The 144,179-nt window shown below is 40.2% G+C and overlaps 4 protein-coding genes across 8 annotated transcripts; 2 read left to right on the top strand and 2 right to left on the bottom strand.

The window, feature by feature from the left end:
* Nucleotides 1–27,375: 27,375 nt before the first annotated feature.
* Nucleotides 27,376–53,818, bottom strand: DYRK4 (dual specificity tyrosine phosphorylation regulated kinase 4). The gene is made up of 14 exons (XM_072850537.1): nucleotides 53,795–53,818; nucleotides 50,252–50,335; nucleotides 48,166–48,315; nucleotides 43,137–43,272; nucleotides 41,784–41,947; nucleotides 41,262–41,398; nucleotides 40,279–40,419; nucleotides 38,079–38,217; nucleotides 35,697–35,778; nucleotides 33,737–33,909; nucleotides 32,514–32,574; nucleotides 31,834–31,963; nucleotides 28,053–28,201; nucleotides 27,376–27,602 (listed from the first exon to the last, which is right to left on the bottom strand). The coding sequence occupies exons 1-14, from the start codon at nucleotides 53,816–53,818 to the stop codon at nucleotides 27,376–27,378; spliced, it is 1,797 nt and encodes a 598-aa protein (XP_072706638.1).
* A 20,814-nt stretch (nucleotides 53,819–74,632) lies between these two features.
* On the bottom strand, nucleotides 74,633–83,578 carry RAD51AP1 (RAD51 associated protein 1). 2 transcript variants are annotated; one of them, XM_072877802.1, is made up of 9 exons: nucleotides 83,455–83,578; nucleotides 82,540–82,589; nucleotides 80,666–80,801; nucleotides 79,763–79,872; nucleotides 79,356–79,430; nucleotides 78,539–78,691; nucleotides 77,238–77,393; nucleotides 76,193–76,339; nucleotides 74,633–75,304 (listed from the first exon to the last, which is right to left on the bottom strand). In XM_072877802.1, the coding sequence occupies exons 1-9, from the start codon at nucleotides 83,472–83,474 to the stop codon at nucleotides 75,177–75,179; spliced, it is 975 nt and encodes a 324-aa protein (XP_072733903.1). In that variant the 5' UTR covers nucleotides 83,475–83,578; the 3' UTR covers nucleotides 74,633–75,176. The 2 variants fall into 2 exon arrangements, with proteins under 2 accessions (XP_072733903.1, XP_072733910.1); XM_072877809.1 differs by having other exon boundaries at nucleotides 74,637–75,304; nucleotides 76,193–76,306; nucleotides 83,455–83,571.
* Nucleotides 83,412–106,729, top strand: FERRY3 (FERRY endosomal RAB5 effector complex subunit 3). 4 transcript variants are annotated; one of them, XM_072877785.1, is made up of 14 exons: nucleotides 83,412–83,768; nucleotides 85,226–85,420; nucleotides 85,698–85,843; nucleotides 87,264–87,445; nucleotides 89,119–89,218; nucleotides 89,313–89,434; nucleotides 91,775–91,881; nucleotides 92,622–92,819; nucleotides 96,041–96,169; nucleotides 97,307–97,375; nucleotides 98,910–99,112; nucleotides 104,218–104,275; nucleotides 105,459–105,526; nucleotides 106,488–106,729. In XM_072877785.1, exons 2-14 carry the CDS (start codon nucleotides 85,243–85,245, stop codon nucleotides 106,578–106,580), a joined length of 1,653 nt encoding a protein of 550 aa, XP_072733886.1. In that variant the 5' UTR covers nucleotides 83,412–83,768; nucleotides 85,226–85,242; the 3' UTR covers nucleotides 106,581–106,729. The 4 variants fall into 4 exon arrangements, 3 of the variants coding, with proteins under 3 accessions (XP_072733886.1, XP_072733879.1, XP_072733868.1); XM_072877778.1 differs by having other exon boundaries at nucleotides 83,637–83,768; nucleotides 96,041–96,148; XM_072877767.1 differs by lacking the exon at nucleotides 83,412–83,768 and adding an exon at nucleotides 84,497–84,535.
* A 27,347-nt stretch (nucleotides 106,730–134,076) lies between these two features.
* On the top strand, nucleotides 134,077–137,683 carry FGF6 (fibroblast growth factor 6). The gene is made up of 3 exons (XM_072850522.1): nucleotides 134,077–134,416; nucleotides 135,343–135,446; nucleotides 137,507–137,683. The coding sequence occupies exons 1-3, from the start codon at nucleotides 134,077–134,079 to the stop codon at nucleotides 137,681–137,683; spliced, it is 621 nt and encodes a 206-aa protein (XP_072706623.1).
* The last annotated feature ends 6,496 nt before the right edge of the window (nucleotides 137,684–144,179 follow it).

Genomic DNA, 144,179 nt, shown 5'->3' with positions numbered 1-144,179 from the left:
ACGCCTGGTCTGAATAAGAAGAACTAAAAATAATGTTTTCATATTTTGAGAAGTCCAAATCAGATCCAGCTGCCAGATTACATCAGTTTCTGTATTTGACTTCTCCCTGTCCACTAAATCCAGGTGTTCAATGATTGAAAACCAACTCAGCTGCAAGTTTCGCTACTTGCACTTGACATTTTGGACAAGAGTTAGCTTGTATGGTATTAGATGCAAGGTAGCTTTGGGATCTGTTCATAAGCCTATAGTAAGAAGGTCTTGCTGGAGAGCTACTCTTCAGCCATGGAGCAACTGTGCAAGGCATGCCTCAGTATGTCTATGATATTGTGTCTGACACAAGAAGCTTTTGCCAGGGATGTATTTGCTTGGGAAAGAGAGATATGTCTGCCCAAAAGATTTTAATGGTGATAAACTAATATTAAAAGCAATGGAAGATTTGTAGGTAGAAAAACAAACTTACAAAAGTAATCCCTGACCGATCCAGTGTCTGAAAGTTGCATTCAACCAGGATCTCCTCCCCCTAGGGAATGAAGTAGGTCACACTGTCAGAGCAGTATAGGCAAAGCACGCAGAACGACCGCTCGCAACATGGGCAACCAGGAAACTGTGTGAAAACAACAGACCACAGCCTGAGGTGGAATGAAGGACAGAATATGTCGACGTGCTCTGACATCTCTGGTGCCTGCCACCTCCCCAGCCTGCCCGCCCACAGCTACAACCCAGGGGAGGAACGTACTGGTTTGATTATGAGGATTTCCTTCATGTCCCGAATCTCCTGCAGTCTGAAGTCATACTTACTGCCCTCACAGATGATCCCCAGCTGCTCACCATTCCTGGGCAAGACAAATGAGGGGAGAAAGTTATAATGTTTCCAGGAAGGAGTGTGGAACAAGCAATTCCTGGGTGAAATAAACAGACCCGAGAAAAATCCCCTCCAGAAATCATGCCTGATCTCTTTTGTGCCGTAACTCACAGCATGTATTTTCAGCAACAGTCAGTCCCAAATATACACCTGAAATTTTTCACCCAATCCTCTTAGGTCTGGAGTCCAAATATGGACTTTTTACATGTTAGTAATTGTTGTGCCTTGAAACTTTCGCCTTTCAGATGACAGCCTGGTATCCCTGAAGTAAGAACTCCAATACTTGCATTACAAAACACCATCCTAAATACAAAGACTCTCTGACCCTAGCAGAGTAGAGTTGGCAGGCTCTTTAGGACCTCCCTTGCAGATGCAGAAGTATCACATGTGAATTCTTCCTTGCTATTTCTACAGTGCTTTGTGATACTGCTTCTCAGGTGGTCTCTGCTCTGCTTGAGCGCTGCTTCTCCATCCATGTTACAGATCCTTAGAGCTTGCTAAGGACATCCACAGTGCACACTGCAAGGTGCATCAAGGCACATAGCCCACAAATCCTTGTGGTGCTCCTGGCCAGGCCATCCCAGCAGCTGTCGCACAACTTGCTTGCTTGTTGTAGGCCTGCTGTGTGACTGCTGGCAGCTCTGAGCAGGTGAACTGGTAGGTTCATCCCACTGTCCAGCTATACCTTATAGCAAAATGGGTTCAGGAGGGAGGAACCCAGCTTGGAGGCAAGGCTTCACAAAAGTTCAAGTCAAGAAAGAAGATGCTCTGTCATGTGACACACGGTTTATGTATATCATGCAACTTGCATAAAGAGTAGGAGCAAAAAACTATTGCTATTGTCTGGAACAAAATAGCTCTGGCTAAATCACTCATACTGGCTATGTGTGACATTTGGCCTATGCTGGGTTATTCTGGAATTAACACCTAAAAATGAGACAGACCTGCCCCTAAATTGCTATCAAAGATCACAATCTGCTATATTCTGCCAAGGTCAAGCTCCAAAGAGTCTGGGGTCTCCACTAATTGGACAAGTGACTAAGAACAACATAGTTACCTATGTGTTACAGGGGAAATCCCAGAAAAAAAATAGTTGCCCCAACTGCTCACTGTGCCTGAATCATATCTGTTCAGAAGGTGTTTCAAACACTTGACCTTCTGCTCTGGTGCCTGTGCTTGAGATGGCTTCAGGACATGGTCCTAGCATGGTAAAGTCTGTAAAGGTCCTTTCTCAGATATATGCTCATCCTAAGTAAATTGAACTGTTGCCTTAGTCCTCTTTAGACTGACCTCAAGTGATTCCTAGCAAAGAGACAGAACCTTCCATTTTCTTCTGAAGCCTAAGGAAAACTCTCCTATCACTCCCTGCTACTTGGAGCATGCACTTGGAAGGTGCTAGCTAGTGAGACGGAGGGAGGCTCACTCCTCTTCTCTTGCTGACTAGCATAGCAATCCAAGTGTCAGGCCAGTTTGGGCTGGAGATCACTAGCATTGAAACTGAGGGGTGGCTTTGAAGCCAATAGGTTTTATTGATATCTGCTCTGCTCCTTCTCCAAGAGACAACCACATTTGCCAGCTATAATGTGCTACTCCTGAGAGACACAGACAGACGTAATTGGGGAGCAGACATATTCACAATGTACCTTTCAAGTTACAAAATCCCCATTTATTTAGTTTAGTTATAGCAGACCAAGTTTGTTTCCTAAGGTTCTTAAAAAGTTTTCCCTTGCTTTTGCCATATCACAGTTAGGCTGCAGAGGCTGCTAGGTGAGTATTTTGCAGATACCACTGTCCAGAGAGATGAAAATACCTGTGAGACAATTGTGTTAGTCCCACTTTTCTGCTGTTGCCTTTGAAGGAGCTTCTAGTCACTTGGCCCCATTGTTTGGCATGCTGGGGAGTGGGTAGAGAGAAGCAGGGCCACGGTGTTTAAACCATGTTTGATTGTAGGGTGCCACTGGTATTTAAGGGTAACTGAGGAAGGCCATCTTCAAGGGCAGATGTGCCACTTTGGAACAACCTAGATTCTTCTGAATGATATTTTGTATGTGTGCTTAGAAGCCAAACTAGACAATGATCTGCCCTGCTCATAACTCAGCTTTGCATTGGTTGTGGGACGCCAGGCACTCTCCTGTCTTCCACAGCTTGCCTACAGTGAAGTTCAGGTTCCTTGCATACCTACATGATCAACTTGGTATGTGTGGAGTTTCTGCAGAGTGAATCAGCATGTTAGGCAGTAGGTCAGACAGTGCAGGGGTCTGGGGATTTGGCGTTAGAGCACAACCATCTAAGGCAATGCCAGAGTTTCCCCCTGCCATTCCAGATGGGACTCACATCATACCCCAGAGCGTGCACCAGCAATGCCACGTAGACAGGCAGGGAAGTTGATCTTAAGGGTATCACAGTGAGCACTCTAAGATTAGAATCCCACTGTGACATCTCAGGCTACACCCATATTGCTAAATATCATAGGATTGTGCATTGTTCTCTGGCTTACTGGCACAGACTAAGTGTCTGCCTCCCCGTAACTGTCTGCAGTGTGGTGCTTGGCTCGTGTAGGGTTATTCTGAAATTAGAAACCTAAGGAGGAGATAGGCCTTATAACATGAAGCACTTGGACCTCTGTGATGCCTCTTTGGCCTAAAGAACAATTGTTTTTCAGTTCTGGGTTTTGTTTTGTTTTTTTTCAAATTCTAAGCAGCTGAAGTAGTGTTCAAATTCTATGCTGCAGACCATGATTTGGTATTTTCAGAGCTTGAAACTGAGAATTCATGCTTCATGGGCTGGGGTGTGATCAGAGAGTGCATAGTGGTGCTGAAGTTGTTAGTGTGGGGGGATGGTGGAGGAAACCAAACCCAGTGTAGTTTTTGCCCGTGCCGCCCATGGGAACTGGTACACGCAATCTGCAGAACTGTGCCCGTGTAGCCTCAGTGTGAGTCTGGTTAGCAGGACCAAGCTATGCAAGGGCACTGTCTAGCAGCTGACTAGTGTGCATGTGCAGCAGTCAAGTGCTTGAGCTCACTGCCTGGACCCGTTTTATTTAACAGGAGGCACAGTCCCGGTCCCATACTCTGTGCTCAGCTGACCCTTCTTTCCCAAGGAGCTAGTTCTTTGTACTACAGTTCAGACACTGCAGAGTCTCTTGCACTGACAGACAGATGAAGACTAAGCTGGAAACATCATTCTCATCCACTCTAGCCCAAAAGGCAGGGACTGATCCTGTGGCATGGGCAGCAATACTGTGAGTTTGCTTCTCTTACCGGTATAGAGCAGCTTTCACTCCTCTGCCAGACAGGTGGGTGTGAAGCAAGCAGGCAAAGACATGCAGTTCTGGAACCAGCACCCCTTTCATCTGCAGTTCAAAATGAAGTAGGTCAGAGCCTGGCAGTCAGATCTTAGCACTGCGTTTCAGGCCTGCCCATCAAGTCAAAAACTTGATGGAACTTGTGCAATTGTCAGCTTAACATTTTTTTTTACAAGGGAGGTTTCAGCCCATTTCCTCATGTAGGTCACTACTGATTGAAAGGCTGCTCTGGTGAGCCTTTCTGAAAATTGCTTTTCTGGTTTTAGGTACTGTGGCATAGTTGTCAGAGTTTGTGATGTCTCATGCTGGGTACCGTAAGCATATCTCGCTATCAGCTATGTAAAAAACTAATACGAGATACAGGAGAGGTAATAAGTTAAACATGCAGATACATGAACTCTAAGAAAGAGCAGATAATAGAAAGAGTAAAAGCAGAAATTGTAAGAAAGACACTGATCAATGGGCCATTAAAAGAACCATCAAAAAGTAAACCTTAAAAGGTTCAAAGAAAATATTTGAAAATTGATGAAAAGAATTAAAACAAGATTACCTCAGGCCTCATAAGAGGGAGCAAACTTATGGGTTGTTCAAAGGGGATTGTGGGACTGTCTAAAACTTATGGGATGCTCTAAGTGGATTGTGGGAATGTGCAAAATTTAATGTGGGATGCTTAGGGAAGAGGTCAAAGGTAGGGAAAGAGAGAAACAAACATGGGAAAATAGAGAGGGGAAGAGGAGAGTCCAGTTGTACTTAAGCAGACTGCTGGTCAGTATGTTTGTCTGACCAAACCTGGTACCTGATTGCTTCAATCTAGACTATCTTATTAAGCTCTGTTCCTGACTATTTTCTGTGTGAGTGTGCTCTCTATACTGTGTATGTGTGTGTGCCTGTGGTTTTGGGGTGGGATGAACCACTAGGGAACTTCAACCTAGAAAGACCCAAGGTCCAGGCCAGAGACCACGTAAAAGGACCCTGGATCTGGGCACAGCTGCTGAAAGGACTTACAGTCTGGACCAGAAATCGGAGACACCAACAAATGTGATTATGTGTGGGAGCTGAGTGAGTGTGCTTATGGCTATGTTCCTCTAGTGAACTTTAAGCCTGATGAGTCAGAGAGGACAAAGAGGATTGGGTCATTAGTGCTGTCCATGCTCGTGCGGCTGTTGTTCGTGCCTGTGTAGTACCTGTAAAGGTACTGTACTCCTGTCTGCGTTGATCTGTTTGTGGCCAGCTGAGTCTGCTCTCCAAGCGTGTGTTTGGGTGGGGTGGGGGGTGCCTATATCTTTGGAGTTTTTCCCCAGCCTTAGCACCTGCTGGGCCTGGGAAAGGGGAAAGTGGCAACCTCACATCTAGCAGTCTTGGAGGGACCCGTGAATGCCCTGGATCCCACAGCCCACCAGAGCTGATTATTTTTGTCAGCCTCTTGACTGTGATTTGAGGGATGTTACATCTCCGCTCTAGAGGTAGCTTGACCTCTAAGGTCTCTCTCAGAGAGCACCACATCCTCCCAGCCTACTACCTGCCTTCCTACACCAGTACCCCACACCTGTGGCAGGACATAGGCCTCTTGCATGTGGTGAAGCAGACTTCCCTGGGGGTCTTGGGAAGTAACTCCATCCTTTGGGTTTTGTTTCCCTTTCACTTAGATGGGGTGAATGGGTATTCGAGCCATGGTTCTGACATGCTTACACAGCTCTGCTAATACTTTTGGGGCAAATCTTGGATCTCTGCTGAGTAGTTTTATTGGAATAGGTAGTCATTTTGCAACATGCAGAAGTGAAGACTAAGATAGCACCCTGCACCAAAATGACTTTTGGACATGTCTAGAGCAAGGTGAAAACCCGAAGCTGGAAAGATCAAGAAGGATTTCGTATGGCTTTCCCTACACTCACTTCATCAAACTGGCTGGAATTGCAAAGGCCATAAGATCTGTAGGATTCTGCTCCAGGAGGAATGAAATTCACAGGGAAAGTGAAGATGCCTGTTTGCAGAACCCCCACATCATATTTCCATAGCTCTGGAGTATAGTAGATTCGTAGCCCTGAGCTGTCGATCAAACCTGTAAAAGAAAAATGGCCACTCCTTCAGCAATGACTCCAGAAACAGCAGAACTGGGGCCTGAAGCAACAACACATATAGTGTCTGTTTCCCAGTCACAGGTTGGGAGCAGGCACAGATTAACAGGAAGGCCTAAGCCCTCCACCCTACCCCTGTGGTATGGTCCACTGTAATGTACAGCCTCAAAGTCATGCAAGGTGCACAGTTGCACAGATCTTCACTCATAGTGCATCTGGATCCAGCCCTGCTTATAGTCTCAGACGATTCCCATAAAAATCACTCCACACTTTTGTTTCCCCTTCTGTAAAATGATAGCAAATACCGTGGTGGCATTCTTCATCACCTGTCAGAGGGATTGAGTGCTGGAGGTCATGGTAGAAGCCTGAGGTGGTATTATTAGGCTCTCAGGACTTCCTCCTGACCCTTGGTACACTTATTTCTCCCACAGCCACTCTGTCCCTTCTTCCCGTGATGCCCAAATTTCCCTCACGTTTTCCCTAACACTCCCACTAGTATTAGAGCAGGAAGATATGCTCAGCTTTTTCAATGGTAAAATGTGTGTAATCTAAGCAGATACAACTACCTATGTTTCTGAAGTTAGTTTAAGTTCTTCCTGAATGGGAGCCCAGTCCAGTTTCTTCTTACTGTCCTGAAGGTTGTACTGAACAACATATGGCAGTGTTTCTTGCAGAAGCTGGTTTCTAACAGGCATGTAGGTGAGGTCTGAGGCTTCCATCCTGAAGCTGTTCTTTGTCAGACAACTGCCCAGCATTATCCACCTGGTAACAAGTCAAAATTGCTGTAATGGATTTCTAGTTGGATGTACAGAGGATCCCAAGGTGTCCCTATGGAAACTGCAGCTTCATGTGGAAATTGATAAGACTTATGGAAAGAGGAAGAAGAGGAATAAAGTTAGATGAAGTAGTTAGTTTTTAACTCTTCTCTGTTTTTCTTGATTGAAAACTTACAAAAAGAAAGTTTTTATTTTCTTTTGTCTCTGAATATTTATTTAGACATTGTTAGAAATCAAAATGTTGTGGGAAATTCTGCCAGTTCCATTTCTTTTCCTTCTGAAATGGAACAAGGAAGAATTTTCAAAATTTATTTTTCATTTATCTTTTTGATTGGTTTCATTTTTATTTTTATAATATATTTAATAGGAAATTGTTATAGTATGTATACACTCTTGCAGCAAATTTCATGTCAGTATTGGCACTGCATAATATAAAATTTGAATAACATTAGTATAAGGATTTTTTCTAAAACTTATCTCCTTCCTCTCTCCGTCCCCATGTACATGCATACTACAGAAATACAAAATACATTTTGCTCTGAAAGGCAATGTGACCATCACAAGATAGATGCTGAAATTTGTGCTGCACTGGCTAGTAACTAGGACACTCAGCCAGAAGCACCAATTTCACTGAATTTTTAATTTTACTCTGCTGAAAAAGAGGCAGGACCAGTAGAACAAAAAGCAGAAAGCAGGTACACTTCTTTCTGTTACCTAAGACTAGCACAGGGAGAATTCTGGGAAATTAATGGCAACACTATCAAAAGGTCAGAATGAAAGCCTTTCTATGTGACATATAAAACTTGTTTAATGCAGGTATGATAATAACATACACACATACGCAGAGTATCGACAACTATGTAGAAATTGCCAGCATCACCTGATGCAGCAGAAGTAGAGTCGAGCGGGGACAGTATGAGGAAACTTCCCCAGTTTGGTTGGCCCTGCAGGACTGTGGGCTCTTACTGGGCAAGCTGACAACAAGGGTACGACCGTTCATAACAAGAAATGGGGAAAGGAATGGGCCCTGCAGACTCACCTCTCCTCCAACAGCCCAGCCCACAAGCACCTGAGAGCACAGGGCAAAATCTGGATTGGCTCCATAGCAATCATCTATGCCACTGGGTAACATGCTGGTGTTGCCACAGGCGTAAACAAGAATATGATGAACCAAGGTTATGTTGTGGGGTGTTATTACAGGTTTGAACTGTAACCAACAGGAAGAGTGGAAAAAAGTTATTGTCAACCCTAAAAGATTTCTTTCTCAGGCAACCAGAAAGAGCAGTTAACCACAGCTTAGGCAAACAGATATAATCTGATTCGCAAAACGAGTGGTAAAATGGATGATGATTTATCTACTCATTTCAGTATGCACCCAGCAGAGTCAATTTTTCCAGAAAGGTTTTGCATCTTCTTCTAAAGCACCTCCCCTTAATCAGAACCACAGGAGTGTCTATTTGACCTGTTGCACTGGGCAGTGTGGTTCCAGACTATAAATGTAAATATTTTACCTCATACACCATTTTCTTGGCCTCAAAGCAAGATAAGGGACCTTGATCTCAGGTTCACTATAATTCACTGCTCCCTCAGTTGTGCCGAAGTACTATAATCAAGATAGTTTAAAATAAATCCCACAAATAACCTGGATCTGTTCATTAATCACTGAACTTTTTACCAGCAGTCCTCAAAATCCTGATGTTACCACAAGAACTGACTAAAGCTACTGAGTTTGTTCTGTAGGATTACCTGTCAAATTCTTATTTTTTCCAGTCCATGGAAATCCTTCCTTATGAAATTTTGCCTTATGCCATTGCAGTGGAACATCCATTTTTAAACCTTCAAAACCCACAAAACTAAGAAAGGTTGCTTGACCCTGAAGCAAAGTTATCTTAATTTGAGAAGAAAGCTAGGCTTGCTTTGGACAGTTCCTGTTTCTTTTCTTTGCTCTTCTTTTTTGCATATTGAATCTTGAAAACAGGACTGCAAAAATGTTAGTTTTGCTTTTTATACAAATATTCTTAGCAATTTCCAAGAACAAAAGAAAAAAGTCTTTTAAAATATAGAAAATTCTGGAGGCTCCCTTTGCTCTCAAAGATACCAATAGGTAACATGGCCTGAGCTCACTACACTGAGACATCAGACTTGTAGCAAGGTTTCCTCAGGTGTGATGTACATAAAGACAAAGGTACTTCCAAAGCTAGAAACAAGACAGAGCTTAGCTCCACACAAGCCAGACAAAGTAGCTGGCTTGTCCCAATGGCAGTGAAGGACAGATGGAATGCTCCCAAATTTGTACTAAAATGCTGTAAGAGACAGACTTGTAAGCATGATTGAAGGAACAAGTCTGTCCTGCCCTGGTTTTTTCCCCAGTAATACAGCCTGCAAGTTTACCTTGTAGATATGCTGTTTCTGCTTGACCATGGGCAGTGGGATAAAGGTACAGGCATAGTTGGTTTCTTCAACTGGAACAGCAAACTGGAAAAGAAACAGACACATGAGTCACCTGAAGGTTCCCCTGGCAACTCAATAATGCGCACAGGGAATTGGAGAAGCCAAAGGGAGGCCATGCAAGGAGAATGAGACCCAGAAGTGGAGGGGCAGGAAGGATGATGCATTTAGTAAGCAACTGATTGGGTTTTGGTTGCAATGAGTGAGAAGACAAAACTGTATTCTGGTGAAGGGCAAACACATTTGTCAGCTCCACCAGGTCTTAAATTATTTTTCTTTCAGATTTTTTCTGTATTTTTCCAAAAGGGAATTGCATGACTAATTTGCATATTGTAACATGAACTGAGCATAGGAAACATCCATTCGGTTCAATCAACATTTTTAATTGCCGATTTTCTGGAGTCACAAGCACAACACATGATAGCACTAATCCCACAAATCTTTACATAAAAATAGTGCCCCTCTTTACCATGGAATATTGCCCATGCTGATCAGCAGATGCTGCTGTGTCTTGAGTGAGTGCTGACTGTGTGGGCTGATGCCGTTTAAAGAAGGAAGGTGTTAATGCAATACCACACTGAGCTGGTACTTTTGGACTCCATTTGACAAGGATGGTGCATGTACCATGAGGTGATGCTAGTGGGGGGCTGCAGCTCTCCTGGTAAATCCTTATATCTGACACTGAGATGCTGCATAAGTTAATATTGGAGGCAGCGCACACAGTAGCGTGAGTTGCATTTTCTGAGCTCTTAGCCAGACTTGTCACAAAGGATTTAAATGTATTCCCATTATTTCTCTTCTCTGTGATATTGTGTAGTTCCCACAAAACTAAGATGGGAATCAGCAAATATCTTCAGTATATTATAGATATTTTTCTATGGTTCAATAGACCTCTATACATACATGCCTGAGTTAATAATTATATTACAATTCAATAGCACCACAGCCTGTTTAGCTCCTTAAACTCTAATCAAGGGAACAGGCTACACCTTACAGCATTTTCCTAACAAATAAGGCCTTTACCCTCCACACAGCAAGCCTTCCCTTCCCACTTCATTCCTGCTCGTCAGCTCTATTTGCATGTTTCCAATGGTCCATTTGTTGACCTGTGTAATCCAAACCTCCAACATGAGCATGATCAACTTTGCAAAGAAAGGTGGAAGAAGGGGAAATTTTTTAACATGCCAAGTAAAGCTCTTGTCCAATACTTACATTGTCCAGCCTCAGGTCATAGGTGAAGAATATTTTGGGGTTGGTTGAGTCAGATGGGCCTCTGTACCTCATCAAGAAAAGAGACTTGGAAAATCTTTGGCCTTTAAAGAATTGGACTGTGTCATCAGTACCGAAGGCAGTAACGAGGCGTGCTGTGTCCGTATGTAATGGGAGTGTTTCATTGGTAACTCTCCTTCATTCCTTCCCATCAACCACACACACAGCTATTCACCCCACATCACATGCCTTATACCACTACACATGTATTAAAATGCAATCCACATACTAACCATGTGCAATTAAAAGTAATCTAATGTAACTGTGTGTATTTGGTACGTACCCAGACAATACGTCAGAACACACAATAGAAAGTAACCAGTTTAACACACAGGATTTGTCTTGTCCAGACAGAGACATGATGGTTTTTTCCCAAAGAGAGGGTGCTGGCTAGAAAAGACCCTAGGAAAGCTGTACCCACTGTCATTTCACACACATTATTGAAACATGCATGGATTTGAAGTGTTGGTATGTGAAATAAAAGAAAGCTGGAAAAAAGCTGTAACAGATGTGATAGGATTTCAGAACCTGCATAATTTTGTGTTTCAATGTTTAGATGCTGAGTGTCTGGATGCTGTTCCAGCTGTGGGAGCTGTACAATGGTGCTAAAGATCAGATTTTTCAGATCTTTGCATATCCTAGAACAAGCAGATGCAGTTCATTTATCTGTATATACTGTTAATGCGCTTTGGGCAATTTTTACAAAGAATTACTAAGGGACTTACACAAAAAGCTAACAAAACTGTATTCCCCTGATTCCCCATTAGCAGCTACTGTTGAGCATGAATGCACTCAATGATCCACCTGGATCTGTCCCATCATGTAAGGACAGCAGTAGCCATGGAACTCTATAGGTTCTTTCCATTCAGAATGGGATTATATTTCTTTCAATTAGTAAAGGTCATTAAGAAGGTTTGTGACTACAAAGGCATCTATCCAGTCATTTTCACATGTATTTGAACTCTGGAAAAATGGTGAATGTATACCTAATTCAGGACAAATATTTTTGAGTGGGCTAAGCTTTGGATAACGCTGATTTACCCAGAGGTCCATCAAGTAAAGGTGAAACAGTGTAAACAGTGTCTATATATGCAGAGTTCTGAAACTGTGTGCATTAGTGTGCTTGTGAACCTTGGCAAAGCATGACTTAAAATACCGATTTGGGTTGGCCAAGTTTTTAATGTCAGTCAATACCAGTATGAAGTTCTTCCAAGGGAGAAGGACTGAGATTATCAAAGTGTTCTGAATTTTCTAAACATAAGTCTTACCAAAATACTGCCTTATATTAGGCAAATAAAAACTTTATCTCCCATACTAGATTGTTTTTTTATATGTGGCAAACAAGAGAGAGACAGAGAAATGAGCAAAACTTTGAAGAGAGTGTCCAAGCTTAAGAAAACATTGAGATTTTTATCTTCCCTATTCTTTGATGGAAGACATTGTAAAAAACATCAAATACATTGATACAGTGCCCTTGAAATGGGCATTATAAATGTGGCCGTATGGTCCCATATTTTTCTGTATATTCCTGCTATTATACTGTTGTGAGAAAAACCTGTCATTCTCAGATCTGATCCTGGGGATCTGGGAATACGGTGGGACATGACAGCAGGTTTGTTTGGGATGTTGCCTGAGCAGTCCCCTTTCTTACTGTGATATCCAGGTCATTTGGGTCACATGTCCGGAGGTGGCGTTTGAACAGCATGGTGGTGGAGGTCTCATTCTCTGTCACTGACAGCAGTTGGTAGTCCTGGCTCTCATCTTCCTCAAGGATTGCCTCATCTACCACATGACAATCCTGGAAAAGGAGCAGTGGTCAAAGCCATAGAGAGAAGAGGGGAGCTTCCTACACTCCAAGAAGTCATGCTTCCAAGTACCACTGGCAGGACCTGAGTAATTATCAAAGCATTTCATTCTCCAATAAGCTCCTCTGCTTTCACTGGTCATTTCCACAAACCAATCAAAGAGAACTCACATCCAATTCCTGCTATATCCAGCTGCTCAAGGAAAGAGCAGCCCCTGGGTCCCATCACCCAGAGGATGGCCTGGATAGGATGGATCCTAGAGGATCTTCCCTGCTCCCTGAGTGGCCTGTTGCACGCTGGGGCATTTTAGCACATCTTGCTCAACCACACAGGGTGGGAAGTAAAATAAGCCCTGTTGAAAAACAGAGGTAGTTCAAAAGTAAAATATTTTGGGCATACCAAAGCTTCTACTTTAACTCTTAGGTTTTTCATACCACCTGGAATCTAAGCCTGGTTGTGGATGCTAAGCTCTAGAAACTACAAGCTAACCAATGGCTTTAGCAGCATAGGCATAGTGAAAAAGACAAATAACACATGACTAAGGTCATCAAATGCAATTGTTACCCAGTAAAAAAGCACAGAAACATGGGGCAGAGTTTGAAAAGCATCTAAATGTCTAGTTCCTGCAGAAATCTCACAGGGAACAGAATGGGCCACAATAACTGCTGCTACGAAAATACGAGGTAAAAAGGTGGGACTGTACACACAGCTGCAGAAAGGGAAGGAGGATAAAAGGGACTAACGCTCCAAGTTGACTGACTCAGATTGCATCATATTTTTGTTGCAAAGGAGTTCAAATGGCCAGAAATGAGAAGGCAGTGGCTGCAGACGGGATGAAAATCTCTCAAAGAGAAACCTGAAACATAATAAAGCAAATGTCTCCCTAATGCAAAGCTGTTAAGTGCTACACTGAAAAGTTTTGCTGCAGTACTCAACTTTGGAGGGATAAAAGAGAAGAGAAAAATTTTACCAGACAACAGTCTGTTCTACCAGACTGTTCTTCACAGAAGAATATTTTTATGTTAAATCCTTCCTAGTATTTTTTCCTCCCATCTCTGTTCCTTTAAGTTATTATTTCAAAACCTGCTTACAGCTTTTGCTAAATTCCCCAGTATCTCCTCTAGTATTCTTTCTTCTTCTTGAATTTATCCATGGATTTGGACTTTCAGAACACTCTAAGCATTTTTTCTCTAACCCAAATGCTCAATTTACAGAGGGACATATCATAGTTAGAAAATACAGCTTTTGTTTTCCTACTGTTTTGAAATACCTGTTGCACTCTTTCATCAAAAGATCAAAATTCAAAGATAAATAGTCTGCAAATGAGCTACTTTGAAATAAATAAAATATTTTAAATTAAATATACCTTATGAAAGAGGAAGGCAGTAAACAGCTGAAAAAAAATGCACATTTGTGAAAACAAGCCTTTTAGGCTAGTTTTTCACCCATTGAATATTACTCAGACAATGACTTTGTTATGGTTGTAGTAAAGAGGAAAATGAAAACAAAAACCAAGGATGCGAGAGAGAGAGAGGGGGTTAGAAGGAAGAACACAAATGGAAAACCCCATTTAAACTCCATTTACAGTAACTAGCATATTTTTCCTTCAAACTGTCTGTTCCACGGGTTCAGTGGATGTGATATACAGCCCACTGAGCAAATGTGGATTTTTGTGGTCATTAATGTGCTTGCTTACTGGAATGTTTCCAGACTTAAATAATTGGGAACTATTTTCTGATATGTAAAAGAGTTGAAAAAACCTAAAACTTTTGTGGGACCAAAATTATTTTCTAACATAAACAAAGAGTTTCAGCTACCAATGCAGAAAAACATTGAAAGTGTTAAATATCTCTTCTGAAAATAATGGAATGTTTAACATTTTTGAAACCAAACACTTCAATTTTTCCTTTCAGAATGTTATTTTAGGAGAAAATAAATGCTTTGGATTTACTCCAAATTGCTTCTTAAAAAAAACATTATTAAAAAATAAAGAACAAGTGTTTCTTCTAAACTGATCATAGTTTTTTTCCCTGTAGTCATTCACAACCGAAAATTTGCTGTCTGTGTCACAATCACAAAAATATTTCAAAACTGGGTATTACAAGAGCGGTTCTGCAAGCAACTAATGACCATAAGTAAGGCTAGCTACCTCACCCCCTCTGAAGTTCTCCCGTTTTAGACAAGCAACAAGACATGTTTCATGCAAAACACAATTACCGTTCTGTGAAAAGGGAACTGAAAACAGTTGAACAAAATAAAACCACTGTGACTGGCAAACACATCATCAGCATAAACTCTTTTTCTTTCTGTATCTGGATAACATTAAACTGCCTGTTTCACAATTAAAACAACAAAACAAAACAACAGCCCAGTTTTTTATTTAACACCCTCAGTGTCATTTTGTTACTCTAAACTCTAGCTGTTTTAACATCAGGCATCTATCCTTAGTGGTTGCCTTTACAGACAATAGAAAAAACAGCAAGTCCCAAGGATGTCCTATCCTATTGCTAAGGAAGACATTTAAGAACATCAGGAAGAAGCAACCTTTGGAGGTGAACACATCTCCACTTACTACAGAGGAAACCAAGTAAATCAACCTTTGAAGAGCTTCAGTAAGGGAAAACATGGGATTTTCACATCTGACTCCTGGCTGAACTGACCTTTAGTTTGGATGAATCAGAATTTACACTCCCAGCAGCCTCTTCTAGCTTCATGGTAGGTGATTGCTTCAGTCATATCTAATTGGTTCTGGCTGTGGTTTTGACTTGCAGGTGGGATCAGTTTATTTGCCTAAACAACGTTGTCTAGTGCCATCTGGGATACCATAGGGTATCTCAGATAGCTGTTATGGGGCTAGCAGGCATGACACAGGATCCGCAGAAGACCTGAGCTCTTCTGGACTGTCAGTCAGAGGCCATGTCAACTAAGGATCTCAAATGGCCTCAGACATCTATCTTTAGCCAGTTGAGCCCGTATGCTTTCAAGCCAATATACTTGGAGCATGACCCTTAGCAAAGGGGGATGCAGAGGAAGTCTTTTCAACTTACAGAGGAGTAGATGCTGCCATCTGGGGAGACACCTCCTTTCACAATGTCAGATCCAGGCAACTATCCATGAGGGCTGAATCCAAATGCCACACAGCCATTTGCATGGACCTGCAGCTCAAATGTCATCAGCTTCTGCTTGTCATGGTCCCAGCGGAGGTAGACCACATTTGAAGGATCCAGGAAGATGGAGAAATGCAGCAGTGGAGGTGCAGGCTGACCAGAACAAAAGCATGGGAGGAACAAGAGGAAGAGCATACCCTTGATTCTTGAGAACTGCCATCATCAAGAGGACCACTGCAGTTTCTGAGTCTTGCTGATACTTTGGGCAGCTATTCTGCTACGAGAGGCCCAGTTTATATGGAAGGGCATGAGGCTGGGCCTATTGCCAGAAAGAAGGAGTGGAAACCAACTGTTCTATATCCAATTTAACATGTAGGAAAGATCAACACTTTACATAATATGTCTGGCACCCTGCCTCAGTGAAACCGTACTAGGCCATCCCATATACAGCTTAAAACATTTTTAAGAGCTGTTTTGTACCACACAACCAAAAAAAGCAACAAAGTGTTTACCTCCTACCCAGCACTCCTCAAGGTGGGTGAATGCTGGCTCTCCTCATCAAGGAAAAGGGGCTCTTCTGACTAACTTGCCTTTCTGTTGCAAATGCTGAAATGAACCCTGACTATGCCACCCTATTGTTTGATGTGGTGATTATTGGCAAGTTTGTTGGGAATGGGCTGGTGAGCCTTAGTGCCATGGCTTATCAGATGAAGCTACTGTGGCACATAAAAAGGGCTCCTGGACTGTAGTGGAATAGTAGGATAAGAAAAATGCCTTTGCTCCATACACTATACCTTGGTGGGAATGAGCGGAAGGAGAAAAGAGCATCATCTGTTGCCCTGCCTAAGACTTTTCAGCGTAATGACATGAAAACCAAAGAGCCTCAGCAGGTTTCCAACCAGTTCTGCCAGGAAGTGCCTTGTGCATCTCATCTCCAGTTTGCCCAGTTGCATAATCCACTACAAAACATAGCCTGGGTCTGTGGATTTTGAAGAACGTGGTAGTTTATTCCTATTTACTTTCTAGGAAAGCCTAGAAAAGCCCAGAAAATCCCATTTGTATTAATCTGCTGAAACAAGTGCTTGCAGAACAGATGAGTAACAGAGAAGGAGAGATACCTAATCTGATCTTCAGGGACAGGGCTTAAACAGATCAAATAATTGCATACAGATTGCTTGAATCCCAGGTTACTTTGTTGACAGTCCTGCTGTAGACAGCAAATATATTTGTGGTTTCTTTTGTGAATTATGTAATACAATGCCAACATTTAAAATTTTCTCTGCTCCAGAGAGGCCCAAGACACTGTTCTAGGGGCACTAGGCAGAGCTGAGGGATATGGTAATGCAAAGTGAGTATTTCAAGACTAGGACAGCACAGGGATATCAAGACTGAGGGACTTCAGCCCGTCTATGGGGAGAACCAAAGACAGAGTTAATGATGAAGGGGGGAGGGAAAAAGGGGAGGGAATCTGCATGGCTGCATTAGGGTTCTTTGCAGAGCTGCTGGTGTGAGAAATTTTCACCGTTGCTAGTTCTCCACTCTTTTAAGCAGAAAATCCCTTTCTCACATGGAAAGGAGCGTGAGATTAGGCAGTGCAACTGAGACATTGCTGGAAGACATTACTATCCTGGGATTACAAGGAGAGATGGTTTAGCTATGTGACAACGATTAGAATTGCATGGTTTCTTTGATGGAGCAGGATGTGGTGTTTGCATGCCACCAATGAGGGGCATGGGAGAGATGTCCAGGAACAGGAAGATACCACAGATCGGCAGTGAGGAACATACCAAAGAAGATTATAAAATTATAGGTGACCTGAGTAGAGGAGTGAAGATAAAACCCCTTCCTTTAGAAAACTAAGTGCTCATACAGGAGCCAAGTGTGAAAAGAAAGAGGAGGGTCAGAACCACAGGGTGCAACAGCACTTTTGAAGATCTGCCTCATGTGGCAGACAGAGACACCCAGAGAGAAGAGGAAAGCAGAGACATTTCACTGTGTTTTCTCTTTGGGGACTATGATCATGTGCACCAAACTCGGGAGATGAAGAAGAATGAAAGTGTTATGCCCATTACTCTTTTGAAATGACCCTGAAGGCTCCACTGCTGAAACCCTTTGCTGGCAGCACGTATGTCCCTGACACCCAGCCAACTCCACCCCCATGTCTCCCCAGCTCAACAACTCCCTGTTGCAGTGCAGGGTAGGAAGCATAGGGTTCCTGTTATAACCAGTTGAAGCAATGTCAGTATTTCATTTCACAATATTTTACCTTCTGTTGAGGTTATTTAACACCTTTGCTTGTTCTTTTAGGCCAATTTTTAACAAAATACTCAATTTAAAAAAAAAAAATCACAGAGTCTTGTTTTGGAATTGTGGAAAGAAATGTAACCTTCACATCAAAGACCACAAGCTGTCAAAACTGGATATCCAGTCAAGGAGATTTATTTAGGTTGCCTTCATGATCAGTGGCAGAGGGAGCCTAGGCTAACTTAGAACAAACAACTATTTTTTAAATGGCTTAAGTGACATGGAATTAATCCAAAATGCAGCATTTCTATACCCTTTAAATTTCTTCTCTTTTTTTAGTATAAAGCTAATCACTCATTTCAGTAGATTCAGTTCTAATGCCCCCAAACTCAAACTCAGTGTGAAAAACCTCCAAATCTTGCTGAAGATTAGCTATGAGACTTTTATGGAAGGATTTAATTTGAGAGTAACGTGCCTAGATATATAGAGGTCTAAACATATACAAGTACATCCCTATTCATGAGCTGTCAGTGGAGCCCTGAATTAGGAGACCTAATTCAGTTGCCCACACATAGCTGTCTAGTGCCATTTGAGATGCCCCCTTGTATTTCACCTGGCCTCACCTGCTGCTCCAGGAGGGCACAGGTTTCCTGCCGTACCTGTCTTATCTCTGTCAGCTCTGTGTGGATATCTTCAGTCACTAGGCCATCTAAAACATGCATATGGTAAAAGAGATTCATGCCTGCAGTGAATGACAATAAAAAGCCTGGACAACAGATTTATATCTCCTCAAAATGAGGGATTAATGAGGGAGAAAGGCAGCATTTTAAAAACAATTCCTTCTGCTAGTGTTCATGTGTAAGGATAGTTAAAGGAGCCTACCTCTAATAATGCTGACACTTCTGCTGTGATGGTTGATAGGAACAAAACCAAATATTGCTGTTTAAAATGGTTTAAATTACTGTTTTCTGACTTTATCCTTCATTTTACCAAGGTGTTAAGCACCACTGCTCTGCAGCTATGCTCAGACTAAGATTACAATCTACTTTTTTCTTTAATTTTTGTGTTTGTTTTTTGGAGGTGAAATATGGAAATTATGGAATTATGCTATATTTTTGTTTAGAGCAAAATGGTGGGAAGACCACTGCCTGTTAGACAGTAAAAGGAACAATAGTAAAACCAGTAGAGTCAGTCACTTATTTTTCAAATTAAATACTTTTCTCCAAAAATGTGGACTTACTGAAACCACAGCTTTTCACATAGACATACCACACTGCCAACAGTTTGTCAGGGAAGTCTTTAAGTTCCAAGTGGAATTAGAGACTGAAAAAAAGAGAAAAAGAAACAACTGCCCAAATGAGCTAATAAGAAAGGACATTTGGTAGGTTGATATCCAGCTTCTGGACCATGTGTTGTGATATTTGGAGCAAAGCTTGAAGCTGAATCCTGTATCTCAAGTCAATACACAGTCAACAGAATATCTGCTATTTTGGCATGGGTTCATTACCCTCCTTTAAAAGGTCTTAGCTGTATTACCCAAGGGAACATAAAAGGAGGATGTTAATGAAAGGCAAGTGAAAGGACAGTGGCAAAGGGAATGCCCTGAGTGAAAATGAATGGGTTGTAAGCATTGGCAAGAAGTGAGGGGTGTCAGTGAGGGAATCAAGGTTTTCAAGACTAAAATAAGTGCAGGAAGCTCAATTCTGTGCCTCATGCCCAAAACAAGGTTTGCTTGATATAACTTGTTACAGTGCTTGCAATAATTATAATATTTCCTATTCTCTGCACAAGGCATATTGGTATGGTGCAAGTGTGTAGATTAGTGGTGTATTAGCTCATCTGCTGAAAAGGGCAGAAGCAAGGCTGCATTACAGAATTTACTAACTTTGTTTCTCATTTCTCAGCAGTTCAGGTTTCAGGTATGACAAACGCTTCTCCTCCCTCCCCATCTCCATCCTTCTCAATGACTGTGTCCTCTAGAAGGCCTTAAGACAACGCAAAGCTACTTTCATTTGGGAAATGCTTATGTTGCAATGTGTTGCACTATGAGCTGCTGCAGTTTAGATTGTTATGGTTTGCAATGTGGTACACAGTACTATATCATACTGAGATGGCTGATACTCCCTTACAAGACATTGTATGATATGTTATTATATTAGGCTCACTATTTGAAGTAAAATTAACCAGTAGGTTTAAAAATGACTGGAGGCTGATACCGAGATACTCTAACAGAGTGACAACTTGAACCTTAGGTAGCCAGGCTAAAAATATCCTTGCATTCAGCACCACACATTGCTGCACTTCTTTGACAGCCTTTCTTTTCCATGTTTGGATCCATCCCAGATCCTCTAGGTTTCAAAAAACTGTAAACTTTGTGAAAGATGGTGCCAAGCTGACTTACCTTTTGCCACACATCTGCAGGACTGCTTCTACCAAATCATATGGGGAGGCTATGGCAGGAAGCAGAGGAGATATAGGCTCCTCATTGTGTAAAGGATGCAGTCCTGAAGGAAAGGTGGTGACAGAGATTTTTTTCCTGAGCTGCCTTGTGAAAGGACTTCACCTTTGCTTAACATCATTTCTCAGCTCTTTCACTGCTGTTGGCTTGTTTTCCCATTGCAGTGTTGCACAAATACTTCTGTTCCTGCAGTCATCCAACTGTGGCTGTGAAAAGCCTCTCTCTTTCATAGGCTGAAAATCTTGGATGCTTGGAACAAAACTCTGAGGATAGAGAGGGGATCATTCTCTTTATATTAAGTAATTTGCAAAGTGGGCTAGGAGGGCAAGAGACAGTACAAGAGCATGTGAGTGATATTTAGGGAAGGGGAATTGTAGGACTGTAGTCCTTTTGCCCCCTTTTCCCTTCCCAAGCTTCAAAGGGATGACAGAAGTACTGTTGAAGGCAGGGGCATCGTAGGTTATGGATAAAGGTCTTTTGGAACAGATATAAACAATACAGTGTCTTCATAGTAATTTTGCTGACAGGCTTGTCATTTGAAAGCTAAGAGCACTGGGAAGGATAGAGGGTTAAAGACAACCAGTTCCCAGGCTGACAAATTGGCTTTTGCTGTCTCAGCACATAGGAGGGCACAAGCATGGAAATTTATGCCACAGAAATTTATGCTTGCTGATAAACCCTTGCACTGTAGACCAGAAGTAATCAGGAGGGTCACTACTTGTGGAGTTCACAGACCCGGGCAGGCAGCAAAACCAGAGATTCATTTCTAGCAGGAAGATCATGAGAGGAATCGAAGAGGTTGTTTGAGCAGTGCGTTGTCTGGAAATAGGCGTGGAATGGTGAGAGTGGAAAGTGTCCCCTGCCACACGAGTCCGGCTATGCCCCAGGAAGCAGGAACCCATCTACCTCCCGCACAAACACACAGGATCCCAGTAAAGAAACTCTCAATTATTATCGTTTGTTTCTTCCTAGCAGAAGCAACAATTCAGTGTGAAAAACAGGCAGTTTTAATATGCTTAAATGATAAAGAGTGACTGTAACAGCTTTTTTAAAAATTATTATTGTGCAATCTAGTTCCCTGTGTATAATCTGCATTATGTCCATCCCGTACAGTGCAGTGCCATGTGGATACTGGTGCTGATACAAAGAAGCTCCAATCAAGTAAAAGACAAGACCGGGTGTTTCATTGGAAATAATTCTTAGTGCTTTGTGTATTCAATACTGCTGTTAAACAAGTGATTGGTTCTCACAGCATGCAAGTAATATCCTTGGAGCACTAGGTCACAGAGCTGACAGTTGGGAAAGATTTAATTCTAAGAGCTTCAATCTTCCTAGATTTTTCCTATCACAAATTACTGTAATTCTTCAACGCATTGTGCCTACCAATGATTTTACTATGACAATTCTGCTTTAAAAAAAAAATATTCTGGAAATAATGTGACCAATCTCTCAGTTTCTCTGTCAAGTTTCTCTGCAGACTGAAAAATTCAAATGGCTTTAATCTGTCCAATCTGACAAACATTAACTTTTTTCTCATATAGTAAAAGTTTGATACATAGATAAAAAGCCAGCATTAGAAATAATTTATACTCCTGGTTAGCACCTTGCCCCAGGGCAGATGATCCCTGCTTATTCACATAGATGTTACAGGAGTCATAACGTGTTATGTGTGCATTATGAAATCAAAACAATGCAAAACAAGGGCAGTGGGGAGCAAGCTGCAAAATCTCTGCTTTAGGTTTCTTGTACTTTGTTCTGAGAGCTTCTTAGCTGCATTGATTCAGTGAAGCAATTGCTAAACTCACTTTTTTTTTCAGTGTAGTACAGACATACTGCTGTACTCTCGTGACTCAACTCTACACTTACATAACACAGGGTGCTTTTGGTTTTTTGTTATTTGGGTTGGGGTATAACCTTGAAGTGCTCTGCTCCAGGTTAAGATACAACATTCTAGATATAAACAGAGACCTCACCACTGTCAAACATTGTTCTATGAGATACATTTGGTGAACTTATTACTCTTTTGGGGGGGGGGGGGTAAAAAACAGCCATTAGCAATGCATTCAAAATTGAATACAGGCAACCTGTAGTGACACTAGAAGGCATTGGAACACTAGTGAAGGATCCAAAACCAGTGCATAGGCAATGCCTTATGACCAGCTGCACCTCTGCAATACGTGAATTGGGATTGTGGTGTTTCAAGATGGTTGCAGATGACACCTTTATCAACCCTGAATAAAAGAACTAACTTCGGGATCCAGCACAAGGAAGAGCATGGCACGACTGTCAGGATCCCCATGGTCTGGTCTGGGCTCTGGCAGTGACTGTGTGCTTGACTTATAGCAATTATACTTAGGCAACCTCCTAGGAGGGGTGGTGAAGTGCAATTATTGCAAAATGCATTCAATTCCAGAGAGGCAGCAGGGCTAGGGGCATGTATTATCATTATTTTTTTTTACAGACAACATTTTCTTAATGAGGTTTCAAAGACGGAGGAGGTACAACAGCTTGTTCACTGAGCCTTTGTGTTCTCACAGCTTGATTTCCTAAAGATTTGTGTCCTACATTCTGTAAATACCCACTGTTGCAACAGTGCTGGTTCCTGCAACTTCTCTTCAACACAATGACACAATTTCCCAGCACTTTCCCATACCATAATACCCCTTCTAGCCTTACACCCCAAATCAGTTATCTCTGCTGTAAAATGCCCAGCTCTTTCTATGTCCCATATTCCTTAATGGCTTTTGTTTGGCCCAGCTCCTGGTCAAGGGGCAGCATATTCTTAGTGATGCAGAATCATGCTTGTGCTCCCTGGGCAGGCAGCGCTCTCATGCTGCTCAGTGGGCCAGCAGAACTGACCATAACCACATTCTCCTGCTTTTCCCTCACTGGTAACACTAATAGGGTCTCACTCCTCTGTCAACTGTAGCATACAGAAGCAAAATACTTTTGAGAACACTGTTCCTCTGCCTACCTCAGCTGATATCTGTCAATAAGTTGAAGAGCTCAGGGGAAGTGGACACCAACTGGAAGACAGGCAGATCAACGTGCAGGGACAGACAGGAAAGCAACCTCCTCATTTTCTTGGCAAATGTAGCTAACAGTGGCACTATGTCATACAGAAACAAAACATGATGCATGGTTTGGGCTTTTCAATTAAGTAAATTGATCACTTAGTGTTTCTTTTCTCTATGAGTCTGCTCCGTTACCAGTCTGCAGGTGGCTCAAGCAGAGTGGGAGTCAGAGGAATCTTCTCAACAGTTTGAAGGCTGTCCTCTTACAGCACAGAGAAGAGGATGCTACCTATGTCTATTGGGTCTGCTTGTTTCTGCAGAGGAATGTGAAAGAAGTGATGATATCTGAGGGCTAGATCTTTCTGCCAAGCTATTTCTATTTATTTCTGTAATCTCTGAAAAAATCCAACAGTTATCTAAAAGAGCCCTTATTAGGAAAGATTTTGAAAATGGAAATCACTGTGGAGGCTGAAGGAATTAAAAAAAAGAATAGCAGGTCAGCAAGGGAGGGAAGACAGGAAATACAAGGCAGCCAGCTAGCTGCAATGAAACGCCATCCATCTGCCTTCTGTGAATAGAAGGATAAACAAACTGAATTGCAGCCTCAGGTGGCTTTGTTACTTTTCCCTCAACTCTATGAATGCCTTGAAAAACCCATCAGCATATGCCACAAAAAGTAATATGGTGCTGCTTACTACAAAAAGCTATTGAAATGTATTAATTGTGAAGAAAATGCAGCTCCAGCACATGAGCCAATACATCAAATGAGGTTTACAGCTTCATTAGAACTAAGCAATACTATCAAGAGCAGCTTGGTATAATTGATCCCAAACTTTGCCTCTGAGGTAGAGCAGACAAATACACAAGTGCACAATTATGAGAAGAGAGATATTTTAACTTGGAGCAGCCTAAGCAGTCAAGTGAACGTACCACAACAGAGATGGAGAATGAACATGAACTGAATTGAAACAGTACAAATTATAGTTCCAAGGATATAAGGATCTGACCTTTTATGTTAAGTAGTATCAGGATAAGTACTCTTGCTGGTTTTAGTCCGCACTGAACCCTTGCACTTAAACTTCTTATCTTGCACTTCTTGTCTTCTGTGTTAAATAAAAATAATTTTATTTTATTTTATTTTTTTTTTTTTCCCAGGGGTGGAGATTGTAATGGAAATACCTTTAAATTGTTGTATCCCGTGATTTGAGTTGCATGTTGTGGGAATTACTATAGCAGGAACCCCTTGTTGCTAGCCAGGCTAGGAGCAAGGGGAGGAGTTCATTGCAATGTTAAACCCTATAACCTGGCCCAAAAGGACCAGGGGTGGACAGTGTAATGGATATACCTTTAAACTGTTGTAACCCATGATTTGAGTTGCATGTTATAGGAATTACTACAGCCAGAACCACCTGAACCAATGGAGGAGAAGCCTTACAAGAAGCAGTGCAAGTGCAGCAGTGACCTGACCTGAGCTGGCTTTGGTGCCCAATAACTCCAAGCAACACACCACCTCTCCTGTCCTGAGTAACAACCATAAGAGATGAAGCCCAAAGTCATGGACTGAATGAACTCAGTGGACATTTTGTGGACATTTATGGACATTTTACAAATATTTTGTTGGGGTGGTCCATAGACTAAGGGAATGATATGTGCGTATTATATCAAAGGATGGGAAGGGTGACGGTCAGTAATGAGAATGTATTGGATAATGTGAGACCTGAGCATGACGTAAATGGTATAGAATAAGGGGTGGAGACTGTCCTGGTTTCAGCTGAGATAGAGTTAATTTTCTTTATAGTAGCTGGTATGGGGCTATGTTTTGGATTTGTGCTGAAAACAGTGTTGATAATACAGAGATGTTTTAGTTGTTGCTGCACTGGTCAAGGACTTTTCAGCTTCCCGTGCTCTGCCAGGTGCACAAGAAGCTGGGAGGGGACACAGCCAGGATAGTTGACCCAAACTGACCAAAGGGCTATTCCATACCACATGACGTCATGCTCAGTATATAAAGCTGGGGAAGAAGAAGGAAGGGGGGACATTTGGAGTGATGGCATTTGTCTTCCCAAGTAACCATTACGCGTCATGGAGCCCTGCTTTCCTGGAGATGGCTGAACACCTGCCTGTCCATGGGAAGTAGTGAATGAATTCCTTGCTTTGCTTTGCTTGTGTGCGCAGCTTTTGTTTTACCTATTAAACTGTCTTTATCTCAACCCTCGAGTTTTCTTACTTTTGCTCTTCCGATTCTCTCCCCCATCCCACCAGGGGGGAGTGAGCGAGCGGCTGTGTGGTGCTTAGCTGCCGGCTGGGGCTAAACCACGACACTTGCAAACAAACAGCCAAAATATTTTCCAAATATCTGCAAAACCCTATCTGAATATTCCCTAAAACTGATGATGAGTCTAACTCCTTCATTTAGCTCCCACCACGGTTGGGACTCCACTGTGAAATGTGTAAGGGCTCTGCCTGCATGCTACAAGAAGCTCACCCACCCTGGGTATTCTGTGCAATCACCAAAATGCGGTGCATAACAGAACTCACTTTTCCCAGTACATCATTCTGGTGGTGAATGGGAGTGTTTCATAGTCTCCAGGAGGGTTCAGCTGCAAAGGAGTCTCTCTGAAGCCAGAGATATATAAAATTCTGGTACTGCAAGCTGGCCTGCTTGTTAGTAATGTCTGCATCACAGCAGGATGATATTTGTCTGCCAAAATACCCTTGTAATTCACTGCTCAATTACACTCAATATTGGGCTATTGTCCTGCTTGGGTCACTCATCTTCCAGGTGTTTCTTCACGAGTCCCAGGATTTGCCTGAAGCCAAGAGAATGGTCACGCTGCATTGGGCAGTCCATTTGTTCTGAGATGACTGTTACTATTAACTTCTTATTCAGTAGGAGAGCACACCTGCTATAGGCCTTTTGTCATGGAGTTACCTCTGTGCCCTGTCAGATGGCTTCTTTACTCACTGTTATATTAGAACTGTGTTAGGACCATTTTCATATCCTTTGGGTTTTCCTTTTGCACAAAGAGCCTGCAGGGGTTTGCTGTTATGGTGATTCTTAACACCTGCGAACACCTATTTCTGTTGGGACTACTGCAATATCACTGCTACAGTAGCAGCTGCATTTTGTAGGTCAATTTCCTCATTATTTCCTTTTAAATTGCGGTACAATCTATAAGCCACAGTAAAGTGTAAGGGTCATAATGAGGTGGGTGCTTTACAAATCAATGAAAAGACAATCTTTTCCAAGAGCTAAATGTTTAAATTAATTAAACATAGAAATCATAGAGGTCACAGAAATGTGTTTTTTTCAGAATATTAAGTTAAACTTCGTGTGGAGGACAACTTCCCTGAATCAAAACAGCTTGCTTTAATCCATCCTTCCTGTTGATATGAATATTGAGTGGAGCCTCTGCAGAAGTGGGCCCAGAATACCACTCTTCTTTGTTGCTGCTGAAGAGCTAAAAAACATAATTTACATTTCTAAATGTGCTAAGAAGGTGTGACAATGGCTTCCATCTAGTGCTTCACTATAAAAAAGTGGGAGATAGAGAAGGAGGAAAGGGAAGGTGCTAGTTTGATTTCTCATATTTTTTATACAGAAGTAAATCCAGTAATCCTATCCATGAATTATTCCTGATTTACTCTGATGTAAGTGAAAGGATTCAGATTCTTCAATCAATGCATTTGTTCTCTTAGCTTCACGAAAATCTAAAATTTGAAAGTCTATTATGACATCAAGAATAAGCCACTCTCCACCTCTACAGTCTCCATTTTATTGCTGCTGGTTGTGAAGGATCTCTGGTCACAGCAAGTATGTAGGTGAAGAAAAGGAATGGGTTTCAAATTCTGTTTTGGTTGCCTGGACTATTTCAGGGTAAAATGAACATTAAATATACTTACAATGTACACAGCCCATGTACAGACAGATACAGCTTATATTCCTGAGTACAAATAATACGTACAAAATATACCAGGTATGCAACTGAACCAATCATCGCTTGTGCTGTGTATTACTTAATTGGTGGGAAAAAAAGAGAATTTTTTGGAAAAGCTGTTTCACCACTGTATTCTGCTTGATCATTTTTTTCCGTTTGGGTCTCCAAATGTTTCTCTGGAATAGTATGTTTCCTTGTGTTCTCCACATCATTTTCTGTTGTGCCTGTGGAGGGCACAGTGGGAGTCAGTCTTTCAGCCAGTTCACTTCTCACTTTGTCAGCCGTATCTTTCCAGATATTTTCTGTAATAATAAATAAATAAAATGATAGGGTAAGACTGCAGACTCTTAGCAGCAGATAAACACATGATCGTCACAAATTCACAAAAAAATGAGTTGAAAATTTTCTCTGGGATCTTACAGCCACCATTGATGCATTCTTTTGCTCTGAAAGTGAAGTGCACTATGGTGTGGTGTCAGATGATAACTATTTTGCTGTCAGTAGGGAACAGACCTTTCTGTGTGAATCTTTAGTACTGCCAATCTTCTTGCTGGCAGCTGCTATAAAACATAAGTAACGGGTTTCTACAGAAGTGAGAAATAGTGGCTCTATCCACCACATTCCAGTAAACATCCATTATCTGCACACTGTGTACTATCACCTTACCTTACTTCAGACAGATGATATTAAATATAAAGAAATACCAAACACTGATATAAATGCACTTAGTTCTCCAGGTAGCACATGCTTACGAATATCCTCTTTCTTTTCTGGTGTAGAGAACAAGCCATCACTCAGCTTCCTTGTCTGTGTTTTCTGTTTTGCTCTGTATATTTTTGGTTCCTGGATCCATGCATGCTTCATTGCTTCATCGGGAGTCATGCGCAGGGCAGGTTCCCACCTTAAATCCATGGTAGACAAACAGTTATTTAACCGTAGCTCTAACCAAGAGTCATTTTAAGCCAGAAGATTCAGTATTGTCTTCCGAAAGTCATGTCATGAGGACATTTTTTGAAACAAAAGAATTTTAACTGAAAACAAGGAAAAATCTTGTGTGATCTTCTCCATCCTTCTAAACTTTTTATTTACTTCAGCACTGTGTGCTTTGCTGATCAAACCCTCTGCAGCATCCAACCATTTTTAATATGCAGTTCACTGTGTTATTAGGGGAGGGACCCTACTGAATATTTGTTTCAAGGTTTTCACATTCTGTCAATGCAAGCTCCAAGAAAGGGAACGTAAATGAGACATAGGGTAATTCATTAAAAGATATGTCTTCCCTAATTTAACTGCACCTGAAACTACTGTAGAGACAGTGTAACAAAACTCATGTGAGATCTTATTATGGAAAAGAAAGGTTATTTTTTTTGCAAAATCTCTACGTTGACTTTATCCTCTCACAGGTTTCATTCACGCAGTTCTCATACCCACATACTCACAAGTGTTCTGGCCAAGACCACTTGTGTGTCACACAGAGGACAAGGGTTGTCAGCTACTGAGTCCTCATCACATCTCTGGGGTTCTTCTTGATTGGTGTCTTTAGACAGTCTTTAGACAGATCTTTTATAGCCTTTAGGAGTCACCTGCTGTTTGGGCATGGTCCTTCACATCAGAACCTTGCTGACTTCAGTCTCCATAAATGTTAGGCAAGGTAGCTACTCATGGTCTGTTTTACCTTGTATTTTGGAATATATGTTTATCTTCCTTTTGGACTAACAGGAAAATGAACAGCAAATGTGATATTCTGCAACCTTGTTGCCATGCAATTGCTGTGAGCTTTGAGATTTTTCACTGCTGGTCACCTGTGCTGTGGTCTCACCAGAGTGCAGGCTTCCTGGCTGTGAGACAGACAACACGCTCCCCAGTTTTACAGGTGGGAGCACTGTCCTAGGAGCACTGTCATTTGTTACCAATACACACCATCCTTTCAACCCCTGTTCTGCTGTTTCTTCCAGTGCTTAAACACACATATGTTTCATTTGTACTGCATTCATATTTCTGTTACTAATGTCTACATGAGTTGCAGACTATTTCATTCTGTTTTGTCTAATCTCAGTGCAGTCCAGAACTGTACAGAAATAATATAGGAAAAAAACATATTCTTGTCATCACAAGAGCTGAGTTATTTTTTTTTTTGTTCTGATGCTTTCATCTGCAAACAGGTGTGTACAAGTTGAACAAAACTATTTGTAAAGTCATGGCAAATGTATCAGGCTGTTTTGGACAGACACAGACTGGCAACTGAAAAAGACAAAATAGTTCAATTCTTTTTTGCCTCAAAAAGACTTTTCATTTCAAACCTTACCTCATTATTTGAAAATTTAAACAATCCAAACATGTAACATTTTTTTCTATGTGACCTGAAATTACTTGTTTACAGGTTTTTTTGCTTCACTGAAATTATTTCCTAAATGTTCTGATTTGGCCAGCAAACCAAAATGGATCCATGATCCAATGATCTGCTTTAGCAAGCAGAGAACATTAAAAGCAACCTTCTTGGGAAACAGAGAGGGATGATTTATTTTTTTTTTCATGTAACCACAAGTTAGCATGGATTTCTTTAGGAAAGTACTACTGAACTGCTAGAAAGAAACTTACAGTCAGTGCTAAAGAAGATACAAAAAATTAGCTTTGCATAAGATACAGGTAACACTGGAAAAGGTACAGGACCAGCTTCCACTGCCATTACACAGTATAAATTAGGATCCAAGCTCACCCCAAAAGCCTTACTGCACCTATGCAAGAGGTCAGTATTTAAGGCAACCAGACAAAAGTTTGTTCCTGCATGCTCAGTCTTTTATTTTGATGGATGAGTAAAACCTCATTAATAACCTTCTCACAGGCAAAAAGACCTATTAGTAAAATGACACCTCATATCAGCAGGGTCCATGACTCCCATCCTGTAAAATGCTTAGTAACCTGACCGCCTTGGAAAAGACACATTATCGTGTTTGAGTACAAAATAGTTTTGCTTCTCCCACATTATTATATTATATTATATTATTATTCATTTATTAAAAAGTCCCATTTACTTTGTGATGACAGATGATACGCTGGTGACACTAAATCACATCTCTCTTCCTCCACACAAACACATAGACACTTTGCCACCGACGCTTTCACGGCCAGTGTGGTTCGCTATTGGAACAGGTTGCCCTGAGAAGCTGTGGATCTCCCTCTTTGGAGATACTCAGAACCTGACTGAACAAGGTCCTGAGCAACCTGCTCCAAGTTTGCTCTGCTTTGAGTGGGAAGGTGGCTAGATGACTTCCAGAGGTCCCTTCCAACCTAAATTATTCTGTGATAATTCTGTGATATTCTGGCATAGCGAATCTGTGTGATTTCTACCTTGTGTGAAGACTGTTAACAATTACATATTATTTGCATTTAGCAGTTTACAAAAATGTGCAAATAATCAATTTCCTTTAAGAAAACAGCTGTGGACCACTTGTCATACTAGGTATTCAGCAGCAAAATCCTTGATTGGAGAAAAGTCAACAGTTTATCCTAGAAATGATAGGATCTGAGACATATCAGACTCTTCTTGCATTATTTATGAAAATCTATTCTAGTCAAGACAATGGAAAAATACAGTCTATCAAATAATTATTGAAATGTGCAATGTGACTGCTGTCAATTAAAAATAAGTATAACTATGATAAGGAGAAAAAGGGCTTAAATCAGCATGCAAACTACAAGGTAACACTCTGGTAACTGTGCTAAGTAACTCTCCATGCTAGCTACCACAGTCAAGAAGAAGCAACCAAACGATACTATTGATTCTGGGGTGGAGACATGGCTGAATGTACTTTGCCTTTTTATCCTCTGCTAAGGAGGAGGCGTATGGTGTATTGGAACTAAAAAGAGTCTAATCTCACCCAAGGCAACATGCACGCAGAGAGCAAGATCTTTATGAGCAGATACTCAAAGAAGCAGAATTGTTTTCATATATATACCTGATTGCCATTTCCAAGGCCTAGCACAAAAAATATAGTCAAGCCATTCAAGCCAGCTAAGTCAGCTCCAAATATAACTCCTGCTGGAGGAAACTGGAAGACCTTCTTCCCGCTGGAGAGGGAGTTAGATTTAAGTACAAAACCAAACTGTGATCTCCAGATATGCACTGCCTTGGGACAGTGCATTACCATTATCTATATTATCTGAATGAACCTTTATCTCAGATAAAACAGAAAGGATTTAATACAAAGGCCTCAATGTAAAAAACATTGCTTTTAGAGTTTAGTCTCCAGCATCAGAAGATGAAGATCTGCTTTTAGATATGATGATGTCAGCTTTCTTTCATACTTTGGACTAATCCCATATACTCTTTTTGTGCAATGATTTCTCCCTGCAATAAGCTCTGAATAATATTTATCCAAATGCTACCATGAGGAAAAAAACAAACAAAAAATCTGAAAAAAAACAAAACATCCCACCAAAAAATCCCAACAGATATAAAGATTTTAAGGCACAAGAGAATGAAAGCAAAGTCAAAACTAGCCTGCTGCATATAAGTCAAAACTATGAACTCACATTAGACATCCTTTCAGAAAGTCCAAGAAACCAGCATCATGGGTTTTCAGCACTGTGCTTAGATCCTTGGAGTCTGGGCATCTCTTTTTTCCCTTGCTGTTAGTTATGGATTTAGGAAAACCTTTGGAATCTTAAAAAAATAAAGACATGCTCAAAAAATTACTTTAAAAATCCTCACCAAATCTTTAAGAGAGTTGCAAAAACAGTACCGATATCCATCCCACGAACTCCATTTTTGCCCTGTTAGATTGATAGTCTGCCAGCATTGTGGCAGACAATGTTGGTTACGTCCTAGAGACTGCATCCCACACTGTGTTTTTTTGTTCATTTTGTGTAATTTCCAAAACCAAATTATACCCAGAGGAATGAACTTAATCCCAAAGCCCACTGTGTTCCTTTTAGCAATAATATTTTTAAGGAGTATCAGTGGAATGGATTTTCCAATCCCTTCCCTACCATCTTGGCAATGAGAGGCCCATAAGACATGAATAGCACAGTACCAGGTTCATTTGTAGGCCTCATGTTACCCTCTTGTTTCTCCTCAATACCTCTTCATGAAAGAACTTTTGTCAGCTAAGAAGCAATGAAGGTTCTCTGACCCTCCTTTCTACCAGTTATGTTAACTAGTTATTAACTAGCAGGGATGAATCCCGCAAAGACAAACAATCAGAAGCAGTTACCAAAGAACGTTCGCTTTCTTGATGCAGCCTGGATAAAATCAGCTGGTGGAAGACCCAATACCTTCAACACAGAAAATTAATTTGTGGAGTTACTCTTCATTTTGCAAACATACATAACTACTGGCAGGAGACATGAGGTATTTCACCCTCCTCCATATGAAAAGAAGCTGAATGTAAGCAGTTTACTGTGAAATGTCTACAAACCATTTCCTCTTCTGCCATTTATCATGGAAGGAATTAAGGGATTCCTTAGAGATTTCTTACACAGAAAACGTGATCTTATAAGGGATGACAATGGGATCTTCACTACCACAGAAGACTCTAAGAACAAGCATCTCTGTTAATGACACATGTAGGAGTCCACATGGAGAGAAGCTGTCTTCGAAAAATCTTGTACAAACTAACATGGCACTAGAAGGATCAGAACTTGGGGCTGAGTTCAACATCAGGTTGCAGTTTAGTGATGGGTATGGAGTAACTAAGTAACTTTCTTTCATGGCTCAGTTTTGCACCTATTCTAACATTTGCACTGGGTAGGTGATCTGAGGTAGGAGATGTCACAGTACATTCCTAAAACTCTTTGAAAAACAGTTACAAAGATGACAGAGCCAAACTCCTTGGTAGGGGCAGACAGTATAAGAAGGGGCAACATCCACAAATTGTGGCTTGAGAAGTTCAGGGTGACTATTAGGAAAAACTTTTTCACCAGGAGAGTAGAGCAGCAGTTGAGCAGGTCACCCAGAGAGTTTCTACTCAAGCCTTTGAGGTTTTCAAGATTTGCTAGAAAAAGACACAGCTGACTCATCAAATGCTAGCAAAAATATCTCTCTCAGCAGGAGTTTGGACTGAGGAGATCCAATTCAACCAACAAATATTTGATTTCTAAGAGAAGATGAGCCTGTTATAATTAGATTGGTTTTCCTTCCCCTTAGATGTGCTTCTTCTGTTCTAACTTCTCCATACAAATTCTGACCAGATTATAATATGTTTCCTTCAGAAGCAAGACAGTGAGTGTACAAAGCAGTGTTTGGTGTATGAAATGGAAATAACAGTTCTGCATTAGAGTCCATCCTTTCAAAGAGCCCTTTGACTGTGACAAACCTCCCTCTAAAAGACCAGCCCATAGACAAGTATATTTCATCATCTCTTGACATTTCTCTTTACTGCTGGCAGTGTAGTTTATCAAATGAGTATGTAATTCAAAAGACAATCCCAAAAGTTACCTCCATGATGCAGGCAAGTTGGTCAACTTCATTTTCCCCTGGAAACAGTGGGTAGCCTGTGTAAAGCTCCGCCATGATACAGCCTAAGCTCCACATATCAACAGCCATAGCATAAGGATGACCAAGAATCACTTCAGGTGAGCGATAAAACCGGCTCTGAACATAGGTGTACACTATAACAAAACAGGAAATTAGACAACAAGCAAAATATCATAAATGGGACAGAAATGTGGATTCCAGATTTCACAGAAAAGTGAAATACATGTTCAGGCATCATATATCTACTCTATCCATTATCTGCCATGATGGGATTGCTCACATAGGCTCTGAAAACCTTTTCTAATTCCATCCTAAAATCAATGGGTGATATGCTGTCCACTATTCTATTTGGAAATTGTTCTTCAAAAAGTTTTACTGAAATAAATTATTCTACTAATGCTGTGATTCAGCTGACTCCATGTTCATTTTCCTATTTGGAGGTCTTCCGCTTGCATCAATCAGCCGTTCTTCATTATCACAGGCTTGCACTGTAGGAAATACTGGTTTCACTGACACCTAGGGAACATCTCCTACTGCCTTCTGATTTCCCCATAAATGCATTATAGCCCCACAGCAGATGTCAAAAGATCTCATTCCAAGATTTGGACTCATCATAGTGAGTAGACTAATTCTTTTACCTCTTGTCATTCAGACAACTGAACACGATTACAGCATGCAAGCTCTGTTATTTTCTTATTCCTATCTCTCTGATGGTCAATTTGTTTATATTTCTGCACTTCTTTGCATCCCCACATATTCAACATTTTTCTGGAAGGAAAGCACCCTGAAAAGTAAGTGCTGCACAATATGTGATTTCACCAAATCTGTACAGTTAGAGAGTACCACGGTGACAATCTGTGCCCTTGTGTGTTTGACCAACTGTATAATTGTTGTCTGTTTTTTGTCATTCTTGTCACGAATAAATAGCTGACTTTTTATTTTCTGCTCTCTAATCCTGTACCACTTTGAGGGTTATACCAATTCTTGTTTCAGCTGACAGAGTCTCCTCAGTCATGCTCCATCTTTCCTTTCACTTGTTTTGTGTTTCAACTTGTTACTCTCCGCAAATATTTCAGGCTGCATCTCAGATTACATTCTACTCAAACATGGGCAAACCTAAAATTATTACCGACTCCTACAAAACTGGGATGTAAATCTAATGGGCTGAATCCCAAAATATAGATGAACAGGTTTGGCTCAGCTTAAATATCAATCTTTCATAGGAAAAATATGAGCCATTTAAGACTATTTTTGTTTTTCTAAGCTAATAAAATGAAGTGCAGATTTCTTTCTTGGGTTGTGTTTGTTGTTCTTATGTTTGTTTTTTTTTTAACAGATGATATTTGCATTCCTGATGGTGATATCATTCTTGCTTTACAATATGTCTATTAGTGTTAAGATTTATTATTAGGTGAGTTTTTATACATTTATTTATCCTTTACAAATTTTGTTCTTGTTATCTCCTGCACATTCTACTTAAATCTTTGACAGAAAAAAAATAAAACTGAACTTAGACTTTCTAAACTAAAAGCATAGTTCCCATTCCCCCCGTTGTATTAATCCAAAAAGTACCAATTATAATTTAACCATCCCACTGAGAAAGGCTCTCTGGACCTGATAAACTCCTTGTTAAATGAAGTAGTGGGATTATCCTTATAGGCCTATTTCAGCTAACCACTCTTGCAAATGCAATTCTGATTTCAACAGGAGAAGAGGAGCTGATCAGGCTTGGGACAAAGAAAAACAGCTTACTTGTCTCCTACCAGTATTTGTTCCACCACCAGTGGCTGAACAGTTCATCAGATTCTAATTGGTGGCATAGGCCACTATATTGGCTCAATCAAAGAAATAGTTTTTCCACATTATTTAAAATTAAGAAAGCTTATTAAGAAAATTACATCAACTTGACTTTTCTGCAAACCTCTTTGGTGTTCATAGCAGCTTGATCCAAAATCAATAACTTTAACTGAACCTTGGCCTTTGTGGTATAATAATATGTTCTCCTAAAGAGAAAAAAAAATCACAGGGAAAAAAGGGTTTTAACACCACATTAGATTAGTGAACACTTTGGAAAATAAGCAATGCACAAACACATTGGGTTTACACTTATCTGCATCATAAAAGCTTCAAACTACAACTTCCTTGGGAATGCATTTGCTAACATGAGTAGACATCCAATAGTGTGCAATTAACCGAAGCAGAGGGGAGATTTGCAAAGGTACCCAGTTTAAAGGTTAGCTAGACAGGGACACTAGTCCCTCATGTACAATGCAAGCCACTGTGCTGTGCAGTGTGTGTTGCTATCAAGGCACCAGTCAGTGAGAATGCTTGCCGTGTGAGCAGAATGAGCTCCCCAAAACTCATTGTTGTTAATCTAGTAAAAGGCAAACTGCATCTGGTTGCATGCTGTGCTAAATTAACCAGAACCATCCTTTTTGTAACCACAGAAAGCCCCTGCCCCATGAACAAGTCATACTTCACAATTCTTCCCTCAGTTGCTTTCAACCTTCTCCAGACTCTGCAAGCATACCTCTCTCCACCTCACAACAGTGTGATGCAGAGATCCCAAGGTAGTGATGAACGGAAATGGTAGGGCCCTATGGATTATTAGCTGGATGCAGATGGGTACAGTTCCATGTGCCTACAATTCCAGCTTGAGAAGTGATTCAAACAGCTAGCTCAGGAATATTTGCACTGATGAGTAAACACAGCTGATTAGCTCTCTTCTGCAGAGTTCAATTTTACCCTCATTAAAAATCTATCTAAATCAAGGATTTCCTTTGATTTCCTTTCTGATCATACAGTTTTCTCCATTTCTCAGCAGAGAGATGGCTACCTTTATCAACCAGTTTTAAAGTGATTATACATCAGAGCTTTGAAGGACCGAGCAGTTCCCAGGTTGATGCTAAATAATGACAAAGTAGTTTCTTGGGTAATTAGTGGACTCATAAGGAAATACTGTGTGTGACAGGAGGGAGAAGCTGCTACTGATGAAAGTCAAGGCAAGGACTGACTTCCACTACGCAGGTGCTCTTGGTTCTATTATGGGAAGAAGCAGCCTCTCTCTGCAGCTAGGTACCCCTTCATGCTCATGGTAGGACTCTATCTCTAATATTGAACCTCTTACATTGCAAGACTGCAAAACCAGGTTCTGGAGCCAGTGATTACCTAGCATGAAGTCCAGAGAAACTCCATACTCTACCTTATGGTAAGAAATATCATAGGAGGCAGATGGAATAACAGATGTGAGTTTCAGGCAATACAAATTAAATTAATGAAACTGTACAATTGTAGAATGAGAACAAAATTCTCTTTTAGTTAACTCACTAAATGTTCACTAATATGTTACTCTATTTAAATACAGGCTACACTCATTGATCTTGCCAACCTCATTCCTTGTCTGTGGCTGGCTGGAAACAGATTTCCCATTGGGTTAATTGTTTCTGATTAAGATATTTTTGTTATCTTGCAAGCCTCACTTCTCACTGCAAATTGGTCTGGCAAAGATGTTGGCAAGACAATGGGTACAGACAGTATGTGTCTCTTCAGATTTCTGAGTCAAGACACATTAAGCAAAGTGAGAGCAGAATTTCATCCTTGGCAATTTTACTTGAGAGGTTATTTATGTATTTATTTATTTATTGGTTCATTTGCAGTTTTGAAAAAGAAATCAAGAGAAACATTCACCTGAAATGAAAACAGAATTAAAATACTTTAGAAATTTCCAAAAATTGCAAAAATTTAAGATTGGGGCTTAAGGACAATGGAAATGTTTCACCTAGCATGAATGCTTAGCAGATATAGCAGCAAGAATTGGATCACAGATGTTCCTCCAGAAACAGGTGAGCACCCTAAATACTGTACTATAGAATGGCTTTGTCATTTACTAGGCTACTTAATTTTATAGTTACGCATATGAAATTAAATAGACTTAACAGGATAACCTGAAACAGGCTGCCTTGTGAATATCTCTTGTATTATAATGTCCCTTATATTGAAATACTTAATTTCACAAGTCCTTTTTTCTTTCTTTAAGCAAAAAGTCATTACCTGAATTTGATTCATATTTGCATACATTTTGGCAACCAGAAAATCATGTATAATACTGCAGTGAATGAACTGAATCAACGGAAAGAATCACTCGACTCTAGTACTAATACAGTCTGAAATAAACCATAGCTTCTGTACAAATACCCTGCTGGCTTTTAAGGATTCTTCCGAGAGTTCCTCTCGATCGATAAAAAATAGGATGAAGCTAATGTATTCTGTACAGAATAACAGGTTATGAAATAACTGTACTTACAGGCTTCAGATCACAGTGAATGATTCTTTCCTGGTAGAGCACTTGTAAACATCTCAGCACACACTGAGTGAAGTGTCGAATTAAAGACAAACTGAAACCTTGGAAATTGTTCTTTTTGATCAACTCATACAAATTTATTCTGTGGGGGTTGTGGGGGTGGAAGAAGAAGAAGACAGAAAGCAGAAAAGAGATTAGGGAACTTATTTTTAAAGGCATGATTAGTTTACAGTGCATTAAGAGAGTATTTAGCCTGTCTTCCTACATGAGGGAGGACTCAGGCAGAAGAAAATGCCTTAGCTATTTTCCTCCTTAAGAATGCTGTTCTGCATGTAATATGTACAAACATCTCCCTGAGCCTCCAGATCTAAAGAAGACATAATGTCAGTGGACTTGCTTGCCTACTAAACTCAGTGCTATGTTATGCAGCTATGCCGATTTTCACCAAGAACAACTGTCATTCAGGAACTGAGAAAAATAAATTTGCTTCAGTCTTCTTTTGCTCTCATTTGTCTTTCCTTTGGCACCTTGTGTAATTCCTTTTTGTCTAAAGAGTCTTTAATCAGCAGTAAATCTTTCTAGATAAATACCCCCATAAATTTAGGTCTCGTTAGGTTTTTATATGCCTCCTGTCACCATCATATCTTAGCTCCTCCCGTAGGTGATTAAATGAGGTTGCTAACTTCTGCCAAGCATGTTGGCAACATATGAACACTGCGCTGAGACCCCGCGGGCACCAGCAGCCCCGACTGCCCTGCCCAGTAGCCTGGGGTTCCCCCCACCAGCCCACGGCCAGGACTCCATGCCAGCCCCCCGGGGCCATCAGCCCCTGCCCACAGCAGGGCCAGTCTCCAGCTTCCCGCAGCCCTGCTATGGGCCCCGCCAAGCCGGGCCCACCCCTGGGCCTATCTTCTGGCCCAGCCTCAGCCTGTCCCTGTCCCCAGGGAGGTGCCTGATGCCCGGGGCTGGGGCTGCCCCGGTGCCCCCCAGCTGCCCTGCTCCTGGCTGCCAGGCCCTACCCTGGCAGAGTCGAGGGAGCCCCCATAGCTCCCGGTGCCGGAGCCCCCAGCTTGGGCTGCGCCCTGACAAGTACTGAGTGCTTAACGTGTGGTCATTCTTTAGAGGAGGAAATGGCCACAGGGATGGTGGCTATTGAAGGGATGCACAAGGGATGAAGGGATGCACTCAGCAATACGATCTCAAGAGGTGTCCTCAGCAGGACCCCATGCAGCTGCAATGACATCAATGATGGTAGCTTTCTGCCTTCCTCACTTGTGCATCCACTGGTGTCGAGCAAGGCTCATTCCTTCAGAAGTAAATGAAGTTACCAGGACTTGACGGAGAAGAAAGTTCACAAATTAAGGGGTTTTCAGTATATTTTAGAAGCAATACAAATTTCACCAGACAAATATTTTTATATGACAACCAGTCTTCAATTCTTCTGTAAAGAGCTGAAGATAGTGGCTATCCCATGAAAGTTTTCCCACAAGTTTCCATAGCAGCTTTCTGATAAAACCGGTCTGTGTCTTCCCTGGAGAGAAGGAGTTGACTCTTATCCCTGTGTGTCTGAGTGACAGACTTGCATGCAGCAACACCATGAATTTAGGTCTGTTTGTTTGAGATCAAGCCTTCCATACGACGATGAATCTTCAGCAAGGGCTATAACACGTGCAGCAATGGGGGCTTTATTTTAAGGGATGAGGAACCATGGATAACCTCTGTAACTCCAGTTTGATGCCCTGATTACAAGGAGGCTGGCAAATAAAATGGTCTGACTTCCCTAAAATATCTCCAAAATTCCTCCCAAGATGTGTCCTGCAGCATACATTCATAGAAAGCAAGGAACAGCTATACTTTTTAATTATTTAATATTATTCATATTTATATACACTGAAGTTTACCAGTCATGAATTCATTGTTTTACTCTTTTCCCCTTAGGTCTTTCAGGGAAGAAGACTTCAATACACAGCACAGAAAATAAGGGATGGATCATGTCATTGTCTACGTGAAGGCTGAACGGGGCCTTTTTCAGTTCACTGTTGGTGACCAAAGACTCAGTTATGCAGTCTGTATTTAAACAGTATTCCTTTCTTGTAACACCAAGAGAAGCAAGTTCTTCCAAAGAAGGCATAAAAATTAAAGCGTGTAAGGCACAAGATCTACAACGTTCCTTAAGATTTGTGTAAAGGAAAGTATACTTTACCCCAGCAGTTCAAAGGAAATACAGAAGTGATTGCGAAAGTAGAAGTATTCCTTCATGTGGATGATATTGTGAGTATCATCTTTGTCCTTCTTCAGGAGAGCATCAAGGATCTTCACTTCTACCAAAGCCTGGCTGTGAAATCTGAAATATCACAGGACATGGGAAAGGTAACATTAACTCAATCTAGCATTTGTAGCAATACAAATGTAACTTTGATTCATTATGGTTGTTGCCTAGTCTAAATATACTGGCCTTATATAGCATTTAAGAGTAGTTATTTTGACTTGTCTGAAAAAAATATTTAAATGAAAAACAGTCTCAAATGAGCATCCAGAGTAAAATCCTCGTGCTTTCTAAATCCATAGGAATGCTTCCATTTACTCGAACAGGGCCATATTTCACACCTACCACAGTAAGACAGTCAGTTTTGAAGAGCATCTTTACATTTAGTGTTCACTGAGGGGGAAAACTGAACAGCTAAAACTCTGTTGCTGGAGTCAACAGCATCATTCTCATCTGCTTCATTGACTCTGGTTCAAGCTAACCTCAACTAAAAAATTCTAACCAGTCACATAACAAGAAGACATTGCTTAGGACCATAGCATAGAATTTTTCATGTTAAAATGAGTGACTGGAGCCTTCCAGCATATTCCGGTGGTTTTGGAATCTTGCAGGGGAATGTAGGCTCTCAGCTCTCAGTCATGCAGGGCTGGTTACCTGTGTTGTTTATTAACTGTGTCACAGGTACAGAGACCTCCTTGTAAGTCTGGAAAAGCTGTGCCTGCTTTTATAGACTGTGTCTCCACTGGGTCCAGGCCAATTCTGAGTCCCTGACATACCTTTCTTCACTCTGTTCTCACTGTGTTTAATGAAAGCCTGATGTACAGGGGGGTTGATTTTGCTTTGTTCACATTATCCCAGATTGTCACTGCCTATATAACACAGAGCTGATTGTACTGATTTAAAGTCAACAGATGTCTCACCTTTTCTTATTCCTTATTATTTTCAATGCCACTAATTCATTGGTTTTATGATCCAAGCATTTAGCCACCTGCCCAAATGACCCTTTCCCAATCACCTCCAACACCTCATATCGGTACGCAATATGGTCATGTAAAACCTTCAAAAGAAAACAAGTAGTTCAGATTCAGGTAGTATGACAAAGATCAGGCTTTAAAGTAGTCCATGTGTGTGTGAATTTACTGTCTATGAAAGATGCTGGACTGGTAGCAAGTGAAGTCTGCATTAAACAAGGGCGACAGAGAAAATAACAAGTGCATGCTTCATTAATCCACCTACCTTGCATCAGTCCTGAATGAGATGCAAAGTAGGTCTCTCTTTAGGATTCTCTTCTGAGCTTTAAAGTGCTTGGTACTGATGTTTTCACTATGTGAGTATTTATCTTCTAGAAACAACATTTATCTCACATAGATCACTTAAGAGTTGGCAGACACTCACTACAAACTTATTGAGCTGCAAATGAATACCATAATTTTTCCGCTTACCTTTAAGTAGGAACCATGCTCATCATCGTAACAATTATTATTCTGGGTTTCAGGCAAACCTTCAATCTTTTTAGCTTCCAGCCCAAGAAACCATAGCTCTGTATAATTGAAAATTTCTTTTTGCTCATAGACTGTTAACTGGTTTCTAAAATTTTTCAAGGCTTCTAAATCAGAAAAAAAGAATATAAAACAAAAAATCAATAAAATGTCAGAAACCTGATGGCGAATTGCTTTTACAATGGAACATTTTAAAAAGTACAGCATGCCACTTCGAGCAGGAGGCTGAGTAGCTGACTGTTAGAGGTCCCTTCCAACCAACATTTCTATGATTCTACAATGTTGACATTTTGCACAAATTTATGTTTCTTTTTCTGACTTACAGTATTATGTTCACCAAACCATTCATCACCTGTCAGCAAGACTTTTAAGAGAGATTAGGTAAAAATTATTTGATTCTGAGCAAATATGTACCTAGATGTTTTTGAAAATCACATCTGTTGTCTATCTGCTTCAGCAAGCTTCATCGATTACATTAAAAAATTGCATGTTTTTATTGATTTGATTGTCATGTCTATAAAATGGCAGTAAACTTTAGTTAACCAAAGCTTTCAAGTACTTGTTTTTCTCATAGAAAATGTCAAGTTCAGATGCATGAGGTTAGGAATTAAATGGGGCCCAAATCTGCTGTTCTCCTAGTTCAGATTCTTCCTGCATAGAAACATTTCAGCTACCCTAACACCTCCACTTACATCATTTAAATCTAGATAAATAATCAGACGGTAGCATTACAAATCAACGTGTTCTCTAGGCATGCATGTGGGTGTTTTGATAAATAGTGGCAGATCTTCATCCACTAATGCAGGGATGCTAAACCATTTCAAAGCAAAAGGCCACTACTTTTTTTTTTCTAGAGTCCTTCTAAAAAAAGAGTAACTCTGACAGAAACTTTCTAGATCTGAGAACTCCCAAAATGCAATTTAGCCCACATAGACAAAATGTGACACAGCTACAAGCAAGTGGGAAAGGTGTTTTATCACTGTTATAGAATATTGCTGTCACCTACAAGACCTGTCGTAAGTATTAGACAAATACACATTCTTTTGTATAATGCATACTTCTCTCATTTATATATTTGTATTAGTCTATTCATTCTCCTATTGCATACATCCCCAAGTAGGATTTTTAGAAATCACCAAGCCCATCCATATCCCTTTTCTCCAAATTGTTTGTTAAATATTTCAGTGACCATTTAGCATGGGACCTTTGGTCACTTAATATCCTGACTGCATACACTCCCTATCTCTGCAGGCAGCCTGTCACTCCTGTCTTTTTAGCATGCTTTGTGTATTCTACCTGAAGCTGTCATAGGCAGCTTGACACTGATGCTGGTGCTTTCCAGTTCTGATGGTTTTTTCTGGGCTCTGGTATTGCTTTCAGGAAGACTGTCCGGAAGGTTAAATCGGGAAAAATTGCTTTGAGTTCCGTTTTCCTGCCAAGCAAAAAAAAAAAGGTAAATTTTGCTTTCAGATATTTTAATGAACATTCATCTGATCTGCAATTATATAAATATATACAAAAACATATTACAAATGCTACAATCTCAAATTGTAGAGAGCAAATTCTGCCAATAGCACTAGAGGCTTTTGGACCATGGAAAGATAAATCTCTAAATAAGAGAGGGAAGTTAATCTTCCAGGTTCATTCAATACATGGGCACTCACTTTCTATAAATGCTACAAATTGCCATGGTTTGATTAAGTTGCAGTAACTTGCATGAGCTAGGGTAGGGTCTGAGTATGGTCTCCCTAGTACAGAGGGCAGGAAAGATAGTATAATAGGCATTATCTATCTCAGATTTCTGTGTGGGCACATCTGCTGGAGAGTTGTGCTAGAATCCTTGAGATTGCTTGTGCAGCCCAAAGAACTGCAGCAACACCAGCTTGGGTCTGCACACATACACATTTGCAACAGAAACATCAAGATTGGTACGAATGGGGAATGAACAGCAGAAGTACTTGAAGGAACAAATTGCAGAAGAAAGCATATATAGATGTCACCTATATCAGCAGGTCATCAAGATCCCAGCACATGCAGATTCTCAGGGTTCTCAGAATCAGAAGATAAAGAACAGACTACAGAATCAAGCCATGAAGAGATGATTGAGGGCTGGAGATAAAAGAGAGCCAGATAAGGAGACAGAAGACAGTGTGCTCTGGGATAAGGGTATAGGGTGTGGGGGCCCAGGCCATGTTCTCCTCAATCCCTTCATTGAGGGGAAAAGACTCAGCTGGATACAATGCATCCAATGGATCAATACCTGGCTGAAGCTACAGAGGGCTATGGTTTCTATGAACATCGGATGAGGAACAAGAACTGCTGAGCAGAAACAGGATCCATCTGACGAAGCAGAGCAAGAGTGTCTTGCAAACAGCTTTGCTAACCTAGTGAGAATGGCTTTTAATTAGTTACATCAGGGAAGAGTCATCATAACCTAAAGGCCCTGATACTCATGGGGTAATTCAGTCACCTCAATATCTGCTGAAGTGGCAAAAGCATTCTAGGAGATTCCTGGACTGTGTTCTTAATGCAGGTGATCTGAGACGTGCTGCTGGACCTGTTACTCACACGCAAGGAACAATTGGTTGAGGATGTGAAGGTCAGGGGAAGGGCAGCTTTGGTTGCAGTGACCATGTGATTGTGGAGTTTAAAATCCTCAGAGAAGTGAGTGAGACAAGCAGTAGAACTACAAACCCTGATCTTCAGGAAAGCAACTTTTGGCTTGTTCAGGGATCTTCTTATCATAAACCTATGGAAGGCTGCCCTGGAAGGCAAAGGAAATCAGGAGAGCTCATTGCTCTTTGAAGTCAATCTCCTTAAAGCTCGAGAATAGTCCATTCCAACACACAGAAAGTTGAGCAAACATTGCTGAAGGCCAGCATGGAACTTCTGACCAGACGCAAACACAATAAGGAACACAAAAAAGGTGGAAGCAGGGATGGGTTGTCTGGGATACCTGAACATGCAGGCATGTTTAGGAAAGTCAAAGCTCAGCTGGAATTGCAGCTAGCAAGGGATGTGAAAGTCAGTAAGAACAGTTTCTGTGAGTACATCACCAGCAAAAAAGTAAGGGTAAGGAAAATGTGAACCCATTGCCCCATGGAGTTTGGGACCTAGTGACCAAGGATTTGGAAAAGACCAAGATACCCAATGCTTTTTATTGGTAAGTTTTGCCCTTGGGCCTCCCAAGTCCCTGAGTCTAGAAGCAGTGTTTGTGTAAAGAAGCATTACCTGCAGTAGAGGGAGATAGTTAGGGACCACTTAAGTAGCTGGACTTACCTAAGTCTGCAGGACCAGATGGGATGCACCTGAGAGTGTGGAAGGAGCTGGCCAGTGTCATTGTAAGGCAGCTTGCTGTCATCTTTGAAAGTCGATGCAATGAGAAGCAGTTCCTGATCATTTGGAAAAGGCAAACATCACACCTACCTTCAAAAAGGGCAAGAAGAAGGCTTCAGGGAACTACAGGCTGGTCAGCCTTACGTCAGTCCCTGGGAGGGCTATGGAACAATTCCTCTTGGAAGCCATTTTCAACCAAATGAAAGACAAGAAGTTGATTTGGAACAGCCAGTATGAATTTGCCAACATAAGTTGTGAGCAAATGGTGTCTGAACAACTTGATTGCCTTCTCTGATGATGTGATTGGCTTGGCCAATGAGAGAAAAGCAGTGGATGTTCTGTACTTTGACTTCAGCAACACCTGTGACACTGTCTCCCACAGTATGCTTGAAGCCCAAAGAGGGAGATATGAACTGGATAAATGGATCATAATGTGAGTGGAAAATCAGCTGGATGGTCAGGTTCCAAGGACTGCAGTTGGTTACTGGCAGCATCCCTCAGGGATCAATACTAAGACCAGTACAGTTTAGTGTCTTTATTGATGACCTGGACAATGCATGAGTTCACCCTCTCAAATGTGCAGACCATAGCAGGGCTGCTATCCAAAGGGACTTCAGCAGGCTGGAAAAATGGGCTATGGGTATCTTCTAAAGTTGAACAAAGACAAATGCTAAGTCCTGCATCTGGAACAGAATATACCCATGCAACAGGACAGGCTGGGGGACAACTGAAAGGATGCAGCTTTGCAGGCAAGGGCTTGACAACCACCTGAACATGAGGTAGCAGTGTGCCCTTGTAGCAAAGAAGGCCAAACACATCCCAGGCTGTATTAGCAAGAGGATAGCCAGCAGGGTGGGAGAAGTGATCTCCCCCTGTATTCAGCATTTGTGAGGCCATGCTGGGAGTGCTGTGTCTAGTCTGGGGTTTCCCAATACACGAAAGACAGTGACCAACTCGAGTGAATTCAGGGGAGAGGCCAGGGGATGGTCAGGAGCCTGGAGCACATGATGTACAAGGAGAGGCTGCAGGAAATACATTTGTTCAGCCTGCAGAAGAGGAAGCTTCAGGAGTGATCTTACTACTGTTTAGTTACTTGACAGCATGGTACAGAGAAAGCAAAGCCAGACTCTTCTCAGACGTGCGTGGTCCTAGGACAAGATGGGTATGTGACTAATGGATACAAGTTGCAACACAGGAAATGCTGATTAGATATTAGGAGAAACATTTTTACCATCAGAGTGGTTGGCTACTGCAACAGGTTGCCCTGAGAAGCTGTGGACTCTCCATCCTTTGAGATATTTGGAACCCAGCTGGACAAGGCCCTGAGCAACCCGCTCCAAGTTTGCACTGCTTGTAGTGGGAGGTTGGGCTAGAAGTCCTCCAGAGGTCCTTTCCAACATAAATTATTCCTTAATTTATTTATAATTCCTCATCCTTTGAGAAAGTCCTGATGACTCACAGAGGTGGGACAGGATGGAGACACAAAAGATCAGTCTCTCTCAGTGTCAGAAGGGTACAAAAGCTGTATTAAAAAACCAGCACATGGTTGCCCAGATAAGAAGAACCCAGATGATGTAATATAGACTAACCAGTGGGCAATACTAGTCCACCATGTCCTTACAAGAAGGGCTGATGCCACTTGGATACATTCATTGTGGTGCTTGTGAGTTTTAGGTTAAGAACGTGTTATTGCAAGTGAAAAGGGGTTTGTTTTAAAATAAAATCAGCTTCCCATACTTGCATCTAACCTTGTTACTTTTTTTTTGCAATTTTAACTACTACAAAAGCAGGGCAACCAGGTATAAGCGGCACCACTTGAACAGCTCAAGTACAGGTCTATGCTGACACGAGTCAGTCCTACCGCTATCCTGCTGAGCCCCAGATTGAGAACTGCACTCTGCCCATTTCAATACACATTCCCTCAATTCAGCAATGCTGTGTTATTTCTAAGGAAGGGTAAACAAAGAAGGTCTCCAAAACAGACAACACATAATCATGCTTTCTAGATTGAAATGTTTATTGTCCCCTGGCATTTCTAAGCCAAGCAAAAGGCTTTCTTATTGGTGTTTACACAGCTTCTTATAGGAGCCTATAAATTCCATTTAAAGGATAAAAAAAAAACCCTCTGTAAAACTCTTGGCTCCAGTCTTTTCACAGAAAATAAAATGGAGGGATGGTTCATTTTCAGGTGCAAAGCTTAATCATTGGCTTTTGTAGGAGTTGAGTGCAGGTTTGACTTATGAAGGCCACAGAATTAAGCTTTAAAGAAAATTTAAATTATTTTGGAGACTAACCCATTCCACCTCATCATTCATGCTATTTAGCATCTTGTAGCTTTGCCCAATGATACACACCCCCCCAACCAAATTAAATACTTTGTAGTAGTAGCAAGCTGCCAATTTCAAAGTCAAAGTATTTGAGAAGACTCTTGACTTCACAAACAAAATGCATTATGTGGGGACTTCCAGTGCAAGAGATCTGAAAAGACTTCATATTGGCGCCGTATAGAACCTGTCAAGTCTCTCAACAAAGACACTCCATTGAAGAAGAGGCAAGGTGAAAAAAGGAGTGATCAGAGTAGTGGTGATGAGTAGTGCAGGTCCCTGATTTGTTGGGGAGAGAAGCAGCAAAGGAAGAAGAGTTCAGACAGGGGACGGACATAGGATTTGTGAAAAAATGAGAAAGATGGAATGCCAAAAGTGAAGATGAATTTAAAAACTTCCTGTGACATTGGATGTCCATTAAGATACCTGGAGATACACACAACCATGCTGGTAAGCAATTTATCTATTTGATTATTTATAGTTCTTCCTTTTTTTTCCTCCTTAACTATGGCTGAAAACAGAAACTGATGCAAATGCTGACAAATTATTTCTCTCTTCCCACACACAAACGCACTTGTGACACTTTGCCACTGACACTCTCTTAGCAGTACTTAGAGAGAAGCTGATTAACCAAACACAAGATGTCTAAGAGCTTTATAACTCACCTGAAGAGAGGGGAGGACATTCTGCAAGCTCTTATTTGTTATCTGAGGCAGGCTGCTTTCAAGGTGGGGAGGGTTTGCAGTGTCTGCAACCAAACCATGCTTTGCTTGACCTTCCAGATGTGGGAGGGAAAGAACACCGCGACTGACTTTCTAAATAGAAAGCATAAGTAAATATTACATAACGACCTAGCAAGCAATTCTGTGTAACACCTTCGAAAAACAGAGGGATTTAAAACCTTGGAAAATGTGTATGGTTCACTTCTGACACCTAATGGCGAAGGGGAAAAGAGCAGATACCCTCCGGCAGCTCCCAGTTGTACTAATGGGCATGGGGAGGTTGCGCAGGAAATTGGGCAGCCTGGCACATTTTAGGGCATGAAAGTTTCCCCACAAAAGCATCTCCACCCAGCATCAGAGCACTGACTGTTTCAGCTGGAAAAGGTGGTTGGGCTTGGAAACTGAACAGCCGTTCTAGGCAGCAGGACTCCTTTGAGTGGGGAAAATAAAGCATCTGTAGGGGAATAAGCAGACATGAAGAGTAAATGGCAGACAACATCATTAGCTATTCCCAGTGGTAGAAGAGAAATTGGGACTGGACTGCTGCCAAGCACCAGGGTGGAGACAGTGGGAGGGTCTTCCCTGCACTGGTTTCTCAATATTTCCTTCCCCCTCATTTCCCATGGAGTTCACTTTGACTAGGCCCCTTTGTTGCACTCCTTGTTAGCGAGGAAAAGGCAAGCTCTGTGCAAACTTTACTGAAAAATAAATGCTTATACTCATTTGAAAACTCCAGGATTATTAGTCCTTCCTTCAGACTTCTCCCATTTGTTATTTGCAAAACATTTCTATACTGCTCATTCTTTAAAGTCAGACATTTAAGGATGCGGTTTTATGAATATTGGACCTCTAATATTCTTGGATATCTAAAGTGAGAGAAATGACACTCTTATCAGCAAAGAAAAGTTTCTAGGTAGACTATTTCTTTGGCAAATAAAAAAGTGATTTGAAATAGATCTGAAATAGATCAACTATGCACTATCAAATGCAGAACAAGGTCCAGAGAGTTAAGGCTACAACGCATATAAGCCGGTGACATTTTTGTCAACGGGGAAGGATAGAAACATACTTGTCAAGCTTTTGACAACAAAAGAGAGGTTTGATTTTTTTTTCAAAAAGCAAAGAAACAAAGCTCTCAATCCAACCAACTTGAATGAGTAAGTTTTCTTTTCCAATACACCATGGTTTAACCCCAGCTGGCAACTAAGCACCACACAGCTGCTCGCTCACTCCCCACCCCGGTGGGATGGGGGAGAGAATTAGAAGAGTAAAAGTGAGAAAAGTCGTGGCTTGAGATAAAGACAGTTTAATAAGTAAAGCAAAAGCCGCGCACTCAAGCAAAGCAAAACAAGGAATTCATGCACTGCCTCCCATGGGCAGGCAGGTGTTCAGCCATCTCCAGGAAAGCAGGGCTCCATCACGCGTAACAGTTACTTGGGAAGACAAACGCCATCACTCCAAATGTCCCCCCTTCCTTCTTCTTCCCCCAGCTTTATATGATGAGCATGATGTCATATGGTATGGAATATCCCTTTGGTCAGCTGGGGTCAGCTGTCCTGGCTGTGTCCCCTCCCAACTTCTTGTGCACCCCCAGCCTCGTCGCTGGTGGGGTGGTGTGAGAAGCAGAAAAGGCCTTGACTCTGTGTAAGCACTGCTCAGCAATAACACTGTTTTCAGCAAAAACCCAAAACATAGCCCCATACTAGCTGCTATGAAGAAAATTAACTATATCCCGGCCAAAACCAGCACACAATACTATGGGAAAGTCTTTAAAACCTTAGAACTGAGATTCCAGTGGACTTTTCATGAAAGCTTCAAGAAATAAAAGTGGCTAGGCAGAAGAAATACCTCAAATGCTACTGAACAGCCAGCAAAAACAAAATACTTACAGGCGCTTGGGACACCTAGTGTGGAAATGGAAGAGTGCAGGGAATCAAGGACTTCCCTCTGCTCAGATTCATTTATTATAGGGGGTCTCTTAGAAAACAAGCATTCAGATATTTTTAAAGTCAGCTGAAGAGTCACATACCTGATGGAAGACTCTGTTAGATCCCAGATGCTCTCTCTCTTGAACAGTCAGCTGAGATTGAGAAAATGCATCCACATGGGAAGACTGCAGACATGAAATGATGCTTTAATACAAATTATTCTGGAAAAAAATCCGGAAATCTCTGTATGGCTTCTGTGTTTCTTTCCTTTGTGGCAATGCCTGTGCCAACACAGTGTATGAGAGAGGACCGCAAAAGCTGCTGAAAATGCTCTACGCTCTAGCAATTCCTCTCCCGGTTGAACAGCTGTTTTGTGGGCAGGTGCAGAGGCAGCTTGCTTTGCCTATTATGCCTCTCAGCATGCTTGATATGCCCATGTGGTCAGCGGAGGGGAAGGGGGGGGGCTTTGCCATCCCTAAATATGTGCTCGAAAGCAGATAGTGAATCTGCTTGGAAGGACAGCTTTAAACTGCCTCACAAGGGATATTGTGAGCTCATCCATTGTTAACAGAGCATTAAACTGATTCAGCTTGTGGTACAGATTTTACGAAAACATAAATCACTGTTTAAATTTACTGAGATATAGAAAAAAATCCATTGGTTCCAATGAACAGATAATATTAGAAACAAATACAAAAAAAGAAACATGGGGAAAGTGTTAAGCAGCTCATCATGTTTTAAGATTCTACTAGTGCTTTCAGCATTTTTTTAATAAAGATGAACATGATAAGTAGCACTGTACATTTCTGTCCAATAACAGACTGTAGTGAGTTGCAGAAATCTTTACAATAATTTAGATACTGAAAACCCTGTGCCAGTATCAGTGCCAGGGGATCACTTTTTAAAGGCCTTTGTCATGGACTTCAGTTAGTCCACATGAAAATATGTCTGCATACTGGAGGAGTATGCTTAATGTGTTCTGTATTGGCTAGTGCCATAAAACATCTGCCATGATGCACCCTAGCTGTGCTGAAAGGGCCTCAGTCTGAGCTTGGAAGAAGGGACAACTCAGATGAGACTGCTGCATCATCTGTGCCAATACACTGCATATATTTAGGAGTTGTAGTGGGTGAGGGATGCTTGTGTACAAACTGGTCCATGCACATACAGTGACCCTGATATATCCAGGGTACATTGGCATTGCTACAAAGGTGCAGATCAAGCTAAAGATACATGTTCAATGGCTCTGACACATTCTGCTCTGTAAGTATGGAATAGGTGCTCAGAGGCTGTGGGATCTCCATCCTTGGAGATGAGGTTAGATTAGAGACCTCTAGAAGACACTTCCAAACTAAATACAGAGAGAAAACTTTATGTACAAATCTACCTGATCACATGAAGGAAATGCTGCCCTCTGACATGCAGGTTCAACTGTCTCACTGTCAACCATGAAGACACCACTAAAGCTGGGCAGACCAGCTAGAAACTGCCCTTTGGACAACTGTGCTGTTAGAGTTCATGGCAGGTATTTTCTCTTTCTTTTCATTTGAAAAGTCAGGGGAGAAAAAACCCACAAACAAGTAAGTCCTTCTGCGAGCTTAAAGGGTAAACTTCAGATTCAGAACAAGCTGAGAACAACAGCTCTGGGTTTAGCCTTATTATGCTAATTGGGTACAGTTTGAGAGGAAAGCTCATGGACATCTGTGGAGCAGAGGAGATTAGGAAAGGGAAAGGTACTAAGACCTGTCTTTGCAGGACAGATTCAGTGATTCCCATCTTTGGAACTAGAGATCAGCTGGCCACGGGTAAGGGATTATGTGCTGTGAATCCAAAACATTCCCAGAGCCACCACAACAAATGCCCCCAGAAGACAACTACTGGATTATTGCATCCTACACATGAATGTCCTAGAGCATTATATACTTCACCCAGTGCACCCCACATCCTTGTGGTCACTATCCTCCAGTGTGAATTTACACAGATGATCTATGGAAAACCCAGTGCCACAGTACTTTTACAGACAAACACTTCACATGCAAATTACGTACCCTGCATTTCAAGGGAGAATCACATTTGTTCTGAAGAGGAGTCTGGGATCCACATTCATAACTCTACTAGATAGATCAACCCAGGTCTTAATAAGACTATTCATTTTAGTGCATGTTATACTTTTTCCCACACCTCACCTATACTTTACTCCCAACCAGCTTTATTTTTCAGTTTCTGGAGCTGATGAAAACATTATACTCCATTTAGAGACAGTTTCTTAACCACTTTGTGCTCTTCTAACTACAAGTCAATATAAAGCCAGGATTTTTGAGAGAAACAGCTATCACTGAAAACCAAAGAAAGAGTGGACTTCACATACTTGTACAGACTGCAGAGTCTTCACTACAAAATGGCATTTTATTTCTTAGCAATACTTTTAAAAGGCTATGCAGTGATGTCTATATTACCAAATATAAATTTCAAAATATATTGTAGTTACTAATAGAGCATGAACAATTCACAAAATGTCTTTAAAACTCAGCAAGAGCTAAGGAAGCAGGTGACTGAGCTCCAAGCTGTGCTGCCAGAACTTGGAATCCATTTAATTTCCATTCACTGGGGAATGATTAACAAGATTTTGAGATGGACATTTTTCTTTTTACACTGCAAAAGCAAAATCAGTCCATCAGCCCATCGCCATGCCTTTTTTTAATCATGGAAATTTGGGATTCTCTTTGTCTCTCTTTCTCAAAACCTACTTATTAAGGGTTTATAGTTCTTCAGTGCTCTTTGGGCAATTTATTCAAAACACCTTAAAATCAATAACTGATCAACCCTCATAAGATTCCCCCAAATAGCATAATCTTTTATCCATGGAAAAACTGATCTGTGCCTACAACAGTCCTGCTGGTGGCTGAATGGGGAGCAGGTGGATTGATCAGTTAGTCTGCACAGTAACTTATTTGACGGTCTTGATCCAGATGACCCATCAGCTGCTGCTCTAGCAAAATCCTGTGCATCTAGTATGGGATCTACAGCTGAGCTGTTGTGATTGGTTTAATTCTGGCAGATGCACTCTGAAGAAAAACTCCAGCAACTGTTACTATTTCACTCCATTTCACTCCTGGCTGTCCTACTCCTATAGCACTCGGCCTGTCCTACAGCTCCAATATTGCACTTCAAACCCAAACTATCATCTCCTGCTTTTCCAGCCCTTCAAATCATGTATTACCTTGTTAATTCCAATTATCACTCAAGAAACAGAACAACGTCCTCATTCACTACCTAGTCTGCAGTCATAAGTAGTTTTAGGCACTGAGCATACAGCATTCTGCAAAATCAGAAATTGTGACACATTTTCATAATTCCCAAAACATCAGCTTATTTTTTTCAGTAGCCAGTTGACCATAGAAATCAGAAAGGCATTAAAATTTTAGAAATTATTAAATACACAACTATATAAAATATAGACTCTATTGTCTCTGCATTTAAATGGGCACTTTCTTCTTTCTGTCCTCTATCAAAACTGAATAAAGCCTGTAGAATACATAGAGAGAATGCAATGTAGGTGTTAAATCATGCAATGTATTAAAAAGCCATAGCAAATGCGGTCTCACTCACTCAAAATACAGTAGGAACATAAACATTTTCCCCACCTTGTCAACTATTTCTGTCAGCATAACTGCAAGAGCCGTTAACTGCAGGATATAGGTTGTTTATTCCATTCGGCGAATGCATTTCAGGAAGCCCACCTTCATCTAGTCAGAGCATAGCAGGATCAGTTTCGTACACAGTACCCTGATCAGAAAAAAATGGATAACCCTTCTGCTTGGCTTCAAATTTAAATTTTTATCCCGGAAATATGCCAGTGACTATTAGCTGCTCTAGTATTCTTTTGGTGGCCATCTGTTCCCTTTCTCAGCCTCCTTCTAGCCAAATATAATTTTCCATATTTATCATGGCAAGTCAGTAATAAGAAAGACAAATATAACAGGATTGGCTGTTCTCCTTGCCGTCTCAGTCTGTTCTTTCTCACTGAGCTCATGTGCTTGTGGAAACCAAAAAACACTTGAATTTGTATTTTTTCAAAATTTGTCACAGCGACCTTGCTATACAGTGAGTAAAATCTATTCATCAAGACTGCCAGCCTGGAAAATGAAAATAAATTAATAGCTCAAGGGTTGATTTCTCATTGGACATTATGTTTCATTTACTGAGGACCAAACTGTGGCACCTTGGTCTCTGGTTCTTGTTGGCAACAGTGCAGAGCTGCTCTGCCCTGAGAGGTAATGAGGCTCTCATTTTGGTGTGGATAGTGGGACAGAGCTTAGCTGCCATCGTGCCTTTCCTCTTCCTCTTCTGGGTGTTGTGCATGTGTTGGAGCACTGATGGAGGTGTCCCTATGCCCCCATTATCGTAGGGGAATATCTAAAACCAAAAATACAATGTGCTCTCCTCCTTCATACAGCCAAGGAATGGCATGTTCCCTGCTGGTCTTAAATCTGTTGACAACCCAGAATAGTTCCACTTTCACTCAGAAACCAGGGTTTTCAAAGAAGAAATACACGCTCACCCACAGAAGCTATTCTAGAAGGCTGACACTTTTACTGATGCTCCTGGAATGAGCACCACTTTTCACAGTGTGGTCAAAGGACAAACAGCTATTCTTGTGCATTCATGGCGGTCCAAGCAATGCCCTGGCCTAATGTAATTGCTGAGGTGCACCATCCTAAAAGCACATCACTTTCATTTCCATCACTCCCACTTTTCGATTCTCCCAAGCTTGGCAACTCTCTAGTCAACAAATCCTCCCCAGTATCACACCTCACATGCAAGAGAAACTTCTCATTCTCTAACCAAATAACCACACAGACTGTCATGCCAGCAAGGCAGGTTCAGCCCTGGGAATGCATGGAGATGCCATGTGCTGGAATACAAATTAAACAGCACAAACACGCATCAAGTGTATTTAAGTTAAATCACTCCCGCACAAACATACACAGACAAACAGGCATGTGCGAGCATATACAGCTAGTTACACTCCAACTCTTGTATCCCACAGGTATATCAAGCATTTCTGAGCAATTTTCACCAAGGTTCATAAGACGGGATTTAATTCATGTAGTGTGTAGCATATATTCTAACTGTGAAAATATAGATTTGTGATACTGGAAACTGTTAGTGCAGTCCACTGTTGATATCACATTTATGTATTACATAGATGAGGAAGTACCATGACCATTACTGGCCCTTGCTAATAGCACTCAGTGTTCTTCTTTCGACCAGCTGTGGTAGGTGTATGAGGTGGGGGACATGACAGAAAGCTGCACACTGCCTACCCTCTGGTTTGTTGTACCACAGCCATTCTTCTAATTAGAAATTTATAATACAGCTGTATGTAGCTCCACAACCCTCTGGGCCATACCTTACCCTCTCAGGTTTTGACTCTTGTTGAGAAACTATTAACATTCCCAGGATAGCCTACATAGAAAGGAGTGAAGAACAGATCTGACCATGCATTCAACTGTCCCCCATTATGAAGAATCTCCTCTACTTTATTTTCTTTGATTTATTTCTGGTTTTTGTAATGCTTTATATTCTCCTCATTTTATTTTATTACATTCTTGTAAGCATATTCAAATTTGCTGTGCTAAGTCATGCAGGAATAAAAAGAACCTTTAGGATGATTCTTTTCTCATACCTGAAGAGGACCAACTAATTTTTGACAACAGAAGAAACTATAAAGTTTTCTCCTACTTTTCTCAACAATACTCTCAAAGCAAGAGAAACCTGCCAGGTTTACTACTAAGTTTCAGTCATGATACACTGAAGTAAAAAGCAGTGCAAAAAATATTTCAGCTATAAATTACAAAGCAGTTTTTTTAAGTTTGAAGGAAATAGTTATGGTCTTTGTAACTCGGTATTAAAAAAATACCTGTTTCTGAAAGATATTTAACTAAAGGACCTAAGTGCAATGGTAGATAAATTCCTTGTGGCTGTGATCACTGGCTGTGATGATCATGTAGACAAAACCTTAACTACAAATTTATTAAGTTTGGCAACATCTCTGTGAAGTAGAATAGTATTATACGTAAAGGAAATTAAAGAACTTCCCCTACAAAGGGAAAGGCATGCTGGAGTGGGAAGAGGATTAATTCCATCTTAGCCTAAATGTTCAAGGTAAACAAATTTCCCTGTGGAAGTGCCCCTGTCTTTTTATTGGCTTGACTTGAGAAGGGGCCCATGCAAATAATGTAGACCAGCTATCCTGAACTTTTATATCCCTAAAATTAGATTAGATTAATTCTACTCTTTATACCCTTCACCGTGCTCCTCCTGAACTTCAGTCCTCCTGATCTGAGTGAAGACAAAAGATACAGAGGAACAATGAACTGAACCCTTTTTGTCCAGCCCTGTGCTGTGACATGCATACAAGCTTGACCAATGCCATGGAGAAAGCTGCCACTGCAGGCTGAAGCCCAGAAGGTGAATACTGTAAGTCCCTAAAGAATAATGTGAGTGGAGTTGCCAGAAAACTTCTTAAATCACTCAGGTTCTATTTGTGGTAACAAAGCATATGAACTATGTCAATAAGACTGTTGCAAAATCAGTGCAAAGGGAATGCGTGACTTAAGGTTTTGCATACATTTACTTGAGCAAAGATCCCACCAGATGAACCAATTAGTCCAAGTCTGCTGGAAATGGAAAAGCCAGTCTTACAGTTTCTGACTTCTTTAGAATGTGTCTTCCACAGAAGAGTGAAAAAGCTTGGGATATGATAAAGTCAAGTTTCTAACATTTAAATTATTTGCTAAGAAGATGGCTCTTTAAAGTTTATTAACAATTCCTATAATGGTTAGGATCTGCTCTTTCTCCTAGCAAACAAGAAAAACAAATTAATAATGCTGTTCAGTTCTAAAAGGATTCAAAAGCTAGATAAGAATCATGAATGCAATTTTACATAGGACGAAATTAAGGCATTGTGTAGCTAAGGACGTAATTATCATAACCTTGGGAGATATTCCTAACATCTGAGCAAGGGTTCACGACTGAATTCAAATAGAATTTGGGTACATGGGGATTTTCCAAACAGCTGTTTGACTGTACAAAGCCACCAGGACCCTAGCAACATCATCATTTCTAGGAAACAGACTGGGCAAACAAAGGACATAGCCTAGAAATCAGTGCTCAAACAGGTTTTTCTAAAGCATCAATCTGTTCTTAGGACTATTCCAAGAACAGAAAATACGGTTATTCCTGGACTCACAAACTGAAGAGGAATCACATGAGAAGCAGGAATTGGACATGGACCAGATAAGTTGATTTAAATTGAGTGGGGTGCACTGAGGAAACGTGTCTCTAGATACATTGAAGTGTCATAGGCAAAAAAAAGATGATAGGCAAATAAGATCATTATCATGATGGAAAAGAATTTTTAATTTTCCTATCAAGCCCTGAAAGCCTTGCAAGATCTTCCTTTCAAGAAAGAGCTCAAGCTGTTTCTACCAATCTGCAGGTCAAACTTGGGAAACATCTGTGTCACCCCTGTGATGAATGGAAGTGGAAGCTGGAGAGGCTAGTCCAGAAAAATCAAGGCCTCTCAGTCCTTGTATAGTTCATTACTGCACTCACTAAATGCCTTCCCAAATTCTACTGACATCAGACAGTCACCTATACATTCAGATGACTTCCTAAATAGTGCCATCTGGGGAGGAAAACCAGGGGCATCATTTCACAATTTCATTACTTCTGAGGGGTTATACTAGTACAAAATTAGTAGCACATCAATGAACGACCCTTCACATTGATTTTCCTGTAGAAGATCAATTTAAACAAAATGATCGAATGTTAGGTTTAAACTTAGAAACATGCATTTTTTAAAAGGCAGAACTTTTGATTTCATATTAATACAACTCACTGGGATTTCTATAGAGCATCTTTTTTTCTCTAAAATAAAAAATAGACTGGCTGTCTACAATATACATATATTTTTAAAAAAACACAAAGCCTCTCACATAAACCAAAAGGTCGATCTGAAATCTTTTGCAGAATCCTAGGTACTCTGGGATTCTACAAATAAATCATTTGCTCACCATTTATGCAGAAACCTGTAAGACACTTCTGTAACTTAAAAATGTAAACAGTACTTAACTTTGCAGCATTAGTAATGTTTTCATTAAAAACTGTCATCTTAGGTCGCCTTCTCCAAACAAATTTAAATAATGATTAGTCCAATAAAAATATCGTATGGAATTGATGGTAGATGGCACAACTGATTAAACTGTCTTCTTTCTGTTTTCTGATAGTTATTTTCCATTCCTCACAACAGGTATGTCATAACCTAATACAAACGTTTGTACATCAAACAATAAAAACAAATGCCAACCACTATTACCTTAGGCTGGATTCTTCTATTTCTTCTCATTTGTAAACAAGAGTTATTGAAGAAGCTGAAATCACAGCAGCTCTCGCTGCTTCTTTCTTTCCCCATAATGACAAAGCTCCATGTTTTAGATTTGTCTCCATTAAATTGTTCTCCTTGTAATTTAAACCTGACGCTACTGTTATCTAATCCAACCCGGGCACACAGGTGCCCCTCTATGAATAATAGCATGGGCTGATTGATGATTTTTATGGGTGAGCTGGCTGGAATCAAATCACGTGTTGTTTTACCACAGTTCCACAGCATTGACACAAACCAAGTAATATCAAACTGAACTGCAAATAGTAGCATATTTGCTGACGTGCTATGAAATCTTTGAGGACTTAGCGCAAGCACAACATGTTCGTCAATTAGGCTCAGCATGATTGCAAAACTGTCCCTTGAGGCACCACAAGGTGCATCACTTGCTTTCCTTTTCTTTCTTCTTTTTTTTTTTTCCTTTTTCAAAGACACAGCCATAGCTTTATCTCTCCTGCTATAAACATAAACTGTCTAATGAAGGTAATTCAGAGGTAATTCAGAGTTTTAGTCAGAATCCGGAGAGTGCCCCCAAGCATTTCACTCACAGTTTTGTCTTAGCCCTCAAAACTACTTGCAATCTTGGAATGACTGTTTCTAGGTAGTCCTGTCTCTGCTTAAATTTTAATCCTCTATGTGCCCTGACAGCCTTTTAGATATTCCATCAGCAAAACAAATGCTTGCAGAAGGAGCGGCTTAAGCTTGGAATATTAAGGGAACAGACTTCAGTGATCTTTTATTCAGCACGCTGTAATCTATTTTTGTACTCCTGACAGGCTCCATGGGGGAATAGCTAACACTTAGTCTCAATTCATTATTTTCTTTACTTTTCTTTTGAGAACGATAAAGCAATTCATGTTTCATAAAGAGCAGAAAAATGCAGACAAAATCTTTGTCAAAGCAGAGGAGCAACACAAGCCTTATGATGATAAAGCCATAGTGGATTTGGAATAAAAAAGAGAAATCTCTAAATCTGCTTTTTGGAAAAGACTGAAATTAATACCACTTAAATTTCTTATATTTTTAATGTTAAAAAAAATCATTTTACAAACACTAATATTATTTGATCCTTATTTCAAGATGTTTTCATGCAAAAAAAGATTCAGGACCACAGAGACATTGAAATTATATTCTCTCCTTATTCAATTTTTATTTCCTTTGGAAATTTGTAAAAGAAAATGGGAGGGAAGGAAAGAGAAGGATGAGAAAAAAGACAATTGGATGACAAAACATAAATGCCAAGAAGTCAAAACCCCAAACTGTTTTAATTAAAAAAAACCAAAGAAACAAACAATAAAATCTGAAGACCATAACTTTTCTTACAAAACAAATAGAATCTCAAAGCTTGAGAAAAATTTTAGAGAATCAGCAAAGAGTTTGTTCCACATGGCAGAAGATACAGCAATAAAATTAATAAATGGAAAGACTTGTACTACAAAGTCTATAATGAACAAATTCTGGCTTTGCCTTTATATCCTGCTCTAATTCACACCAGTGAAGTGTTCTTCTGTTTCCAGTAGTCAGATTTAGAGCTTGAAAGGAGGCAAAGAAAGTGATGGAAAATGGAGAAACTGTATGAAATCAAATCAGTTTTTTGTGAAGTCTAGTGGAAGATGGATCATTCCCCAGATCCTGACCCACAGTCACTATGAACTGAGCAAGTCAACAAGGGAAATGTGAGCTTTCATTCATGCATTGAGAAACCTGTCATGACTCCCCTAGTTTTCACAAACACAATGCTTATGAGCCTGACAATCAAAAGATGCGAAATAACTCTGATCATTTTAGTGTAGGTTACAATACATGCCAAATTAATTTGGAGGTGTCGGGAGGGGGCAAATTGACTCTGTTTCCAGATACTTGAAAAAGTTAAATTGATTTGGGAGGAGAGGAGAGACAGCTAAATGAATCTGCACCAGCTCGTTTTAGAGCTCAGCAAGTGCCAGTGCATGGCAGTGACTTGACAGCAGTATACTGCTAGAGCAAATATTATTGACATTTGGAAAATAACAGATATCAAGAGGTGCTGAGCCGGTGTGTAAATTTAACTTGTACCTCCTGCAAGGGCATAATTTGATCTGCACTTGGCAAAAACTGAATGGGTATGTACTGCAAATGGGAGTCTGACTAGGGTACAGTCCAGATCTCCCCGTTTCCCAGCGTGGATCTCCCAACCAGGCACGTCCCAGACCCTTGAGAGCTGAACCACTTTCCTGGAAATTAAAAATCACAGTGATCTCTGCCATTGCAGCATCTACTTCAGTGGTTAAATGTTTGCCCACCTTACAGCAGATATCTCTTCCCTCTCTGCTGAACAGACCCCAGGCCTAATCAAGCAACAATGCCACTGACAATATGTACCTTCCTGTACTCTTCCCGTTTACATTACACTAATATTTTCATGTCGGTCTTGCAAATAATTTACTGCTGTATTTCCCTAGAAGTTTCTAGAGACCTGCTGCTAATCATAGACCACGTTTCTTCTAACTGTCATCAGAGAGAATCACTTCTTCATACAGAGTGCTCAAGTAAAATAAAAAAATTGGTTTATTAAAACTGTACATATAACAGTTCAACACCCTCCTCTATGTTTGCACACTGCTTCACTACACCTCTGATTCTTGCAGCTACCTGTATGGAGCAAAACTCTTTGCTATACACAACAAGCCTAAATACAAAAATTACAAAGCAAATTTATGCATATTAATCAATATAGATTCATGTAATGAGTTACATTTGTTTGCTGCCCAGGTTTGGGGCTCCTTGAGGAATTTTTATTTGATTAATCTTTTTTTGGTTAATGTTTTTATACATTATTTGACTGGAGTTATCAGTCAGGTGTCAGGACAACTTTGTGCTGTTAATGATACTTAACACTGCTAGGCAGGGACTGACCCACAAAATGTGGTCTTATATAAAGCTGACACCAGTGGTCATAGCCAACAGGAAGGTAGAAGAGGAGGAAGAAGAGAAGATCACTGCAGAACAGTGAAGTGTTACACACCAAAAGGCAATCACAGGCTTTTGCAGCTAAATAGCAGAGGTTGATAGTAGGTAACCTGGGAAGAATCTTGGAAGAAGAGACAATTTAAGAAAAAGAGAAAACATTTTCAAAACTAGACAGTTCAATTCTGAATGCAAAATACGAGTAAAGCAGATAACTGAATACAAAAAAATGGGTAGCTGTGTATGCAATCACCTGAAAACATGAAACTTCACAACTTTTTATGACTCCTAAACTGAGAGAAATCAAGTCCCAGTCAACAAAATAGATGGCCACAGTTTTTCTGGGCAGCTGTAACATGGCTGTCAGGGAACCACTTAATAGAAAAAGGACATGGCAAATATAATCTGAATGAGTGGATAAGTACAGGAACAAACTTTGGCTCTGCAGATGAACTAATTATTATCAGAAAATAGAATCCAGATTAAAAAGAAGAGAAAAACAACAGTAACAACAACAACGACAAAGAAGTAAGTCTGTGTCTTTCCAACATTTTGAATTAGGCTGATGAAATAAATTACCTCTCTCTCCAAACCTTACTTCACTTATATTCTTAGTCATCACAATTGCAGTTACATGGCTCCTACTAAAAAATAAAGACAGTCCTATCCATATATTTTTGATAAGGAATAAAAACAGATCTAATGATTAGGTGGAAGTATGTAAAGGCAGGGTCCAATTTCCAGGCACATCCCTCTGCCTACATTTTGCTTTTGACTAGCTCTGGGTGATTCCCTCTGGGTGTTTTGAATGGTTCTGCCTTCCTGCAAGGGCTGTACTTGAAGCCCGGGGACCTTATTTAGGGAAGCGGAACTGTCTACTGCTGGTATCTACTTTTAGCTATTGCAAGATACGTACATTTAGCTACACAGGTTCTAGTGGCCAAAAACCAATTTTCAGAAATGCTGTAGGCGCTTAGGCATATCAGAAATGCAGGTGCATGCTGAGCGCAGTGGTTCACTGCTGTCACTGCCTCCTGCTCTCATCCAGGGCCTCATTTAGGAGTCCATGTCCACCTCCTTCCCCAGACCTGCAGCAGCACTGAGCCTCCGTAGAGGCATGGCACTACGGCTGCAGCCAGAGGTACAGAGGTGCTGTAGTAAGAGGAGGAAGGGGCACGAGTCATGAGAAGGGTCTGAACTGCCTCCCACCCTAGCAACGCTACCATCCCTGCTGTGGCCTCCCCGGGATGTTAACAGCTCCTGGCAGCACCGTGCTTGGCACAGGGGTCAAGTGAGCAAGCCTGGCAGACCTCCTTGATTCACCTCTGATGTTGATGTGCATCATCAGCTGGCAACCACTGGCCTAGAGAGATATCTCTCAGTGCCTGGATGCCGTGGGAAACCCCTGGGACTCAGACTGCAGCCTACATTTCACGTCCTGTTATTAAACTGAGCAGTCAACCATGACTTGAATAACATGTGGTTAAGGCAACACCTCTGTGGGGGAGACGTGAGTTAATTAGCAGTCTGAGGCACAGATTCAGTAAGATATTTCAGCACACAGTTATTTTGAAGTATGCAAGCGGTTCTATGTACTTCAAAGGTGAGTGCTTACAGTCTTTGCTAGATCCGGGTACTTACACAATCTCAGTACATATGCTGAATTGTAATACATTAATATCACCGTATTAAATATAGATGTGCCAAGAAGTCCATACCTGGCACATGTGCATTGCTACTATTAATTTAAATAAAAGATTTTAAGTATATATTTTGCCTCACTTTCTCTTTGGAGAGGAGAAATGTGTTAGAAATCATGCCCCAGGGGTATTTCAGGAGAAATATGCATTTAATAAAGGAAACTTCCTATTATTTGGGAAAAATATTTTAATAATACTCTCTTCACGTACATTATAAATACACAGAATATTAAGGAGATTTCAAAGGACAACTATTTCCTTAACCATTACATATTATTGTACAAAGAATAATTGGGGTTGAAGTAGATGATCTCAAGAGGTGCCTTCCAACCTAAACAGTTCTATCACTGCAATATTGCAATATCACTCCTTACCATATACACAAAGGTTGTGCTGACCTGTCTTTTACTGGTGTTAGCACAGTCTTGTCTCACACTTTGGACAATAACACTCATTTTCTTACCCTGTGTAAAAGACACACCCTGCATGTTCAACTAGAGAGTGTAAAATAATGTTATCATCAGAAGAGTAGTAAATTATATCATGGTAACAAAACCAAAATTGCTCATAAATTCTTTTTCCCTTACAGGGACATGCACAGAAAGCATCAGAACTGTACAGAGGAGCTACTGCAGTATGTGCTGGGTAACATGTCTTACGAATGATACGGATCAAAATTTGGGAGTTAGGCATAGTTCCTGCTTAGGAACAGGCTGGCTGTGATGCGCGGAGGACAGAATGCTTCACATCACTTTAGTAACATACTTCCCCAGTCTTTCAGGAGCAGCTGGAAAAATCTGCCTCCAAATTTATTTGGCAAGAAAGATGAATCAAAGCAAATGAAAAAAAAGGGGAAGCAGGAGCTCATCTCAGCAGAGACGAGCTCACTCATGCTCCAAAGCGTACGCAGTTGAGCAGAGAATAGACACTCTATTATCACTTATTGTTTACTACAACCTCACTGGGGCTAATGAAGATACAGTGCAGAAAGGTGAAGAATGAGGAGAATCAGACTTTCTATATAGAACCGCATAAATTAGAGGTGGAAAATATATCCCATACAGCCCATGATTTTTCTTTAAATGATGGTTTCAAAACTATTCAGTGCTATGTCTATATCTTGCTGATTTAAATGTTCCCAGGAACTCTGGCAGCTCTCCACATTTACAGCTCCTTTGCAGGTAGCCTAAATTCAACCAGCTCTTAGTAAATGTATCTCATCTGCCTTTGCTTTATGGGCACACTGCAACCTTCCTAGAAAAGGCTCTGGGCCATTGTGTCTGCCCAGCGCTGGCTGCAGGGATCTGTCAGAAGGGCAGATGGAATGGGTGGGGGCAGCCAGGCAAGGCACAAGAGCGAGAAGACCCATCCACGTGGCAGGAAAATGAGCTCAGAAGTGTTCACTTAAGGATCTTTCTCTCAAGCATACCAGCTGGCCTGCTTCTCCAAAGCTTGCAGGCTGGCAGTGGCTTCATGGTTACTTCTGCGCAGCCACATGAACACAGCCAAAGAGAATATCTTTTACAAGAGATCTGAGTTCTACCTAAAACCACTACAAAAGAACTAGATATTGTTAAAATTATTATGATTAACCTGCTAGGTCTTCATATACGCAGACACAGAGCCTTAGCATACATCATGTCCTGCAGAAAATTAATGCCTTTGATGTAAGATATGACTTCAATGAATGCTGAAGTGGTCAAGGACAAGTAGAATTTTAGACGTCTAATGGTTACAGATTATATAAACCTATCATTATGATTTCCATCTTATCTTCAATTTCCTGAAAAAGTTGTAACTTTTAACAAGCAATATTCCAAGATTTGTTAAAGCCAGAGTAACCTGTAATCAAGTAAACTGTACACCGGAGGCAGTGAATGTGATGAATTTTAGTAGAATTTCTATGGATGAGGTTCTAGTATTTCACTATATTTAAAAAACAGCTTAAAAGATTTCAGAATATAAGCATTTCCTTTGGAGCCCTCCATCTTATTGGACTGTTCTGGGAAAAGAAAGATGATTACCAAGTTGTTCATTTTTGAAGTTTGGAATCTTATGACCAAGCATAACCAAGTATGAATTGTCACTATAAATAGAAAATGGGGATAGAAAAATGCCTCTGAGTCTTCAACTAATGGTCCTTAAAGGCATTTTAACAATATTATTTGGGCACCAGTGCAGGAAGTGAGAAACTCTGCACCTTTAAATTAGTGTAATTCTATTGTCTTGCTACATTTGAGACTGAGGCAGTCTTCAGCGTCAAAAGCCCTTGTGTTCTCTTCTCATAACCTGATTAAACAAATACATATTTAATGTTCAGACAAATTATTCTACACTGAAGAGAATGTGTCTCAGTCACCCTAAAAGGCAACTCTCTCATTATCTTGGCTCCCTCTTAAACAGAGATACGCCCCCATGCCAGGAGAAATTACCCACCTTGTTAAAAAAAGCGACCAAATGCAAAAGATCATAGGTAAAATTGTCTCTACTTGCCAAGCAGTAAGAACACAATGATGCCTTGCTTTAAGTTCTTCCTAGGCTATCCACCATAGGTCAGCTCAGAATTGCTCCATTCAGTGAATTCTGCTGGGCTTTTCCAAGGTCACCAGGAAATTATAAAAAAAAAAAAAATTGAAAATCTTAGTTATTACTGGGTATTATCCTCAAAAGGCCTGACCAAAAGCCTCCTGAAATCAAGACTGATCACAGTTTCCGTTGGCTTTGAAGCAAACTTCAAAGTTCTGGGCCTGGTGACTTAAATCATGTTGCTATCGTTAAGAGTGAATTTCCTGAACTGAGTTGGTTGAAATTCAGTGTCATATTCTGAGAGGGTAAAATGTAGGTAATTGGCAGATATCCCTCACATAGCACACCTCTTCCTACTGGGACGTGTTATCACAGATAAAATGCCAAATACAGAAGAAACTGCATATATCCAACATTGCTATTGTCTGCTCACCCCCACCATGGGTTTAATTAACACACATTTCAAAAAACGTTATTTTTTCATACACCAAACTAATATTCAGAATTAATAACAGCAATCTGGATAGGTCCAGACTGAGAACAATTGAGAACAACAAGATGTCCAAGTTGTCTCTTCACGCATACTGAGACAGACTACAGCAGGACAGAGAAGAGCACTATAGTTTCATGAGCATTTTAAACCAGCACTGTTGCTAAAAGGGGGCTGGGGAGGGGGGGAGAAGTCTGCTTCTCCCTTTGCTATTTATTCTTAATCCTCAGCTGTCCCCTTCTTCATGCCAGCACAAATGTTCATGAAGTCCTACAATAAATTGGATCAAAAAATAACTCAGGTTAAAATGAAACCAGCAAAGCAAACTCAGCTTAGTTTTAACCTGCATCAGTCCTCTTCCAATTCACCGTACAGTGGCAGAAACGTTCCCTGTGGTTAAGGACAAGTGATCAGGGTCAGAGAGGTATTTGAGTGCCTCTTCTAGCAGCCGTTGTCAGTTTATGCTGCCTTGCCATGCCGATGGAAGTACCCTGTCGGTAGCATCTCTGTTGTGCTCTAACACGGCCATTACTGTCTGACATTTAACCTAGGAGCACAGAAATATCTTAGCAAGCTGTGGCCTCTTTTGCTGGTATTTTTAGAAGTAGAATAATTAATATTCTCAATTCCTAACTGCTCACGGTCTCAAAGGCAGCCATACCAGGTGAGAAAGATAGATGTCAGGAGGGAAAGAGAGAGACATACTGTCTTATAGCTTGTGAATAATTCTTAGCCATGAATTCTGTGTCAACTTAAAACTTTGACCACTGTATTATTTTTAAATGGATTTTTCTTAAACACTGAAATGCTATCCCTCTTGTGATTACATTTGGAAGAAAGTAAAAACTTGTGTCCGTGCTCTGTAGAGCTGTAAAACTCAGCATACATTAGCTGAGGCAGTGTTGACAATCTTCATTCTTACTTAATTTTGAAATGACTGTACAGCACGTTATACATAGCAGGAACTTGTTTAGCTTCTTGTTTCTTATGTTTTGTTTCTTTTATATTCCATAAAGCTTAGCTATTCAATAGGAAGGTCCACACAAACATTAATATTTCCAGCAGTCAGTTCATTGGATCACTGATTTTCCCTGGCAGCACCAAAATAACAGATTGAAATCTATGCCAAAATGCTAACAATAATTAAAAGAATAATTGTCAACACTCAATTAGAGATTATTTTTATTGTCGAGAATCAACATCATCAGAATTTGAATAATTAATCAGGACTTGACTAATCCAGCAAAAGTGAAAATCACAAGTAGCACCCAAAAGAAATCACAATATCATGAAATCAGCTATGAATTCCACGTTTAATAACTTATTATTGAGAATGAATTGACAACATCAGGAGTACTGTGATTACTTGAGTTCAAGTAAGAGCAAGGCAGCTATTCTGCAGTCTGAGTGTTTTAAGACACCTGTGAATCTACTGATATATGGAAGTTGTCCCTTATGTCAAATTTGATTGGAACAAACAGTTAATACAAAAAAGATGTAATTTTGATTTTTTTCTCTCATTCTTTTTGTACTGCTACCTCCATGAGTCTCTCAGTGATTTATTCCCTCCCTTTCATTGACATTTAGAAGAAAAAAGACTACTTTCCCCATGTTGCATATGGATCATCACTCTGCTCATGGTCCTCCAGCAAAACACAAATCCTTCCAATCCCCTTTATAATAATTCAAGACACGTAACAGATGTTACATGCCTCCCTTACTAGCATGCCTCCCTTACTTACATGCCTCACAGCATGCCTCCCTTACTAGCATAGGTTAAAAGATATAAATGATTGTGTAGAGCAACGAGTTTGTTTTTCTATTATTTGTGCAACCCCGAGTTAGAAAAAAGATATCAATTTTGGAGGAGAAGAGAGGATTATTTGAGAATCTTCAATTATTACTGTCAATTTTTGTTTTCACGCAGGGAACTCACAGTTAGCAGTTCCCCCAGTCAATAGACCTCTGGGTCTCCTTCAGTCGTCAAGGAGACAGATCAACACATCTTTGAAAACTTCGGACAATCTTTGGGCAGCAATGGTAGAAGGTGGTCAAGAATATGTTTGCTGTGTCACAGAGGAGGCTGGAGGTGCAATGCACTGAAGAACACGGGCTGCCAGGCTGCGAAGGAGGGTGGGAGCCACCTGCTATGCTCTTCTGAACATCCTACACAGGCAAAATCAGGAGAGAAGTGCCTTCCTGAGACAGCAATCAAATGTGTAAGGGGAAAGGTGCAAGCCAAGCTGAGGTGGTCTACCCTGCCACCGCAGGGGCCTTGGTCCTCTCCGACTCCTTAGAGGGAGGTTTGACTTAAGGCACAGGAAGACAGATTTCCCTGCGCTGCTTCAACAAGTGCATAATTGCAACTGGCCTTTGTGAGAGGAGCATGGAGAATGAAGGAGGATTTGAGTGATTACATACCATCTAGCCCTGGACAATAGCTGCCAATTGCTACCTAATTTCAATACAGGGAAGCACTATGGCATTCTGAATTCTTGGGAAGTTAAAACTATGCCTCCAACTTCTGAGGTCTATGCACTTCTCTTACCCTTGGTTGTCCTGACTTAGCTATGCTGGGGAAGATGACAAATCTGGCTATTGTTACATTTTCTGACTTGTAGGTAACTTTTTCCTATAAAATGGTGACAGAGAAACTGAATCAGCTGGACTGCACTCACAAATTACATCAATATGATTTTTACCCAGGTAGGGGTAGGTAAAAATGCTTGAGAAAAAATATAGCAAACAGCTGGAAAAGAACTATACATTAAAGCTTATAACTGAATGAAATAATGCAGGAAATACCTACTAACATTACTCACTTCATCTATGAATTAGTAAAGTCTATGTATTAGAGTAAAACTGTGTTGTTGATATACTTTGACAAAAGGTAAGATGATTAATGCTTATTAAATTTTCATTTGTTTTTCTATACTAGATAGTTTAGATTCAAAAGAGATAGCTGGAAAATAGTTAGATAGTTAGAATACCTTCTGGGTTTTTTTTTTCCTGTTCAGCAAAACATACTAGGTGTTTAAAGCTGCAAGATACATTACAGCACTAGTACTGTAATGTAATGTAATATTTTATTTATTAAGTGATAATTGCATTCTTTTATAAAACACTTGTATTCAAAGTATCATAGACATCAAATACAGAAAAGATTTATCCTCAAAAGTTTATCCTGAAATCAGTGTATATTTGTTTTCTATTGGAATTAGAGTCAAACCTCACTTAGAATTCTGACTCACTGTCACTGGATAATCAAATGCTAGGCTGTTGACAACTGAGAAGCGCCAGTCACTGCTGATGCAAGTACAGTACAGATATCTGAATGTCTTCATTCTTATTTTGCATTCTGCCAAAATACTACATACATTCGAAAAAGCTACAGCAGACCTGAGGAACAGCTAACTACACTGCCAACTACCACCTAATAGTCTCATTGTCTGTTTTTATCTTTTTTTCATTGTAGTGTATTAATTCTATTTACATCCTCTGGTGCTTACACATGTCATCCAACTCTTTGATATGCGTACACTTTGCAAATACAAATGTTAACCATACAGCTCTACAGTACTGGAATATTAACTTAATGTACTGCCCTCTAATGCTGATTTCCCACATAGTTACAAACTTCTGTTTGCATCCTACATGTGCACCTATCTTCTAATGTTTCTGCTAAGATGGGGTTTACAAGGTATTTCTAAAAGAACTACCTGATTATAACTCTTTAGAATCCTTCAGTTTAATGAAGCCTGCAAAATTAGCAGAATGAAAGCAAGATTTACACAGATTTACTGGAAGTAAAAAAACGAGAAATACTCAAGTAAGATCTCTCATCTGTTCAAGGAGAGAAACAGAAAGATAGTATGTCATCTTTGTCTCTGCTTTACAAGATGGTCTATCTCCAAGCAGATAAATATCATCTGCCTTTCATGTTTGATCAGTTCTATTGTCTCATATGTCAGATGATTTCTTTGTTCGTCAGACTCTTATAATTTTTAAGGACACCATAAATATGATTGCCTTGGCCCCAAGGACTGTAATTATGAAAAACAATTTGGTGAGAGGAATTGCGATGCCTGAGCATTAGATAGAGAGAAGCTTAAATACACTAAGGAACATGTAGATTCTGTCTTTTACACACAATGCCAATTAGTCAAGCTTTAAGTCCTTTCATGCTCTTATTCAGCCAAGGCAAGAGAAAACTAATCTTTACTTTTTTAGAGATTAGAGTTATATTTGAAAACAATTAAAATAAAAAACAAACGGTGGGGGAAAAAACAAAAGATAAGAAAATGAAATTTCAGATTTTCAATATCCCAAATGTGTGGGAACAACACATGCTCAAAGTCTTTGTTTAAAATGTCCACAACATCGTGAATATTGGGTGCGTGAGGACTGAAAGATTCAGCACAGCAGAAACAGTCTTAATTCAAATAAGATCTGGGTTTTTTCACAGCTTTTTGGCTTCCTCTCAAGAGAACGATGCCACACATGAGTGGAGACAGACCAGTAATTCTTTGAAGTAGCAGGACAAACTGTTTTAAAATGCAAAGAGCAGGTTTCTGCACAGAGGATCACAGGAAGTGGTAACATTGGTTTTTCATCTTTGTGGTTTGCCCTGATACATTACTAGTCTGTTGGGTAAAAGAAAGTTGAGACAACAAAAGTGATCAAACATGAAAGACAGATGACATTTATCTGCCTAGAGATAGTGCATCTTATAAATTACACTCAACCCCTCTGTGAAAAATTAAAGAGCAGTTCAGGGAAGAGCAGCCCTCAGAGTTGCATGGAATTCCTGATGCAATAGATCTCAGGAAATGGCATTTAGGCATTCTTGTTCCTATTACGAAAATAATGGGAAAATGTTTGTTTCCCTTATTAAATCCCATGGCTCTGAGTAAGCATTAAATTACACCTTTATTATTTAGCTACACCAAAGATACAGAATTTCACATTAACAGAGTATCTGAGAATAACTAATACAGACCAGGAAAATGAGGGCTGGGTTTGAGACCTTTTGAATCATATAATGAATTATTCACAAGCTGAGAGCTTCTGAATCAAAAGCAAATTCAGTTTTTTTTAGAAATAATGAAAAGTTTAAATAGTTATCTTTGTCTTATGATGGTAACATGATTGATAATATATCAAGAGCAAATAGACAACTAATCTGCAAGCAAAAAATCAGTGAAGCCATTAATGGAATGCTTTGCAAAGGCATGGATTAAGGACAATGGTAGCAGCATTTGTATTTGACTACGTATTTAGTGGTAGCTAATGATTTTTCATATTTCATAGAGATATGACACATATCATCCTCTGCACATACCATTTTCTACAAGATAATGCTAAAGAATGGAAGTGATTGCTCACTAAGAATTGCTGGTTAGTTAAGTTGCATTAATTTCTCAGCTGCAAAATTTTGATATTCTCACATGCTGCTTCCCAGACGTGTTACCAGAAACACAAGGACAATGCAGAGAAACACAAAGGAAAAACTCAGACTGATAAAACCGTACTAAGGCAATATCCATGAGTTTGTTAACAACATTTTGAGGAAGAGGAAGGATTACACTGCACAGAGAGATTCAAACATGACACATCAGCATTAGACTTTGATTAGACTCCAGCTCTAACAAGTCTGAAGAGATCAGCTTATACTTGGGAGACACAGAAGAGTGTAACAAGCCGACAAGCTACGTGAAAAACTCAAAGATCTCACCTCATCACTACTACTGAAAAGCTTTCTAAGTGTGCTCTGCTAGACTCAAGTTCTGGAACAGATCACCTGAGGAAGCTGGGGACTCTCCACCACTCTCAGAGAAGATTTAGACAAGCCTCAGTCAGGGCAGGATTAATGGATCCTGCCTCCACGCTGGGGGTATGAACTGCTCAGAATCTCTTCCACACTTACTTCGTGTAATCCCCAGGAAAGGAAATTTTACAGGTAGTTTCTGTTACAAGTTCTTAGGTATCTTTTGTAGAAATTCAGTGCAAGGCTGAGTCTGAGCATAGAAACAAAGCCTAAACAAATTATTTTCAAGAACTTATAAGTAGATAAATATTTTATAATAAGCACCTCAGACACTAAACACCAGCTTTTACCACAAACATTACTTGCACATTATATAATATATTCCACTACTTTACAAGTAATCAGTCACCACAACCAATTATTTATCTATCCCTAACTCCCTCAATTATAATTGTATACAATGGCTTTGTTTCATTTATATTTTTCCTAATGTTTGTTGTTTATGTCATGAAATTGTTTACCTTTGTACATAGACTAGAAAACCAGGATGAAGAAAAATCATATTCATAACACTGATAAAACCCTATTTTGAGGAAGGGTACTTATTCTTCCAAATCAAAATCTCTAACTCCTTTACCCCACTGTGATATTTCAACACCATAGAAATAATCATCTGTGACCATGTTATCTCAGCTGTTCTCTGAACAGCACAGAAGAATTCAAAATCACTGCAAAATCCAGGCTTCATAAATACAGTGCCAATTTCCTTAGCACACTTTCAAATCTCATTAGTGAACAAAACTCCCAGAGAAGATAAATGCGACTTTGTATTCTACAGACTACGAATGTAGATGATGCAATGGAGCTCTTGGGCGTGGATAAGAGTCAGTGAACATAAATGAGGTAGATGGATCCAAGAGCCTGGTTTTCATTCTCTTCAATGCAACAAGAGGCCTTGCAGGGGGATGTAGATAGATTGGAGCATTGGGCAATCATCAATGGCATGAAACTTAACAACAAAGGCCAGATTCTCCACCTGGGATGGAGTAATGCCAGGCACAAGTATAAATTGGGAGAAGAGTGGCTGGAGAGCAGCCCTGCAGAAAGGGACCTGGGGGTGCTGGTTGACAGCAGGGTCAACAGTCGCATTGTATTTAGAGTTAGTGCGGCTTCACCTCGAGTGCTGCGTGCAGTCGTGGTCCCCACCATTTAAGAAGTTACTGAATCTAACAGCTATAGATTTTCCTGAAGCATCACATTGAGAAAGTACTTCCCATTGTTACATAAATTTCCCTGTAGCAAGAAAATGTGCAACTACATGAAATCCTATTTATTCCTGAAAAAAAGCCATAAAAGCAAAACAATTTGTGACAGTTTAGTTTCAACAGAAAGAGACTGGGTGACTGCGATGTAGTGAGGGACCACATAGCTGTTCTTTTGCGTGACCACTCCCAGTGGAAAGAAAAGGACTGAAGCGTGAATGGGGGGCAATGGATTGGGATGCTGCAACAAACCACCCTGGGGCCCAAGGCTCTCTGTGTTTCCCGCTTTGCTGCAGCTGCTTATCCGCTGTACACCTCAGAAGGGGCTACCTAAGTAAGCACAAAGAAAGGGAATCAAGGAGAGGAATAACATAACGTACATATTACATACTAGCTGTCGCAAGCATTATTCTTGGATACCTACCTTTCCTCCTGTGCGTACTCTTGATTCACCCTTGTTTGGAAGTGGTTTCAAGCTCATCAATGGCAACCTGCTGCAAACTTCTGGTTTTTTGATGTGCCATTTTAGCAAGCTCAGACAACTCACGAACGAGTCAAACAAGCACTAGAGACAGCAGGCTTGTGCCTCCCCTCCTAAACTCACTTAGCCCAGTTCACTGGACCACACTTCACTCAGGGCTATGTGATTCCGTGCCAGGAGTCAGGCATCCAAAATGTGGATGATGCGAGATTATATGTCACAATGCCCACCCACGTTTCCTTGTTTCTGAGAAACAGATTTTCATCCACAGATTTCTTCTCATTCCTTCTATAAGGCAATATGCATATTGTTTTTAATAAATATGCATTTATTAGTATCTTGTTTTAATAATGTAAACACTATACAGTTAAAAAGTAATTTGTCATACCATAGTTTTACTTTAGGCAGCACCACGCTTTTGTCTGTGTAATTACTCTGAATAGAGCTATATATTCCTTTGTTAATGCAATTCACTCAGTCGTGACCAGATCCCTTAAGTAATACAGGGAGAAATGCATCTGCTGTGTCATCTGATATAGTCAACATGCTTAGATAAGAAATTATTTACATTGTGGACTAGTAAGTTAGAAAGCTCAGTGTCATTACTCAGTAACTATCACTTCAACACTTTACAAAATCCACTAACTATGCACGGTACCATGGTCTTCAATGAAGACCAAGGAGCTCAAAGCAAAATCCACACCGCCTGAGCCTGGCTAACGCTGCTGACTTCCAGTAAGAGTATGAACATGCAAAAATGTTTGCCGGACTGTAGCCAAAATTTAGAATTGATTTTCAAAATTAATGAAGTCAATTAATATTATTAATTAAACTATATAAAGTATTTTATTTTAGTTTTTTTAAGAATACAACATTCTAAAAAACATTTATATCTATAATACATAAAAATTCATTAAAAACCACATATAAGATATGCAAACATTAACAGATTTTGAGAGAGTGGTGACAAATTTTCCAAGAAGGGGGTGGAAAGTGATAACTTCACTCTTCCAAGAAATATTTTTTAAACTGTGACTTTCACTTGTGTTAAGAATCTAGTTGAGATATCAAATTCTATAACTGACATAGTGCTGTCTAGACTATTTTAAGGCCAAGAGTTTAGATATCAGAGAATTAAAATTATCACAAACCCGCATTCTCAGTATAATACATCAAAGAGCCGGTGACCCAGATGTCACCTTGATTAAATAATATTATTATTCAGTAGCACGTAAAGATGCCTAGCATTTTGCAGAATAAAAACTTATTATAGTATTAGACACGTACATAAACAACAGTCCTCCAAAATGGACGATGCCATGAAGCTTTTGCTGCCCACCCTCTATTTATACGCAAAACACTTTCCAAAGCCTTTTCCTTCACATGGCACCTCGTCACTGACCACTTAACTGCTGGTAGCACTGGGATGCAGTGGTTTGACTCTTGCTAGTCTGGAGAGGCCGAGCCTAAGACACTGAGTTGGTGACTTAACGGAAACATATTTCATACAGTTATTACTGCTTCCTGATGCAGCTGAAAATAATAAAACAAAAAGGTGTAAGAAGTTTAGAGGGGAAAAAGAATAAATCATATGACTGTTGTCTTTTTATAGTTTTCACAGCAGAACAAAAAAAGTATTATAAAGATATTGCTAAAAGGTCTGAACAACGTACCACAGAAGCACATGAAAATCAGCATACTCACCAGGAATCAATCTATTTGGGAGCCAATGCAGCAGGTATGGTACACAGTTTTAATTAACCAGCAACACACTGGAGCAACACTAGACAAGCACATAAAAACTGTTCCCAGCATACTGTGCATTTTCAGGTGCTCCACAGAGAATCACACAACTGAACACAATTACAAGTGGGAAAAGGAGGCTTGAGAGAAAGGAGCCAAATAGAAAGAAACGTGTACAGAAAAGAAGAGTAAATATGAAGGAAAACCAAAGAAAGAAGCAGGAGTCAGCAGCAGCATGCTCTAATACCTTAAGAAAATAAAGCTTCTAAGCATTTGCTTTACTAGAGCAGTTAAAAAACTCTTAACATTTTTCTAGTATCATTTGTTTAGAATAGATGATAATGCAGCATGTACCAGAGATAAAGAAAGCTCTTAAGAGAAAAATGGACCCAAGACAATCTCTTGATTAAGATTTGATCCGCACTCTGGAAAATATTTTATTATCCTCCCCACATAAAACAGTTAAGGATAATGCTGTAAGAGGAAAACAAGCACAGAGATAGCTTTTCTTTCTTTCCTTTTTTTGTTTTTTAAACTAAGGTCAAAAGAATACCTTTCATTATAAGAGGGCAGTAATTTTTATGAAATACTGTTTGTTTGTTTGCTTGCTTTTAGGAGAGACTGCTAAAAACTTAAGTCAACTAATGCATCTGTTTATAGTTACAATCTTTCAGGTACCTGGTGGTATCCATTTAGGTTTCTTGTCTGTTACAGGACTTGGTGTATATAAAGGCCTCCCAACTGATTCTGAAGAACTGGACATCATCTTTCGTATTGGCTCAGATTTGTGTTCTGTTATCCATGAAGGAGAAAGTACAGATGATACTTAGTTGGAAAAGACAAGAGACCTCAGAAAGATATTCTTTAGCAGAGAAATCATCACACTGCATAAGATGATAAATCATTGTACAGCACAAGCTCTCCACATGGAGTGAAATAAAGAGTATATTACTAGATTACCATGTCTTTAACAGTATATGTTTATACAGTCAGTCCTGTTATACTCTGGAATTTCAATCCTGGTTTGAAAATAAGCAGTGTAACAATCTCTTGTTGAAGACCTGCCAGATATCGAATTTCTAAGAGGAAAGATTCTTCTGTCAGCTACACAAAGCAAACCATTCCTTGTCATAACTAAAACTAATTTTAAACTAAGTTACTAAATTACATGTTGTAAACTGAGGCCTGAAATTAAAACACATTACCGAGTCAGACACAAGATTAACACCATGATAATAATTTTCTTAAGCTATTTAAAGTAAATTGTGTTAGCAGCACAGTGGACAATTAACTCTGACGAGCATGCATTTTTTTTTTTTTTTGCCAAGTGGATAGTAGAACTAGCATTGTTTAGCTATCCTTGAATTAAAAATTCATCAATGCAACTCCAAGAAGAAGGCTCTGAGATTATAATTAAAAAAAAAAAATCCTCAGATCACTCATTGTTATTTAACCTTTTCTTAAAAGCTAGATATAGTTATATAAAAATAAATTAACTTTGTCTATTCACTTTTGTCTGCTTTTATTGTAAGGAGTTTTAGTTTACTATAAAGTGTTTTTTCTTTCAGGATTTTTTTCTACTCTCCTCCCTTCACTCCACATATAGTCATTTTCATCATAACCCTGCAGTCAGTCTGTCAGCCAGATTTATCTATTCCTTCACTGAAAATAAAAGGAACTTTATTATAAAGAAGGCTATTTCAAATTCATAGTACAAACTTACCTGTAGCATTAATCTTGGATTTGGGAGTTTTCTTCTCTCTTTCAGCTGGTATCTTTTGTTTGGTTTTCTTTTTATTTCCTTTGGCTTTCTTCTTTTCTATAGCAAAGTCTTCATCATCACCTTCACTATAATCTGAATCTTCTTCTGACTCCTCACCTACACAAGGAAAAGGGATGTCATCTCTTTACAGGAAATACAATTTACTATTACTCCAGGGCCTTCTAATCACATTCTGGACATAAAGAACCAGGATATCTTAAGGATACAGTAAAACAAATTCGCACGTATTTATATACTGAACTGAGAAAGAACTAGCCTCCATAAAACATTCTGTATTTACAGAATTCTTGCTCTGTACTTTAATAATGGAATGCCCTGGTATAAACTGCATACAATAATGATTTTAACAGCAGAATTACCAATATTCCATGTATGCAAGATGAAAAAGTTAAAATTATATGGCAGAGCTTCTGATTTTTACATATTCTTAGTCATGACTATTTTAAGTAGGAAAACACTATGTCTAATTTCAGCTGTAAGAAACATTTTCTAGATTTATTATTAAAAAAACCCAGACATTAGCAAATCTTAAAAATAGTTCTCTATCAACAGGAATATCTGGATTATTCCCCTGATATTTTATTTCACTGACAATTCTAGAAATATTTTCCAATAAACCTTGCAGTATGGAATAAAAGAATTAATACAGACATGTTAACCACTGGGGAATGAGAGAGAAATGTCTATCATACTCTGCAGGCATTCAATACTAGGCTGCTACCAGAAGCAGAGTATGAGGCTAGGCTGACCTCCAATCAGATGCAGCATGGTTTTCTAAGAGTTGAGAACTGGAGGAAGGAAAGAAGGGAGGCTACTTATATTTTAAATAAGCTTAAACAAAGACAATACTGAAAGCACTAACACCTGACAGTACTCCAGAGTCACTGTTTTGATGCAAGCCCCAGACAACAACTGGAAAAAAGAACAGAGGCTCTTTAAAGAGACAAAACTTTCCTGGACAAAGAGCGTAGAATAAATTTATTCTCACATACCGCAGCAAATGCAGAGAAGAAGTATCATTTTTGCCAGTTTGGGGAATGTGTATGAATAAGCTCCAATGTTTAGATTAGTGTCAAAGTGCAATTGACATGCCACTAGTATTAAAAGATAATGGTTCAGTAAGGGGTGGGGGGGGAAGATACAGTAGAAGCAGTATGCATTTCACTGAAAATATAAACTAAATGTAAGGCATCACATTCAAAGCACATCCAAGCAGAGGGTTTTTATAGAGAAGAACTTACTGGATACAGACTCTGGCTCAGAGTCAGTAGCATGCTCTCCGTCATCACTGTCAACAGTCAGTAACTTCTTCTGATGTGCCGGAACTTTAGATGCTGCTGTTCTTTGCCTACAGTCACCCCTAGGTATGTCATCATCCATAACCTGATTGAGACCTAGAAAACAGAAGGTGGTCTAATTAATTCAAATTCACAGTAAATCTATTCTCCTTCTCAAAAAGATGCAGGTATTTGAGTCCCCAGAATTAATTTTTGTGATTTTGAAGTATACTGTACAGAAGCATATCATTGGCACTTTGTTTTCATGTGATTCTCATTTTACTCTTTTAACTGACCAAACTGTACTTTCTGGTTGTGAAATTTATCAATATTTACCTGTAATCAAACTAACAAAAGGACCAAAGAAGACCAAAAATAAAACTGGAAAAATGAAAAACTTTCCAATGGCACAGCAAATGTTCTGGTCACGTTTATTTGATGCTTAGGCATTATGGACCCATTAAGGATACGAGGGTAAGTGTAGCTTCTTGAAGAAGTAAATAAACTCAGCATCTAAAAACATCACATCTGTTGCTCTTTCCAGCTGACTTTTAGTGATCTGTAACAATCTCATTCAATAGTCCACAGGTTTTACCATTTTAAGACTGGGACCAAGTTTTTAATGAAAAAATTAATGCATCCTTCAGTCTTTATTTAAGATAAAGACTCTTTTTTCCATGTAAGTGAAAAACAGAAACCAGTGGAAACAAAGAAGAGATAAGTTACTTTAATGTATCTTGAAATGCTATTTCTGAAAAGAGAGACTATGAGAACAACTTACCTAAAAGTTCACTGTCTACGCTGCAGTTGGAAAAAAGGGGTCTCCCGCGTACATTTTCTGATTCAATATTCTTACCTGTTTTAGGATCCAGAAAACAAACAAACAATAATATAAAATATTAGTATACAAAAAACACATTATAAAAAGTCAAGATATTAAGAAATGAAAATAGCTAACATATTTACCTGTCTCTAATCAAACTATATGTTTGAAAGACCCTACAGAAGAGTTTCTCACAGAAAAAAACCCAAGAACATAAGAAGACAGGCACTACTTAGAAATTCTCATTTCCTTATAATGACATCTTAAAATAAAACATGACTTTCAACCTATTTCACTGTAAAATAAATTGTCATGTTCGAATTCACTACATATAAATAAAGTGTTGCATTGAACTGTAAAATAACCTTGTTCTTCTGAATTTTGCACCTCAAGGATATTTGCAGATTTTTCTTTGACGGATAAGGCTAAGGCGACTTCCAAATCTCTTTGATAAAGTTTGTCATCCAAGGATATCCTGAGGAAAAAAAAACCCCAAATCTGCTAAATAATAAAACAATGATGTGAGTGCTATAGATCTACTTCTGATTCACCAAACTTTTAAAAATTCAAGTACTTGTAAAGAGATTAATATTTCAATAAATACTTATAGCATATCATATTATATTACTTCCTGAAAAGATTTAGACAAAGTGCACACTAATATTTAAAGTACACTACACTTAAAAGTATTATGATTGCAAAACAATGTGTGTATATATAAAAATGAACTAATAACTGGTATTATCACAGAAAAAGGTGATTACATTTGCTTGAAATACCACACTGAAATGTAATATTCATACATAACTTTACCACCAAAATAATCAGATTTCTTTTTTCATTGACATTGACTTTGTATTTTCTATCAAGCTTTCAATATGTTCTTTTTTAAGGAGTCAAACTTGTCTTTTTATTTTGCAGTTTTAGGAGTCCTCAGTAAATCACAATTGTTACAGATATCAAGACAAGATCAGACATGCAAGCTTGTTTCTGCACCTATGTGGGCCGCTTGCTGGAGTTTTTTAGAGCTGTAACAAAATAGACATAGCTCACTACTGAACTCAGGGAAGTTTTCCTGACTCTATGCATAATCACATTATCCCTGATTTGCAACTATACCAATAAAGCTGAAAATCTTTATCACTCTAATATGTTAGTTGTTTATTTTCAGCTGCTTAAAACTCTAGGGAGAGGAAAGAAAGAAAAAACAAATACTGTTATTGAAATCCAGCTTTACACAGAGTTGATTACATTTCAACGTTTCTTACCTTTTACTAGGTGTCTGCTTTTGTGACAGAGTCAATTCTTTGTGTGGCCTTTTTTGCTTCTCTTTTTTCTCCTTCTTTGGTTCCTTGAGCTGTGTTCTGGATTTTTTGCTTGAGGCTATACATGCAAAGTCTTCATCTGTTTAGGAAACAGCAACAAGCTTTAGTGAGTTTTCCTATATTATTCCATATGGCCAAAAGAAGTCATTCAACTTAATTTCATCACACACTGAAAATATACCAAAGATAACCTTTTTGAAATTAATTCTATTTTTAAAGAATACCACTATAACTACACTATTCTTAAATGTATTTTAAATGAAAATTTAACAAGATCTCTTTTGCATATGCTTTTATTCAAGAGGTAATGATTTCAATTTTTATTACCAGTAAGGCAATAAAGCTTCAATGTCCAATGTGTTACCAGATTTTCAATAACTAGAAGTTCACATTTTGATGTGCTGAACAGCTGATATGCTGAATCGCTGTCATTAAACAGTTTTGAGTTCGTGGTGTTTTGGGAGTTGTTCCCCTTAATGACTCCCATTCTTAAAAAATGCAGGCTGCTACCCTTTTTCTACCGTTTTCATATTGCCTCTTACCAAACACAATGCATTTCTCCAATTTTCAAAGAAAATTAGACAGCACGAAAACTGCCTTTCTTCCAGCTGAAGGCATTGCAGATCACAGTGCAAAATGAGGAAAAAAATAATTTTCAGTATTCTCTAAATGATGGAGAACCTCAGATAAGATTAGTAATGTTTCTGAGAATTTACACTTTAATATTACAGGTGGTCACTTATAAACTAAGAAAAGTCATGCATCACATTTAAGCTAAGAATCTGCATCAATCCATATGATTCACACAACACCTTCAACATTATTTACCTCCCCTTCCCACCAATTCAAACTGTTCCCCGTGTCCTGCAAACAGCATGGGAAAAAAAAACATGAAAGCAAACAAATTCTGTAAGAAAAATGCTAACACCCATTAGGGCTTAGAAGTAAAGGAGGAGTGCTGTGAAAACAAATAGCCTGCAATCTGTTTTTCTTACCAATAGAACTCAAAATTTGATTGCTATGTCCTTACCCAAAACCCATCAGATACAAAGCTGTAGGAAACTGGGGTTGTTTAGCCTGGAGAAAAGGAGGCTGAGAGGAGACCTTATCGCTCTCTACAACTACCTAAAAGGAGGTGGTAGACAGGTGGAGGTTGGTCTCTTCTCCCAGGTAACAAGTGATAGGACAAGAGGAAACGGCCTCAAGTTGCGCCAGGGGAGGTTTAGACTGGATATTAGGGAATTTTACTTCACTGAAAGGGTTATCAAGCATTGGAACAGGCTGCCCAGGGATGTGGTTGAGTCGCCATCCCTGGGGGTATTTAGAAGACGTTTGGATGAGGTGCTTAGGGACATGGTGTAGTGGTGGCCTTGGTAGTGTTAGGTTTACAGTTGGACTCGATGATCTTAAAGGTCTTTTCCAACCTATACGATTCTGTGATTCTGTGAAAAACGTTAGATCTACATACAGATGATTCACACCTCCTTTATATTCTGATTTACAATCCTGTGAACTGATAATCAGGAGGACATGGAGCAACCAATTACCACTGAAAACTGAGGCAGGGAGAGAAAGAGGTTTTCCTGCAACAAGACACCACGTATTCACCAGTTTCTGACACGCTGTTGTTATACTCTGGCTTACAGGCATCATATTCTTGTTGAATTAGGATATTTAACACTGTGCCCAGATTACTTCCAGTGAAAACAGTTAACAACCTTCTCAATGAACTAATTCATTAAACACACTCTGATGATGTTTTGGGTGGTGACATTAGCATTTGGCATTTTTGTTATGTACAAGAACACGCCACTTACCATCATCTTCCAAATCCCCAAACTGGGAATAATCAACAATTTTCTTGTTCCTGTGGCAAAAAACATACACTATTAATCCTTTCAGACTGAGCACCTTGACTTGATAACACTTGATTTTTGGGTAAGTAAGTCATGTTTTACAAGAAAAAAGCAGCACACGTTCAAATATATGTATAACCAGTGCTACTGTATACAATATGGTTATTAGGAAGAGCTTCTAGATTTTTTTTAAGTCTTAAAATAACAGTGCTTTTTGTTGTCCTCATTGTGGGAGCGTTGTATTCTCCTTATGTACACACCGTCTCAGAGCTGCTACTGTGCAACTGAAATTATTTATCTCCTGGGTTACCTTTAGGCACTTGAAATGTGTTTTCCCTGCACACCTCCTGGGCTGTTTCCCATGTGACACCGCCGTCGGTGCAGGTCTCATCCCACCCAGAGGGGGCACAAGCAGCACTGTCAAGCCCACCCCTCAGCCAGGGACCCACCCAAGGGTCGCCACTCGCCGGGGCTGCTCTTCGCGGGACACCGCCGCCCCCGCCGCCCGCCCCAGGGAGAAGCCCCGCGCTTCCTTCCAGCTGGAAGGGAAGCAGCGCAGGCCCGTCCTCAAGCCCCGCGCTGCAACAGGCCACGGAGAAGCTCGGTCTGGAGGCGCCCGGCTCTGACGGGGCCCGCCCGAACGGCGGCCGCGGGGGCGAGGGGAGGAGGGGGCCGCCCGCTTCCTCAGCGGACAACGGCCGGCGGCGGCGCGCGCGCCCCAGGCTTTCTAGGAAACGCCGCCCAGCGCCGCTGGGCGCGAGGTCCTGGCGCCCGCGCGCCTCGGGGCCGGCAGGGCGGCGGCGGCTCGCGCCCCGCGCCCGTCCCCCCCACCCCGCTCCGCACGGCGCGCGGGGCGCCGCGAGCCGCCGCACGCACCTCCTCACCGGCCGCGCCATCCCGGCTCCGGGCGGCGCGCGGCGGCCGACGGCCGCAGGGGCGGGGCACACGCGCGGATGACGATGTTGCTGCCCCGCCCCCTCCTCCTTGGGCGCCGGCAGCACCCACAGCAGCGCGGGTGCCGGCGCGGCACATTCGCCACGAAGTGGGCGGGTGCCGAATCTGCGGCCCCGGACGTAGAGGTTCTAATGGGGAGGCGGGAACCAGCCGGGGTCGCCGCCTTCCTCAGCGCCTGACGCTCCCCCCGGCGCCGCTGCCCGCCGCGCCCCCTCACCTTCCCTTCCGGGACCCAGGTGAGCGAAGAGGGAGGAGGATCCCCCTCCTGCCCTTCGCGGCGGGGGAAGCGGCTCCTGTCCCTGTGGGCGCTGCCCCATCCGAGCTGAGGGGCTGTGTTTACCCTGGGGTTCTGGAGTCTTCCCGGGAGGGGTAAGGGGGGACGGGATCCTGCAGGTCTTTCCCTCCCACCGCCAGCTTTGCTTCTGGCGTTTCAGTAACGGGAGCTAATGCTGCCTCTTTTGGCGTGGGCTACCGGTCTGGCACCCCAGAGCCTGTGGTGGAGCTGAGGGCACCAGCGCCGGTTTTGCAAAGAGGGTTTGGCCCTCTCTGCTGGGGCAGACCGGCTGCTCGGCTGCACTGGGGTCAGCGGCAGCGGCCGTCAGCTCGTCCCGCCCTTTTCCTCCCCACTAAACCTTGTTTTGTCGGGGAGTAGCAGAAAGACGTTCGTCAGTTTTGTGTTTCTAAGTGGTGCCGTTTAAATCCCTCTCCGTGACGGGCCAGGAGACCGCCTCGGCTTAGCGTTGGTTGCCCTGAGATTTTTGTCGTTATCGTGAAGCGATTTGTAACTGATTTGTTTAATCCGTTTCCAACATGTAGGTTTGTTCACAAAAAAAAAAAAAAACAAACCCAAACTGTAAACTGGTCCCATTAATTTTGCTGTGGAAAATATACTTTTTGTTTTTTCTTTCTTCTTCTGCTTTTCTGCTCCTTGGACCGTGGTTTTTAGCACTGGGGAGGTTTCACTGGGGAGATTTCAGCTGGAGTAATGTGTCCAGCTTTGCAGGTAATGTTCAAAAAGAGGAATGTAAATTAGTGGAGAAGCCCTAGTAGAGGGAAAAATTACTGACACAGGTGCTCCCATCCTGTATTTTCATCCTGTAGACAGTTCTCTTGCTTTTCTTTTGGCTTATTTTTAATGGTATTATTTAAAAATAATTACAATTATCCTAAAGCAGGTTACAATGACATGTTACAATGACAAAAATGACAAAATAAGCTTTTTCTAAAAATGATGGCTAACTTCTGCTCCCCCCCCACCCCCAAGTTTACCCCCCTCAGAAAAGAGGAAGTAAAATCCTAATGCACTGTGAAGGATTTCAGATTTTAAGACATGTATGGCAGCAGTTACAGTGTCTCAGTTAATAGGTTTGCTATTTATGAGGATTCCTTCTGTCCTGGTTCTGCTTTTAAGTCAGGAGGCTTATACCATAATTTGTAAGAGTAATTATCCAAATTCATATATTGATACACTCAATTACAGTTTAGAAGCATTCAGTGTTTTGGAAACTGGTATTTATGCTTCAGTTCCAACCTATGTATTTGGAAGTCAAAATTGGGATGAGTATCTATGAAAAATTTGGGGCGTTTTCTTGCCAGAAGCTGTTAAGTATTAACAAAGCTATGGTTTTAGTTAGTATTTTTTACTTATGATTTTACAAGAATGTAACTCCTGTTATTTTCATTCCTAATGCAGGAAATCAACTCAAGAAGATGAAGCCCAATAAAGGAAAGACCTGCACTAGGGAGAGAGACTATGTGTACAAATTTGACGCTGGAAATCAACATTTAGTGCTTACCGTGCCTCTCAAATTCCCTGTGCAAGAGAATATTAGTCATTTGCATGGACGACTAATGCTTCTGCACAATCTGCCATGCTTTATAGAAAATGGTAAGAATTTATTTCTTACGTTAGTGTCATATATCCATGTCCACAAGTGTCTTAGAACCTCCTTTAAGAAACCAAAAGAAGGGTATTTACTAGAACAGCCTTAAAAAATTTGTTTTTAAAACAGCAAAACATGAAAGAAAATTACTGTCAGTACTAGCAAGTAAGGTGCCCAAGTAAAAGGTTTTCAGAAAATCTTTATTTGTATGTTTCTTAGATGATTACTGATACTTCCACTGACATGTTTTGTTGATGGACCATTCTCTTCTTGTTATAATAGACCTGAAGCAATCTCTTAATAAGTTCATAGAAGAGGAAACTATAAAAGATTATGATAGAGAAGCTGAAATGGCTCTGGAAGCAGTGAAATCAGGAAAAGTAGACATAAACCAGCTGGCAGATACTTGGGCTAAAGCTTATAAAGAGGTAAGATTAAGGCTGAAAACTTAATATTCAGTACTTGCTTTGTGAGAGTGTGTGTGTGCATGTACAGACAGAATCACATCTGTGAAGATGCGAAATTACACTGAAATTCACTTTTACTGATCAATTCTTAGAACTTTTTCTCTTTATCTGAAAGTGATCATTAAGTCTTCATCCTACAAGTTCTCAGTCAGGTTTTTCCTGAATTAAGTAGTATCAAAAGGTACAAAATCGAGATGTAAATAGCTAGTGATAGTCAAGCAAAAATAGATGTAAGAGTTATAGTGCATTAGAATCAAAGCAAGAAATAGTAAAGTGGTAATTCTATCCTAAATCTCAGTAATAGCAATGAAGAGTCCAAAGAGGAAGTGTATAGTTGGGAGAGGCTTTTCAGCTCATTTTCTGAGTTCATGTGACTATTTTACATTATTTAGCAATGATGAGGCTTTAGCTGGAGTAATGTGTCCATTTTTGCATGTGATCTTCAAAATAGAGGAATGCAAAAGGACTCCTCCTTTGCTAGGAGGAGTCCGAGCGAAGAGAAAAAAAGAATGACAGAAACTGCAGCATTTGAGGAAAAGTTTATGGGAATTGAATTTGCTTATCATGGAATATAGAAGAATGTTGTGAAAAATTTCAAAACATACATCTTTCTAAAAAGAATTGGAAGCAAATCATCTGCCTTAATGAACATCAACAAAATGAAATGAGCTTAACCTTTGAGAAGGAAAAATCTGTATTGGGTGAGCATGGGAATGTGATAAAACATTGAAAGAGTTTACAGTCTTCTGTGCTAGCGGTTTCTATAAATAGGTTAGCCTGAGTGCAAGGGTTAGGATTAGGTCATTTCTTGACATTCTAACCTACACTTCATTGGTACAATCTCAATTTGTCAGCTGAATCTGCTGGGAATGATTGCAAATGTAAGGAGTGTTTCAGTATAAAGGAGCTTGAAAAACTGGCATCTTTGGGTCAGTCTTTGTTCAATAAAAATGGCTTTTCTTAAATCAGTATTGTTGATCAAATTCTGATGACATCAGAGGTTAATCATCCTTTCTAGCAAAACATTTTTGTTTGCACAGCTGGTGTTTTGGGCCCTATCTAAAATTCATCAATTGTAAATATTGTTGTACATATTATTATTCTTTCCAAGTTGGTGATGGCTGAAAATTGGTAATTCCTCACTGTAGTCAAAACCTTAATGTTTCTGCTGTTAGTCGCTTTGAAAAAAAAAGAATATGGGAAGGGAGAAAATGTTAAAGCTAAAGCAGAATACAGAAAGCTCAAATTAGGAAAGATAATCCATGTAAGTTGAAGGTTGTGCGATAGTGTGTGTGCCCAGTTGGTTTTGCCCCACCATTATGAGGGATCCTTATATGTCCTAAAAGGTACCATATACTTTAAAATCTCTTATAATTTTTAGACAATGTTAGAATATGCAAAACCTGAAGAAACCAGCTGGGATGAAGATTTTGCAGATGTTTATCATGATCTGATACATTCTCCAGCTTCTGAAATGCTATTAAACCTGGAACACAATTATTTTGTTAGTATCTCAGAACTAATAAGTGAAAGAGATGTGGAATTGAAAAAACTACGGGAAAGGTATTCCTTCTTTTTTTTTTTTTTTTTTTCCCCTATCTTATTAAATAGGGGTGCATGCCCCTGGGTGTATACAACTCATAGGACAATGTGTGTCAACTTGTATTTGTCTATGTAAGCCCTGTTTTAGTTTTATGTTTCCCTCTTTAAAGTCATATAATACTTAGCCTATATTGTTAGGGTCAGCTATCTTATATTCTCCTCAGTCACTGCAAATAGTAAAAGCTAAGGCCATCAAAGTAATATAAAGTTTGATTTCCATTGTTCTATCAATGTTGTAAGTAGTATAGGAACGTAAAGTGCTTAGGATATCTAAAAAATGTACGTATCATGTTTTGTGTTTGTTATGACGTAATTTAAATGAAAAATTTGAAGTTCCATGGGGTGAAAAGATGAGCAAATGACTTGAACCAACTTTAAATCAGAAACTGTTGAATTTGAAATTTAGGAAGGTCTATGTGAGAGTTTCCAAATAAGCTTGAATAGCTGCAAGTGGGTGCTTTGTCCACAAGAGGGAACACATAGAATGCAGAGTTTTCTTTTTCATTTTGAGACTAAATAGGTCAAGGAAAATGAAAGTACACAAATATAGATATAGTATAGATACTAAGTACTAGGGAAGCTTGTGAGATGGCAGAATATTCTATGTAGGTATGTTTTAGCATTCTAAGTGGCAATATTCCTCTTGAGTTGTGTTTGTTTAAGCTCACATTATACAATGCATACCTGTTTGTAAAGTTTCTTATAGACTGAATCTTGTGTATCTCTAATTTGGGGATAAATGTTGCCAATAATGTGTTAACAAAACTTTTTGCTGCTTACTGACTCTTCTCAAGTATGCATCTAGAAGAAAGAGCACTTAATCCTAAGAGCAGGAATGTTGTAGTGCTCTAGTGTGATATGGCTGTGTATTGACTCCGGTGGAATTTATCATATCTATTTGTCATAATCAAGAAACTCCATATGTCAGTGGCAGCTGAGACTATCCCGGATGAGTGTAGGTGTTCTGTTTACGCAGGAGCTGACTTGGAATCCCTGACCCTCAACTCAAATTTGTTTTGTGGATATTCATTGCTAAATGTGTGCTAGGGTAAATTGATTCCTTGCTGAAGAAAGGGCTGAATGTGAAAGACTAAGTGAAGCCAGGGATTAAGACTAAGGAGGGATGAAGTATTAGATGAACTGATGATAGCAGGGCAGCCCTTTAACTCCAGGTCCCCTTGTTGAATGTAGTTTGAGCTGCAAGTTAATCTGACTATTAAAAATAGGTGTGTTTAGCCTCCTTCCTGGTGTTTATCTGTCTGCATCATCTGTTGTTGGGGTGGGAGGAAAGCAAGGGACTGAGTAGGTCCGTTTCAAAAACTCTTCTAAGCATAAGGATAGTGAAGTGCTATATTAGAGTATCTGGACATACAGTCATACCTTCTTTTGAATATCTGTGAGGACAGACTTTAAATGTATGAATTCCTATTCCAAAATGAGCAGATGGACAAAGTATTGCAATCACATAACTTTCAGCTATGTGTTCAGTTGTATCTCCGCTTGTGATGAGCACTGACCAGCTGACTGATACAGCTGATCATTGTATCAGTAACTGTATCAACAACAATGGGTGTTCTTCTGCCAGTTTTTTGAAAGTGTTGCTTGTTGTAAATTTATGTTTGTTTCTCTTTCAGACAAGGAGTTGAAATGGATAAGGTGATGCAGGAGCTAGGGAAATCACTAACAGACCAAGACGTAAATTCATTAGCGGCTCAGCATTTTGAATATCAGCAGGTAAACTAAGTTCAGTGAACTACAGTAAGTCATGCAAATAAATGTCTTAAAAAGAAAACCCAAAACACTCAAATTATCACTGTCATCTTGTTAGGATTTGGAGAACAAATGGACCAATGAATTAAAACAGTCTACTGCTATCCAGAAGCAGGAATATCAGGAATGGGTGATAAAGCTTCATCAGGACCTAAAGAATCCCAACAACAGCTCAATCAGGTACTTAATTCCTCTGTGATGCTTACTTCCATCTCTAATAGTTCAAAGGACTTGCTTTTATATAATCTTTATTTCAGATTAGCCATGTAAATAGGATAATCAAAGCAAATCAAAGGCAGATAAACCATTATAATTAAATATTTATATTGTTAGGAGTTTCTTCATTGTGTAATGTTACAACCTTTCTGTACCAGAAAGTGTTGTAATGCACTAAACTACAACTTGAGCTGCATGGGGTTTCCTCCTATTTTGCCTTTATTTACAATGTCTATCTTCAACACTATTTCACAAGGCTTTCTGTTGCCACTTAAGGATGTTCTGCAGAATAATTGTAGCTTAATAAATGGTAACATCACATGTTTTGGATTAATAACCCTCTTTTTTTCTTTTTGCTTTTTTTGTTTGTTTGTTTTATGTATACATCACTGGACAGCTTAAAAAAAAAGGAATTTTTTTAGTGTGAACACTTGTGGTGAGAGTTGAATGAAAAGCTTTCTGATTGAGGAAAATTACAAATTACAAATTCTGTGGAAATCAGAATTTGTAACTTGGGGAGATCCTTATTCTTTATCATTAGTAACCACCACCTTTGCTACTAATATGAAAATAGAAAGAATAAAACCTGATGCTTTCTCATGCCTCACTTTAGTAGAAGAGCCTGTCTGAGTAGATTTAGGTGGATGCAGTAAGAAATTTATGGGAAACACAACACCTTTGAACAAACTTGATGCCAGTGATAACAGGAGACAGACATGGATCATAATGCATGAAATACTTAATGACCTTCTCTTAAGTGTTTCCTTTTGGGATAAGGAAGCCGAGTGTATGGAACATGAGGGAAGAGAGAGAGGAAGGGAAATATATTGGAAGATGAAGCTGTATGTTTAGATTTCTCACTACTTTCCTCAGAATTTTGTTGTCTGTGAATTCATGTTTTGGAAGTCTTTTGCAGTTCTCAGATTAGTCCCAGAATGTCCGAGGACTGTATAGCTCATAAGCAAGCTGGCCTCTTTCTAACCTAGTGACCAGGTAAAACAGCACTGCAGTAGTGACAGTCTGCTCAAGCTCTAAGCCCAATACTAAAATATTTTTCCACAGAATTTTCATGTTAGCTTTGTTGATTATTTCCACGAGGCTTTAAAGATAGTGAAATTACAAAGGCTATTCATACTTACACTGTGAACCTCTTCCCATGTTCTGGCCTTCTACTGCTGTAAAATAAGACCAAGGTGAAGTTGCTTAGAGGTGAAAGTTAGAAGAAATGGACTGCTAGAGGTCCAGAGGCAAAGACCTTTGAGAGCGAGTGAGGATGTTTTGGCTTCAAAATCTTGGATGCTTATAACGGATGTGAAGTGATAGTATTTGAATCATTGCACCTATATACACTAGCAGAAAGTATGATCTCTCTGCTTGTGTTGAGTCCTGAAAACTATAGGTCCTTAATGCATTTGAAAATAATGCACAGGAAGTCTATAGTAGAGCAACTAGAAGCTTAAAGAGAGATAAAAATGTGTGTTACACACATATACAGACATAAAAGATACATATATACACACACGCACATATATATCTTTATGCATCTAGTTGCTTACATGTGTGTGTATATATATATTTATTAACGGTATATCTTAGTTCTACCTCATCACTAGGCATTTGCAATTAGTGGAATTACTTGCAAGTTTATAAAACACTTTTGAAACACCTTTGAAGATTAGACACTTTGAAAACAAAGAGAAACTTCTCATTAATGCAGAAACAAATGGGAGAGATGTTCATGTTCTTTCATGTAGCAGAAACAGTACTTATTATATCACTTACTACCAGACAGTTGAATTTAGGAAAAGAATTAAAACTGATATCTGAAATATTTCCTCCTAGTTTGAACACTGTGGAGCATTTGATTTGGCTTTTTTTAACCTCCCATTTTGTGTGAGAAAAAAAAAAAGTTTTATCTAATAAGTTCATATGAAAAGAAATGTTTTCTGTGGTAACTTCATAAATAAGGTTTTGGCTATTATAAATAGGCTGAGAAGAATTCATTTTTTTTCCCTTTCTTCTGTTATAAATAGGTATTGTGATTTATTTCTCCATCTCAAAATGCTTTACAAATGAGCTAGGTAATGTAAAACTAACAGTGGAGTCTACTCTTCCTGCTGGTATGTACCTGGAGTATTGCATGCCAGAAAGGTAAAACCTCAGATGAGTGGAGTTCATTCAAATAGGTTTAGTCTCTTGGTTTCCACAGACTAGCTGAGAAAACTTTGGGTAGCTTTCACAAAATATTGTTGGTCTTGAACAAAAATTAGGATAAACTTTTTGGTATGTTTTTCATTATTTTAGCGATGAAATTAAGGTTCAGCCCAGTCAACTGAGAGAATCTGTAGAAGGAAATGGAAGAATTTATGAAGAGCAAAGGCTGTTAGAAGAAAGTTTTACTATTCACTTGGGTAAGTAAACTGACACCAAAACCAAACATCATAACAGACACTAATAAATACTGTATGCCATGTATTATTTACAGTATTTAACTGTCAATGTATATAATATATACAGTTTGTAATTGTTTTGTATTTGTTCTTTACATATGCAAGAGAAGCACAGTACAGTATAAGCTGTGTCAGACAGTATCTAGCTACCTGAAATATACTTAATGAAAAACATTCTAGAAGCAAGTTTTTATCCACTCCAGCAAGGTGACTAGTGTAGAAAAGCACACTAACATCAAAACACATAGCAGTTAAAAATTTTATATTTTCACTTTTCGTATGTTTGGTAAGAAAATGTGGGTATTAAATTCAATTCCCACAATAAATTAACAGAAAAAGAGATGCTTAAAATTTTTACTTTTTGTTTATGCAATAGAGACTTCTTACATTGTCTGTTTGGACTGCATTAGTATTTCATCTGTAGGCTTGTAATAGGGAACAAGGCTCATTTCAGGTATAGATAAGCCTTCCTTTGTGACAGTATGTGAAAATACTGCATTTTTACTCTTATTTTGTAAATTGCTGATATGTATGTAAAGCTGAATATATGGTTAAGAAATTTCTTTGGCTGTTATTGATTATATTTCCCTTGTAGATCTTTTTCACAAAACTTACGGGAGCATTTGATCCCTTGCATTCTAATAACAATCCTGAGTTTCCTCTTTTACTGTATGTATTAAAATAATTTATATTCTGTACAGGAGCTCAGTTGAAGACCATGCATAACTTGAGATTACTGAGAGCCGATATGCTGGATTTCTGTAAACATAAGCGTAACCATCGAAGTGGAGTAAAACTTCACAGACTTCAAACTGCAATGTCTCTCTATTCAACTTCTCTCTGTGGCCTGGTATTATTGGTAGATAACCGTATCAGTTCGTATAGTGGCATCAAAAGAGGTGAGCCCTCTAATGGGGTATATCGTGTCAGTAAAAACAAATGTCACTTAAAAACTTGCTGTCTTCTCTAACAAAAAATACTCCCTGTAAAATTAAAATTTACTGGAGACCCTAATGTTTTGGACATGGTATTGCAAAATGGTAGCAAATGCAAAAAGAAATATGGATAAGGATGGGGGAAGAGTTGTGCTCTAATATGCTGTTGTCTCTCTCATCTCGTTCCTAGATTTTGTGTTTGAGTAAGGAACATGTTAGAGTAAATACTTCAATGTTGATTTCCCTGCCTTAGACTGACTTATTATCAGTAGGGGCTTCTAACTCCAATGTCAGCTTAGCATACTGAAACCTATTTGCAAAGATGAAAACGAAATACGCTAAGATTTTAAATTGATAAGTAAATGTATAAAAATACCATGTACTTTAGATATCTGCAGCACTATGAATTCCATTGAAAATTAACAATGGGAATATTACTTGCCTACTCCTGGAAAGCTTGATTAGTAACCATTTTAAGTGCATGTCTTTTGAGTAGCTGGACACTATGATGAAGGTATTTTGTATCAAGGTTAACCAATGAAACATGTGTTTGTACCTGTTCCAATTTTGGTCACTGAGGCTTTCTCTGAACCACATTATTGACTTTCCCACCTTCCTCTTGAAGTTTAATACCAAAATATTTACACTTGAAATGTCTTTTTGACTGGAGCCACTATTACTTGTCATTATTCTAGCATGCTGTAAAAAAAATAGACTTTGGTGGTTGATATTATCTGAAAACTGTGGAATCAGGCTTGTAGCAAGCAAGAAAGAGAAGTGTACCAGTAAAAATTGCAGTTGCATTTGTGCTGTTTATCATTTCCAAGTTGCTTAATTCTGACTATTATTTCATACTTGTACTCATTTTCAGTTACTTTTTTAAACCGCTTAAATATTTAAATTAACAAATAGAGAAGATTTGTTTTTATACTACATCTTAGGTGATAAGAGAAGACGGACATTTGATTAATACTGTTAAACACAAAATTGCATCTTCTAGCCACCAATTAGATCTTGCAGCCACAGCAGAGGAGAAAACAAGGGACTGTAACACTATATGTAAAATATAATCCTCAATAAATTTTGATGTCTTTGAGTTCCGAAGGGACTTTGGCAAACCTAACTGTGGGTGCGTTCCACAGCTGTCTGCACTACCATTCTTTTTAAAAATGTTGCAGAAATGAATGTGTCTCAGCTCCTCTGACCTAGTCGGATATATTACTTTAAACCATCAGTGAATGTCTGGTTGTACTGAGACCCCAAACCACTATATATGGCAGCTGAGGTTTGGGCACGTTTCTTTAAATCCACTCTGTGGTGAGAGTGGTAGCTTCTGGCAGAAAAGCAGTAATAAACACCTTTGAGAGGAGACTTTGCTCTTAAACTGTTAAAGCTGATTTTCAAGAGCACTAGCCAGAACCAGTTCTCCTTCCTAAAAGGCTCTTTAAGAAATAAGTACGCTAGGGGGTTCAAAGGTTCTTAAAACTGCTATACAGAAGACCTTCAAATAATACCTTGATGCTATCATTTAAATAGAGAGGTAGTGGCTTGTGCAATCTAAATTTCTGGGTTACAAAAGTAGAGAAACAATTTTCTGCTTCCATTTTAAAGCTGGAGAAAAACACAAACCTGATAGCCTTTATTTTGTGATGGGCTAGAAGCTCCCTGAAACCTCTATGAAATTTTTCAAAGGTAGCTGGAATAAATGAGCTTCATGTGAGCACGCTGCTTATCCAAGCATTTTACATTTTGAGCAACACCAATCACTCAGCAAGCACTAAACGGAGAGGGGCTCCAGTCTACGAAGTCCTGCAACTTACTTGGTTGACCTTGTTTGTTTAGCTCTATCCTGAGGAAGCTTAAATTTGGACACATCTCTAGAAAACAGCCTTGAACAGAAAGTTGAACTTATGTATGAACTTTCAACATGCTCATTTCATTCAGACTATTTTTAATAAGCTAGATGAATAGGTTCTTTATGTACTTTATGCATTGCCTAGCTCAACTCTCTTATATTACGACTTTGTAGGGCTACTGTGACTCAGGTTTTGAGTAGGTGTAGCACACTCAGACTAACGATAAACTGAAATTAAAGTTAATTTTAATTTAAATACAAGAGATCTTTCATTTGTTTGTTTCAATAAAATGTCTTGTGACCTTATTTTATGTTGATACACACAGAAGACACAATCTTTTGGAATATGAGCTGCTTCTTCCCTTGGTTTTGGTCACCAGAATTTAATAAAGCCTTTTGAGAATAGATTTTATGATGGAAACTTCATGTAAAAAGATCAAATACATTAAGATTTTTCTCTCTACCCTGCCTGTTCCTGTCACAGCCGGTTCACAGGAGTATACGGTGCTCTCCAGATAGGCAATCAGAGTACATTAAGAACTTTAAGGAGGATTAGAGCAGGTGCCTCAAAACGGGAAGTAAGTAGCAATTGCTTAGTATAGTCTAGCTCCTTGCTAATAGCTTGTTTTGGCTCCGGTTGACTTGCTTCGAGAGACGGCTGGACATTAGGATAAGGAGCTTAGAATACCAGTCACAGAGGCAGTGTGTTATGATCCTAATTATCAGTATAATATTTCCAAGTCTGACATAATACCTGCTTCTCACAAAAAGGAACTTGCAGCTCTTTTCAGCTGATGACACTTTCCTTTAGCTTTCAGATCTGTGTTTTGAGAACTAATAGGAAAGAACTGTAATTCCAGCTTTCCAGATACACTATTGATGAATTTCATTAATAGCTCTCATGTTTCAAAACAAACTGGAATGCTGTTGTTGCTGTTGGAAGTACCTATTATGTATGTTTTAATAAAGTATCACAGATTAAAGGACTGTTAGTAATAAGACATCATTTTTAAAGCACAATTACATTTAATGCACATATATTATTGCTGTTATTTTGGGGTTTTTTGGTCTGGGTGGTTTTGTTTGAAGAGCAACAGCACTCAAGGTGATTTTTTTTTTTTTTTCCCCGCAAGCAATTAATATCTTTCAAAAAAATGTTTTGTCTCTGCCATTTTTTTTTTTAGAATTTAAAGAGGAGTACAGCAGGGCTTTGTCTGGTTTGGGGGGGGTTGCCTTTGTAACTGGCCTTACTTGAACAGTAGAGCAGAATTATGTAATGTTACTAAGCCCAGCATTATGACGTGGATTTTAAATTTTTTTTTCCCCCTAGATTTTGCAACTGTTTGCCAAGAATGCACGGATTTCCATTTTCCTGGAATTCAAGAACAGCTTGAAATTGTCCAGAAGGTTGTACTTAAGGCCAGAGCACAGTGTAGCAGTAAGTCGAAAAGACATCATGGTCAGTGACAACCAAAATTACTTTCCTTGAAATAGAATAGTGGTCAGCTGAATGTTTATGGTTATGGGCAAGTTAACTTCACTCTTTTTCAGTTACCTAATCTATAAAATGGAATGTTCTAGTTTATCGATAAACTGTGAGAAGTCTGCATGAAATTCTCTCTTCACAGACAGCATGTTCACATGATGTATTTGCTGCCATAACAGACATACTTTACCAAAAAAAAAATACAAGTCTTTAGGTTCTGATCACACTTTAACAGCATGGGAAGTGTATGGGGCCATTGTGCTTTCCTCTGCAGTTTAAACTGCCTGTAGCAACACAGACTTTATCTGACTTAACTTTTTAATTTCTTTTTAAATGTAAAGCTTTAAAAATTGCAAAAGAGGAGTTATGACTTGTTCCCTTCCTTATAAGTGAACACTAAAAACTGAATAATAAATTGACTAAATGTGTATACTTCTTAGTGCTGAACAAATCCTTGTGAATGGTTTACTTTGCAGTTATATTTACAAATGGCTGTGAAATTTTCTGACCACATGGTGTTAAGGCAGTACTTGTACATCATGAAACTCTGGTTTTCTTGCAGAGAATTACTTATGTGGTTTAAATACATCAGTAACATGGATAGATTCATAAGAGTACATAGAGAAACAAGTTTTCTTAGGAACCTGCATATTGCTGTAGTCTTGAGGAAAATACTGAGAGCTGTTTTTATACTGCTGATTTATGTAAATATCTTTAAAATTTTTCTTGCAATACTAGGAACAAATTTGTTTTAAATAGTTACATTATTTAAAAAGTAATAGCAAGCTACTACGTAGTTGTGGGGGCAATTTGGAAAGTTTAGTATTATGTTTGAGAATATTGTGTTTTCTTTTGTCCAAATGAAGAGGTATTGTAGGATGATTAAATAAGAAAGCTAATGATTTGAGACAGGATTCAGATCAGTGTCTACTGAAGACAGCAAAAACACTTCCTGTCCATCCTCCTGCTTTTGGGGGACTTTATGGTAACTTTATGGTAAAAATTCAAGCCAGATATTACTTCAGTACATCAAACTTTCATGCCAAAGTGTAATTAATATTTGTTTAATATTTGATATGTTTAATATTTGAGCTATTTATTTATATGCAGACAACAAAAGTAGTGGAAATGAAGATAAATTAAAGAATATTGAACGAAACCAGTCAAATATTTTGCCGGGTGAGTTCTGTTGCATTTTCCCCCTCTTCTTGTGTTTTATAGATGCACATTTTTAGCTCTAAAGTCAGAACATAAATTATAAACTAAACCCGAGTTGACCTCAATCAGAGGAGAAGGATGTTCTTGTGGCTAAGGCAGAGAACTGGGTGTCAGGACATCTGGTTTCTATTCCCAGCTTTGCCACTGCATCATGTGACTTGGGGCAAATCACTTAACTTCTCTATGCCTAAAATTTCTTTTCAGAATTTGAGGGTGAAAAAAAGATCTCTGAGCATCTTGGGAAAAGGTGAAAAGTAAATACTAGCAACTAATTTTATTTTTGAAAATAATTATATATGTGTCACTGTTGTGATAGAGTAAAGCACTTTAGAATGTATTTTTTAGCTTTGACAATGTACAAGTCCATTCCTCTCAAAGAGGAAGTATCTTCTGTATATATTGTGATTTTTAGTAAGGAAAGCTTCTGTGGAATTTGAAGATGAATACACAGTTGGAGGGGGAAGGAGTTAAATCCATACAGCCCATGGTTGAATAAGAGGGCAGCTTAAAATTGCTTTCATGATTGTCTTGGATCTTGTTAGTATACATGGATTATAAATCAACTGGGGTCCTTAACAGATAAATTTGTGTGAATCTTGCTGCAGTGGCTTGTGTATTATTACTCTTAGATGGTCATTGCTGGGGATTACTACCTCCTTAGCAGTCATCAGAAAGGAGTACATACCTGTTCTGCAGCTGTCCCAGTACAAAGGTAGTGTCTTAACTTAAAAGACCAGTGAAAATAGGTTTGAAGAAAGATATTTATCTGTTGACTGAAACAGTAAGGGTATTGCATACCTGCTTTTCTGTTGACTCTAGTATAGACTTTTGATCTCCAGCAGAAAGGTAAGATGGCGACCTGCATTTCACTGCCCCTTAATCTTTCTCTGCCTTTGATAAATGAATACCAAGTCTAAAAATATCCCCAACAACTTGTCTTGGTAACTTTATGAAAACAACTCTGTAACTAATCTTCCTATTACTATGAATTATTTTAAATTCTAATGACCATGGATACCTTTGTCTTCCAGGACGTATCTAAGTTGTTACATAACCCCCTATCTTTTTCCACAGACTTTTTGCGTCCTTTATTTTAACCCATCCATTTTTGGTATTTCCGCCTCCCACATCTGTCTGCAATTCAGTGCTTACATTATATATTTTGAGTATTACAGCTCCTCTGTGTTTGTTTTTCTGTTTCATGCTATATATAGATCATATCCGCCTGTACTGGCACTGTTATGTCTTATTACACCAGGTGTCCATGATGCTAGTGAAACCCATCAAAGCAGGGAAGTGAGTGTAGGATGAATGTAAAACAATGATATTCCAAGAGATTTTAGATCAGTTGGTTTCTAACTTTTTTATCTCCTTATGTATGTGTTTGGATTTGCCTTTTGTCTTAACTGACCCTATCCTTACATTGCCTAACATTGTATTTCAGTACAGATCACTACCATGATATCTTGCCTTCTTGGTTTATATTATTCTGTAGGAGAATTCTACATCACACGCCATTCAAATCTTTCTGAAATTCATGTTGCTTTTCACCTCTGTGTGGATGATAATGTAAGATCCGGTAACATAACTGCTCGGGATCCTGCAATCATGGGACTCAGAAACATTCTCAAAGTCTGCTGCACACATGACATTACTACCATTAGTATTCCTCTCCTGTTGGTGCATGATATGTCAGAAGTAAGTAAATTTAAAGATTTGGTTTGTTTTTATCTTCCAGGATGCAACAAAAGTGATTTTTGCAAAGGGTATGTTTCATGCTGGTTTAAGCCAAATGCAACAGTTTATCCTAGTCACATGCTCTTGCCACATCATTGCACTGGCTCCTGCCACATCATTGTGCTGGCACTCATATCTATATGGTGACCCAAATTAAGGAACTGAACCAGTTAAAAACATTTCAGCCACCTGAATCGCTTATTCCCACCCTGCATTTTGGACTCTTCACTTCCTTGATCCAGCTCATTGCACAGTTGCGCAAGTATTAATGAAAGATGGGACTACATGCCTGGAAGTATTCTGGCAACAGCTCTTGCTTGGAAACTATACCTTCAGAGCTGCTGATGCGATAGTGTTACCAGATCCCCAATTTTATTTGTTGCTAGTTAGAAAACCTTAAAACTAAGTTTTATGAGCAGCAGAACTACCAAAGCTTGGCTTAGAGTTCTGTATCCCTGAACACCACCTCAGCCCTACGCAGCAGCAACCAAATTTCACCTTTGCTCTGAACTGCCGCCTCCTTCACTGCCTAATCACTTGCATCCTTAATTTCTCTCCCTGTTTCCTCTCTAAGTTCCCCACATACCAGCTGGGCAAGAAGCAGCATATTGCTGAGGCTCTTTGTAGATACAAGTGTGCTTACTTATTGTGCTGGGCTTTTGTATTCTCTTCATCGACATGAAGTGTGTGGGACACTAATGTGTAGAGCTTGTGTCTTACTCAACTGTAACTTTTCACAGTGCTTAGTAATTTAATACCATTGACAACCTCTTTCCTCTGTCACATCTGGCTCACAAGATACTAGCAGAGAAGAAAAGAGGGTGGGGAGGCAGAGAGAGAACCAGTGAACAGACAGTACAATCATATGTCTCACCTCCTTAGGAGGTGAAAAGTCTATAAACTTAAAGAAATAGGAAAAATAAGATAATGCTGCCATTACTGATACCCTTGCATGGATAATTATAGTCTGTTGTGGGTTTTTTTTAAATAACACTTTGATTTTTCACTTGTAAATTTCAATACTGCCTTTCCTTCATTGAAAGTGCCTGACTTATAGCAAGATAAAGGCTCACCAGTGGATTACCTTTAACAGTGACTTTTTTTTGAACAGAATTTGATTGGAACACAGTGTAGAACTGGCTCTCTTTTGTAAGATCAGGGTCTATTATAGTGAAAGTGCAAGCAATGCAAAAGTTAAAAATGTCCAATAATGAAGCCTCTAAAGGATATACTTCCATACATAGAAGTAGACTTTTAGGAACAGATTATGATATTTCTGAAATTTTTCATCTCTGGTATCAAGACCTTTTTTTGGGCACAAATGTAAGTAATCAACTTGCAGGACAGCAGCCTGGGTTACTCATGGGACCCAGTTACTGTATTTCATAAATTTATTGATCTTTTTTCTTAATCAAGTTGCCATCTGACTATATTCTTTTTCTTTAAACCTTGTTAGTTTTAGCTTTCATTTGCATATCTGTATTTTAAAATACAAATAAAGCACAAGACCCAGTGTTCAATGTGCTTTGAGAGTGTGTGAAAGTGAAGAATTATCCTCTTGTCTAGTGCTGGATTCTTAAAAGGTCCTGGTAAAATAATTTACCTTTCATATTAGGTTTTCAGTCTTTGCAGAGTAAGCAGAAAGTGACCTGTATGATAAGTGTATGTTTAGCCAAAACTGCATTGTGTGAATTGCATTAGCAGCATTTCTTATTACAGTGCTTTGCAGCTGGCTGACCTAATTTGAAACACACACATATGTAACTTGTTTTTGAGGGAAAAGTGAATAATAACAGATTTCTGAAAGTTAACCTGAACTTGGTGCCTTCAGCAGCCCCTGTTTTGAATCTGCATTTACCACCTACATAAAAACATTTTTGTAAAGTGGTTAACCAGGAGCACAGCTGCAGAGATGTTTGCATGCTTCGCTGTGACAGGCATTCATCATGAGTTTTCTCTGTGCTTTTCCCAAAAGTTTTCTTCTTTTATGGATGGAATAGTGGTGTTTATAACATCACAAGTAATGAGTGTATCGATCTCAATGAAGCCATTACATTTCGTTATTATTGGATGTTCATATAAAGCTAATTTTTTTCCTTTGGAAAAAAATTCTATGAAAAAATTCTATGAAAAGTTCTATGACAAAATTCTATGAAAAAAAATTAGGAATTCTGTTTTCCTTAGTTTTTCTTATGATGAGAACAACAAAAACAGATTTCTTTCTTCTGATCATTAAGTTAAATGAAGGAAAGAAACTGTGTTTGAAACTTGAGAAAGGCAAAAGCAGACCAGTTCAAATTCAGGACAGCTGAGGAGTTACTGTCTGATCACTGTTCTGAATCTAATATAAACTGATATATAAAGTGGGGGATGACATGGTTCTAATAGCATGGCATCACTAAAAATGCTAGAGCTGGCACACTTCCTTGGTAGTTTCAACACAGGAGCCATTGCTGCTGTCCACACAGCAACACTGAGCAAAATGTGACGCTTCAAGGATCTCAGGCAGCTGTCTCTATTACCATAAGTCAAGACAAAAATGTTTTGAAAAGAAGTAGAATTGAAGGGAGTATAAGCTGTGTCACAAATGTTTATGTATATAGAGAGATTGTTGATGGTTGTGTTAACCTCAAATATTTCTCATCTGAGTTTCTGCCTCTAAATCTATAGCTGCTCATACAGTGTTTAGGTTTTGCACAGATATACTTTAAGTAAACATCTTGCTAATTCTTAACTTACTAAAATTAACCACTGAAATTTGGTTTGAAGTCTTTGTCCCACAAGACATTTATGGACTTCAGTGTTTTCATTACCTGGTTATGACATTGTTCTGCAAAGGCGCAAGCCTTTAGCTTTAGAAAAGCAGCAGTCCCAAGTAGTGAGTCTGTCACAAATTTGTTTGAATAAAAAGGTTTGCAGCATATCTTTCTAATCAGTGAAGTTGGCCTGTTTTGGGGGTTTTTTTGTTTGTGGCTTTTTGTTTTTGTTTTTTTTTTGTTTTTTTAAATAAGCAGAAGAAATCTTAATTTGAAAACAAATCATTGCATCCTAAAAAGGAGTGAGGTGTGGTCTCTACTAGTGAACAAAACCAAAAGTCCCAGGGGTTTTTTTTACTTGCTTGAGTGCTATTAACCAAAACTCACTATAGGAGATGGGGTGTTTGCTTTTTTTTTCCTATCCCCTGCACTGTATTTTGATTTGGTACTTAGCTGATCCTTCATCATTTCCACAACTGTTACTTAGTTCGCATACAGAGAAAAATCCTGATAACACGGAAAAATCATGAGAACTTAGATTTTTAAAGATGGATTAGAATTGAATCACTACTGTGTCATTTTCATGTCTCGTGGCTTGCACACAGTGACATTCTGGATTCAACCTGTTATTTCCCTGAGTGCCCACAAGATTTAACATGTATGTTCCTCTGAAATAGTCCAAGGAATAGTGTCATATCCTGCTGTTTTGATCAGTCCTTTTAAGGCTTAGTTCCCTTTATTGATTATGCAAGGTAATCCTGAGTTGCCTTCAGAGCAACAGGACCTTTCTTTCTAGACACTTGTTTTTTACCTAAGCCAAAACAGTGATCAAAACTAAGAATAAATGCCTACATTACTTGTGATAGAAAGCACACATAGGCAGATAAATTATAACAAACACCAAGTATTTCTTCCAGAAAGCTTAGAAATGAAAAAAAAAAAAACCTAAAAAAAAGTTGTCCAGCATTGTTCTGTCTGATTAATGTGTTGTATCCTCTAAAAGCAGCATCTATTGATGCAGTGATTTACATCATGAAATAAAGTTTTCTGAAAAGTCATTTCTAGCTTACACTGTTTTTAACGTATTACATATTTTGGAGATGGCAGGAGATACTCCCACCTAAGTAGGAACTTTGGCTTTCAGTGGTTGTTTAATGCAGCCACATTCACTATACTGTTTCAGTGTTATCAGTTGGCATTCTTAGTTAACCTTGCTTCTCAAATAACTTTTTTTAAATACTGAAATTAAGCTCTTTGAAAATGACAGATTGGACAGTGTTTGGCATTGCAAAATAAAGGCTGGCTTTACTGAATAGAAAATTATGTAATGCGTAAATTTGAAAAGGTACATAGAAAGATAAATTTGTTTCCATGTCTATTTCCTGTATTCAGACTAGAAAGTGCTCATTTTGATGCTGAAGAGTACATCAGAACAAATAGGTACTATTTTCTTTCTGAGAAGTGTTTACAGTGACAGTCATTCTGTCTCTGACTAGGAATGTTCATCTTAATATAATTCACTTTGTAGCATACATCCAAAGAATGTTTAATGTACTAAAGCATTTAAACTGTTACTTAAGTTATTTAGACCGGTGCTCATAGCCGTGTCTTAAGATATCTTAAAGCAGCGTGGTTTTCATATGCCATCTTGGTAGTTAACTTTAGGTAAGAATTTGCTATCTATTTATATCTGAAGCTCCTCCGTCAGATGAAGATGGATTTTGTTTGTTGTAACTCTTAACATAAATGCATCTTTAGGGGAGAGGGGCTTCTTCCAGTTCCAGTATTAGAGAGAAGGTTTTTACTGAAGGCAGTGGGTATGCCAATGAACCTTAACCAGAATCATCAAGAATAGGTAGGAATCATCAGTTAACTGCTGTTAAGATGTGGTCAGGAGCCTATCTTTGGTTAGCTGAAGCACAAATCTGACAGTTATCCATTGGATAGTATATGTTTTTCTGAAGCTCCACATGGGAATTAAATAGACCCATTTCCAATTACATTAGTAGGATTGTCAACAATATTTTTTTTTATTCAACGTCTCAGCTTAAAAATGTATGGATTGTTCTGACACTGGACTCTCCTACCAATAAGTAGTTGCACTGCTTTTATGGTCACCTATAAAGTATATACCACCTGCCTAGAATACTCTGGAAAACTGAATCCCTCTTCATGGCCTGTAATGCTGCTTGAATACCTGATGGGAAAATGTGGTTCTATGGCAAAAATATCTTATTTTTAATAACTTCTCTGCTACTCTTGTTGGTTAGATCCATTGGGCATTGAGGCTTTTCATTTATTAATTTTTAGGAAATGACCATTCCATGGTGCTTGAAAAGGGCAGAGCTTGTGTTCAAGTGTGTCAAAGGTATGTTAGTGAATGCTTCACCTGTTTTTTTTTGTGTTGCATTTGGTGACATCCAAAATAAGGTGTTTTTCAATAATTTATCATTTGTTAAAACATACACTTATATTGTCTCTTTAAAATTATTAACTGTCCTACCAGGAAATAGTCTCAGACACTTAGAATGGAGACTAAAAATGTTTCAAAAGTATCCGTACAACTTAAACATAAACAGTAGAAGAAAAAGCCCTTACTGCTGCTTTGAGCAGTCTCTGAAGGAGGGCAAGAGCTGGTGGTTCTCTACAGTACAATTTCCAGTGTCTTTTGTATTTTGATTGCCTCGAACAGTGAGGACTCCCCACATTTTTCCAGGACTAGTTTATTCATCTCTTTGCTGGAAAGTCCTCATGACTAAACTTGGTTTTCTGTCTTTCTAAGTGGTATTATTTACTGCATTCTTGTGTGTTGCACTTATACTTGAACCAGTCATTTAGAGTATTTAAACTGTTAGTAGTGTTAATGTTCTTTCTACCACCTACTCAAGGAACCTCTTCCTATTGTGACCTTTAGTAATTCACAATGGAATATCATCCACATAGCAACTTTAATTAAACAAGTATTTTTCTGAGTATCTTTATTTGCCACAAGTGTGTTCCTGTGGACCTTGTAGTTCATTTGTAAGGAAATGAACTACAAGGTCCACATAAAAATGACGTACTGTAACTTGAGCAATAAAGGAGTGTTGAGCTTTTTCCGTATAAGTAAGGCCAGGCAGTTTCTGTTGCTGCCAGATTGTCAGTGTACTTTTGGCAACAGGCTTGTACTCATTCACGTGGTTGCGATCACATCACAGCTAAAGGAAAGAGCTGTTTCTCAATGAAAGCAAACCATTGAAAGAACTCATAACATGCATATTTGGAGAAACCTCTCACTTCTGCTGGCTAGCACTCTGCTGTAGAGTAGGACTGGTTATTCTGCTCTTCAAGGGTATATGGATTTTCTCCATAACTCCTCATTAGATTTTCCAGTTAAAGCAGATTTCAGTCAGGAGATTGGCCAAGTCTGATTTAAATATGATTAATGACATGCCTAGTTAAGGAAGTTAAAATCCTAATTGTATGTGAAAATTCCCTCACTGCTTGATAATGGTGTAATTGATGGGGAAGATTGCATAGGTAATGCATATAGTATAAATGCTGTTTTTTAGGTTTCATGATGGAAATGGCCTCGTGGGATGGAGGAATTTCTCGGACTGTACAATTCTTGGTACCACAGGTAGGTTAAACCAAGTTCATATCTAATGTAGGAGACTGTTGGAATGAGAAGTTAAATGTTTTGATTTCTTTGCTATGCCCTGCTCTTTTTGTGTGACCTTAAATTAATCACTGTGGTTTTGGTCCCTTGCCTATAAAACAGGAATAAGAGGGGTTTATATTTTTGGATATCCTGTAGTACCTTCTGAGGACGCCAACATTTCAAAGTGGGAAGTTCACCTTTACAAACGGGGAATACATCACCTTTGAGAAAGATACTTTTTTGCTGTTATTTACTCTGAAGAGATGGGCTAACCTTGCATTACATAAGTTTAGGCATTTATTAGTCATACTGTCTAACAATATGCACTGAGTTCAGTCATGCTTCCACAAAGTCATTAATGACTCTAGGTATTTGAAGTTAATTGTAATTAAGATTCTGAAATGATTTAATTTGGAGTTCTAGCTGATCTTCAGAAACAGGAAGTTTTCCAAAGGTGGCCGGCACTAAGTTTTAGTTGTTCTGAAAAGTGGTACTGGAAGTAATAGAAAAATCAGAGTTATATCAGCAAAGAAATAACATGTATTTCTTGACAAAGTAGTAAACAGCTGAGCAAGGAGGAAGCCAAGAATGAACTAAGTAGTGAAGTTGAATCTAATTCTGGAATTCAGAGAGCAGGAGTCCTGTAGATAACAAATAGCACCACCCTGCTTATGCTAGGCAGAAATAATTACTGAAACAAGAAATCTACTGGAAACAGGTATGTCACATAAATATACAAACAGGATTTTTAGGTCAATCTTTTCCTTTTCATTGAATTAAGTAGAATTGTAACACATAGTTTGAAAATTATCTTTGTGGTCTTCTGAAAAACAGCAATTCTCTTGAATGTCAAGAAACAAAGTTGAGAGAGACTTAATTCTTCCAAACTACAGCAAAAAGCCAAAGCTTACTGTGTATTTTTTTCATTATTTTTTTCCAGACAATCTCTGAGGAAATGTTTTACCAACTGAGTAACATGCTTCCGCAAATCTTCAGAGTATCCTCTACATTGACTCTGACCTCTAAGCACTGAATTTTGTGCAGCAGTAAGACGCATCCTGTTGATACAGGATGAAACTACAGAGATTCTGGAATCGAATGTCTCTTTTCTGAGGGTCGATGACCGTGAAGTGGTATTTGTTGCAATTTCAAGAATGATGTCATAATAAAAGATAAACACTGTCTGTGCTTGGGTGTTAGCAGTTGATTTTTGCCTCTTGCTTTCTGTTTCAGCAGAGTATTAATGTTGAATTCCTCACCTTTATCAGAAAGACGTTCAATGTAACTTATTTTATGTAATCCACAGAAATATAAGTGATTCTCATACCTAAGTAGTAGGAATAAGAGCTTATGGTAGGAATAGGATCTTCTGGGTGGGCTTCAGGTTGTTGAGTTTTAAAAACATTTTCTGAATTTGCTCAGTGATATTAAAAAAAAATGTGAACAATGTCAGGTGTCTCCTTAGAATAACTTCAGTGTAATTATTCACAGTCTCTTTCCGGGGTCACAGTGACCACAAAATAAAATGTATTACTGCCTCATTTTACCATTTTACTGTTACAAAATGAAAGACACAAAACAAGCATTTAACCTGCTGCATTTTGTAAATCACAGAAGTGCTTTTAAAAAAAAAATCAAAATAACATACCTGTGACAATCATTAGAATTTTTAATTTTTTTTTTTAGTATGTTAACTTTTTGCTTTATTTCAAGATTTCACATTGACAAGTCTGTTACATGAAAAACTTAATAGGAGCACTATAGTGTTCTGGACACTGTTGTACAGGTATATTTTGCTGCTTATTAATTATTAATGTTTTATGACTAAACTAATCAGAAGTGCAGGGGAGACAGCTCAAGATGCAGCTACAAAATTTATTGGGACAAACTTGAATCCAGTCAAAAAAAAAAAAAAAGCCCACAGCCCCCTGCCTCCCCATGATGGGGGGCAAAAGGGGAGGTTGGGAACTGCTTTTCCCCCATCTTGGACCATCAAGCTTTTTGAACTCAGCTGTGGACCCAGGCGGCTGGAAGCAATCCTTCAATGCAGAGACTGGCCACAGGGAAAGTCCTGTCTGAAACTGGGATTCTTGGGGTTGCCACAAGAGTCAGGCTCACAGCAAAGCGGCTGGGGTGGTGAAGGTCCCAGGCAGCTTTCTGAAGTCCACAGTTCTGTTATGTAGGAAGCACAGGGATCCTGGCAGAGCTGCTTTGAATCTGAAATCTCTTCCTATGTATTGCTGAAATTCTGCACTTGAAAACTGGAGATCCTGGAAGCCAACTAAAAATCAAATTATTTTCTATTTTCAGTGTGATTTTTTTTTTTAATATTATTATTATTTAGTTTGATAAATGTGAAGATTGCAAAGCTCTGTTCTGGGGAAACGGCATAATTTAAAATTCTCACAGAATCAAAGGAATATTAATCAGTTCATGACATTTATAAAGTTGCCATGTAATTAACGAACTCTTAGCTTAGTATTTTTAATGAGTCCTGCATGCTGTGCAGAAGCCATGTAAGTGACCCAGCAAACAACTATTGCTGAACTGTCCAGTACTTTCTTTTCCTCTGCCAGCAACTTCTAAAGAAGAATCATGCAAGTAATGTGACCTAATTTGGTGTTCTAGAAAAGAAGGATGTAAATTCATCTAGAAGGAGCTGGATTAATCCTGTTAGAGCTCATTTTACATTGCTGGCCTTAAGCTGAAATCAAACCCTGATCCCAGAAAAGCAAGTGCCCTAACCACTCTTCTGTTTGTGAAAAGTGTGGTAGCAGAAGTATTCCTTTTGATAAGTGGTGAGACATCTGTGTTGTGAAAAAGGTCTGTGATATGTACTTGGTACTTTTATTTTTTTTTTTCTTCAGTCAGTACATCTGCCAATAAGTAACCAGTGGACCACCAAAAATTCTTCCTTACCTTATTCTTGCCATCTTGCTTATACTTTTAGACTCTTTGTTAATAAAAATAATGCCTGAATTCTCCTGTTGTTTTACCAAAACACGAAGACACCATTTAATTTAGTACCACTTCTGTAAAACTGCCAGTAATTTCTAAGAAAATAATTAAGCTTTTTGCCTTTCATTTTTTGAACCAGTGTGTTTTCAGTCCTCAGTGGATCACATATGAACTTTCCAGCATTGGTCTTTGATAACTAAAAAGAACAAACAAGCTCTAGTGGTGAGGTTTTGGAAAATCAAAGCGGTAGGAATGGCACAGGAGAACATCAGTTTTGCTTAAAATTATACTGAAGCCTGGTCCTTGTAAATGCTGCATTGGCCTGCCAAACTGAATCTTTGTCTAAAGGACTCTTCATACAATATCTGTTATTCCCGTTTTTCATATCTATTCCCAAGGAAGTAGTGCTGACAGCAGATTTTTAGCTGTCTGTCTTTGTAGAAAAACAGAATATAGAGATGGGATGACCTAAACTGTACTTTCTGTTTGATCTGTACCTGGCAACTGTACAGAACAGTAGCATACAGACTGCAATTTATGGAGTAAAGCCACATGAGAAATCTTGTTTGTATCATGAGAAGCTATTTGAGATTAAGAGGAAAATGACTCAATAGGCATGAGGCTTTCTATTTGTATATGCAGTGCGGCATTCCTTGGAAGGATGACAGTATTTAATGCCTTGAAAATGTTGTGTAAAATTGTACATGTAGCTTGTATTGAATAAATTGTTCTTGCCATTAAGAGAAACGAGGAACGAATGCCATTGTTTAGCTTTTTTAACCTGCTCATGGTGACCAGTATAAACCGCAGGTGCCCTTTACAGAATCTGAACTGAGGTTATTACAAGAAAAAAAAATGTGGAGAGTCTCAATTTGTCAAGGGACGTAGCTAACTGACCTTCAGCCTATTGTCTTCAGCTATATGATCTGTGTCCGTTTGCTTACATGGTGGCTGATAACAAACAGAAGAATGCAGATAGCTGAAAAACAGATTTACAGACCTCGTCCTGACCAGACTGCTTTTACCCTGTTGTAATTCCAGAAATTTCACTGTTAGTAGATGTCACTGCCTGGAGAGGTAGGAATCGCATCTGAGGTCTTTCCTTCTGCAATAGTTGTCCTGGTTTCAGTTGAGATAGAGTTAATTTTCTTCCTAGTAGCTGGTATAGTGCTGTGTTTTGGATTTAGTATGAGAACAATGTTGATGATAACACACTGACGTTTTAGTTTGCTGAGCAGTGCTTACATAGAGTCAAGGACTTTTCAGCTTCTCATACTGCCCTGCCAGCAAGTAGGCTGGAGGTGCACAAGAAGCTGGGAGGGGACACGGCTGGGACAGCTGACCCCAGCTGACCAAAGTCAGTTCCATGCTGATTCCATGCCATATGATGTCATGCTGAACAAAAAACTGGGCAGTTGGCCGGAGAGGGGCAGCCGCTGCTCAGGAACTGGCTGGGCATCGGTCAGCGGGTGGTGAGCAATTGCAGTGAGCATCACTCGTTTTGTACGTTCTTTTGTCATTGTTATTATTTTCCCTTCCTTTTCTGCCCTATTAAATTGTATTTATCTCAACGCACGAGTTTTACCTTTTTCCCGATTCTCTCCCCCATCCCAGTGCAAGGGGAGTGAGTGAACAGCTGTGTGGTGCTTAGCTGCCTGCCAGGTTAAACCACAACACTCACTCTGGATAGCAGAATCTAAGTTAATGAAGCACTAAGTTAATGAAGCACAGCTGGAAGTTGTTATTTTATAACTTTTCCCGTTGTACAAGAGATGAGTGAAGCCACAGAAGGTGATTATGGAGAGGGGATATAATTTAAAGGAGGAAATTATGACTAAGTTTGGGTTCTAACCCAGTTCTCTTATTTCTGTGAGCTTGAAAGTTGATCAATTCATTTGATCTGTACCTCATTTTCTCCTTATTAGAGGAAAGTTTAATTTATGCTTGTGTAGTATTTTGAGCATTAGTCTTGCATGCCACATTTACTCTTGTTTCTTGCCTGTACTATATCCAAAAAATGCAGTGCTGTTCCTTGGTATTCACACCAAGTCAGAAGTGTAAAGAGCTGTCTATCCTCTTCTTGTATCTTTGCGTCATTGAGGTATCAGGACAGACGATCAGTGCCGCATAAAAATAAAGCTATTACTTCATACCATATACTGGATGTGGTAGAAGTCAGCAGCAACCACAGAACTGTGGTCCCATGGGACCACAGAATTAGAAGAATATATTATTATGCACAAGTACAAACAACTTTATTTCTGGTTGTGTAAGTTCAAGGGCTTGACTTTATGCTATAATAGCATTTAAACACTAAGTCGTAATCTTACCCCAACGTTTAGAAGCAAGTGGAACAAAGCAAGCACACATCACAAGGAGCAGCACTCGGAGACCAGCCACAACAGTCATCAGAAGCAAGATAGTGATGAACTGAGTACCATTGTAAAACTTGCTACGCTTGAAAGAAGGGACTACCTCCAGCGACAGGATGGTATTTTGCACGTGAAGGAGTCCTTAGAAGAGCAGATTCTGTCCTGCTAATGGCTTAAGCTATTTGTTAGCAAAATTACTTTGGAAAGCTGGACTAAATCCAGAAGGCAAAGTCTAGCAATCACAGATAGCATGGTCAGCAGATGGGATCAGCTCATCTCTCATAAGCTGTGCTCCCCCTTGTGCTTGCTGGCGAAACAGGCACCAGGCAGCTCCGACAGGCCCAATGGGGTAATACCCCTCGATCAGCAAAGTCTGTAGCTTGATAGCAAATGTGGCTTTAAGTCCCTTCAGATAGAAAAGCAAATTGAACTGTGGTGTTGAACATGCTGAGCAAGTGCTCAAATGAGTGGGCTTGTCTATTAATTGGGGACCTTCATATGATGGCAGTGTTTGCCAGGATGCACATCACTGACTCAGTACATCTACCAGAGCATGTATAGTGAAGACAACCCAACTGATAATCTGAATGAGCTCAGACACAGCCAGTTGTCGAGGTGCTTGTTATTCTTGAAATGGAGATGAATTTATGAATGCTCAGAAGAAGAGCGTTTAAGTTCCTGGGAAAATTTACATTCCCATGCTTCAGTACCAAGCACTTCCATAGATGCTTAATGGCTAAGCATGGGTGGCAGTCTTGCAGCTTCTGAAGTAGGCATATAAATTACATCTTAATTCCCATTTGGAATGTGCTAACTTCTTTCTTTGCACATGGTACAGGCTGCCCTGGTGATTTTACGCTACAGAGGAAGCCATAAAAAGCCTGTAAAGCTCTTTTTAAGATTAGTTCCTGGAGATTAGGCCAGATTCTGGGTAAAGAAAGGTGGTTCATGGTTCTTTATTTCCATTCCTACATCTGTCAGAATAACCTGCAAAGGGAGAAAAACAGTGTTCACTCTTTATTAATAAAGGCTCCAAAACATAGAAGCCGTTGAAACTAGTCAATGTAAGATGTGAAGTAAGTCTTGCAAGCTCTGCCTCGTTATATAAACTGTCCCATAGAAAGTGTCGTGTCCAAAGTCGATTGCTTAGGAGGGCTTACCAACAGTATCGTTACAGACAATGCCGCATATAGTAGGAGTAGAAGAATACAGCAAGAGTGACCCACCCCTCAGCTCAGACAGATATATCAGTGTACCCTGGGTAAGGAAAAAGATGTTTAGTCTGTTGCCTGTGTCCCATTGAATAAGCATGAGGAAGGTGGCTGCTGTCTGTGGAGGGAGGAAAGATCCTCTACCAGTCTGTTTGGAGGCGGCCCCTGTCATTAGGCCCATGGGAAGGCTGGGGAAGTGGATGACCTGCAGAGGTGATGGCAGTTCATACAACAACAAGCATCATACCTGAAATAGCTGGGCTGAGTGGATGAGAAAGGGAGGGCACCCACTAATCCTATCTAATAAGGGTATTAGGGGGCAAAGTGTAAGGAAAATAAACCAAGTGGAAGAATGCAGTGTAAAACAGCCCAGAGAAACTTCTTGTCAGTGAATAGTCAGCTCTTTTTTTGCTAAATTTAATAATGCCTTTCAACCAGGAAAAACATTGACTGCGTTAACAATCTCTAATGTGGCTGTGACAGAAGGAAGAGTGATAGTACAAGGAAGTCAGCTGGAACAGCAAGACGATTTAGACAAGGCCAAAGAATATGGCTGGGAAATAATTGATGTAATTTTGCAGACCATGAAACATTCACTATATGCTTGGTAGAATATAGCAGAACGGACTGAGCAGGCCACAAAAAAGACTGCAGAGGTGGTAGAAGAGAGCATAAAGAGTGGGGTGGCAAGTGCATCTTAGGGAAGATGAGATAGCTTTAGCAAGCAGCTTTGGACACTTTCTTCCCACATGAAGTATTTCTTTTTCATTGGAAAATGCACTATGGACTTAAGTACATGATGCATAGTTCTTGTCTCACTGACCAGTTTCTCTGCTTTCAGAAATGACATGGAACAGTGCTTTCAACCAGGCCTATGTAGGGCTGAGAAAAGGCAGAGATAATCCTCTAGCGGGGATAATTATCAATACCCATAGGGAAGAAAAAGCCACAGAACAAAACAAGGTTCTTGTGTCATGTTTGTAACACAGACATATAAATATGAAGTATCTAGTATCAAATATTCTATGTAACATAGAAAAAACCCAAAAGCTAACTGCTAAATCATAAAAGAACTCAGCGTGGACTAGCACGTAATGATGTGCTATATCTGCACTTCTCAGAAGAGCCATGGTAGATATCCGCATGTTTCAGATGGCTGTTGCAGTTCACAATGTCTCCTAAATCTTCACTCCAGTCACTGGGAATGCAGCAAAAGATACTCTTGTAGAAAAGCCACCAACCTTGTTCAGTCCAGGGCCTGGAGGATGTGAAGTTAGTTTTGATTGTCTTCCTAGTGTTTATTTAGCAGTCGTCTTTATTTAGGAGTCACATTTTGCTGGTGTAAATTCAAAGTCTACTAAAGTTCAGTGACTTACTCCAAAATTACACAGATGTAACTGAGAGCAGAATTTGGCCTTGTGTGCCCTTCCAAGGGTGCTAAGTTTGAAGAGATACAGAGTAACACTGGCTAAATGACAACTGAAGGGGAATATGAAAACCATCTGTAAATATTTAAAGGGTGCAAAGATTGAAGAGGAGGCGGGTTTGTACTGCATGTTCCAAGAAGGGTTTTAACTTAACTAACAGGGATAAAACTCGGCAAAGAAAAATATGTGAGAATTAGAGAAGCAATATTTCTAAAAACTTAGAAATCAGTCTCATAATGTACAAAAATTTCTCTGAGAATGGAGAGATATCCACTGTGTAATTTACAAAATGACAGGAGGATACAGCTGCGATTCTATGTTATAAAGTACTCTTAAGCTGCCTGGGAGGTGGCAAGACAGGGCTTCATGTCTGCCTTTCTGATTGCTCAGCTGAAACGGATTGATTTCTCCCTCCTGCTGTTCCATCTTTGGGAAGCACATGCAAGACCATCTGGATCCAGACAGACATGGTATTATTCCCAGTTGGCTTAACACGTTGATCGGTTTTAAATCTGTATGAAGGAGAATGCCATGGAGAAAAACTCTCCATTCGTTCAAGACATAGTTTCTGTGAAAGCCAAAACCTTGGAGGAAGAAATCCTTTAGTTAAATTAACTCAGATTTGGATAAGAGGTATGGAGAGTATATGCTACATGACATTGTCAGCTCTTTCCTAACGGGCATTGGTTCATTTATAACAGTGCCAAATATCATCAGAGCATCTTTGAGACCTAGTGGTTTCAACAGGGGTGCAAAGCCCTTGTCTCCATGCAGGAACAGACCCTGTACATATAAATTTAGGAGTTGCTTGAACTGGGAAGTTACCAGAGTTGAAGCTGGTTTGGTTGTCTCCCAAAAGTCTTATTTTAAGTGCCTTAAACTGAACCATAACAGCTCCTGCCCGGCATAAATTATAATCCTCCAAAATCATCCTCCTAACTTATGCAAGTCATTTATAGTGACTGTTTCAACTTTGTTCCAAAGAACACTTTTAAATCCCAGCAGAAATAGCATCACTCCGCAAACAGGGGCCTGCTTCCTTCCGCCACTCCTCATGTGTGCAGCATCCACGTTATCAGTCTTCTGTGTGCCTATTTCCACAGCGGAAATCCTACCAGCGCAACCCAGCCAAGCCTCCTTTTTTGAGAAATGAATCTTTCCTCGCTCACCAATAAAAGGTGGAAATTGCAGTGGGTCAGTGACAGGAGCTTGGCCTCAAGCTTGACCAGCTATACAAGAGGATGTGAGGGCTTCTGTTGAGTAGTTGTTTGGAAACCGCTGCCTGACCACCAGTTGTTATCTTGGATATGTTTTTAGCTGTTTCGGGCAATTCTCCCTGCCCATGGAAGTGGTTCTTTCTTTCAAGCAGTCCATAAATTATGGGCAAGTATTGCAAGCTGATGTTACTACATGCAAAATGGTACACACCACTCTTGCGTTGATAGCTAGTCCTGCTCAGCTCTGTTTATGGAGCCTTCCTGTTAAGAAATACGAACTGCAGATAAAAATATGTTGTTGGTAATTGCTGCATCTTTCTGAGGTTCACTTGATTTCTAAACCTTCAAAATAATTCAGGGAAATGCTGCCTAACAGTGAAGGATATTGTGCTTTCCTTGGTGCAGATGCTTTTACTAGTGCCAGTTTCTGCTGTTTCAGTAGATGGAATTTGCTGTGCAGATTGGGCCACTACTTCTTCAGTTCTGCCTTTAATAATGGACACGCTCTGGAGCCTTCAAGGAAGGCATAGTTTCCCCATAACACATTTCCCATTTGTTGTGTTTCTGAATCACTTGGTAGCTAGCAGTTATCATGAGTCCCAACAGAGATGACAATGTACAGGCAAAGCTGAGTGATGGATGTAACACTCAACATGAGTGGCACAAAAACTCTGGATGTTCAGCCCATAGCACGCGGCACACAAGTGACCACAGCAGTACAGAAGGCAAAGCTTTATGTTCTGATTACCGTAGCCTTAACGGGAATTAGCTGCCTCACTCTGAAGTACCCAATACCCAGGAAAGTTGAACTTATCTTTCAAATTATCTAGTCCTTTTAAAACTCCTGTCATTGGATCAAACAATTTATTCTACTCAGTTGATTTAAAATTGGAAGGACTCAAGTGATCTAATGATATATGGTTGACAGTCACACAGAAGACAGGCAGCAGACTTGGAGAGTTTTTATTGTTAGCACTGAAACTACAAACTGTGGGCCAGATAGTGGTAGGATTACGAAGAGATAGAATGTAGTTGACAGGAAAACTTTACTGATTGGAACATTATCAGGATATAGAGAAGTTAAAATAATTTAAAATCACCTTGGCATTAAAAATCACCTGGACAGTGGACGGGATGTTCTGTCACACAGAGGTGGGGGCAACCTTCCTCCCTGTGAAATGTAGAGGCCACTCCTCGTTTCCATAGCTTTCTCTCCAGCCCTAGGTTTGCATCAACCCCATCAGAGGCACACTGAGCAGAAAGGAAGCTTGCTTGTTGCTTTTGTGTTTGTTGGTTAGTTGTTTTTAACCTTTCATTCACTATTTGCAGGGCACCAAGTTGTGTGAGAACAGAGCCCATTACATACTCCAGGACACCAAAGTCCTAACTCAAAGGGTACTGGAATTAGTGAAAATGAAAAGCCAGTGACTCGAGAGCACTGGAGATGTCCAGATCAAATCCTAGGAGATTTGATCCCTTTATTATTAAATAGATTTCTGTCTGTCCAGACTTTCCTCACAACCTTGGTCTTTTATGCCTCTGTAGCCAAAAGCACCAGCAATTATGGATGTTGAGACCATCATGGTCTGTGGTGCCATGATGCCCGAACTCTGATAAGGCCTCAGAAGAAAATACCAGCACCCAGAGGTCAATTGAAGCTAATTACTTATAATTGCAGTCCCATACCTGAAAAAAGACCATTACAAGGGTCTTCCAGCCAGACCAATGTATGTAAGCCGCCACATGCTCTCCCCCTGGGGAGAGGAATGGCTTGAACTGGACTTGAACTGGAATGGCTCAGTTGTTCTGCCATGACTTTTATCTCTGAGCTATCAGATTAACTACAGTTCAGCTCATGAGCCTGTCTTAATTCTCACATATGTAAAATACTATCTAGGGGAATTTAACAGGCTTTTCCCCCTCAAAAAAATAGAAAAACATAGTGAAGACAAGAAAATTCTCTGCTGATCAACTGAATAATGCAGATAAAAATAAAATATTATGTCCAAGACGATGACTCAAACCAACGCTAAGAGAATACTTTCAAGTAACTTTTACTTAATGTGATGCAAGTGAGTGATGAAGCCACAGATGAAATCTTTCCAGACGTTTCCTAGAAAATCTCTGCCCATCTGTTTAAATTTCTTTGCTCTGTAAAGAGTACCATCAAGGCTGTTTACACTGAAACTACAGAATTTGAAAAGCTAAAGCACAAAACCTTCAAACAATGAATGTTTGCTGGATGCCATTATACAGGCTGACTTTACAGTCTCCTCCACTCAGTTGCATGCCTAAGCCAAATTCAGGGGGTTTTACCACAAAGTAATGTTAAATACTGGCCCTACTGAAGTTTGTGGGAGTTTTGCTATTGGCTGCAGTGGGACCAAGATTTCACTTCCCAGCATATCCCTAGCAGTATGTAATGGTTAAATAAGAAGATGAATGTGTGCAAAATATGCAAGACATCAAAACTTTGCAACTTTTCTAAACAAAAGATTGTCTAGCAGCCAGATCTAAAGGCTCAAAATCCAGACTGGGCATCAGAAGAGCAAGACTCACTTCCTTGGTGTCACCAATGCCTCATGGCATCTTTAGCCAAGATATCCCCTTTCAACTACTTCATTTGAAAACTATGGGTTATGAAACTCACCCTTGCAAAATTGAGTTATACAGTACAAGAGTGCTGGATAAGTGTCATAGTATACTTAAACCACCAGTGGGCAGGTGGTTTTCCAGTAACATCTACAGCTCCTCACCATGCAAACATATACTTCCCAAAGCCCCCTTTTCAGCAGTGTATCAGTGTAGGTCATGTAAATCTCATGAAAAAGGAAAAAAATTAATAGACCCTTACACATTTCATTCACATCAGTAATGCTGTTCAGGTGCTTATGTTTTCACAAGATCTGGTCCCTTGCAGAAAAAGGGAAAGCTCTGAACATTTAACTTGCACTTAAAAATAAATAGAAAGACAGACAGACAGAAAAAAAGAAAGAAAGAAAGAGAAAAATCCATTGCAAAAGGTCTTTGCAATAAATTGAATCAGATACCATGCAGTGTATTCAAAAGATCACCCTAGTCAGAGAATTATTCTTAGCCCTATAGTAATCATCATATGTTAAGTTAGATGGATATGTCTCTACGGCTGGAAATACAGCATGAAGGTCAGCCACAGCTTGATCTTTTCTAGAGTTGGCAAGAGTCCCACTTCAAGTGGGAGGTTAAACTAGATGACTTCCAGAGGTCCCTTCCTGGTTGGAAGGGACATTTCTATGACAGCATGATCTCATGCCTATATTGCAATTAAAGGGACCCTGTTAATTCTTAAAAAATCTTTGGGATGTGCAGAGCTCTTTAAAGGTATTCATATATAAAGAGTTTAAAGGAAGGGGCTTTCAGTCATGTTGGTTCTTTATCTGTGTACACCACACTTTAGACAACAGTATATCTTACTTTTGCTTACAGTGGAAAGTAATTTGCTGAAAGCGGACAACAACATTTTCTAGCTTTTCTTCTCCCCATATTTATTTTACAGTAAGTAGATATTTATCGACGAGGACAATCAGCCCCGTTGTCTGGGTGGGAGACCCACCAGGTGAGTCAGCTGGCGAGGCTCTCTCCACATCACTTTTTACAGACTGAGTGGGGTTACTGCCTACAGGGGTGTGGGACACAGTAGGGCATGCTGGGGAAAAATAATTTTGGGATTGCACAAGACATATTATAGGGTGTTTAGTGGAAGGACCAGAGGTGGGGAGAGAGGGATCAAGGTGGACTGGGGAGGAACAAGCATGGAAAAACAGAGGGATAAGGGCTGAAAAAGGGATGGCTGCACGTAAACAGGTTGCTGGTCAATACACTTGCCTGGCTATGCCCTGTACCCAGTCACTGCAGTCTCTCCTGTCTTCTTATTAAACTCTTGTTCCTGACTGTTCTCCTGGGTGAGGGGCTCTCTATTCTGTGTGCACCTGTGCGTATGGAGGTCTGAGCGCCAGCCACTGGCGAGGGGCCCCTGGGTCAAAAGGGGCCATGAGTCTGAGGTACCAGCAACTGGGGAGACTGGAGAGGGTGCCTGTTGTGTGGGTGTCAGTGTGTGCACTTACTCGTGAATATCACGATGGGCTACCCACAAGTAGGATAAGAGGCTTGCCATCCAAGGTATTGGAGTGGCCATAAGCAACCAGGGGATCTGAGAGTCGGCTACTGGGGGGACTGTGGCATCTGGAGGTCAGCTGCTGGGAAGACTAGTGGAGAGACCTGTTTGTGTACATCTGTGCATAAGGTGACGGGGAGGCCAGGGATCCAGGGGCCAGATATTGAAGACACTCAACATCTCAGTCCAGTTATAGCAGGGATCCATAGGGCATGTGTGTGTCTGTGTAGGTGTGCAAGGAGGTCTGCAGGACTCAGGGGCTTGTATGTCCAAATGCCAGCAGCAGGGGATATCGAAGATGGGGGGGAAGTTACTGGATAGACTGAGTGTCTAAAAGCACATCAGCTACAGGAGGGATACATATATAGTGTATATGTATATGTGTATGTGTATATTTATGTGTATGTATACATACATGCATACATGCACATATATTTTCCACTAATGGGCTTTCATCCCAATCAGTCAGGGAAGGTAACAGGATGAGGCCATTGGCACTGTTTGCATTTGGTTGAGTGCTGTGTTGTCTGCCTGTGTGGATCTACAGGACCGGCCACATAGATATGTATGTATGTATTGTGTATACGTGTGGCTACTGAGAATACATGCTCAGCCTTGCTGCTGTCTGGACCTGGGGGTGTGGAGCTGCAGCAGCCTCAGCTGGATTTGGGCTGGATTCAGCAACCCCCAGCACTCTGGAATGCTCCGACTCCCAAAAGCTCTGACATCTTTTTGTGCTGTTGGAGAACTTATAGCTCATCTGTCTCACAGATAAAACAAATCAGACCCACTGTAGATACAAAATGCAAAACCAAGGTGGAGAACTAATTTACTTATGACTACAATGCTGCACAACTGTGTAGGGCCCTAATTTAGAAAACAAGTATTGTCTAACTGCAGACATATCAAGTATACCCAGTCTTAAAGTTATGTACCTCTGTAAGAGGTACTTAAGTACCTCTTTAATAAGATTTTATGACAATAGGGAGTCATCTTTGTGGCTGAGTTCACAGTCAAGGGTGTTGTTCCTAACTCTACTTCTATCCACAATAGCCTCAGCACTCAGTAGTGCTTCCAACCCAGGTTAGGTGTCTTTTTGAGTGTATGGACTAAATGTCACACAAGGCTTTCAGATAGACTGGTAAGACACCTGCCATGCAGTGAGGACACATGGACCATCCACATGTTCCCTGGCTTCTGGGACATGGTTAAGGGTGGTGGTTTCTTTCTCATTCATCCCTTATTCCAGCCAGGCCTGGCTTCTTAACACACTCTTTTCCCTTGATGGTCAAGCCATTCTCAGGAGAGAGCTGGATTTGAACATCTTCAGGCCAAAGTGGGCCTGTAATCTGAGTTTCCTGCTTCAAAGAGATTGATATAGTCTTATGTGCTGGTAAATCCATAAAAATATAGGACATCCCTGCCGTGGCAGAAAAAAGCAGGCTGACCTCCCTTCCTCTTTGGTGCCCAACCTCAAAAAAGGGTTTGGGGTTACAAATCCAGACCTGAGAGAAGGTCCTGAATGCAGTGGCCTTTGCAGGCACCCTTTAGTATTCCCTTATGACTACAGTAGACAGTGCTTCCATAGTCTGCTGGCTGCTGTCATTCCCGGGTGACTAATGCTCCTCTGCTGCTGTCTGGTAGCCTGAGTGGGCTCTGGATTCAGCCCACAGCAAGTGAAGTGCTACAGTGCTGAGCATGTGCGTGGGAGCGAGTGCATTGGGAGTGGGAAGGGGGCTTTACCTAGGGAGGCTGGAAAACTGGAGAAGCTCTGAACCCCCCTTATGCTCTGGCTGCAGCTCTGCCTGCTGGGAGGGTAACTGCCTGCAGCTGGTCACCCTGGCTGACTCCCTCTCTGCTGAAGGCTGCCACCTCCACCGGGTGAAACCCTCCCCAAAATGCTCCCTGAGCCTCTGTAGGCAAATTGAGGTGGGTCAGAAGAGCTCCTCAGTTGCCCTGTATAAACTGACACACCTCCGTTTGAGTGAAAGGCAGCCGCAATGAGCAGCAGTAGGTGATAATCTTTCAGCTGATGTCATGGCAGTGGGAAGAAAACTCGATCAAGGCTGAGGTATTTATTTGAGTAGGGCAGTAGAGATAGCACCCGAATTCCTATGAGAGGATTAGGAAAAAAAAAAAAGAAAAAGCCTTTGGATCTTTCCTGACTGCCCTTCCCATTCACCAGGGTTTTCATCTTCCTCCCCAAAAGGCATCGAGAATGTGGCAATGCAGGCTGTATACAACACATGCTGGCTCCATGTCATTTGTGTATTTTCTGTTGTATTTTCTGTTTCTGCATTCATTTGTGACTTTTGGGAAGCTCAGGCCATGCACATAAAGGAAAGCTCTCTCCTGGTTATCCAAATACCAAGCAATGTCTTCATTTTTGAGTATCCAAACTAAGGCAGCTTAAGCAGGTTGGCTTTCAGATGGGGGATATTCAGCACTTTCTGAAAGCCAAGCCCACATGTCTGAAGTGTAATGCATCTCATAAATAGGGGTACTTGGAACTGCAAACCATCTGGGAAAGCCTGGGTCTGCACACAGTGCAATGCCATACTATAAGGGCACAATCTGGCTCTTTTCCTGTGGTCTGCTCACACTGGTGGCAGTGCATGCTATCACAGGTAGCTCTGTAAAGAAGCATTCTGCCCAGTAATAACTGCCTGCCAGATCACCTACTTGCTGCACAAACCATCTTAATTTTTACAGTGGAGACATACACAGGCCAGACCTGCCAGACACTTAGAAAAACAAAGCAGAAAAAGAACAAAGGTGGCAAACTCAAAGCAACCAAAAAGAGGTAAGGATGGGTCAAGCTGGAGATGGCAACAGGATTCAGCAGGAGATGGTGTAAGAGACTTTAACCTCCTGTGTTTGTGTCACCCAGACAGTAATAAAGTACAACAATCCAGGACCCATTAATATGCACTCCTGTGGCCAGTTCTTAAACTGGTTTCTCAAGGTGGATTTTGTTGTGCCATGAGCACAATTATTTTTCACAACATTATCTTCATGAGAGGTTATTACACGTTAAATTACTGCATTCCCATGCCTTCAGACTTTTTGTAACAGTAGGAGAAATGGTGGGCTGGAGAAGACAGCTGGGTTTGCACGTGGTATATGTCAGTTTACTTAAGCAGAACCATTTTACTGCTGCTGGAGGAATGCAGCAAAAGGTCAGTGCTGAAACTCCACTAAAGTAAGTTGAGCACACATTCCAGCTGCGAACATATGCTCACTACTTGCTTGATCAAAAAGGAAATTTCAGAGCTCTGCTACATGCTTGCCTTGACCCTGCTCCATACCGCCTGTCTAGTGTGCATCAGACAAACTATTCTTTAATCCTGCATGGAATACGCATTCTGGTTAAAGGATGCTTGGAATAGTTGCATATCATCATTAGCAGTGTAATCTTAAACTGGGCCCACACATATGGAGAAGTGCACGATAGTATGGAGAGGGATGTCAAGAGGAGCCATGTTATATGAATGCATGAAATGTGTGTTTTTACTTCTTAGTCCTGTGTGCCCATCACAACCTGACCCTGTCCAAATGAGACTCATTTTTGCAGGCAAAAAATAAACTCAACGTTATTATTCAGCTCTTGCATTTTTCTTGCCTGTGTCTTCTTCAAATGGTTAATCTTCTAGAGTCTGCCCGATCTGGTCAGTGTCAGAGGAAGAATTCTGTGCTAACAAAATGCACAAAGAAGCCACACCAACTTAATTGGGCTGTTAAAAATTGCAGAAGTGAAGCTCTTACTGCTACAAGAGCTTTTGGCTGATTTAGAACATGCCCTCATAACATCACTTGATAAAAATAAGACTCTGACTTTTTAATAGAACAAATTACTTAGGTTTTATATTTAACCACAGTCACTGTTAAAGCTATAACTGGTTTTCAGAATATTTTAGGAATCTGATCTTGATCTTCCATATGTTAAAAGCCATCACAACAAATACCTTACATTGCGGTTCCTGACGAAGAAATAACAAGGTGGCTGCAGCCTTAAATACAAAGTGTTTATTTTGTGCTCAGATTTGCTACTTTTATATCAGAGTAAGTATCAGAAATGATCATTTCAAGGCAAGGAAGGATGCAGTCTTGAACCAGAGAAACTTGCAAACCTGCGTGATATTTGGAGAGAGGGCACTGATGTTCTAGTTACTTACAGCCAGCTCTTCAACAGCTCCCAGACTCCAGTGTGAAAAATGGCACTGGTATTGACGACCCCTCGATGCACTGGGACCAGAGGATATTTTGACACAAAGAGGTGGGTTCCTTTCTGAAAATGGGGCTTGCAGGCTTTAAGAACATTACCCCGTGACCTTTGTAATCAACCAGACTAAAACTGGGTTTACTGATGTCACCTTGTCTTTGGGTTGTGCCTTAGGGGGAAGCTTCAGTCAGTTTAACTGTATTGTACAGTCATGGATTAGTAGCAAAACATCTAGAATCCTACACAGATTAAAAAGAGGGTGTTAAAAATATGAGGTTAAAGAATGACGTCTTTTCTGGCAAAAACCCAACCCCTTTTTTTTATATTGTTTTTTACTATGGGTACTATGTGAGATGACCACATAGGACAAAATCACAATGACTAATAATTTGGAGAGTGGAAACAACATGCTGCATAAATGTAGTAGGCATTTGAGGAAGAATCCACCACTAGCACCAGATTAGTTTATTTTCACTGACTCAGCAAGTTTGACGTTGGCAACAAAAAATTGTAGGAAAAGCTGATACAAGGGTAGGGCTGGCATCCAGCTGGACCCTGAAAAGCTGGAGGAATGGGTTGACAGGACTCTCACGCAGTCTGGAATTAACAAATGCAAAGCCCTGGTCCTGGGAAGACATTATTCCTGGCAATAGTACAGGCTGGACACTGACTGGTGGGGGAGCAGCTTTGCTTTTCAAAGAGGCTGTGGATCCTGGTGGAGAGTGAGCTGAACCTAAACCAGTACTTGTGGTGAGGAAGGCCAACCACATACTGGGCTGCATTAGCAAGAATGTAGCCAGGAGGTTGAGGGTCAAGGAAAATGATTATTTCCCTGTAGCTAGCACTGGTGAGGCCACATCTGCTGTGCTATGTCCAGTTTTGGGCATCCCAGCACAAGAGAGAGGTCAGTGGAGAGCCACTAGGATGCACAGGGGCCTGAAGGACATTGAAGGTGTTCAAGGAAAGGCTGAAGGTGCTCTCAGCAACTTACCAAGGATCAAGGTATTGCTAAGCTGTTTGTAGCATTTTAGAACTTTAGCCTCCTAGGAAAGAAAAAATAGTTTTGTTTGTCTCAGATGCCTTTTGAATAAGGTCCTGGATATCATTTATTCTGTCATGCTTCTGTGGAGAATTCACAAAATTTGAATGCTGCAGGTATGTCATAGATGTATCCCTTTTTCAAGCATGGAAGGTGCCAACAGAGCACAACTCCAACAGCTGTCTTCAGTAATTGTACCAGTCTCATAGAATGACCAGAGCTCATGTTATGGTTCAGTTCCACTTTTTTAATTCCATATTTTAGCTTTTCTATGTTTCTTTTTATAATCTCTTTACTAATCCTGTTATTGCACTGAAATATAGGCTGTCATGTCTCCTTCACCTCTTCTCTAATACTGGTACCAAAAAGAAGTTCACTAACTCTGCTTATTTTACACCCTCTGCTCCTTAATACTTTAATCCTAAAACTACTTCTACATGTGCCTATCTTTACTGCTTTAAGTCAGGCCAGTTCAGCAACCTGCAGCAGCATGTGCCTAATTTTGAGTGTGTGAACAGTCCCAGGTTCCACAGGAGCCAATGACTACAGACTCCAAAAGTTCAACTTGCTAAAAGTTAGGTACTGGTTGATCCCAGCCACCTGTCACATATCTTTGGTCCTTGATGATGTAAGCCACAATACTTACTAGCTGTCTATTCTCCATATATTTTTTAGTGTTTGCTCTGTACTTTAACTGTTTCTATTTTTTTCCTGTATGCCACTGCAGATCTGATGTGCTCCTCACAATTTCCAAGATCAATTTCCACACTTATGCCTGCAAAATTCCTTCCAGTCTCTTTCGGTATCTTTGAGTACTACATCATCACCTTTCTGTCTCAAAATGATGTGGTTTTGCTATTCTCCCTTTTCCTCCATTTCCTGGACAGACTTTTTCCCTTAATCGTTCTTTGCAGAACTGAGCCTTATCAGTTATATTGCCTTAAACAGCTCACCTGTCTTGTATCCCTGGTCCCTTGAAAGGTCTATACAAATTTGGAGCTCCTCAATACGCTGTGGCATAGCTTGAGCCCCCTTTGCTGTATTACTCTCCCTGCTGTTGAGGAGCTAAAAATCACCATATTCTCTTTCCCCTATTCAGAAAAGGAGCTATAGGAACAAAACCTAAATTACTGCATTTATAGGTGAAAACTCATCCTGTTTGCTTTAGCCTGCAAACCTGACCAGAACGTAGACCACTTCTGAAATGACCCCATTTCTTCATTTAGCCAATGAACTTTCTCTTTGGATGAGTTTCTGGTGACTAAGTGAGCTTTAGCCGTCCATCTAGGTAGCTTTCTGAGAATACAGCCAGCAGCTTTACTAGACCTCTGGTGATGAGAACAGCATATAGTTTTATATGCACATTTTCAAAGAGGGAATGAAAAATCTACTGTTACTCTTATAGATCCAGTTTAACCTCAGGTCCCTTTTAATCAGTCCTGGGAATCAACTTATTTATACTAAATAACAAAGAAATAAATTTCTGTTACCCTCCCACTCTCGTTTGCCTATTTATAGAGGTTCACACGAAGAGCAACATGAAAGGAAAACACCAGCTCCATCTTTAAGCTAAAATGACATTTTGGAGCCATCGAAAAGTGCAAGCTGACAACTGTCTGATTTATACTCGCAGGGACTGAAGGCAGAGCATCAAATATTTTGGACAATTTTAAGGACAAAGTTCTATAAGGAAAAAATACTTACCCTTAAGAGTGGTGCAGCACCAGAATGGGCAGCCAGAGAGGGTAGGGAATCTCCTGTCTTTGAGGATAATTTTTCGGAGCCCTGAGTGCACGAGGCAGCTGTAATTGCTCCGAACAGCCCCACCTGTGCCCTCCAAACTGCACCCTCTGCCCACTGCTCCAGGAGCTCCCTTTAAGCTCAGGGCTGCGCCTTCAGTCGTGGCCTAAGCTACAGCTTAGGTGTTTCTGTTCCCAGCCTGGTTCCCAAGGGCTCCTGTGCTGTTGTTTGGATTTTCTGGTTTGACCTGGGACCTGACTTGTTACATTGCCTTTGTGTGCTGAGCGGTGGACTGTCAATGGAACCTGCCAGTATCAGTACCCCTGCTCTGCTCACCCAGTTTAGGTGCTGGTGAGGACCTGGGACTGCGCCCTGGCTGAAGGCACTGCCCCTGCCCATGCTGCGGTCAGCTTCAGCTGCTGGCTTGCCTTCCCTTGTGGAGCAGCCCTGTTCTTGCTGCTGCCTGATGAGGTTGAGCATTTGACTGGGCAACCTGCTCTTGCTTTGGAGTTAGTGCTGCTTGGAGCAGGAGGTTCAACTTGATGAAATCCCCAGGTCCCTTCTAATGTAAATCTTTCTGTGACTCTGACCCACTAGTTACTCAGGGAGTGAAGGAATCAGAGAGAAGATTAATGGGGAAGGGCAGGAGAAGACGCGATGAGTTCTTCAGTAATATCATTGACATTCTAAATTTGCTCCCTGTATGAGCTATTACATGGTTGCTCTTTTTGTACATGCAATACCATGATGGGCACATTGCAGAACAATGTTGAAACCAAACAAATGAAACACCCAAGGAAGAAACAAGGTGTTTCTGCAATGGGCAGGATAAGGCTGAATCTGCAAAACCTGCCATGGGTATGACAGGGGCAGAAACAGGGAGCTGGAATCCCATGGCTCCTGCAATTTAATTTCAGAAACATAAAGGATTTGAAGAATCTATTTTTCTTGCTCTGGTTCCACAAAGTATTCAGAGCATACTCAGCTTTTGGGAGGTGGCTGGTGAGGCTCGTGCCCCTGAACTCCTGCTAGCTAGGTAGCCCTAGGGAGCTTAATCACATGGAAAGCACATGCAGCTGACAACAGAAGCCAGGGGTTTCCAAAACCCTGCATGGGTCACTTAGCTCAGTCTGGAGTTTTGATGCCCTTTAAAAAGTTCTCCCAAGTGCAGATCTGGATGCAAGCAGGATGAGGATGAGGCACATTGTGCAGCCACTCTCCACCCACCCTTATGTACCTGGGAATGTGCAAATGATCTAACACAAAACAAAGGAACATGGTCTTTGAAACAACCCCCACCCCCGAAAACATCCAGGATACTGCAGCCAGGATACTGAGACACCTGCCTGATGCAAGTATGTGTGAAGAGTCTGCAGGGCTTCAGATTATGGACTTGAGATTGCTTTTCAGACTTTGATTGAGAAACTTTTCTGTGCCATTGGGAGAGAGGTGCAAGAGGTTTCCAAGCAGACACTGTCACTGCAGATGCTGCTGGATCCAACAGCAGTCCATACACCTTTACCTGCAGTCTGCTGCTCCATTGCCAAGTAGGCTGCTGGGCGCCAGGGAAGTGATTCATCTCCAGAGTAAAAGACTTCCATTTAGGTGTCTCCATGTGTCTCAGCTCCTGTGAAACACATATCTTGTCAATGAAGGTAGTGGAGTCCCAAGAGTGCTTCAGCTCACCCTGAAGAAGACACCTACTGGGTGGTGAGCTGTGTCAGTTACTGGGCTCCTTGACTGTATTAACTAGAACCCCATTGACTGTATTAACTAGATCCCCACTGACTGTACTGCAAGCTTAGACCCTCAGTGCACATGGACCAACTGAAATGTAGGCACCTTCGCACTGGTGTCTGAATACAAAGCAATTTCCCACCCCAAGTGGCCTGAGGACCCTTTTCCTAGAACCAGGCTTTGCTCTACTCTCCTCTCATGGTGGGAGGCCCTGCATATTGACCCCTTCCCCTTCCCCTCACTCTGCAGTAACTCATTCAGCCTTCCTCTGTGGAAGAGCAACACAACAAGGGTTACACACTTGTCTGCCTTACGGGATTTTGAAGACTTCAGATGCGGTGCGTACAGCCAAAACATGAAGTAGTGTTGTTTTCCCTCACCTCCTGGGGACCAGTGGGCAATCCAGTTGTGTGCTAGAAACATCTGTTATGCTTTGGTTCAAGTCTTGTATTCCATTTAAAGACTAAACCATACTCCCTAAGTACCAGGGATCTGAGGAGTTTCACTTCAACCCCTCAGGTAGCTGTGGTCAGGACTCAGGGATGCAGTATCTATTCACCCAACATCTTCCTACCTTCTCTTCCTCCACCAACACAGCAGGGGGAATGCGAAGAGGGTGGGGGAAGAGGACAGGAGGAGATGTCAAAGGCAGGATCCTTTCTATGGAAATTAAACACTAAATCACAGCGGCTATCAAAGCTGGATTACAAGCTTTAGACTCTCAGTGTTGCCTGCCCTGCAGGAAAAAAGCTTGACAGAACCAGGAAGGAGTTCAGATGACTGCAAAAAAGGCCCAGGATTCAGACTTCTCTGAAATTTGAGGAGGGATCCAGACAAACGGATGAAGAACTGACATGCAAGAGAAAGTCCTCAACTGAGCTAATGGTACACAACAACAAGGAAGACACAGTTACCTGGCAAATGGCAGAAATTGCCTTTAACCTTCTCTACTGTATTACAGCAAATAATCTGAATGCCTTCCACAGTCAGGAACCACCCAGAGATCTGGGCAGGTGGCCTCTTGGACAAAACCTCATCATCACCAATAACAAAAACAAGTTATTTTTGCTTTCTTATTAATAATGCTACCTAAATGGGGCATTTAACATCCCTGTTCCTGCTGTAATGAGAAAACCATACACGTAACAAACTAAAACCAAATTAAACATTTTCCATGTCATTCCACTCTTCTAATAAGTAACACCGAACAGATCTCTGTGGGGGCTGGCGGCTGTCACTTCTTTTTTTTAAGCTCAGCATTTTGCCCTCAGACTGCCTGTCCTTGCGGAGTGGGAACAGCTGAGGAGGTGATGAAAGAGGCAGTGTGGGCTGGTGCACAGAACACCAGCTTGGGAACCCACTGTTTCACCGTGGAGTCATTGCTCTGTCTTATGACAGTCATTTCAACCTCTATAAGACATTCGGAGGCAGACATGGCCACCTCAGAACTGTTCTTTTTTCTGATTTTTCTGCACTTCCGGAGAGCTCCAAATCTCCAAGTCTCCTTCAACCTGCACTGGCAAGAGCTCTACAGGGGAGTCAGTGCAATCACCAGCAGCTTTGGCTGTTCCCCTTCCAACTCAGCACCAACTGCTTCTGCAGGCTGTGTGGGCTACCTTCTTCTCCCAGACCCTAGAATAGAAGAGAAGTTGAAACACAATTTCTTTTCCCACAGGGCTTCCTTCCTCTGGGTTTCTATGCCAAGCTTTAGACAGGCATAAGCCTAGGACAGATCTTATGCAGAAAACGGTAACGATAAAGGGTGCAAGTTCTGCTCTGTTACATCATGGTACATTGAGAACAGCTCTGCTGCAAGAACGAATTTGTGGTCATGTCATTAAGAGCAAGATTTGCCCATAACCCTGTCTATGGGCAAACACAGCAAAGTTACTCTGTGTCCCTATGAACTAGCTTCTGTAGTAACTCCTCAGGAGAAAAAGATTAGTATGTTTGATATATCTGTGCTTGACATACCCGCTTTGGAATATGAATTTAGGATAAATAAGCAGTAAACCAAGATTTTTTTCAAGCAAGCTAGCTTTTTTTCACCTTTTTCCTTCCCAAAAAATAGCAGGAATATGTTCTGTCATTTCTGCCTGCCTGTAAGAAATTAGCATGTGAAATCTCAGCGACAGCCCTTGTGGCAGAATGGGAAGATAATTATTTTAAGTTACTTCCTAAGTTGTTTAATGTACTCACTCTCTTACCTGTGTATGCACATGCGGCAAGATGCGTGTCCCCAAGTGGCCTGTGTGGACATGGAGGACAAGGGAGGCCCCCTGTTAAGTCTTCACTATGTATCTTAGGTTCCTTTTGACTGGTGATGACAAACTGTGTTTGAACAGGTCTTTTATATGCTTTAGGAATCAGCAGTTGTAATGAGGTGATACTTTTGCTTCAGAAGCTTGCTTGCTTCAGTCTCCAAGAGTCTTAGGCAAGGTTGCTGTCCATTGTCTTCTTTATTAGTTTTGGGTATTTGTATGGCTACAAATATGCCTCTCTCTTGGACAACAGGAAGAGGAATAACAAATGCAGTGTGCTATAACCCTTTTTGTCATCCTACTACTAGCAGAACTCAGATCTTCTGCTGATTAATTACCTATGCTGTGGCCCTAATCCAATCTAGTCTTGAAGCCAACAACACACTCCTCAGTTCAGGTCCTTGGATATCAATACAGGTCACCCCTGCAACCCTTGCTCTATCATTTTTTTCTGCTGCTTTCATACTGTGATTCATATTTCATTCATAATAGTCCTAGTATTTGTGTTACAAATCTCTACATGCTGGCCAACAAACCCCATTAGCCTAAAGATGGTCTGATGGGGCTCCATGGTCATACTTGGGCTAACAGAGTTTTATGCAAGTTATCCAGAGCCTGCAATACTTGCCTTGCCACAACAGTCAGATTTGTCACCTGGAAATCTCCCTTCTTCTGTGTTCCACCACCAGTCTGGGTCTTCAACACAGGCAAGGTGAACAATTTTAGTCTGTCCTTCTGTGTTTGAATGAGGGATTGCTCTTTCCAGGCCTTAAAATAGGGAGAGACTTTTAAGAGATTTTAAAATGGAACTTAGGACCCTAAGTCATCATGCATTTTTGAAAGATGTGCTCTGCATCCATATCACGTTACTGCTCAGCTGCGTGGCTTTTCCTAGACTATCTGAAAGTGGATCTGTACTGCTGTGTTCCAAAGGGGGGTTATTTTAATATTGTCCTAAAATACTGACAATGAAAACTTGTTACTTTAATTAGGTGGTAAGCACTGTCATCCTGGGTCTTAAGATTTTGAGTAAGCAGAGGTTGATTGCTGAAGTAAATTTTTACCATTTTGGAGTTCACAGGATTTATTTTACTGCAAATGCTATTGGTATCTCCCTTGATGCCTTCCGAATTTCACTGGGCACATGAAGCCGGGACAACATGCTATCTGAAAATCAAAAGGTTACAGTGTGTTTTCTGGAAACAGTTACTTCATGGGCCAAGAGGACAAGTTTAAACAGAATGAGACATCTTTTAGAGGAGATAAGGCTTGCTTAATTGAATCAGAAGCTCCAAAATTTACATGGCAGTTCATCTTCAGACCACTTTCCTAATACACAGAAACTCAGCAACCTGCTGGCCACAGATCAGACTACAGAATGGTTCAAGACTCATTTCAGCTCCAATGCAGAATTGCTGAGCAGTACAAGACTACAGTATACACTTCATCTCTCAGCTGCACACCATTTGGTCTTAGGCCAGATACCAAGACTCTTGGTCTTATGAGGGCCAGATGTCCCAGTGGACTCACAATTCTTAGCTATTTGTTTTGGTTTCCAGATCAAGCAAGAGAAGTCCTGATTTTTGCAAGCACGCAATCTGGCCACCCTCTCCATACAGTACGCTGTCAGCTCTACTTTCTCAGCAAGAAACTGCAGGTGGGAGGCTGTCCCCTGGTCTAGCTACCCTGGCCCACCACAGTTCTCAGCAGTCACTTTCCAGCTTGGCTGACTAAAAGCCAAAGCAATGCATCCCATAGACTTGGCAGAATTTATCCCAGTTTTTTGTACTGTCATCTAGTATTCATTCTAGGATCGAGAGTACTGGGATGTGACAAGGTGCATCTCACAAAGTGTTCCTTTGACTTGTGCCATCAGAATAGCTTGTTGGGAATCTGCAGTGACAGATGTGCCAGCACAGGTTAGAGAAGCTCTTTTAGCCCATGCCTTGGCTTTGCTATGAGAAACCTGACAAAGGAGACACAAAGATGCAAAGGTGATCAAAAGGCAATGATGGAAAGCCAGCTCTGCACTTTTTTCTCCCTCAACCCATGAAACCACTAAAGGCTGTTTTGTCTGCTAATTGGCAGCTGTATTCTGGTTTCCCTCCTAGGACACTGATCATGAGCAACCTGCAAAATTACACTTGAAACGTTTTCTAGGAAAAAAAAATCAATTGGAAAGAAAATATTACAATGCATATTTTACAGACAGTGATGGCCCTGAGATTAGGCAGTGTTTTTAGGAGTCACATGCATTGGGAATGGGCAGGTCTTCAGACAGTAGCATAAAACAACCTAGGAAATCAATTCTCCATCCCTACAACAGTGACCCTGGGCTTTGTTTCCCACCAACGCTGGCCTCTCACAAAGACTGCAGCTATGCTGAGGGGGTGTAAAACACTAGTATTATTCCTTGCTAAAAATTATATATGCACTTTGCATAGCTGAAAAATCATGAGATGAAGTAGAAGGCAGGAGAGAAAAGGGTCTGAAGATTTTCATTGCAAGCAAAAGGCAAAAGATATTCCGAGTGCTTCAACAAAGGCAGAGAGGCTTTGAAACGCCACCTGGCACAAGCCAGGGTCTAGTCCAGTGGTTCCCGATCTTTTTATAGCTGAGCCTCTCTCAAGAGAATAATCAATATTTCGTGCATCACTGAATCTAACTGCTCACCTGCCTCAGGGCTGCCATCACCTCCCCTTCGCTCACAGTGCTCCTGCTTGCATGTCTGCAGTATCCAAGGCCTCATATTACACCCCTGTTAATGTGAAACTGTATGTCACGCTGGGTGTGCTCAGTTCAATTATGCTTCCAGGTACTCTCCTTATTAACATGCAGGCATCTCAAATGACATAGACGACGCGAGTTCTGTGCTGTGAAAAGCTGACAGACATATTGGCAATAATATTTGCATATACGTCAGCCATTTTCTTCCCAGTAATGTGTTAATAAGTCCTATGAAACTAATTAAGATAAAAGTCTAATCTGTCCAGCTCCAAAGAAGCTGAAACAGCATCAGTGCAAAATGAAGGGAAACAAGTAAGACAGTCTGAGCAAATGGAAGGAGAGGAAAATTAAGATGCTCATACACTATTACAGAAAACTAGAGTATTTGGGCTTGAGGAAAAGAGAGAGGGAAACAGTAGGGAGGTGTGGCCATTTCCTTTTTTCTTCTTCTTTAACGCATTACCTAAGCCCTTGTCTTGCAAACACAAATACAATTGCACCGCTGCAAGAGGCACACACCCTCCCCAAATAAATGTGATCATTTGGAAGTCAACTCAGTGACAAACATGAACACTTCAGAACATACCAATGTCCCCAGCTACATGTAACTGCAAGATCAATGCTCCAGCCTGCAAGCCTGCTCAGCAGAATTGCTGCTGCAAGCACCAGAAATGTGCTTGCATAAAAACAGCAGGAGCAGCCCTGGGGCTTCCTTTCCCTTTAACATGGCTTACCTCTCTGTCAACCAGCCAGGAGCACTCCTTTTAGAGGTACAGACAAGCTGTTAGCACGTGGGCCACTATAGTAAGAGGTGCCTTGGATTTGCTGGGTATGTACAAAAAGAGCAATGGCCACTTCAAGCCAATTCTCCACAAATATTGAGCTGCCCTGATGTACACCCAGTGATCATGCCACCAAGGAAGTGACTGCAAAGTTTTCATTGCTCGCTGATGAGGCCCACAACTGTTTTTACACCTTCTTCTCTAAATAAGGAAGCCGCCTGTGAGGCCTCCGACTACCCGACCAATTTGACTCTGCTTTCAACAGCCAATGAAACCCCACTCCTGCCTCCAGTCTTGGGTGACAGCATTCATCAAACCTCAGCCAGCCTGGGAGGACAGCAGGTTAGTGTTACAGCCGTGGCAGGCTTACCTTTGGCAAGCTGTTGATGTCAGAGTGATGATGTGGGGAGGGACAGCCTCTGCACTATAAAGATGGGTCAATCAAATATAACTGAGGCTGCCCACTGGAGAGCAGGATCTACAAAACATGGTCCCCACCAGTTTGAGTCCTGCTGGCCTGTCTCTGCTTCCAACCCAACTGCTATTGGGCTTTAGTTTCATGTCAGCAATCTCTATTTGCTTTCCAAAAATAAGCCTCTGCCACCATGCTGAAGGGAGAAAAACAAGAAGGGCGGTATTTTTAGGGCCATTAATTCTGACCACGTGCCCAGGAGGTGAACCGGATGGCCACTGCACAAAGACTTCTCATCACTATGTCCTGCGAAGCCAGCATTCACCGGACGTTGCCTGCTTTCGTTCTCCTGGGTTTTCTAGCTGGGATTGCTTCAACACATCCAGTTGTAAGCAGAACTAATGGCACATTGCTGGAAAGAGGATGGCAATCTCTGTTGTCCAGGTCCATTGCTGGGATGTCAGGGGAGAAGTCAGATGTGAACTGGGAGAGTGACTATTTGCTAGGAATCAAGAGGCAGCGGAGGCTTTACTGCAACGTGGGCATCGGGTTTCACCTTCAAATCCTCCCAGATGGAAGGATAAGCGGAGTTCACAATGAAAACCAATACAGTGAGTTGCATCCAGAAATGAAATAGAATAGATGTCACTTAATTGCTGTGAACTCTAGTAATTACCCTTCATAGAATGCAAATGTTATTACTTGATATTATTAATCTGTGCTACATCTGTTGCCTTTTAAAAGTCTCTGGGATCAATAAACATTAGAACCCTCCAGGCTGAAACATGTCACAAATGCTTAGACAAATTTAGATACAATTTATTTTTACTCTGCTTTACTGCACAGATGAGAAAAGACAAACCAGGATGAAAACTGTCTCTCTGCTGCATTTGCTCAGTCCTCACCTTCTCATTTGCCTTTTGAATTTGGAAGGTTGTTGCTGAGCTCAGAGTGCCAAAGCATGATTTGTGAATCCCAGCCGACTAGTACTTTTGGGACACTCAGTCATGGAGGGGGCTTGCTGTTCCTGATTTGCTTGTTCTTATGGGTGCTGTTCTGTAACCGTAAGATTAAAAGAAAATCTTTAGCCCTATGGATTTGAATTTCCTGTAGAGGGTAGTTGCTAAAATCTGTTGCAGCTAAGATATCTTGGGGGACTTCAAAATGCAAGCCACACTTCTCTAAAGCTCAATAACAAACACTCTGTAATTATAGCATACTAGATAAAAGTAATTTACTTATTAGAAAGCCCAGGAGTTTGACAGATCAAAAGAGTTTGATAGAGTAAAAGGATTATACAGCATGTGACTACGATTCCAGAATTATTTTAAAATCCTACGGCACGTAGGAAAAAACAAGATCTCTGTGTGATTTTATTATGCTGGACTAGGGAGATAATTCTAATAAAGAAAATATGATGTGTTCATTAGGGTTTTAAAATAAATCAATTATACCTGAATTGCCCTTGATCAGCTATTATAGCTATACACATTAGCCATTCAGTGATAACACTTCTATTGAACTTCTTATTTTTTAGGTCTCTTTGAAATATCCACTGTAGAGAGAGGTGTTGTTAGCCTGTTTGGTGTGAAAAGTGCTCTCTTCATTGCAATGAACAACAAGGGGAAGCTATATGGAACGGTGAGTACAAGTGCAAATAGTTTTTCAAGGCTTAAACAAAGGCTGCAAAGGTTTTGGGTTGGGTTTTTTTGTGTTTGTTTGTTTGTTTGTTTGTTTTCTCCTGGAAATCTCTGATTACAAACAGCGAAAATAGCCTTTCAATTACAGGGAGCTTGCCCAGACCGGTGTCACCAGTGTTATTCAGTGCGACAAGCAGCATGGCTGTTAGAGGTCGTTATTTTAAAGCTTTCCAATAAGATTATACAGGGACCACCCTAGGAAAATAATGTATTCTGCAAATAGTAGGGATTAAGTAGATGGCTTCTTCCAAGGGCTCAGCACTGCAAACACGTTCTAGTAAGACTGAACGCTGTTGATTCCGTTTTGCATTGCATTGTATGTAAAGCAAAAGGGTGTGCTCTGCAAAAACCCCTAGGAAGTAAAGTGTGTGTGTATGTCCATGAGTGTGTGTGTGTATGTGATTGCATGCATATGTGTGTGCATACAGGTGTGTGTAGGAGAGGTACAATTAGAGCTATCTATACTAGCTACCATTAGTGAAATCATGACCACATGCCTCCCCCTACCAAAAACAACCACACCATGAAGAATAAATAGGAAGTCTAGCCTACAAAGTCAACATATGCGCCTGGGGCTATTTTAAGGACCAGTTTTGTGAGATCAGTCCCAAAGGGTGAGAAAACAATAATAGCTATTAACAATGGTATGCAAGCCATACTGAAAGATCACCACCATCATCCTCATCTAGAAAGTGCTAGCTATGCCATCTAAATGCAATTTAATCTCTGAGGCCTGAGCAAGGCATCTCCAGTCTCAACATTCAGCAGAAAAAATGCTTGTTACGAAGCACGTTTGAAAGAGGCTGGCTCTGGGCAATAGGCAAAAGCAGTCCATCTCAAAGTAATGAATGGCATTGATTGCATTCATCTTTTTTGTCAAGAAACAACAAAGTCATTTACTTTGAAACAGCTGTAATTTCAACAAAGCATTTCAGTTGCTTAATAAATACCAAATATTGTGAAGGACCCATAGCCATAACTAATCTGACTGATTCCTTCTCAGACAGATGATGAGAGTGGGACATTTTAAGATTCATGTCTGATTTCAAGCACCTAAAAAGTGCCACAAGCCCAAATGCTTTTCTTGACTAGGTCTTCCTGAAGAAATGCAAGGTCTGGCTTCAGAGTCTTTTTTCGCCGTTTTCAATCCAGTCTTGCTTATTTTCAAAGACATTTTTAAAAGCCGGAAGACATGTGCATTTTCCCTTGCACAATGCAATGTCCTAACTGAAACTCTTACAAACTTTGAACAGTGTTGTTACAAAGATGTCGAAACAGAATGGCACTGGTGGTGTGTCATGTGCCAGACATTTGATGTCAGGGAATTATTCTGCTTTCTCTTTTAATTTCCTCCGTGCTCTGCATTTGTCTCCTGCTTCTCCTTGCACCTCCTCTCCCAGATAACTCCCTCTCCTTTGGATTTACATGATGCAACATGAAGAAAAGGAAAACTGTTTCCCCAGTTTTGAACCTGCTGCATATCTCACAGTTAAATATAATATCACTAATGATTTAACAAAAGAAATATTTAGTGCTAATCTACAGTCTTATTCAAGCAAATAATTCTCCCTGGGCATTGCTGTTTTTAAGAGAACTGAATATTTTGACAGCCAGCATATCATTCTTTTTTAAATTACAGGACCTTTTGCAGAGGGGAGGTGTGAAATAAAGCTACATCATTTGGGTGAAAGGGCATGATGCTGACAGAAATTATTGCTTGCAAATAAAATGAAGAAATCCATGATTTATGATGAATTAACTTGATCTGTCACAGGAAGTACACAGTCCATTATCTGGACAGGTGGCATCTGAGTTCATCTGACACCAAATTAGCACTGAGGAGGGAGATTTATTGTTGGATGCAGTCACTGCCGCACCACCTGTTGCACACTGCCACAAGTTCTTCTGTAAAAATACTAGTAAGAAAAATGGCTTGAGTCTTCATGAAATATTTATTGTACCTGCTTTGTTCTTTCCCCCCTCCTCCTTCCTATTCTTTAGCCTGTTTTCCAAGATGAGTGCAAATTCAAAGAAACCTTGCTGCCCAATAACTACAATGCATATGAATCAAATGCTTACCCTGGTGCTTACATAGCACTCAGCAAACATGGGAGAGTGAAGAGAGGAAACAAGGTTTCTCCTGCTATGACAGTGACCCACTTTTTACCGAGAATATGAACGTGATCAAAGCAGAAGATTAAATCCCAGGAAAAACTGTTTCATTTTGCACATGGGAATAATCTCCCAGGTAAAGTATTTATACTGTTCATGGAAAAAAAAAATCTATATATGTATGTGTATATTTGGATAAAAATATTTGTACTAGATTCATCACATAGCATATGTAATACGATGCTGCTTCTCTTCTACTCTGTACAAATTTTACATGGCTGCGTGCCTCCTTTGGTGCTGAACAGAGAAAAATGCAAACTGGAGTGCAAAGGAAAAAAAGTATTTGGAAGATATAGAATGGCTGTGGATAATAATCTAATCAATCATAGGTTATTTACTAATTAATATTAATTACCTCAGATAATAACCTTTCATAGTGAGCTGTTTACATATCATGGGCCAAATCATCAGATGACTTTGCTTCACCAGAGCTTCAGGCAGTTCACTCCATCTGAATATCTGCCTGCACCTCCCCTTCTACACACTGTGTCCTGTCTCGTAAAGTCCTCAATCTATTTTGATCATTAGGGTGCCAGTTCCACAACCATTTCCACACAAGCAAACTGTCCAGCCCCCGAGCCCCTCTGTTTCTGAAGGGATTCTCCAGGGGGTCTCCTCACATGGACTTGCTGGCAAAATGAAGACCTACAATCAATTTCCCTTAGGAAGGGCCACAGGATAAATCCCAGATGGGTCCCAAATGCAAAATATATTTGGAGCTGAGGATTTTGAATGCCGCCCCCTTGGCATTTTGTGAGCTTAGTTTAGACCCACTTCAAATATAGATGTGTACATCTTTAATATAAATATGTGTGTATATATATATAGACATGGGATGTGCGACTGTGTATCTATGTAATTACATACTTTTAATGAATCAATATCATCCCAGTCTCTAGATGCCCAGGTGCCTTTTTATGTATACACACATAAAAGAACATAAATATTTAAAGGCACTGTATTTCATTTAGGCTGAACCTTGTTAATCTCCGAGAACTAGAACTGGTCTGCAGGATGCATTTTATAAAATGTATGAAATTCATGAAAGCTTCCAGCAAAGGGTTATTTTAGAAAATGTCTCTGTTTTGAATTATCTTCTATTTACTGCTTTAAGTATATTTGATTCTTCTCTATCATATCTCACTGAGGTATGAAGGACAGAGGAAGAAGGTTATACAAGCATGCCTTCCCGGGTTGGGGCAGAGGAATTGGTGCCATAATTCCAATTTCTGTCACTTGCAAAGCATCAGTTTCAAAGACAACACAACAAGCTGTATGAAATACTCTCCAAATCTCTCATAGAAGCCATACAAATGGCACATAACCTTGTCTTACTATTTTGACAACCTTTTTCCAGATCACCAATGAAGCTACATTCTCTGTGTCTTTGAAAGAGTACTTAAAGAGGCCCTAAGTCAATAGTCACTATAAATGTCAGTTACCAGAAGCCTTGGGATTCCTGCATTGATGGCATGCTCCTAAATTTGAAACTAGATTCAATGCAATGTCAGAGCATGAGCATTTTCAGCATAGATGGACCATGCTGCTGCAGAAGTGAACATCTGAGTGCAAGATAATCTCCCACATCCAGCCAAAATGTGGCTATGTCCAGCCTTGACATGCCATTCTATTTGCAGGGGGTGTCTATTCATGATGAATTTGAGCCTTCTGACATGCATGAAAAACACTGTCAGGGCCAGATCCTCAGTTGGAGTAAACCAGCCTAGTAAGACTATCAGTTTATAGCTGCAGAAGATTTGGCCCAAAGAGCACACCTACAAGGATGTACCTACAGCCATGTTTTCTGAAAAACTGACAAGACAATTGTTTTGTGAACAAGATACAGTTTTCCAGCTACTTTTGTGTGATTTATACTTGAATTTATTATGCTCAAATGTAAGTGGTGATCACAGTGTAAATGAAGAGAAAAAAGAATGGAATACTGCTTACAGTACATGAACGGGACACTTTGGATATGGTGAAGGAAAGGAGTTACTCTTCATTTTCTGGTCTTGCAGTATGTCGAGAGAAGCCAAGTTGGCACACTTTGTTCATTCACAATGTGTGCAGCAGTTTGCTTTGGAAAAATGTGCATTTTAAGAGAAAAAGCAGGATATTTTGAGTGGGGAGAGTGGGTCAGAGAAAAGTTTGGAGGATATCAGACAGTTACATTGACCTGGAGTCCCTAGATATGCAGATAGGAAGACTAGAGCTGTGCTGAAATACGTTAGCTGGCAACCTGTATCCTTGTGTTATATTCCTAATTGTCTTTCTTTGAAATTAAGTTTGAAGAAGGATGGAAGAGTACATGGATGTAAAAGAAACCATAGTTCGAATGCTGACACACAAGTTTGTTTCTGATTACAGCTTAAACCAGTGTCCTTAGGATAGGATGAAGTCTGTTCCCTCTTAAACCAGTGCAGTCTACACTAATTTATTGTTGCCAGTACTGATAAATAATGGGATAGCTGGCATAAAAGGTGACAATCAGACTCACTGACTCCATTTTGCACATACTGGTCAACAGCGAGAACAAACTGTACACCAAATCACAAGAAGTCTGTTTGGACACAGCCTGCTGGGCTGAGCTTGTTCTTAAGAACTGCAGACCCTTGCGGATGCAGTTTTGGTGGGCATTCGGAAAGCCTCACCAGTCACTCTGCTGAGTTACTCTTCACGCCACTGCTTTTTCCTTATTACATATCAATGCCAGCCAGATCAACATTGAAGTCAACATTGAAATCAAAAAAGGTCCCCCAGTGCCAAGAATCCTGACTAATATGAGAGTGAATCACGTCATTGTCAGAAGTGACGATGAAAGATGCCATTGTCAGCAGTGATACCTGTGGCAGGAAACCCCTCCAGCACAAATAGTGCAGTACTGAGGCGAGTTTTAGAGTAGTTGGATACGATACTTCGACAGAGGTGCTTCTTAAATGAATGCATGGCTACTTTCAAGAGAGGAGTTAAGGCATGTGTTGACACATTGCTGCAGATGTGCAAGCAGTCTAGGGGCAGCTCACAGTAGCAGAATGCACTGTGGCAGTGTTCAAGAAGTTACGCAACTTGCCTGGGAAATGGCCTGATCCTGTTCTGCCTAATGCTTGATTAGCTAAATTCCACCTCCTCCTCCTCAGGCCATTATCACCTGCATGGGAGAAAGAGGATTTAGGAAGACCACCACTCATTTTACACACCTCAGGATAAATCTGTTGAGCTGGCACAGAGGAAAAAAAAACCAAACCATTTGTAAGGTGAACGTACATCGTATGGAGGCTATGGAGAGAATATGGGCATAGGCTGGCAAACTCTCAAGCAAAACTTTCTTCGAAGGAATAGTTCCGTGGCTTTGTGACTATGTAAAGAAAACTCATGAAAGTAAAGGAGTTTCCCAAATCAGGGCCAAATTAGAAACCTATTATTGAGAGTTCTTGTAGAGGTCCCTTTCAAAGCATATCTCATCTCAGTGTGCATTAATGCAGCGTCATGAAATGGGCTACAAGCTTTGAAAGCATAGCTGTTAATGCTCCCCACCAGCCTGTCTTGCTCATATTTTGCACATGGGATTCTCCTGTGAAGTTGATACCTATTTTCGAGGTTTCTTCTTCCACAGGCAAACCCCATAATAATTTAAGACTTAAGCCACCTCCGTTAGAAAACAGTCTTGACTGGAACTGAATCATGTTCTTAAATAATCTAATTTTCCCCAAACATGAAGAGATGCAGACACACACAGTGGAAAAGCAGAGTAATTCTTGTATACCTCACTAACTATTTCAATTCCAAGATTTTATTTTGCACAGTAAAATGGTGCCAAAGTTCTCACATTATTTTTTTTTTCACTAAAATATACCTCATATTCTGACTCAATATGGACTCACAATTGAGACTGTAAATTTGCAAGAAACACAGAACTGTCCAATCAATTGTTTGTGAAATTGCTTCTATTTTTATATGTATGTGCTGCGCACAATAGTTTAATGTATTCATGAAATAAACTTTTATACATTTTTGGTAGTGTTTTGACTCCAAATCCCTCTTAACATTTGTTTTTTTCCTTGCTTCAGAGCTGCTATATTAAATCTCTCTCTCACACACACACAGAGTTCTTATTTACCTCTAGAACCAGAGGACGTATTGGTACACTTAAAATTGTGGTAGACTTTTGTGTTCTTCAGACTTCTTGCCTGGGAAGTCATAAAAGAGTCGTGCTTCTTGTAGAGAATCTGGGAGTTTCACAGAAGAGAAGGAAAATAAAAGTACAGTCTGATTAAAGATGAGCTGTCATAGTCACCTGTCTGAATTCAAATACTTTTTACCTGGGGAGGTTCTAGTGCTGCTCTCCTGTTGCTAGTGCTCTTCAGTGTGTAACTGCCCATACATATCCCTTACTTCATTAAATAAGAAAGGCTTTTATTTTTTAATGGCATTTTCTTCTTGCCTGGGACTAACATGGGAGAGCAGATTCCTGCAGCCATGTCTGAAGGTTTTTGCCTCACTATGCCTCAAAGTTGGGTATTTTGGAAACACTGTTACATTTCAGTGATTTGGTAAGTTTTGCTCTCCCTTTCTCCACTCCCAAGTTGTCATTTAATCAGTCCTTCAGTTAGTTAAATGATTACAGACCTCTCCCAGTCTGGGGACACAGACTAAGGTATTAGAAACCAATACCTGGGAATCTGCCACCTGCTTTTTTGTTCAACTGCGCTGTTTAATCCATACCAGCATGATATTGCAGAGTGAACACGTCTCCAAAGCTCTGATTGCTGGCAGCCCTTCTCAGGAGCATAAGAACATCAGCACCACCATGCTGGCTAAACGCCATTCTCTGCATTTGCATTTTGGCTGCCTATGCTCCCCTGTAATAACTCCCTTTGCTTACAAGTCATCATAAATTCTTGCGTATCGTAGCTCTGCATATGTGCCACATTTCACCTGAGGGAGGACTACTTTTCACTGGTGGATTAAGCAATGCTTCTGCCTGCTATAGAAGTGCCTTGTTTACAGCTCTGAAGGCCAGTCACTGTAGGCAGAAGTGGGAACGGGAGAAGATACACAGCCCACACACAGTGACTGGAAACAACAGGACAAACCGGCAGCTGATGTAAACCAACCTAGCCCCAGCAAAACAGAAACATAAATGATCTGGTAAGGACTCATCTGCAGAGGCTGGCTACACGTGGCCAGCTCACAAGATACCCCCTCAGACACAGGCTAGTTTCTTCTCTCTGTATCGCGGTTTGCCCTTTGAAAGGTGATGCTGGCCAGACACACCTAGGCGAGTGCCCAGGTGCCTTGGGAGGAACAGTTGGTTCCCATGCTCCCTTCCCACTCTGTGCTCTCATCTCAGGCGATGAAAAATCTTCAGGGAATTTGGGGAACACGAGATGGTGGCTAAGCCCCACACCTCTATGAAGAGCAGGAAAAATTCTGGCTGAACTTTGCTTGGTTTACGTCATTTTCTGCTTCCTCCCAGGTAATTTGAAACTTAATGATGTACCTGTTTCTACAGGTACACCTGTTACACGGTAACCTTATCCTTTTCCTTACCACTTCGACTTGGGTTCCTGCCTCAGCAACTCCCCGCTGCTCACCCTGGACAAGCTGTGGGATGCTTGTCAGGGAAGGAGAAGCTTTAATAGACAAGGGCAAATGCAATTTAAACAAAAAAATCAGTTGAATGGCTTAAAAAGGCACCTCTCCTAGCTCCCTGCACTAATTCTGTTCCTCTAGTCTCTTCTTTCCTCCCAAGTCTTTTTGTCTGACCTGTCACCGCAAATATAACTGCTCCAGAGTGGAGCAGGAGTATCCCAGCATGTCCCTTCTCTCCCCCCTCCCCCAAGTCATGCTGCCCTCTGTGTCCCCTGGCCTGAAGCCATTGGCAGAGACCCATAATCTGTCCACTTAGGCTCTGGCTTCTCTGATGACCCATCATCTATATGAGGCAGCAGGTGCTGTCTTCGTTAGCTCGATGAGCCTGGGTTGTCAATAGCTCCTGATAGACGTGCCAGCCCTGAGCTGGCTGGAGGTTACATTGTGAGGAGCACAGGTGAAAGCGGGCAGCACTACACCTTCTTGAAGCCAGCAAAAACTGCTCAGCAATGGTAACAAGATTAAATAAATAAATAAATAAATGTAGATATGTATGAAAGAGCAGGAAACACTTTTTACTCAAAGAAAGTTAAGGGCTAAATAGGTGTTGCCCTGGGAACATCCTGGTCATGGAATCAGAGATATTTACACGGGAAGGGACTGCTGGAGGGCTTGAATCCAACCTCTAGCTCAATGCAGGACCAGCTTCAAAGCTAGGGGAGGTTGTATCAGGAAGAATCCCCTCTATCCACCCCCTCCAAGACCCCCTGTGATAGCCTCATGATTCATCAAGCTCTGGATGAAACTCTGGATAGCAACTCAAAAGGGGTCAATCACAGATAGATGTCTCAAAGGGGTCACCAGCACAGCTTGCGCTTTGCTGGAAGGCAGTCTAAGAGCTGATGGCATC

This window comes from Ciconia boyciana, chromosome 1 (genome assembly GCF_034638445.1).
Source record: "Ciconia boyciana chromosome 1, ASM3463844v1, whole genome shotgun sequence".
Taxonomy (NCBI): Eukaryota; Metazoa; Chordata; class Aves; order Ciconiiformes; family Ciconiidae; genus Ciconia; species Ciconia boyciana.
Note: the sequence above shows the minus strand (reverse complement) of the source record. Positions and strands in the feature narration are given on the sequence as shown.

Excerpts from the sequence above, each read along its gene's own strand:
- RAD51AP1 (XM_072877802.1), bottom strand. The coding sequence starts at position 83,474 with ATGGCGCGGCCGGTGAGGAG. Across the intron at positions 79,431-79,762 it reads GCAAAATTCAGAAGAACAAG|GTAAGAATATTGAATCAGAA; the intron begins GTTATTTTACAG and ends ATCCTAAAACAG. Across the intron at positions 78,692-79,355 it reads CGTAGACAGTGAACTTTTAG|GTCTCAATCAGGTTATGGAT; the intron begins GTAAGTTGTTCT and ends TCTGTTTTCTAG.
- DYRK4 (XM_072850537.1), bottom strand. The coding sequence starts at position 53,818 with ATGCTGACAGAAATAGTTGACAAG. Across the intron at positions 41,399-41,783 it reads AGCATGGTTCCTACTTAAAG|GTTTTACATGACCATATTGC; the intron begins GTAAGCGGAAAA and ends TTTCTTTTGAAG. Across the intron at positions 33,910-35,696 it reads CTGCTATGAACACCAAAGAG|TGTACACCTATGTTCAGAGC; the intron begins GTTTGCAGAAAA and ends GTTTTGTTATAG.
- FGF6 (XM_072850522.1), top strand. The coding sequence starts at position 134,077 with ATGGCCACTGCACAAAGACTTCTCATCACTATGTCCTGCGAAGCCAGC. Across the intron at positions 134,417-135,342 it reads TCACAATGAAAACCAATACA|GTCTCTTTGAAATATCCACT; the intron begins GTGAGTTGCATC and ends CTTATTTTTTAG. Across the intron at positions 135,447-137,506 it reads AGGGGAAGCTATATGGAACG|CCTGTTTTCCAAGATGAGTG; the intron begins GTGAGTACAAGT and ends CCTATTCTTTAG.
- FERRY3 (XM_072877785.1), top strand. The coding sequence starts at position 85,243 with ATGAAGCCCAATAAAGGAAAGACCTGCACTAGGGAGAGAGACTATGTG. Across the intron at positions 89,435-91,774 it reads CCCAACAACAGCTCAATCAG|CGATGAAATTAAGGTTCAGC; the intron begins GTACTTAATTCC and ends TCATTATTTTAG. Across the intron at positions 96,170-97,306 it reads TAAGTCGAAAAGACATCATG|ACAACAAAAGTAGTGGAAAT; the intron begins GTCAGTGACAAC and ends ATTTATATGCAG.